At 39.0% G+C, this 144,179-nt stretch overlaps 2 protein-coding genes across 4 annotated transcripts; one reads left to right on the top strand and one right to left on the bottom strand.

Moving 5' to 3' along the window:
• The first annotated feature begins 36,798 nt into the window (after window positions 1-36,798).
• Window positions 36,799-106,855, top strand: LOC108695905 (myosin-binding protein C, fast-type). 3 transcript variants are annotated; one of them, XM_041569613.1, is made up of 29 exons: window positions 36,799-36,919; window positions 59,421-59,540; window positions 64,885-64,914; window positions 67,316-67,393; window positions 67,856-68,004; window positions 72,073-72,190; window positions 73,298-73,343; window positions 74,591-74,653; window positions 75,115-75,311; window positions 77,358-77,490; window positions 78,194-78,318; window positions 79,322-79,427; window positions 80,012-80,178; window positions 81,019-81,184; window positions 83,465-83,571; window positions 84,618-84,647; window positions 85,318-85,457; window positions 85,828-85,987; window positions 86,096-86,200; window positions 86,779-86,967; window positions 88,104-88,238; window positions 89,420-89,587; window positions 91,533-91,621; window positions 93,524-93,719; window positions 98,271-98,410; window positions 99,477-99,636; window positions 101,064-101,200; window positions 103,584-103,770; window positions 106,824-106,855. In XM_041569613.1, the coding sequence occupies exons 1-29, from the start codon at window positions 36,898-36,900 to the stop codon at window positions 106,832-106,834; spliced, it is 3,474 nt and encodes a 1,157-aa protein (XP_041425547.1). In that variant the 5' UTR covers window positions 36,799-36,897; the 3' UTR covers window positions 106,835-106,855. The 3 variants fall into 3 exon arrangements, with proteins under 3 accessions (XP_041425547.1, XP_041425546.1, XP_041425545.1); XM_041569611.1 differs by having other exon boundaries at window positions 36,883-36,919; window positions 59,424-59,540; XM_041569612.1 differs by lacking the exon at window positions 64,885-64,914 and having other exon boundaries at window positions 36,822-36,919.
• Window positions 106,856-138,369: 31,514 nt separating this feature from the next.
• LOC121395778 lies at window positions 138,370-140,491 on the bottom strand. The gene is made up of 2 exons (XM_041570059.1): window positions 140,403-140,491; window positions 138,370-139,340 (listed from the first exon to the last, which is right to left on the bottom strand). Exons 1-2 carry the CDS (start codon window positions 140,430-140,432, stop codon window positions 138,699-138,701), a joined length of 672 nt encoding a protein of 223 aa, XP_041425993.1. The 5' UTR covers window positions 140,433-140,491; the 3' UTR covers window positions 138,370-138,698.
• Window positions 140,492-144,179: the final 3,688 nt, after the last annotated feature.

Below are 144,179 nucleotides of genomic sequence, written 5' to 3'. Positions count from 1 at the left end.
GTGTTGTTTTGAACATTTTTTTTTTTCATTTCTTCACAATACGCTATTTGTATGCATCTGATTCATACAGTTCTAATTCTGCATTCTGGTGGTCGGAATGGCTGGAAACTGACCAGCAGGTGGCGCTGTTGTAACAAAATTGATTTCGATTAACATTACACGTATCCCTTAATATCTTGGAATACAAAAATGAATGAATGGAACATAGTAGGTTAGGTTGAAAAAAGACAAACTTCCATCAAGTTGCCTAACCTGCCTAACTGCTAGTTGAGAAAGCAACAATAATTGTGAGTTCCTCCAAAAAATCAACCAAAAATAATACAAAAATATTAAAAAAATATTTATTAGTTATATTGGAGTGGAGGCCTTACGTGTTTCGTGCCTGTTGGGCCACTTATTCAAAGGCTATGAGTAAGCCGTTAGGCCTCCACTCAATATGTCCTAATAAATATTTTTGTATTTTCAGCATTTATGGTTGATATTTTGGAAGAACTCACAATTATTGTTGTTTTCTCATGTGTATGCACCCCATGTGTATGCACCCCTGGACTGGGGTGAACTGTGAGTATGTCCTCCTTTTCACATTATCTCCTCTGCCTTAACTATTGGATTCATATTCACTGTGGTAGCGCTTACACTGGCATTGCACACTAATTCTTTTTGTTAATCATTAACTGCTAGTTTATCCAAAAGAAGAGGAATCCATTTGAAACATTGCCAATTTGAGGGGGGGAAATCCTTCCTGATTCCAAGATTGCATCTTTTTTCCAGTTCAGTTATTTTCACCAGAAATAGACTTTTTTTCCCCCAATTACTTTCTGTATTCCACTGTTTTCTAATGTAGAAGTTTAATGTTTCATTTTTCACCTAATGTCTTTTTAAAGCAGCTCTGGGGGGCACCAACTTAAATTACGACTGTAAATTGTTCTAAATTGATATATAAGTTGGTACATTTCCTATCTACAGCGCTGCGAAATATGTATGCGCTATAATAATTATATTATCTGCTAAAATGTTTTAGTTTGTGTTAAGGGCCAGGAAGATGACATATATACTTAATCTTTATCATTCTGCTTAATTCTGAAGAAAAGGCGAGCTGAATTTAGTTGTCACAGAGCGACATCTAGTGTTTATGTTTGAAATTTATGTTTTTGTAACTCTGTAAATGCAATGATTTATTTTCTGATACTTTCGACCGGGAACACTGTATTTTTACCTGCCATCAACCCAGACGAGTGAAAGGCAACTGTCAGTAGAGCAGGCAACACTTGCACTCAATGGTGCTCACCATACAGGTGGCACCCAGGACCCACTAACCCTTCTATTCTCCTAATTGGAGCATCAGGCTGCTCACTAACTACCTTGACACTAACTCTCACTCATAGAGGGACCTATAGTGAAGTCTATCCTCACACTAGCTACTCCTACTGACGTCTGCCTCTTCTTCAGACTCTGATGCAGCATGAGATTTTTTTGCTGTTCATAAAAGTGTCTTATTTTCTCACTGAAGGATTTTGGGAGCTCAGAGATTACAAGATAAATTCAAACCAATGCCCCCATCATATTGAATTAAGATATTTCCTTAAATTATACTGCTGACATGGGTAGGGACACAAAAGCTCCGTATCACTGTTTTGATATTGGTGATTCTTTTGGGTGTCTGACATGTAAGTTTTATATTTCCCTTCTGTTTGCTCCAAATTCCTGGGAAATCTGCGATTCTAACTTTTTGCTTTGCCCAAGCTGGCCTGACATTTTGTGCCCGCTGTCCATTCGAGGTTCTAGTTCTAAAGAATGTTACATTAACAGAAACAGAATTGTTAAGGTAAATCACTAATGTTTCTTGAGTTTTTAATACATTTGTCATTAATATTTGACAAAAGATATATTTCTTGGCAGGGGAGTCAGGAGGCTGCAGTCCAGCAGTTACCAAAAAGCCACTCCTGATCATTTTAAGAGATTACATTTTCCATGCTAGCTAGCTAGGGGGCAGCATTAGAAAGGCAAGAACCTCAGAAGGCCCCTGTTTCTTGGAGACAATAACTTGTGATATTGCATTGATTAATATTGTTATTGTTATTAATATTGCGTAGATAAAATGAATGCAGATTTCAGGAAACACTGTGTCTGTTATTAGGGATGCATTGAATCCTGGATTTGGTTCGGATTTGGCCAGGATTCAACCATTTTCAGCAGGATTCATATTCATCTGAATCCAAGTTGCCTGAATCCAAGTGCTTGGCCAATTTGGAATTCTTAGAACCACGTGATTTTTCAACAAACGAACAAAGAATATTGCATTTTTTCTGTGCATGCTGTGTTTGCTGTTCTTTTAAGCTGTTTGTGCTCTAATTTGCATATGTAAATTAAGGTTTGGATTCCGTTCAGGGTTCAGCAGAATCCTTCATGAAAGAGTCGGGATTAGGCCAAGTCTGAAAATAGTGGATTTAGTGCATTCCTATGTGCTATTTTTTTTTTTCAGATTTAGTGAACTAATAGTGTAACTAATATTCTGTAATCCAAATGCAGAACGACTGATATAATAAATATTATGTTATAATGTGTTTACTGAAATAACTTTGTACATTGGTAACCTTTGTGTGTGTTTTTTTTCTTTACAGATCCTTCATATAGCTAAAGCAGAAATTTCTACAGACTGAAACATTTTGGCATGTTGCCCTGGCACCAGAAGATTGAGCATATGGTAAAGCAATTGCACTTATCATCACCCTTATCAAGACAGATCTATTTTTTACTAAGGGTCCTTGATGACATAAGGCTGTTCTGCCGTTTGCTATACCCCCTGTGGATATGTATGCTAATGTGAACCTTCAGAGCTTTTTATAGCGGAAACCCAAACCCTGACCGCAGGGTTCCAAAGAGCAATGCTGTTGGCTTCCCTCCATGATGTCTCTTCTTTCACCAGGACCTCTTGTTAGATGAACTCAATTGCTATTGCAATAGAGAGGGTATTCAGCAGGAAAGCCAAAGTTCCGCACAGAGAGAAGTCTATGTAAAAGACTATGATACACATGTAGGACCTGTATCGTAGGGTTTTTGGAACCAAGCTTTTTTTATGACTCGGCTTATAGACCAGCATATAAGGGGTGGTGTGGTTAGATGGCAACCCTAATATCATGGTACAAATTAACCAACTACAGGGTACACAAAACAATGGTGATCTTTCCATGTACACAAAAAAAAAACGAATTAAACTATTATTGTTGGCAATTATTTGTAAAATGCCATCATATTCTGGAATACTGTCCAATAGGAGGGTCATTAAACATACAGATTTTATACAAATACTGACTGAAAGAGGAGGTATAGAGGGCCATATTTATTAGAGCTAACTAATAGAGTAATTGAAGTCCACTAAGTTGCTGGTTTCCAAAACTTTGGGGCTGTCTTTCCTTTGAATGCTTATAAAATGCTTATAAAAAAAAAATCAATAGACCTCATCTATAATTAAGTAAAATATTACGCTGGCAGTAGATGCAAAGATAAAGTCGCACAAAATTTGCTTCATATGATTTTCGGAAAGTTTGTGGATTGTCCCGACATTTATGTACCACGGCGATCGATCGTTTAGTCGATTGGACTGGGTAGAAGATTTCCGTCAGCTAATGATAATATCTCTGCATGTATTGCCTATCTGACGATATCAATGGGAGACTGTAACTAGTTTTTGGCGGACATAACTTTCGTACGATTGCTGTCTTGGCCAGAACATTGTCTATTTTGTCCTTTTACTACTGTATTTAATCTGAATGGATATGGAATGGATGAATGAACACAGCTATAAAAGCTTTTCATATATTCTACAATGTCTTTTAGTTCCCATTAAGTCCCAGTTCGGCCATAAGTGCACTTTATAAAATAAATATAAACCCCTTGGATCCTAATGGTAGTGCTAACCTACCAGAATGCTTTTCTAGCAGCAGATGGGCTCCCTTGTGGACAGATATGGACCCCCAAACACAGTGCATTTACAGTGTTGGATTACTTCAAGTATCTGTGAAATCATGGCAGGGAATACAAAGGTCCATCTTGCAAAGTCACAGTAGTCTCTTATGTTCCAGACTCTTCTTGTAATCCAAGGCAGGGCACTGCCCATGCTCTAAGTCCAGGATATGGAGGTGGAGGAGATCAACAGAAGGCAAATAATTGTGATTGAGGTGGTTATCGTATATGTTATTGAGCTGCTGGATAGGAAAGTGCTAAGCTGCCCTCTGTTGTAAAATAAATAAAAATCAGTGCAAGGATTAGCTGCTCTCTGAAAGAAGATTTATCTCTGTAAACCAAATCCTGGGCTAACAAAGTTGACTTCCAGCTTTAGTTAGGGTTCCACCCAACAAAAAAATATTAAGAAACAGTGTTTTTACAGACTCATAATAAAACACAGCTAAAGGAATACAGATCACACTATGGTCAGTATACAATTCTTTAATGAGGATGGAATTTATCATGTCATTTGTATATATGGTTGACTTCGTGTTGCTTGCACCAGGTGTCGCTCACCATACACACATTTGTTCCTTGTACTACTACATGATTACAAGTATTTGTGTTGATCATAAAATAATTGTAAGAAAAAATCTCCCATATTACATTATGTGCAATAAAATGGGACCATCGGTTATCCAGTGTTTTAAAGGGATACTGTCATGGGAAAAAACATTTTTTCCAAAACACATCAGTTAATAGTGCTGCTCCAGCAGAATTCTGCACTGAAATCCATTTCTCAAAAGAGCAAACAGATTGTTTTATATTCATTTTTGAAATCTGACATTGGGCTAGACATACAGTATTGTCAATTTCCCAGCTGCCCCCAGTCATGTGACTTGTGCTCTGATAAACGTCGATCACTCTTTACTGCTGTACTGCAAGTTGGAGTGATATCACCCCCTCCCTTTCCCCCCCTAGCAGCCAAACCATGTCCCACTGAGATACATTCAGTTACATTGAGAAGGAAAAACAGCAGCCTGCCAGAAAGCATTTCTCTCCTAAAGTGCAGGCACAAGTTACATGACCAGGGGCAGCTGGGAAATTGACAAAATGTCTAGCCCCATGTCAGATTTCAAAATTGAATATAAAAAAACCTGTTTGCTCTTTTGAGAAATGGATTTCAGTGCAGAATTCTGCTGGAGTAGCACTATTAACTGATTCATTTTGAAAAACATTTTTTTTCCCATGACAGTATCCCTTTAAAGTCAAGGGTTTGGGTAAAGTCTAAGGATGATGCTAAATACTGAGCCACATAGTGGACGCCATTTGCTGGCAAGCATAATCTTTATGTCAGGCATCAGTAACTGGATGGCTTGTCAAAAGTTTAGATAGCTTTACACAATAATGGGGGTCTAATGGGGGTCTGCAGACTAAAGTGTATGTGTACTACATATGTAAAGTTTTTACATAGCACTGTCCACTAATGTATTTACAGTGCGTGTGCTTTGCTATACCCCTAAATATTTCCCAATAATACTACTGCAGCCCACTTGTACCCTGCAAAGGTGGCCCGTAATTATTATTTACTATACTTTAATTCAATTTTATAAGATGGTGCTATTTCCAGTAACTATATACTCTGTTTCTAGCTCAGTCCTTTGTTCCTTACACTTTTGATCCTCGGTGCTAAGAGAATTATATTTAAAACAAATTCTGAACTCAGAGCAGTGTTATTTGTTATGCCAATATAACTGGCCTGGGAGTTTATGTTCCCAAGGATAGTTGTGTAGCTGTAATTGGAGGACATTGGTACCATATGTGCTTTCTCTAGAACCAGCTTACATCTTTTCCCTTGGGATTTCTTGGGGAATGTTCTTATTCATCTTGTGAAAGGGTTGTATAGCAGTGTTACAGAACAAGTAAATATTGATGGGGGTCTGCCATGTACCATGTGCTGTTTTTAAATATTTATTTTCAGAGAAACAGACACTTCTATTTTTGTGAAATTCATCAGAAAAACTTAGGATACATCAACCAACTTCATGTCCAGCTCTAGGATTGCAGTAAATGGAACTAAATTTGGATAATTTACATGAGAATGCAGCATAACATACAGAATCTAATTCTGACATTGAATAAAATGAAAAGCCGATTGCCAGAAATAAGCCCTTCCCTCAACTGAAGGTAAGATCTTCCTAACCTTAACTTATCCTTATGGTAACCGTACCTTTTTATTCAATGAAACAACCAGCATTCATTCATCACATGACCATCAGTCTGTTGTCAGGCAGAGAAAGCACATTTTTGGGATTTGTCTATCCTTGTTTAAAATCTAGGCCTTTTGGTTAAGTGCAGTATTTTATTTGTTGGTAGTATTATTTACTAGTATAGCACCAAAGCAGTTCCACGGCACTTTACAGAAATTATACATCATTCCCAGCAGGCCCTGAAAATAACCCATACCCTTTTAGGCTTTATGGCTGAAGGGTAGGGGACAAAGGAACCCTCTCTAGCTTTGCAAAAAAAGGATGATCTCAAGACTTATGTTTCTTCTGGCCTTTAAGAAGAGGAATCAAAGAAAAAGTGTTAAAACCGGAGTTAATAGCGACTCGCCAGCGCGCGTTTCGCTTAATAGCTTTCTCACGGCTTAATAGCTTTCTCGCCTTGAGAAACCTATTAAGCGAAACGCGCGTTGGCGAGTCGCTATTAACTCTGGTTTTTAACACTTTTTCTGTGGTTCTTTTTAATTGGATTGGGCTTATTCATTATTGCTACTGTCGATTTTTATTTTATACAATCTTTCCATTCTAAGGGGCCGGTGATTTGTGACTTATTAGGTTTAACATAGTCTCTTTTAAGATCAGGGCAAGTTAATATACCAAGGCCACAGTCTCGGTTACCCTGTCCTGCCTTCTCCTTTGTGGTGTCACAGTCTTAGAATATAATTAGTGATGGGCGAATTTGCGCTGTTTCACTTTGCCAAAAAATTCGTGAAACGGTTCCGGCGTCTCGTTTTTGACGCCGGCGAATTTTTGCCGCAAATTTTCGCGGGCGTTTCGCGAAATCGCGCAAATTCGCAGCGAATTCACGACTGGCGAATAAATTCGCCCATCACTAAATATAATAGGTAGCTAGCTTTGGGACAGCTCCACCTTCTTATGTGTCATTATATCTTCTCTCTTTTCTGTAAGATTTGTTTAGCCCTTACCCAATTCTGGTCGTATTTTAATCTATTTTGATCTTTCGAATTAATTTATTTTTCTAGTAATGGATATTTAAATGCCTGGCACTATAGTTTGCTTGTTTAATTTTGTTTTTTTTTTAAAAAAAATATCAATTCATTCATTCATATAAGCACCTTGTTCAAACTAATTGCACTTCCTAAATGAAGGTGTTTAACACCTATTGGATATATGCACTAATTGGCACTTTATATTTATATTCAATATTTATGAATTGGTTGGAAATTAATTAGATGGTGAATTAATCGATCAGGCACACATTGCACTTTAATTTAAGATACTCACTTATTTCAATTCAAGGGATTTAATCGATTGCTAGACATTAATTGAAATGTTACAGACGGGGTACTTTTCTATTTTTTATATAAACAATATTGTGTATCTGATAAGCCATTTAACAGATGTAGGAATCCAAATCTTTGTGTTTTCCTTAGGGATGCACCAAATCCAGGGTTCGGCTCGGGATTCAGTCAGGATTTGGCCTTTTCCAGAAGGATTCAGATTTGGCCGAATCCTTGTGTGTGGCCGAACCAAATCCGAATTCTAATTTGCATATGTAAATTAGGTGTGGGAAGGGAAATCATGTGACTTTTTGTCTCAAAACAAGGAAGTAAAAAATTCCTTTTTCATTTTCTACTTTCCTGCCTCTAATTTGCATATGCAAATTCGGATTTGGTTCGGTATTCAGCGAATCATTCACAAAGGATTCAGGGATTCAGACGAATCCCAAATAGTGGATTCGGCGCATCCCTAGTTTTCCTACAGAAGACTGCTTCATTAAACCAAACATTGGCGAACATCTCTGGATTTCAGTCTTTACTTCTGCATGTTCCAACCCTTTTCTTTAAAACGGTGCACTATTTGTGTCTGGTTGTAAGGCAAAGGTTATAAAATATGTTTCTAACCTTTGTTCTCTTTTAATAGGTCCTTTGAGTAAAGTTTGTCTAACAAAGTGCAGATGAGCATGCCATACTCTGATTGCCAAGAGAACTCTGTAAATGGTTTGCATTCTACCTTAGACATTTGTTACCTCATGTGATTTATTACATACTCACTAAAGTTAAAGGGAAAAGGCACCAGCAAGCTATGTGAGCCTTACATACTGTAAGTGCGGATCTCGATGTACTAAAAGGCTAGACACAGATAGTGTTTCCATTAACATTATGGGCTGTAAGGTTCTATGGCAGTGATGTCAGCCCAGACTAGAATTCTCAAAAAGACAAATATTTCTCTTCCTTTGTTCAACTGGAAGACTTGCTCCAATATACGCAGGTCTGGACTGTGATTCAAAATATGTCCTGGCATTCCAAGTACACAGAGGCCTAAACAGCCCCCCACCAGTCCACTAAATAGTCCACCAGTCCACTAAATGGCATCTTACAGCAGCCCCTCTGGCATTTGCCAGAATCCATAGAACAGGCAGTTTGATGAAACTACAGTGGACCAGGGACTGTTTAGACAAAGGACAATAATTATAAATTGTATTAGTCCTACTTCCTCTAGGTAAGTGAGAGCAAGTGAAAAGAAACCAAATATTTTATTTTAAAAATAGACATAGGTATTTTTGGGCACCATTCACATAATGAGATTTACATACAGAGCGGCACGTTTGTGTGGATTGAAAGCAAAAATACCCATTGGTTTGATTGGTTCTCCTTTGAAATTGATAGTTTAACCAAAAGAGAAGGTAACAGTGGACGTTTCTAATGGTTTACCCTAAGTTCAATTTTAATTAGGCTGTGAGCAATTTGCTCAAATTAGTTATACTTCTACAGAAACTAAACTCAGATCCTAAAGGTGGCCATAGAGACACAGATCCTATCGTATGAATCGAGGATTCGTACTATTTTTGGATCGTGTGTGGCGTGTGCCGACATTTTTCGTCCGGCGGAGATCGGTCGTTTGGTCGATCGGTCAGGTTTGATTTTGACCCGACCGATCCCGCCGGAACCCATACGGCAGAACAACCCGATTACACCCGATATAGCCATGTTTGTTAATGGCATATCGGGGAAAGATACGCTCGTTTGGCGATGTTGCCAAACGAGCGGATCTTTGCATCTATGGCCACCTTAATCCTTGGAGATATAGCACAGTAGCTGGTCTCCCCTTTGTACCATTGCCCCAACCATTGTGAATAGTAGCACTTATTACCCCCATATTTGTGCCTGTATGTTACATACCCTCTTTGATTGCAAGCTCTAAGGGGCAGGCACGTCCTTCCTCTTGTGCGGATTGCACATTGAATAGAGTAAACATGGAACCGTATTTATTTATTGCAATGTTTGTCCCTATTAATGCACTATAAACATGTTCAACTCTGCATATGTTGTGGTACAGGGCACTATAAGGATGGGAGGCCATATAAAGGACATTATTACATTGTATATTTTTCCCAGCTTCTACCTATACACTGAAAATTTACATTTTGCAGCCAGCTTTCAACCAGGCATTAGTGGCCAATGTACAGTCATTTTCTAATTGTTGATGAGCATTATATAAACTAAGGCGGGACCTGGCACTATACAAATAAAATGGAAATACATTGCTGCTGCTCTGTGCAATACATTAAAGTCAGAGTTACACAGATCACTGATACTCCCACCAGCACCTGGGAATTAGAAAACAACTATGGTGCTAGAAAGGAATGTTTTTTTCTATTTAAAATGACTGGTCCTTTTACCCTGAAAAAATTGTTTATTTAAGAACAATAAGTTCCTGAATTCCACGAAACAGAATAAAATAACACGTATTAGCATTTTAGATGTAAAAGGCAAAATGCAGGTGTTCATTAAATCTTTTCTTCTACAGAAACAATGAGCACAGAGGAAATGTAACTTTTTTTTTACGAACTTTTGTATATATTTTTTATAACCTTGCACTCTATTAAACATTGTATTTTAATATAAAGCTATAAAGCTAAGGAAATAACTAACACAGAATATGAATGTCGTTGACCAAGATTTAAGTATTGATACAGAATGCTCAGGACTGGAGTTTTTTTGATAAGGGATCTTTCCATACTTTGGGGCCTATTAAGGGGCCTATTTATCATAGTGTGTAAAACATTGGAGACAAACACCGCTGGTTATGTTGTCCATAGCAACCAATCAGATCTTTGCTTTTGTTTCCTAACTTGAAGATGTTAAACTATAATTGCTGATTGGTTGCTTGTGATGTTGTTTTTCCAAAATTTTACACAGCATGATAAGTAGGGATGTAGCGAACCGCCGATAATGTGTTCGCGAACGCCGTTCGCGAACACCGGCAAAAAATGCGATTTTAGCGACCGAATGGTCGAATGATTTTGACGCGAACGCCTATTGGCGAACGTCGCGCGACGTTCGCGAACTTGCGGCGGACGCGAACAGCCGATGTTCGCGCGAACAAGTTCGCCGCAGAACAGTCCGCGACATCCCTAATGATAAGTAGGCTGCTAAGTTTACTAAAAAATCATTTAACAATTATACCCAATAGTATTGTTTGCAAACAAACACACAAACACTAGGAAAACACACACACACTAGGAAAATCAACATTCAGCATAAACCTATAAACCTCTGGTGAAAGTTTTATCTGGAATAGAGATATATGTTCCCCATTTAAACAATGATAACTCCTTAGAATCCATCTGTCAACTCATTTTCTGTGAAATACAGATGTTTTCCCATAGCTCTGTGTCCCTTAAATCACTCTACAACCTTCTGTTTGGCTCTCTGACAGCTGCTTGTATAGAATACATGTTCTTTATTTTCCCTGGTCTGAGTCCATTCGTCTTCTCTCATAGAAATCAAGCAGACTTCGTTGGCCAGTGTGGATACTCCTAAATCCATCCCGTCTCTACTTTATAGCTATTTAATATTGTTGGATCTGTCCCCATAGTAACCTCAAATAGTCTCTAATTTCCACGTTCAGATCACTTTCCCATTTAATGACTACACATCTGCTTCCACCAATCTTGGGCACCAAGTCAAAGGAAATTAAAAATAATGATCTGCCTGCTATAAACTCTTCTGCTTAGGTGTCAAACTAGGTCTGTGGCTTCATTTGCCTTAGAGTGACACTATAATGTTGTGATTATACTCATGTCAGATATAAATTATGGTACATACCTGCATGTGCCGGATTCCTTAAAGGTAAAGCTCCTAGTCCCACCAAGTGATTATTGCTATTATGGCAAGAATATATATACATTACCAATGAACTGCACTCCAAGGACTTGAATAAGTGAACAAAAATGAAGTGATTTATTTCTCAACGTTTCAGCTCCATTACTTGGGCCGTCATCAGGATGTGAAGATGTGCCCTTTCTAGTATGTTATGATGTTGGTCACAGAATTGCATCAATGGTTTCTTTTGCTGCGTTATTTTCCAGGAGACTCATTGAACGGAAAAAGTCACAATGCGTCAGGTTGTCTGCCAAAGGACGGGGTGGTTGAAAGAAGGAACTCATATCTCTTACATCTTCATGGCTGATAAAATACTTGGATGAATGAGCAGTAAGGTACTTCCACAAGGAAGAGGAACTAAACAAAGGGTGTTCAAGGGGTCAAGATGCTTTTCCACAGTCAATGTGTAAGTTCTTTGTGGCCTCAACATTTTTATTGATCATTTACTGAGATAGAAACCCCACATTGGCTCTTGGACAGACAGACACACACACATAATGTAAAATGATCATGCTGTCTTCTTTTCCATGGCTCAGGCTACATACCAGAATAATAAGAGATGCTAGAATGTCAGCTCATCCTGGAGACAAACACATTGTACAAGTTCAGCTATTTGACCCCAGCGTGTTTATTTAAAGGATGACAAACCATTTTGAGATGGGCTTAAATCAGTTAAGCTTATTAGAAAATGTCTGGTCTCTGGGATGAGACGGGGTTTATGGTCAGCAAATGTTTTTAATGATGGACTTATGTGGCAACACTGTGCAATGTGTAGCAACTAGAAATTCATTTCAGATGGACTTCAGCATTTAGAATAACGGACTAGGACAAATTTACAGATTATCAATTTAGAAGCTCAGTGGAAGCAATAAGTCAGCTAGGATGTCTTCTTTGGCCTAAAATTAGAGGAAGGGATGCACCTAATACACTATTTTAGGATTCAGACGAATCTTCAATGCTTTGCGAATAATTTGGCTGAATACTGAACCAAAGCTGAACCCTAATTTGCATATGTAAACTAGAGACTCCAGGGGGAAAGAGAACCGAGTGCACAGTTTAAAAAGTTTAGAAGTCACGTGATTTTTTGGATTCAAATTCGGTTGGCCAGGCACTTGCATTCATCTATATCTGAATCCTGCTGTAAAAGGGTCAAACTTCATCATCATTTATTTATATAGCGCTGTCAAGATACGCAGTGCTTTGGCTGAATCCTGAATGGAATCTTGGATTTGGTACATCCCTAATAAAAATTTTGATTCTGACTTATTTTCTCTGTAAAAATAAGAAAGATATTAATTCAACTAGCACAAAGCCATGTTGAAAGACCCGTTGTTTTTCAATACAGGCATGGAATCCGTTATCCAGAAACCCATAAACGGAAAGCTCTGAATTAAGGGAAGGTCCTCTTCCATTTTAATTTTCTCCCATTATAATGAAATAATTACAATTTTGAAAGTGTACTTCTTTTTTCTCTGTAATAATGAAACAGTACCATGTATAGGTATGGGGATCCGTTATACGGAAACCCATTATCCCGAAAGCTCTGAATTACAGAAAGGCTGTCTTCCATAGACTGAGTTTGATAATTCACCACACACCTGTAATACACTTCTCTGCCTGATGAAGGTTTTTCCCCCCGAAACGTTGATATTGGTGGCATAATAAAAGGGGTAACCCCCGGCTGCATCTACTCGTGTGTGTGCGGATCCGTCTTTGAACGGTAGACTCCATTATAATAAAATAATCTAAATTTTTTAAAATAGATTTCCTTTTTCTCTGTAATAATAAAACAGTAGCTTGTACTTGATCCAAACTAAGATATAATTAATTCTTATTACCAGCCTATTGGGTTTATTTAATGTTTACATGATTTACTATTAGACATATGGTATGAAGATCCAAATTACAGAAAGATCCATTATCCAGAAACCCCCAGGTCCCGGCCATTCTGGATAACAGGAACCTTACCCCATTCCTGTACTTGATCCCAACTAAAATATAATTAATCCTTATTGGAGGCAAAACAGTCCTGTTGAGTTTATTTAATATTTAAATTAGTTTCTTAGCAGAATTTAGGTACGGAGATCCATATTATGGAAAGACTCCTTATCTGGAAAACCTTAGCATTTTGGATACCTGTATTTACAATGTTTATAGCCCTCCGGCATGGTGGTCCACATTACAAACCCCTTATCCTAAGCATTCAGCAGAATATACCCCGCAGATATACATCATACAGATCTCCAATAAAGGCAGCAAACAGGCCCGGACTGGCAATCTGTGGGTTCTGGCAAATGCCAGAGGGGCTGCTATAAGGTGCTATAGAAAGTCAGTATTTAGTTGGCTGGTGGGGGCTGATTGGGCCTCTGTGTACCTGAAATGCCAGGGCCTATTTTAATTCTCAGTCCGGACCTGGCAGCAAATATTCATATAGGTGACTCTAGACAACCCCTTTAAGTCTATAGCTTTTTGAAGTCCATTTGTAACCTACTCTGACTAAGGGCTTCATGCTAAAAATAAGGCGAAAAGCCGGCCTCGCCTTTTCTCCTGTTACATCCCTTTACAAGCAGCGGATTTAATTGGACAAAACAACCAGATCTGATTTTCCCCTGTGTTTTTAAAAGGCACTAAATCTGTTGACGTAAATGGGAGATTTGTTTGTATGCTTGTGACACGAGAGGCTGCTTGAGAGAAGATAAGATTTCAGTGCTGGAAAGACTCCTTAGCAGGCTGCTACAAGGAGTAATGTGATGCAATCAGACTGGGTCTGGGTACCATCATGTGGCTATTAATCGATGGCAATAAAACATTTCATTCAATCACGGTGAGGGTTTATAATCCGGCGTTGCTAATTTTAACATCTCAAACTGGAAATGACAAGCCATGCTTTTTTTTAATTACGTACTTGATATGCTTGGGAAATCCATCCCAAACACAGTTAAAGTGTCAGCTGCACTAATGAGGTCAATGTAAATACATTCAGGTTTCCATTCTGCAGGTATAGCTGAACAGAGGGCTCACATACTGTATACTCCAGGTTACACGGAAAAGTCTGCAGAGATGAAAATCTATTGACACACAGCTGATATATCTCTGTACATTTAGCTTACTGTACCTGTTACTGTAACTTAATTTCCGGGATATTTTTAGTAGATTGCACTTGCTCATAGTAAAGCACAGTCAGCCCCTCTGACTCCACAATTCAGGCATGTGTTGAGAAAGAGCAGTTGGGCTGCACAGTCAAGTGCTGGGGCAGTTTTACTCAGTAAGGGGGGCAGGGACATTGAGATAAAAAAAAACAAAACACTTTTTATTTGAAATCCAGCTGTCATAATGTCAATCTTGGCAGTCAACCCAGAGTACTTAAAGGGAAAAAATATTCTCCTTTTTGACTCAATTCATTTGGGTTTGACTAATAAAGGAGCATAATAATTATCTGAACCACCAAAAATAAATATATATTTTGACCATGGTCAAAACACAAATTATTTCCCCGTACCTCCTTCATTCAGTCCCTCCCTCACCTTGTCCCCGGATGAAAAGACCGACATTTGAAGACAGACGATCAGGGCCACCATTAGAAATCACGCGGCCCCGTACAACACAATTTTCGGGGCCCACCCCAGCCCCCAAGCCACACCCCAGATCCCGCCCACTCCACACCACAGTTAAAAGACCACACAGACATCAGGCTGGATGACGAAGAAAAGGTACATTTCCACCGGAGGGCAAGGGCTTTTGTTAAGGGTATTACAAATTACCAGTAGCTACATTGTCGGTAAATTTGTAATACTGGCCCCGGCCTGGCAGGTGTTTTACCTGCTAGGCTGGTAAAATACCAGCCGGGTGACAACCCTAGTGCCAGGGCCCCTCTTACAAGTAAAAAAACATTGGTGGCAGGGGCCTATAGTGTATTTAAATAATACATTGGTGGCCAGGGTGATTTCAAAAAATAAAAAACACACATTGGTGTTCAGTCGAATTGAACTTGTGGCTTCAGGACTTCAACTTCGCCTCCTTTTGCAGCTTCAGGATCATTTTGCAGCTTCATGACTTCAATTTCGGCTGTTTTCGAGACTTCGGGTCTTTTCGCTGCTTCGGGACTTTAGCTTTTCGGCAGATAAGGACTTTGGTAGGACGGCTTCGGCACTGTCAAGGGGGCTCGGCTCTTTCGAAAAGTGCAGCACAGCCAGGCCACCCGTCAAGCCCAGGCCCAGTACAGGAGAACCCCCTGATGACGGCCCTGCAGACGGCCCTGCTTTCCAGGGATTTGTTGCACTGCTCACTGGTGCCATTTATATACATTGGGCAAATATACACCTGGGCAGTGACCCTACTATATCTTCTCATCTAACACTGAGTACTGAGTTAGAGGGTTTTATTTGGGGAAGCTACCAATGGACAAATGTCATCTCTTTTGGACTAATCCTCTCTAATTCTTCATTAGGTAGCATATTATGTTCTTGAGGCAGTTCATGAACAGGCTTACTTCTTGAACTACACTGTGGGATAAAGGTGTTTGGAGGTGGGGGTCAGGGTGGGCAGGTGGCATGGTCCCAAGCTGCAGATAGGAATGTAAGCTAAATAATACATGGCGGGCAGTGCAGAGGTTCTCTGAAAAGTGGAGGAACATTAAGCCTTAGAATCCATCACTTCAACATGAAACAAGATAAGGGAGTGGTTGAATGACTCTGCTAGCCTAAGGGGTTGGGGAAATAGTGGTTGAGAGTCAGAGGTAGACCATCATGGTTTACTCTCAATTACTCAATCACAGAAACCTTGATAATGTAAAAAAAAAGATTATGTTAATGCATGCTTTTTACATAAGCTCGAAGGAATGAGCTCAAAAGTGGAGTATTTTAAACTTTCAGCAAGATCCAAACACGCCATTCAGGAACAGTTTACCTACTGAGAAGTCTTTAACATCCTTTATTTAAGAGCCCCTGTTCTTTCTAAAAAAAATAACCACACCTCTATATAGGCTGTGCAAACTAAAATGGACTGAGCCGGCCTGTCTCCTTCTAGATGCTGGATTGTTGGCACCAGCAGAGCCACAGAAACGGCTGCTCACTCGGGGCAATTCCATATATTAGCTAGAAACCCATCAATGTTTGGAAACAATAACACATGTTGACATTTCTAAATTTCCTTTTCATTGAACAATAAAATATATTTCAGCAGACTTGTTTCTTTTCAGTGTTCTCTCTATTCTCTCTGGCCAAATAGATGGAAGTCTAGCCTCATTGATATATTTAATGTACCATTCTTCATTCTGTTTATAGGGCACTCCTGCTATTCTAATGATTTACTTTATGTGTAATTATCCCGGTGCCAACTAAATAACCATATTAATTAGATAGTCAACATTTATTAGTAGGAGTATTAAGAATACAAAGGCACGACAGTTGAAAGACATCAATGCGTGAAATTAATTTTGGCCGAGATTAATGCTTCTCCCATGTACACGGTGAAGACATCTTGAACATACATCTCTTTAGGCCAGTGACAAACTACTCTGCACCTATTTTATGTCACTCCAGTGTGATTGGCATTTATAAGTCGATGTTAGTTCCAGGTGGTAAACTTAGACAGTCTCACACCACTTTCGAAGGATGGAAATTGATATCATAAAATAAAAGTATCATAGTCGTTGGAGGCATGTTAACTGTAATCAACCTAAAATAGTGCAGTTGGCTTTTTTTATTTCGTTTTTACAAAACATTTGCATTGGGCACTGGGTTACTGGCTATATATATAAACCCCTGGATGGACAGGTGGTGAAATATTTTTTTTACAGGTATGGAACCTGTTATCCAGAATGCTTGGGACCTGGGGTTTTCTGGATAATGGATCTTTCCGTAGTTTGGATCTTCATACCTTACGTCTACTAGAAAATCATATAAACATTAAATAAACCCTATAGGTTGATGTTTCTTCCCATAAGGATTAATTATATAATTGTTTGGATCAAGTACAACGTACTGTTTTATTATTACAGAGAAAAGGGAAATAATTTTTTACATTTTTGATTATTTGGATAAAATGGAGTCTATGGGAGACGGCCTTCCCATAATTCAGAGTTTTGGATCATGGATCCCATACCTGTATTTATGTACAAGTAATTATTGGGTGTTACTGAAATGCTAAGGACCATACCCAGGTAAGATATAGGAAAGGGTGTGCAATGGAATTGATTAGTTGGGGGTGTAATGCACTTTCAGCCCAATTAATTAAAATGATACACCAAACCCTGATAATATAGAAATGTTAAATCGATTAAGTGAAAATGTGCTTGGCATGACCTGATGTGTCCATGGAAGGAACAGTGTGGTTTCTAATAGATTTGTTCCCTCTGGGTTTGAAGTAAGTAATCAACAACAATAACTTAAAATGGAGTGGGGTCATGAGTGTTGTCGCAATTTAGAAATGTCAAACAGGTCCATCTTTCAGCAGAGGGAGGCAATTGTAATATATGTGTGTGTATTATTTGGGCTGCCAAACGCAGTAAGCTGAGAGGTTAATAGGCTTGTTTGTGAAGAGCTAGCACCAACTGTCTGGCACGGTTGCTAAAATAAATACAGAGCACCCAGTGTATATGCGCTTAGATTGCAAAAAAAGATGGGAGATTTTTTTAACTTTAAAATAGCAAAGATATATCAATTTCTACTCTCACTTCTTACTTAAACCTAGTAGCATATCCATGTATCTTCATAGGCAAGCACATGTATATGTACTGTATATAGACATGTATGGGTCCTGTTATGCAGCATGATTAGGGCCTGGGGTTTTCATGTAAACAATAAATAACCCCAATAGTATTGTTTTCCATCCAATATGGATTAACAATATCTTAGGTAGGAACAAGTGCAAGGTATTGTTTTATTATTACAGAGAAAACGAAATCCTTTTTAAAAATTAGAATTATTTGCTTATAACTGAGCCTATGGGAGATGACCTCCCCGTATTTCAGATATATTTTAATACTTCATAATTTCTGGGAGCTTTAGAAGTTGACATTAAAATATATTCCTAACAAGGACCTGTCATTGCAATAAAAATACACCAAACATTAGTAGATATTTAATAAAAAATAAAACTTGACTTATTTTTCAGGTTGGCAGCAGTTTGGCTCTACTCTGATACCAACTATAGAGGTCAACTCACATGGCACACCTTATGGCAAACAGGCTTGTGGCACTTGGACTAAGGGAATCAGACTTGGTTTAATGGTAACCAGATTTTGCAGCTGGTTAAACAATAAGTTGGCCATTTCTGCTGGATGTCAATGAAAAGTTATTCAGCTGCATACAACATTTTCTACTCTGCAGAGAAACACCTAGCCAGTCCTGGAGAAGTGGTGAAACAGTTTCAAGAAAACTCAGAAAACTCCAGTTGCTTTACACTTAAAGGGGCTGTTCACCTTTAAACTATTTTTTAATATGAGGTATAGATTAATATTGTGAGACACTATTACAGATATTGGTTTTGCACACTCTAAAAAATGCAGGGGAGTGACCTCAGCGGATGTATGGGGTGCCGTTTGTCCCAAATACATTCTGTATACAAAACTATACCTAATACACAGAATGAATGTCTCTCATGTTATATAAGTATTTGTGACCATACACAGAGAAAAAAATATACAAAATACTTATTTATATTAAAGAATGAAAACAAAACCTGGTTAGTGCACAAAAGGATGTCATTATATCACAAACTCCATTCTGTACATTTAACAAGCAATCTGTCGCACAAATGTATAACCTCCATGTAACGGACACACTTATGTGCAAAGTTACTTACAGAATGAATTATGTAAAAAAAACATAGACATAATATATAATAGTGTAACTAACTAGTGCTTGTCAAGCTAGATTTGACTGACAAAATAGATATCTGTGACAGAAAGCAAGATTTTATAGTACAGGATTCATTCTTTCCACAAAATGACAGTTTTGTTTCACAAAACAGATAAAATAACCATTCTGTGAAGCAACACTCTCAGTCACATTCCTGAACCAATAAGAACAAAGCTTATTGCCATATACAAACAAGATGAGAAGTGGCCAGCTCTGCTCCTCATGGCTAAGGCAAAGTATCTGGCCTGCTATAGAGGGCGCCCTCTAATGTCCCCTGTGCTGCATAGTAATAAACATGAACAAACCTTTCCTAAAAGTGCTGCTGTTAAACACTACAGGTTCATAAATGGAAGTTTTTACAAATGGCTGAGAAATATAATGCTGCAATATATAATATATAATGCAAAACTTATATAAATATGATCATTTTAGGTGATATGGCTATTCTTATTGTAGTAACCTGCTTGTGTGGCCATTTTGGTTAAGGGCATTCCTGTTGTTTTGCCATTATTTTATGACTCACTCCTGTTCCTCTTCCTGTCTAAACTGAGAGTAATTATGGGACAGGCCACACCCACCTGTGATGTTGTATTAAATGTACCAGAAGTTACTGTGCTTGTCTGGCTGCTTTGCCTGACTCTCAGAGTCAGTTATAAGTTTTGTATATGATAGTTAGACTCCAATGTCTCCTCCTAGCTGTAACCTTGCACCAATTAGCTTGTAGTAGTCTCTTAATAATGTGCTTAGCTATAGTTCAACTACTCCATAATAGCTTTAGCCAGAGACTTGGGACTGATCATGTGCACACATTGGGGCTCATTTATCAACACTGGGCAAATTTGCCCATGGGCAGTTACCTATAGCAACCAATCAGCGATTAGCTTTTAAAAGCCAGCTGCAAGTAGAACAATGAATGCAGCAATCTGATTGGTTGCCATGGGTTACTGCCCATGGGCAAATGTGCCCAGTGTTGATAAATGACCCCCAAAGTGTGTTTAGTATGATGTGTTGGTTATATGAGCAGCCACTCCTGAGTACTGTGTGTAAACAAAAGGCTTCAGGACTTCAACTTCACCTCCTTTCGTGAATTTGGGTCTTTTCGCCGCTTCAGGACTTCAGCTTCGTCTTTTCGGCACTTCCGCATTCTGTAATATGCGAAATGGCCCCATGGCTTGGGCGCTCGTAAAGGGGACCCGGCTCTTTGAAAAATGCAGCACTTCTGGGCCCCCCTTCAGGCCCGGAACACTTGTCCCCCCTGCTGGCGGCCCTGGACATGCATGTGACATGGGCACAGTTGTGCTCTCTGCTCTAGTGTTGTGCCCCCCTCGACCCACTCTGATGTGAAAGGGTTAAGCACTGGGCAGGCAAGGGATGGCATCATTAGAGTCTTTTGTTATAAATAAATATAAAGCATTGTGCAGCTTGTTGCTTCTATATAAATAGATTATGATCCCCTAAAATTGCCCCTGCCTAAATGACCTCCTTTTGTTTACACACAGTACTCAGGAGTGGCTGCTCATATAACCTTCACATCATACTATACAGAATGCGTGGTCATACTTGCCAACATTTTGGAAGTAAAAAGGGACAAAAATTTTTTTGTCATGTAGCACGGCGAATTTTTTTGACCACACCCATTTTTGTGGCCACACCCTGTAATTACCATGTTCATTTTACAAAGTTTGGCAGGTTATAAAAGTTTGAAAATATTTCTCCTTGTCTAAACTGTTAAAATTACTTATTTTCTTATCTCAAAATTGTTACAAAGTATCTTATTTGCACCTGTTAGCTGTACTGGCCTCTCTGCCGAAATCCAATTAAGTCAGAAATTCTGTTTATTTTTCTGGCTGTTCAGTGCAGAGAAATGAGGGACTTTCCAGTACAAATGAGGGACCTCAGGTTGAGCTGTCAAAAGAGGGACTGTCCCTCTGAAAAAGGGACAGTTGGGAGGTATGTGTGCACATGATCAGTCCCAAGTCTCTGGCTAAAGCTATTATGGAGTAGTTGAACTATAGGTAAGCACATTATTAAGAGACTACTACAAGCTAATTGGTGCAAGATTACAGCTAGGAGGAGACATTGGAGTCTAACTATCATATACAAAACTTATTACTGACTCTGAGAGTCAGGCAAAGCAGCCAGACAAGCACAGTAACTTCTGGTACATTTAATACAACATTGCAGGTGGGTGTGGCCTGTCCCATAATTACTCTCAGCTTAGACAGGAAGAGGAACAGGAGTGAGTCATAAAATAATGGCAAAACAGCAGGAATACCCTTAACCAAAATGGCCACACAAGCAGGTTACAACAATAAGAATAGCCATATCAACTAAAATGATCATATTTATATAAGTTTTGCATACTTTTCTTTCTCTACAATCATTATAAGTGCAGCATTATATTTCTCAGCGATTTGTAAAAACTTCCATTTATGAACCTGTAGTGTTTAACAGCAGCTCTTTTAGGGAAGGTTTGTTCATGTTTATTACTATGCAGCAGAGGGGACATTAGAGGGCGCCCTCTATAGCAGGCCAGATACTTTGCCTTAGCCATGTGGAGCAGAGCTGGCAACTTCTCATCTTGTTTGTATATGGCAATAAGCTTTGTTCTTATTGGTTCAGGAATGTGACTGACAGTGTTGCTTCACAGAATGGTTATTTTATCTGTTTTGTGAAACAAAACTGTCATTTTGTGGAAAGAATGAATCCTGTACTATAAAATCTTGCTTTCTGTCACAGATATCTATTTTGTCAGTCAAATCTAGCTTGACAAGCACTAGTTAGTTACACTAATATATATTATGTCCAACTTTGTTTTTACATAATTCATTCTGTAAGTAACTTTGCACATAAGTGTGTCCGTTACATGGAGGTTATACATTTGTGAGACAGATTGCTTGTTAAACTGTACAGAATGGAGTTTGTGATATAATGACATGCTTTTGTGCACTAACCAGATTTTGTTTTCATTCTTTAATAGAAATAAGTCTTTTGTATCTTTTTTTTCTCTGTGTATGGTCACAAATACTTATATAACATGAGAGACATTCATTCTGTGTATTAGGGATAGTTTTGTATACAGAATGTATTTGGGACAAACGGCACCCCATACGGATGTGACGTCACAAACCCGGAAATCGAAAGCGCGCGAACATGGAGACCTGGCGTTTAACTGAATAGGGTGTTTATACCTTAGGTAATCCTGCAACACATCAGAATTCCCTTTGACAAAGGCTATTATGCTGAAACGTTGGGGCTAATTCTCATTGCTGCCAATTGTATCTGCTGCTTGTAGCTTCTCTTTTTACCCTGATTTCATAAAATTTGTGGTATGAATCTTTATTTGATAACGTCGCTGTATATATATGTTTTTTTTTTTTCAAATAAAAAAATAATTGATCGGTTTTTGGTATTGATTGAAAAAAAATATAAAAATGTTTTCTTATATTTCATACCACTGTGTATTTGCAGTATTTTGTGCGGTGGAAACCCAATATCTATAATATTGTACATTTTGGGGTCATTTGCATCCATGTGACTCTAAATTTTGGAGTGCCCTCTCTTGATCTATATTCTAATATTGTGTGACAATTTGCAATTGTTTTTCATTTTTTATTATTTGTGGTTTTTGAGTTATTTAGCTTTTTATTCAGCAGCTCTCCAGTTTGTAATTTTAGCAATGGCTAGAGTCCAAATTCCCCTAGTGACCATGCATTGATTTGAATGAGAGACTGGAATATGAATAGGAGAGGCCTGAATAAAAAGATGAGTAATAAAAAGTAACAATAACAATACATTTTTAGCCTTATAGAGGATGCGTTTTTCAGATGGGGTCAGTGACCCCCTTTGAAAGCTGGAAAGATTTAGTAGGTGAATAATAAAAAAAAACTATAATAAAGACCAATTGAAAAGTTGCTAGGATTGACCATTATTTAATATACTACAAGTTAAAGGGATACTGTCATGGGGAAAAAAAGAATTTTCAAAATGAATCAGTTAATAGTGCTGCTCCAGTAGAATTCTGCGCTGAAATCCATTTCTCAAAAGAACAAACAGATTTTTTTATATTCAATTTTGAAATCTGACATGGGGCTAGACATATTGTCAATTTCCCAGCTGCCCCAAGTCACGTAACTTGTGCTCTGATAAACTTCAATCACTCTTTACTGCTGTACTGCAAGTTGAAGTGATATCACCCCCCTCCCTTTCCCCCCCAGCAGCCAAACAAAAGAACAATGGGAAGGTAACCAGATAACAGCTCCCTAACACAAGATAACAGCTGCCTGGTAGATCTAAGAACAACACTCAATAGTAAAAACCCATTCAGTTACATTGAGAAGGAAAAACAGCAGCCTGCCAGAAAGCATTTCTCTCCTAAAGTGCAGGCACAAGTCACATGACCAGGGGCAGCTGGGAAATTGACAATATGTCTAGCCCCATGTCAGATTTCAAAATTGAATAAAAAAAATCTGTTTGCTCTTTTGAGAAATGGATTTCAATGCAGAATTCTGCTGGGTTTAGCACTATTAACTGATTCATTTTGAAAAAATTTTTTTTCTCATGACAGTATCCCTTTAACTTAAAGGTGAACCACACCGGCTTTGTCTACTAAATACTGTATATCATGACCTGGATGGATGAAAATAGTCAAAGCCATATAGCAAATACTGCAGTTCTGTGACAGTGGAATGGAATAAATTGTTTTTCAGAAAAACTAGTACAAAGTAGCACTGTTAAAATGGTGCATGTTTGCAAAAGTCAATTCTTATGCCTAAATCCCCTTATTTATTGGTAGTTACAGTTACAGAACAGATGTGCATGCAAGAAACAAAACAGATACAACAGCAACAATCCTTTCCTCTTGCAGCACCAACGGGGATCACAGAAAATCCCCTATGAGACCCCATCTGTACTCAGCCAGGTGGAAACATTATGTTCTTGTATCCTTATAATTTTGCTCTGTGTATGCTCACTCATCACTTCCCTTTTTGTCAACAAAGAGCAGCACTTCTTTAACGAAGCTCCTTGTAATAGTGACTTCAGCTCTTCTCTTGGGTTTCTGTCTGGACGAGAGACTGTTAGCAAACACCACACAATACAAGAAAAACATAGCACGCAAACACATAATACCTAACCCACTGAATGCAGAGTTATTTAGTCTTTTTTGGTCCCCCCCATCATTTGTGTAGGACATCCTCTTAGCTCATAACAAGGTTAAAGATATATGAGACATCTACAAACAAACAACAATTCCATCAGCCATGCAGTCATAGTTGCAAGAATATCTAGACAGAGTCTTGCCAAGTAGTATTTGGTGCCCAATACTAAGGTGGACATTGTCATCCCCACTCTGCCAATTACCACCACAATGCCACCCCTCACTATTTTTTTATATGTTTGTCTCCCTTAGGGTAAGCATAATTAATGGCCACTATGGTCCCCTCTTTCTCCTGTACTGAATTATCCCTCAGAACATCTGACACTTTTAAAACTACATGTGTCAAAACATTTTATTTTCCCAAATCCTAAACTTCTGACCCTTACTGCATTACAGTAAAGAATCTCAATACGCATGCAGTAATTCGCACTTGTCTATGAGTCAAACTGGGCTTATTCATATCTATTTCAGTTACTTAATCTTCAGCTCAGTGGAGCCTCTTGCATCATTTCTCCCTCTTATAAACACCTTCCTCCAACCTGTTACTGAAGTTCCTCTCTCTCTTGGTTTCTTGCCTGGTGGTGAATAAATTGCCACCAACTGACATCTCATTATATGACAACTTGTCCATTCCTATACATTCCATCTTCCCGGGCAATCCACTCTTTTTCCATAAAAAAAGCCTTTCTCTAACTTTATATGTTCTTTAGGGAGCCACATCTGTCCCTTTGTGTCATTATTTATCTGTTAAAAGCCCAAGTAAAAATAATGCTTCCCTGTCTATGTATGATTCCTTAGTATCTTGGGGCAAACTGCACCCCACAGATCTTTTTTTTATTTTTTTTATTGAGTTTTCCATAAACATTATAGAATATGTTATGCAGATTGAGTATGTCAAGATACCAAAAAAAGACAAAGAATAATATAAAATGTTGTATAACATGTCAAAGGCCCCACAGATCTTGTTTTATGAAAAACAAGGCCCAATTATAAGGTTGTCACTGGAATGCTGCAGATGTCGCTGTAGAATGGTAATGTAGTAGTAATTAGAGATTGTCATGACTAATATATATATTAGTCATGACAATCTCTAATTACTACTACATTACCATTCATATATATATATATATCTCGATTCTAGACTGGAGCTACCGTAATTAGCATGACCACCCTTCATGCTAAGGGTAGTTTTCCCCACCCTAATTCAGAGCTAGCTTGGTAGAGCACAAGGATGCACCAACTTTAGAAAAAGGATCTATCAAATAAGGAGGCTAAACTCCCGATTGCTAGATATGGTGTTTAGCAGTCAGTATTATCTTAATATACTCTATTATGGGGTGAGGACAATGTTGTTTCTGTTTCATTGTAAAGAGACACCACTTTCACTACTAGCCTCCCTCTTGTTCCTGCACTGAACACAGTTTGCAATTGAACCTATTGAGTTATTCTGTCAGACGTTAACGCAAAATGAATGCTACTTAATTGGCAGCTTAACTGACTTTCCCATATTACATTTAGCAGTGGGGCTCCTTGTATTTATGGACTTCTGTTAGCCATATTACCATTTTTGCTGGGCCAATTCAATATGGTGCTCTTTTACCGGTTCACAAACTTCCACACAATCCACACAAAACTGATACTAAGACTATGACTCTACAGGAAGATGTTTATTCTAAGGAAGTGCATAAATAAAGTGAAACAAACCCTAAACACACAAATATCTGCAGTGCTGGACTGGATGTCCTAGGGCCCACCATTGAACCTGTATTGAACGTAGAGCCCATTTATACAACAATTAGATGTAGACAGTGCTAAATGCCATACTGTAGGTGTTATATAGACCGATGTTTGATATATTCTATAAAACAGGGCAAGAGAATTGTCCTTGGCTGGGGCCAACCAGGAGCTCCTCTAAAATTGGTAGGCCCAATTATACCCTGAATATCAATAATTAAGTAGTGAGCTTAGTCAAGCCTATGTTCTCTCTACTGTTGACTGCACAGTCTTGGTTACGTGGAGCTACCTATGCCTTACATATATGTTTCCTAGTTCCCTTCTAGAGGCTTCCAGAAGAGCAGGTAAGAGTGTGAGTGTCACTTTAATGGCTCCATCTTGATAATATCAAGCCCCAGCTCCTTCTTTTCCTTCTGGGTGTAAAGTCCAATCCAATTTGCAACTGGTAGATCAATGGCACTGACCATGGAACCATAGCCATACTAATTGGGTAGCTCAGCTAAAGGGTTTCTACTGCACCAGGAAGTAACTGTCTGGATCATTCTTAAGGTTCCCACATCACCCCTAAAACCAAACCTCAAAAATCCACATGCTAAATAGTCTTGAAATTATTCTTGAAATTGTTTAACTAGTCAACTGGTCAGCATTAATAATGCCACATTTATATAACCTGCTAGCCCTTTGCACAAACAGCTGGGCCTATGCCCTTATACTCCTTTCTGGCACCGTAACTGTTTATCTCCAACTAAGGAATTAGATCTGCCCAGCCTGAGCAATGGAAGGATACAGGGTGTAAGTTCCTCAGAGGTGACCTATCAGACAGAAAATGCCAAGGATTATGAGACCTGGCAACTTCTGCATTTAGCCATCAGCTGCCACCTGTTACACAGCTTCTTCCTGAAAATAATATAACATTTGCCATCTTTATATGGCATGGCAAAGGTGTCACGTTGTATTCAGTCAGGGGCATAACTACAGTGGAAGCAGACCCTGCGCCTGCAGGGGGCCAAGGAGATATAGGGACCCCACGAGCAGGGTTGTAACTACAGATGAAGCAGACCCTGTGGCTGCAGGGGGGCCCAGGAGGTATAGGGGCCCCACAAGCAGGAGCATAACTATAGATTAAGCAGACCCTGTGGCTGCAGGGGGGCTCAGGAGGTATAGGGGGCCCAGTGAGGCTCTAATTAATGAGCAATTTCAATATATAGGACAACCTCTAGATATGTTGGGGGGCCCTAAAATTAATTTGCTGTGGGGCCCTGTAACATCAATTTACGCCACTGCCCACATGGCCCTAAATTATATAAAATTTTATAAAAATTGGTAAAACAGGTCAACCTTTACACATTTTGGGGGCCTGAAAAATAATTTTCTTAGGGGCCCAGTAATATCTAGTCACGCCACTGTATTCAGTCTTTTTCTAAAGGTGGCCATACACGGATAGATCCGCTCGTTTGGCGATGTCGCCAAACGAGCGGATCTCCCTCCGATATGCCCACCTTGAGGTGGGCAATATCGGGCTGATCCGATCGTGGGCCCTAGGGCCCAACGATCGGATCCTAGCGTTCGCCAAACGGGCGGTCAAATCGCGGGACCGCATCAACGAACAGATGCGGCCGCGATCCGACGGGATTTTTAACCCCATCCGATCGAGATCTGGCCGACTTTCGGCCAGATCTCGATCGGGGAAGCCCGTCGGGGGCCCCCATACACGGGCCAATAAGCTGCCGACTTGGTCTGTCGGCAGCTTTTATCGGCCCGTGTATGGCCACCTTTATACAAGTATGGGATCCATTATTCAAAACCCGTTATGCAGAAAGCTCCAAATTATGGAAAGGCTGTCTCCCATAGATGCCATTTTATCCAAATAATCCACATTTTTAAAAATTTTCTTTCTTATCTGTAATTATAAATCAGTACCCAGATTCGGAATGGCACAGTCGGGGCCCCCAGGATCCTGAAACTCGGGGCCCCGCGCACCTGCGCAAAAAGCCGGTGCACCCTGCGCATGTGCGAGTGACAGACTCACTGCAGACATGCAAGAACTACAGGCCCACAGCACGCATGCGCGAACAAAAGGCCAACAGTGCGCCTGCGCTAATGGCAAGCACACTGCGCCACACAAGGTTTTTTTTTTTGGTTTGGGGGCCAATCAAGAACCGGGTCTGGGCCGGCGGGGGCCCAAGTCCGACACTGTCAGTACCTTGTACTCAATCCAAACTGAGATATAATTAATTCTATCAATATCAAATGTTGCATGATTTTCTAGTAGACATAAGGTATGAAAATCATAATTATGGGAAGTTATCCGGAAAACGCCAGGTCCAAAGCATTTTGGATAACAGATCCCTGTAATGGATTTTAATGATACTAATACATATAAACTACTGGTGTATTGGGCAGCTATGCTGTGTATCTTTTTAAACACAATGCAATTCAATCAGCCTGCCTGGTAAAAATTATGATTGATGTCAATTGATGACATTGCAATACAATGTATAGCAAGGCTGGTATTTTCTTAGAATAGATGGCAAATCTGCTTTTTCCGCCATGTAATTTCTGTTTGGTGCTTGGGCCGTAAGGATTAAAACATCTACTTGAGCAGTGACTGTGAGTATGAGGTAGAAATTCTATGTGTCAGCTGAGCACAACTCAACATTAGAGGACGAAACATATTCTAATCTTACAGAAATCAGAGAAAGGCAGAAGAAAAATCCCCAGAGTTAACCTGAAAATTAACTAACTAACTTGAAACGTAAGACTGACCCTATGTAAATGTATTGTAAATGTACCTTTAATTTATACAGTACAGTAAGATGGTTTAGCTAAATATGTCGAAGAGTCCATTTATACATATTAGGGACATGGGAGGGATGATTCTCAGCAAAATGTAATATTTTAAACAATATCAAGTCACCAAACCAATGCCAAGGTAGGGTTGTTATGATGGCCCTAGTTATTTACCTTTAGTCTTTTGGTTGAACCAGTGGTGTAAAGAGTCACATGATGCTGCAAATGTTGTGCCCCTAGCCTAATCTGCAATTGATACTGCTTGCTCCGCCATATGTGTGTTCTTGCTCAGTGGCTCGGAGACAGGTAAAAGCATGCAAAGTGGCACCTTTCAGCAGGCCCTGGCCTGGACCCCCTCTTCCAACAACCCCCTTCTGCTGCATGATACTTTCTCCTAGGTTTGACACCTGTTTAATTTTGAAGTTTGTGATATTAATAGAAAATTCCTGCACATTTCCAGTTGAAGGGATGCAACTCATTCTTCTAATGCTCTTCACTAGACGATGTTCTCCAAACAGATGTGTCTAAGTAGTGTATGGGGTAGGCCAGGAGAGGGAGTTTATGGCAGGACTTCCCCAGGAAGTATTAAAAGGTAGGTGGTCCTCCAAGTCCTTGTCCCTTCGAAGGGGCAATCAAAGTAGATAAAAGCAATATGGCATTCCAGTAGTCTCTCTGACTCCAACAAAGCATGGAAATGCCAAGTGAGGTATCAAACATGAGTGTAGGCTAGAAATAAATGAATCTCAATCTATACCATCACCACCCCAGGAACCTGATATCTTTTATTATCATGGAAACAGGACTGCTTGATAGGAAATAGTGCAAACAACCTGACTTGCATTTTTGGCAAAGGGAGTACCGGACAGATGATAACTGCCCTCCCTGGGATACTGAATTCTGGGAAGGACACTGGCATAGTTTCTCTTTAAATGGGATATATAGCAACTAAACAATTTAAAGTGCTTGTTTGATTGGGCTTGTTCAGATATAACTAAGCAGGTACACTGGATCAGTTTCAGATTGCTAAAAAAATGTTATACAAGGAGGCAGAGATGTTCTGGGTTGATGAGAGGCTGCTTAATCTCTCAACATGTTATTCAAATGCCTCTCATTAAAGAAGCCTCCTGCATATTCAATTTCCCCATGGCAGCTAATTGCAGTCACGGCAAGACTTATATGTGTGCAGAGAATCTGAAATGGAATAATATTTTTATAAAGTGGAAAAACTTTTCTTGATAGCTTGGAAGTGCTCTACAATATAACTTTTTCAAGGACAACATTATTTAGACATTTAAATGATATATCACCTCTTTTTACAAAAAAAAAAAAAAGAACCTGTATACAAAATAATAAGAGTCTACAAAGCAAGTATCACAATATTGGCTGTAAATTGTGTTGATATTAGTGCTGATTCCTGTGATTTTGAGAGGAAAAATTGAATAGTTGATGTGGTGTAGGTCCTTATTAGAAGCCTGTCTTTTATGAGACCCTCAAAATGCAGTTTCAAAACAAGTCTTGTTTTTCTGTGACCTTTATACCAAAGTATTCCAATGTAATTATATTTTATACTTGTCTTCGGGGGGTACACCCCCAATTTCCTGCATCGCAGTAGAGTTGTTGCTTATAAGACACATCAAACCGAGTTTCAACTAGTTATGGAGGCATGGAAGCAGTTTCCAATCAGTTTTGGCTCCATGTTTCCAAGAACCCTTAGTTCCTCCTTCTGCTCCATCTACAGAGACAACAGCCAACAACAATACAAATTGGAGGTACACATTTCAATGAGCTAGAACATAGGACATCATACATTTCATGCAGCCCACTGCCCACATAATCCAGGTAAATTCAATCACAGAGACATAGGGAAGGCACATCTGGTTGGTGCTGAATTCAATTCAATTGTGTTGTAGCTGTGTTGAAATCCAAATCAATTCAAGGGCTGCAGTTATTGCCCTTTCCTATCTGAACCTGCCTTCTACTTGGATGAGCAACAACACCTACATTGTTTTATGGTAGATAAAGTTGTTGTTGTTGCCACTTAGTCACAGTGCTACTTTAATTGGAGGCTGACCATTGTGTGAGGATGCAAAATTTTAGAATTAGCTCAAAATAGAGCATTCATTTAAAACCACCCTCAATTTAACACTTACATGAAGAAGAGCATACTGTGACTATATTTACTCTCTTGAGTACCTCTTGACGCTCTAGATAATGGTGAACAATTCTTGCTCCAGGTGTACCATTTTTTTTACTCATAGTCATAGGGCATTCTCAGTTTATGTACTATACATAAATATCTAGGAACTCAAAAAATGTATTTTGTGTGTGTGGGAAATGGGGACTTTTTAGTAACATTCAAATTTCTTTTTTTTTCACAAATCTGTAAAAAATTGCATTTTTTCTATATATCTTAAAAACTCCAAAAAATAGACATTTATTAAGTGTAAAAACCACAAAAAGGGGTGCCCAAAAGGTAGACCGGGATCTACCAGTAGAACTTTAGCAGGTGAGCAGTAGATCTCAAGACACTGTCAACAAACAGCTTGTCTAAATCAACCTCTTGTTTTCATTTAGATATTATTATGTTCAGCTAACCTAATAAATAGTTGTTTGTTAAATATAGCAATATACATTTTCTCATAAATCTAAGTAATATTTTCCATGGAACAGAATGCTAAAAATGTTTTTATGGATGTAGATCATAATGGGACAACATCACTCAAAGTAGACCTCGCATTAGTAAAGTATGGGCAGTCCTGCTCTAGTACAAATATTCACCAGGTAAAAGTTGTTGAGGTCCTATAGAAGTCAATATAAATTGCACTGGTCCTGTTGAACCTTTTTTAATCATTTTGGGTTTTTAGAAGTTTTCTGATTTTTTTTGGCTAGGAATTGTCTGAAAAATTTGAATTTTTACAGGTTTTAGAGATATTCATATTTTTTTTGCAGATTGTTCTCCTCTGCTTTTTTTCCATTTGTGCTTTTTAAAATTGGATCTTTTAATAAAATTCATGGCATTCATGGTTTTAGAGAAAGTGGGTCTATTCGTAGTTTCAAAAACCTCTAAAACCACTAAAATCTAACTGTTAATAAATAGGCCTCCACATGACCTGATGCATAACCTTCTACAAGACCTTCAGCGGAATAGATATACTTGATATTTCTGCTTATTACTGGGTTCTATGAAGGTATGGGACCAATTGATATTTACTTATGAAAGTCTGAAAAGTATGTTACTCAGGGAGGAGAAGAGGTTAAAATGAAGAAGCTGCTCAGATGAGTAGTGAAACGTCTTCAATAATTACTCGAGTTCAGTTTTTCTAGATTTACTTCTCCCATGACCTGGATGGATGACTGAAAACCTTACTGACCAATGTGTAAAAGAAACGGATCCGCACACCCACCGATTAATGCAGTCGGGGATTATCCCCTTTTATTCAGCCACCAAATATCATCAACATGATGTTTGGTGGCTGAATAAAAGGGGATAATCCCCGACTGCATTAATCGGTGTGTGTGCGGATCCGTTTCTTTTACACATTGGTTGCTAAGGGACCCGGCCGGGTCAACGGAAGGAACGCACCACCAGCTTGCAGGATTGGTGAACTACAGGTGTGCGGTAGGAGAATTACATTGAAAACCTTACTGGACAGGGGAGGAAAGTAAATTTTTTGTCTGGGTAGGCTCCACTAGAGAGCCTACAATAACCGTAAATACATATATATATATATATATATATATATATATATATATATATATATATATATATATATATATATGTATTTAGGGTTTTATATATATATATATATATATATATATATATATATATATATATATATATATATATATATATATATATATAAAGCTGGAAATGGAGGTCGCACTCACAGGTCTTAGAAGTGTTTAAATGTCTTTATTCAGTGGACGATCGCTGACGTTTCGGCTGACACGACAGGACTGCACCCAGGCATAATTGATGACATTTTCGTGAGTGCCGGTTTTTCCCTTCACTATATATATATATAAATATAGAGCGGATAGTCTCTTAGCCTACTCCCAGAAACTATTTCTGCTGTGTACTAGAGTGCTTGTAGCACAAATATGCCATTGTGTTACATATGGTAAGCGCAACAGAACAGGGACCTTTTTTCTCATACACATATACTTTGTGAAACAGCAAAATCATTTCCCTTTGTATGACTCAAGCAGTAAAGATGGTGGACGTACTGTATAATGTCCAAGTGGTGGGATACTTGATTCCAAGCCTTTTCCAGTTATGAAACTGTTATTTTTCCTGCGTTTTCAAATCTTTGCTGGAAAAGGGGGGGTCTAACGTTGTTTCTTACTCTTGACTCATTTATTTTTCAGAAGTGATATAGCCAAGAATATTTCTGTGGCTACTAATTTGTCACTTAATTAATATATATCAATGCATGGTTGCTAGGGTTCAAATTACTAGATTACCAGATTAATTGTGTAACTCAAAAGTCACAAATAAGAAAAAATGAAAACCAATTGCACATTGTCCCAGAATATCACTTTTTACAACCCCTTTAAAGCAGTGATGGATATACAGTAAATGACCCCCACATAGGGGGTCTGGGATTACATTGCAGTCTGGCTTTAATGGCGATTGTATGTCCACAGATCTCATCTGACATCTAAATAGCCATGATATTTGAGAAAGACTAATGAGAAAATGGCAACAGAAGTCCAATGTAGACGTTGGGGTACATTGATCTGGGCTGAAATAGGAGGAGCTGATAGAGAAAGACATGCTAAAAATAGGCTGGAGAGAGATAAGCCAACATCGAAGAGTGATTTGTCTTGAACGTCAAGAATGCCCAGGGTATGTATGGAGAATTAGCTTAAGTAGTACAGTGAAATATCTATTTAGTATGTAAGTAATTCTGTTAATCTTGGTAATAGGGATGAACATATCGTCCTCCAGGAGTTCTGTGACTAAATGGCCCTCCATTGGTTTTCAAGCAATAAACATCTGTGATGAGATGATTTCCATTCAAATTAAAGGACAATTTTGAATGATCATCAAGTAGCCAGTGCCCATGAAACAGAGATTAAATTGATTAGAGTTTTCTGGACTGGCAAGGACTGTTGCATCATTGCATCCATGCTTTCCTTTAGCACCAATGTAACGGAACCAATATACAAGTCAATGGATTTAAAGACAAAACAAAACTATTCTTGTGCTTGGTGGAATTATTTTGTTTAGGTGTGCTCATTTTCTCTTATAGACAGCACTCAGGCTTCACCCTTATCAACTATATCTACTGAATGAGGCCTATAGGTGTCTATAAATATTATTTATTTATACTTATTTATATTGTATCTACAGAAAAGGCCAAAACACCAGGAATGTAGGAAAGGAAGTGTACAAAGGAACTAATAATCACAACAGATCATCACAAATTCAGTTCTTATTGATTTTTTTGGCAAAATTAGAAGTCAAATCACTATTCAACATAAATAGAAGGCAAAAATATCAGGTGTGTATTTTGCTTTTCTTGTCATATGTTTTTTTCTTGCTTTGAATCTGCTACAGATATGAGACCTGTTATCCAGAATGCTTGGGAGCTGGTGTGTTCCTGATAAGGGATCTTTCCATAATTCTGATCTCCACACTTACTGTACATAAGTCTTCTAAAAAATCATTTAAACATTAAATAAGCCCAATAGGATTGTTTTGCCTCCAATAAGGATTAGGGATGCACCACTATTGGTGATGAGCGTATCTGTCCTGTTTTGTTTTGCTGAAAAATTTGTGAAACTGCTGAAAATTTGTGAAACAGCATTGAAGTCAAAAGGCAACAATTTTTTTTCTTTGTTTTGGCGAATTTTTGGCACAGTTTTGCAAAAAATTTGCAGATGGGGAAATACTGAATTTTGCTGCATATCTATGCCTGCAAAAAAATTGCTAGCCTATCCAATCACTATACATTATTTTAGGATTCAGACAAATCTTGAATCCTTTGTGAACGATTTGGCTGAATACCGAACCAAATCCGAACCCTAATTTGCATATGTAAATCAGGAAAAAAAAAGCGCTCATCGTATGGTTAAAAGATGTTGACTTCCTTTTGATTCAGATTCGGTTCGGTCAGGCACTTGGGTTCGACCAAATCCTGCTAAAAAAGACTGAATTCTGTCTGAATCCCGAATCGAATCCAGGATTCGGTGCATCTCTATAATATATAGAACTTTGACATTATGACAATTAGTTTTTGGCTTGTGGTGTGTTATTGTAAACAAACAATAAGATATACCTTTAATCTATACTTACTCAAAGCAGGCAGACCTAATTTGGTATTTTACGAAGAAATGGGTGGCATAGAGTGTGGATGTGGAACATGAACGGGTACAAATGGGTGGTTTAGATGTAGAAAGTTATGGGAGGTGGATGCCTATCAAAAATACAAGGTAAAAAATATTGCTGTATGGTACTGCGGCCAGGCAGAAGGTCTCTAGGGCACCTGTAGAAACTCATGGAGTGGTCCAAATTAAACTAACTGGGATTTGTGCAAGGACTGCAGAATTATGGCCCTTAGAGCATCTTGCATTTACTGTAAGTATGGCGTTTAGGCTTCTGCTCTTGGCGCCCTGTAGCGAATAAAAAATATGAAGCAATGCACAAAGCAGTTACTTGTATGAGAATCCTGGTATTTAAGGGGTTATTTTTAAAGGTCCGAATGCCAAAAACTTGAAAAATTTTAGTTTTTTTTTTACTATAAATTCTGAATTTTTAGAAAAAAAACCTACATTTTTTGGAGATTTATTGTACCCCGGAGATGGAAAAAATTTGAATCCCAAATGCAGCATCTCTAACCTGCCGAGGATATATGGGAGAGGTCCCTATCCTATTTAAAAGTTTCTGTGGTCTGCGCTGAAATTCGCAAAAAGCGAGAAAAAAAAATTCAGGCTTTTCGAGAAAAAGCCCCCAAAAATCCAGCGATTCAGGAGAAAACACAGGAAAAAATCATGGGATTCAGGTTTTTTTTATTGAGTTTGTCCCCGATCCGATTATTATACTCGGATACAATATATAAGGTCCTATCATGGATTCTAGTTTGGTCTGACTTTTTTTTATATAAATACACAGAAAGATTTGGATTTTGATAAATAAGGCTCCCCATGTCTATAATGTGGGATGCCCATGGGCCCATTCTGTATGCAGTGCTGCCAAATCCAACTCAGCAGTGCATTCAGAGGGAGGCACATTCTATGAGCACAATGAGTTGTGCCTCATGGTGCAAGGAGCAAATGTATTTTGGGCATTTACACCCATCTTTGCACTTTGTACCTTGCCCTGATTTTTTAAATTGTTTCTTATCCCGGCCTTTCTTTGCAGGGAAACCCTTTAATTTGGGAAGAGGTTTAAAAACACTGCAAAGTATGTTTTGCCACAAACAGAACATTTTCTTGTGTATGCTACCCATCATTCTTGAAGTCAAATCCAAGCTATAGTCCATTGTTCCGTCAGTAATTCAACTACGTCCTGCCATGTATTTCTGGAATTATTTATTAAATCCATTTGAAAGCAAAGATTAAATCCTTGATTCCTGGAGAGGAATACATATTTCTTTCCATAAACTCATTCTAAAAGAGATCATCTGCAGCTTCTCCATCCCCCCTCCTCGTTTTTTTTTTCAGTCTCTCTCTTGCTATACATACAAGAGCAGCTGGCTCCTCTGTCTTATTTACAGATTATAAATTAGGCTGCAAAGCTCTTAATAACTTTTTCATGGGCAAAATGAGACCCCCATGCCCTCCACTGCCCATTACTATTAAGGCATGAGTCTCCCCCTCTAAGAGTTTTAGGGAAGTTTATGGAACGGTTTAGGAATTTGGCAACCAGTCCCCGGGTCAGGTGACATTTGTCAACGTCTCCCAAGAGAGGAGAGGCTGTCTTTAAAGAGAAAAGGAGACCACTCAAGAAGGAGTTTGTGCCTGGACCCAAGGAGAGGGTGACACAGACAACCATGCCTGAGCCATCAAAAGCGGGTAGGACCGTTTATCCTGTATACTCAATTATTGGAGGATAGTTTAAATATAGTATCATCAGTAGGTTTTAAATGAAGAAAATGTCTATAGGAGTTTCCTCTTTCCTGCAAAAAGAAAACATTGTAAATTTTGACTGCATAATTGGAAGACAGATAACAGGGTTTTCAATACCTTCCACCAGCATCAAAATCTCTTCTGCTACATTATAACATTTATTATATATCTTAGCAACAAGGTTTTGCTGTATGCCTGTGCTGGTGCATTTTATTCTACCAGCATGTCATGACATTCAGTAGCTTCCTGGGGATGTTGGGTGAAGTAGTTCAATCCAAGTTGAAGACCCCTGAGACTACAGATTGCGCTGCTTTAAACATGAGGCTGCTTAGCCAACAGGATGGCTAGACCTCAAAGTATCTTCTCCACTGGCTTAACTTGCCTTGTAACCTATTTTAAGGTTTATCTCAAATTATATGTTGGGATTTGGTAGAACTGTTGGTTTTTACCTTATCATTAATGCAACCAACCACTTAATACACAGGGATATAAAATCTATATGGCCGACCTCCTTTAATTTATGTATTCAACTCTTTTAGCCACAAATCTGCATAATTAAAGGGAAATAAGCATTAGTCATAGGTTTGATAACACTTCAACTTTGAATTAGTTAAACAAAATATATGCACACGTTATACTACTCAGGCTTTGTATTGCTGAAATTGATTCCAGTTGAACTCAACCTCAAGGGTACAAATTATATTCTAATAAATGTAATTATTGGGTTCACATAACTGGTCTTTAACACTTGAATAAATATCTCCCAAGGATGAGAAATGTATAACGAATACTTTAATAATTAGTATTCAGATATGAGAGATTATACTTTTATTTCCTTAATTGGTCATTACTAATATCTTTTAAAGAGACAGATATTATTTTTCCATTCGATTAAAATTATTTTCTGATGTATTATTATGTCATCCTACAATATTAATATTTATTACTGTATATATATATATATATATATATATATATATATATATATATATATACCTTGAAAAAGGTCCCAAGTGGGACTGAAACGTTGGTTATACATACCATGTAACTAATACATATTTTTTTTCATAATAAGACCCTTGGTGCTGGCTTATTTTTCATTGATATATATATATATATATATTGTGTAATTTTTTCCTAGTAGTAACCCATGATTGGATGAAATGGGTCACTACTCCATATTAAAATGTGTAACAGTTCTGTAAATACCTCCTTATTCGTATATATTCGTCATATGACAGAAGGTGCTGAACTGGCTATTTGATTTTGGATGGATAGATACAATATTGTGTGAAAATGGGATATCTACAAATGCTGTGGGTTATACTTCAAATATATAATATATTATATATATTCAATTTCAAATATTACATACACAGTGCTGACATATGTTCTAATATATATATATATATATATACCTTCCTGAGGACGGCCCGAGTTATGGCGCCGAAACGTCGAAAATAAAATACAATTTTTTTACACAAAGCCCTTGGAGTGCGGTCTGTTTTTGATACTTTGAATGATTATTTTGACCAGCACCTAGGCAATGCGTTAGACAGTTGTGAGTGCACCAGGTCGGACTTACATTATATATATATACATATATATATATATATATATATATATATATATATATATATATATATATATATATATATATATCATTTTTGTATTTAAATGATCAGTGAGCCTAAACGTATTATATAATATTACAGATAATATGCACACACTGCTGTTCATAGAAAGTTAAAACCAATAATTAAACTCAAGCTCATCTCTATGTTAGACGACTGCCACCCTTCGACTTCAACTCTGGCCAACCTGAGAGGGTGTTTACAGCTTTCTTTCATGAAGAATTACGAGTCAATAAAAACATGCCCATGAAACCTTGTCTTCGCTTCCTAAGTCTCTAGAACTGATGGGAGTGCTTGGCTGTCTGGGTTCCATTTGGGTGAAAGCAATCTTTAGTATAGTGAGAGCCAACCCAGTGACACCGTAGAGCAGTGATCCACAACCAGTGACTCGTGAGAAACATGTTCAGGGTCGGCCTGGAGTAATGGGGGACAGGGGAACATAGCTGGGCCGGCTGGCCCAGTCCAACACTGAACATGTTGCTCACCAACCCCTTGGATGTTGCTCCCAGTGGCCTCAAAGCAGGTGTTTTTTTTGAATTCCAGGTTTGGAGACAAGTTTTGCTTGTATAAAAAACAGATATTCTACCAAACAGAGTCTCCTGTAGGCTGCCAATCCACATAGGGATTACCAATAATCAATCACAGCCCACAACTGGTAATCCCCAGGAACTTTTTGAATGCTTGTGTTGCTTGGGTATAAAAAGGTTGGGGATCCTAGCCATATGGCTATAACTTCCCTAAATGTCAAGGTCTGTTTGCCAAATGTATGTTGTAACAATGTACAATCTACATAAGTGTTCTTACTTTATTTTGGAAGCAAATGTACATAGATATCTATATGTGTGATCCTAGGGCAGGGGTCCCCAACCTTTTTTTACCTGTGAGCCATATTCAAATGTAAAAAGAGTTGGGGAGCAGCACAAGCATTTAAAAGTCCATTGGGGTGCAAAATAAGGGCTGTGATTTGCTATTTGGTAGTTCCTATGTGGACTGGCCCTATACTTAGTTGTTATGCAATTAAATCTTGCCTCCAAGCCTGGAATTCAAAAATAAGCACCTGCTTTGAGGACCCTGAGAGCAACATCCAAGGGGTTGGTGAGCTGTTGCTCTTGAGCTACTGGTTGGGGATCACTGCCTTAGGGATTTGTGAGAAGGTGACCAGCAGTCAGGTCGACCAATTCGATGCTAGATTTTAAACAGGTATCCCACTGATTGTTTGCTATAGAGCACTAGAACTGGAGCAACCCTCACAACTACTATTATGACATGATAATACGTACTAGTGCTAACCTGTTAAAGCAAGGTGTTAAAAGCAATCATTTGACTGCTTCATCTGAGAGTAACTGGGTTTGGCAACAACCAATGGAAAGTATTTGTTGTGCTTGCATGTCCTTTGGATATTTAATAACAAAAAAGTGCCGCAATCACTGTCTAAATCAAATGTTCTACTTCAAAATAATGGAATTCCCCAGTTAGGAGTTGCCTATGTAGGGCACAAAAAAAAAAAATCTGCAGAGAGCTCTCGTAAACTCAGGCCCACATCAGACACCCCTAACCAAAAATACTTACATTAACAACAGGAACTGGATGAAATTTTAAAAATATACCAAAAACATCATAAAATAAATGCTCCAATCTTTACCAGAATCAGAATATTTAGAGCCTTGAACATAAATAAGCACACATTATCTGCAGAAGACTCCATAGTATAACAACTCCAGTCTCTTATGATTTAATTCTAAACAAATCTGCTGGTGGCTGTGAGGGAAACCACCCTCGTCATGGTCTTAGAGAGAGATTAGAGATTAGAGAGAGATTTTCTGAGATTGTTTGCAATTGGTTTTCATTATTTATTATTTGCAGTTTTTGGATTATTTAGCTTTTTATTCAGCAGCTCTCCAGTTTGCAATTTCAGCAATCTGGTTGCTAAGTTCCAAAATACCCTAGCAACCATGCATTGATTTGAATAAGAGACTTCAATATGAATAGGAGAGGCCCGAACAGAAAGATGAGTAATATTAAGTAGCAATAACAATAACTTTGTAGCTTTATAGCGCATTTGTTTTTGGATGGGGTCAGTGACCCTCATTTGAAAGCTGGAAAGAGTCAGAAGAAGAATGTAAAAAAATAAAAAACTATAAAAAGAAAAATTGAAGATCATATGAAAAGTTCCTTAGAAAGAAAAGTTGCCCATTTGTTTTTTGTCTCCTGTGCCCTATTCACCAACCTGCAGTCCAAACTACAATTCCCTTAAATCCTTAAAAGCCCATTAAACCCAGTCCACCAATAAAGAATTGTTTTTTTTTAATAGGACCCTATGAGAAATGGCGCCATATTTCTGAGCTTTTTTGGACAATAAGTTTCTATATAATAGATTCTATATATCTTGTGCAGAAATCCAAATATAAATCAAAGCAGTTATTAACCATAGCGGTAAAAACAAAAGTATCTGGACAATGGCACACGGGGGGGGGGAATAGTGTTAATTTGTATTTTATTGTAAGAAAGGTAATGTTCAATAACTCATAGCAACCAATCAGGCGCTGCCATTCATTAGCTTCTGACTTGTTAATTATCATTGCAGGGCTGGGGCAAACTTCTTACTGTGTTACTGCATAATCATGGAATTAGCCTTCTATTGGCAACGTTTTCCACTTACTGCCTTTATTTTTAATTTCTAATCTTTCCATTCTTCCAGAAGAAGCTTATAGTCCTATAATCCTAAATAGCTTTTGGCAGCCCCCAGTAATTGTGACTTTCTTTCTCCTTTAATGATACACACTAAAATATTGTCGTTGATGGTGGGCACTGCCAGGGTTGCACTGGGGTATGAAAGGCCCACTGGGCTCCTACCCCAGGGGCCCCCAAAACCATCTCTGGGGCCCCTACTGCTTGACTGCTTGCTCATGGACAGCCCTTCCCCCCTGCATACACATTAACTAACTGCTGTGATTGGGGGAGGGAATGCAGCTGAAGAGCGACGGGCATTTTAGGGAACCACCGGGTTTTTTCCTGGTGTTCCGTTGGCCCAGTCCAACCCTGGGCACTACAATGGACTGAAAAGAATAGACAACACTGATGTGAACTATTTATAAAGCTAAAGCTAATAAATAACTGCAGTTATGCCTAGATGTTTTTAGGTCAATTTCATAGACACGTTATGGTAATTTTGTTGGTAGTGTCTGGGCACATGGGTCATTTATCATAATGTAGGGTCATAACCAGTGCAGCTCAGATGGCAAATCCTAACTCCTGTTTGGGATGCCACATGGATATGACGGTACAACTGCCGTCTGTCAGGGAACTGGCAAATTATCTTTTATGTTCTACCAATTAAAAGGCTTTGTGCAGGAAAACATTGATTGAGTAAAACTTTGTCATCTTGAGAAATAAGCGCGACAAATTAGCGCCGCATTCCCCACATGATTCTGAATTTGCAGAAACACGTTGCAGATTGTTGCTCGGCGGTAATTAGGTCATGTCATCTGTCATATTCATAGGGCCTGCTTCTCTTTGGCTATAAAAGGGATGATGTGGTTTTAAAAATAATTAGCTACTATTGATAGTATAAGAGCTGTATAGATGGTTATCATCCTTCCTGTTATAGGATATGTATGACATTATCTGGAAAGGCTGGCATTCCAAGCAGCACAAGAGACGGCTGCAGCATGCAGAAAAGGGACCTGCGAGAGCCTGAAAAGAGCTTGGCAGGAGGATTAGAGAGAAATCAAATATGCCCGAGGTATTAAGGGGTCATAAATCAGAAAGATGGTATTTCAGCTTGACCTCTTTTTAAGCTTAGAAAGATATGCTTGCGCAGCATGTGCTGAATGAGCGGCTCCTCATTACAAAGAATTCAAAGTTCTGCAGCAGTTTTATTGTAGAAAGGGCAGAATACATAATGATTTTCTGAGGCTCGGTTCAGCAACCCATTTGACTAGTATGCCAATAAAGGAATACAATTCAACCCCTGTTGGAATAATATAGCTGATTGTGGTAGAAAGATGAAATATCTGTTACCCAGTCACCATAACCACTTGGAAAAACTCAACAGAGCAGGTTCTTCTATATCTGGTTTGCGTTATTCAGGATTTAAGCTATAGTCCTTTAGACAGGTTCTCCACAAGCTATACCCAGTATCAAAGCACAATCCTTAAAGAAGAATGTGTCTCCTACCTACGGCCTATGATAGCTCTCTGTGAAGGCTGAAAGAAAACTCATTGAGTTGTTCATAGCCCACATTAATGGCAATAAATCGTCACTTGCACAAGCTCATTAAGAGAATTCACATAAGGGGAAATATAATAAAATTCACAAAGAGCAAAACTTCGCCTGTTGCAATGTTTTATTCTTTTATTGCATTGTGAATTTTAATTGCGCATTGCGAACCTTTAACACCTGGTCTGGAGTTTTATTAAATATATTGTTGCAAAAAACGGTTTGTGATTGCGAAATTTTATTACATACTCTGTGAACGTTCGCAAAAGCTATTTGGTCGCAAAAGTAGTTGAGGTTTTTAATCAGTTAAAAATGGAGCAAATTTGGTCACAGGTGTGTAGCTTGACTAATATATTATATTCTTGTTACCAACTCTTTACCTCCAAATGTACCAGATAAATAATAATAACAATGTATTGATACAACAGACCACATTACTCCTGACTCTGAAATATCATGTTTTTAACATAGTCCTGTTAATGTTATGTAGCAAAACACAGGCAGAGTGCAGCAGTTGCACATATCCAGAGCCGCCATCAGGGGGGGACAGGGAGGAGAGTTGTAGGGGGCCCCGAGGGTAAGGGGGGCCCAGCCACGCCGCACTTACTTGATTAGCCGGGCCCCCCTGCTTTCTGAGAGCTGCTGACTTCGGGAAGGCAGGGCAGGAGCACAGGAGGAGGCAGCTTCTGTCCATTACTTTCCCTTATTGGTCACAGAGTTTAAGTCCCGGTTGAGCTGCTCACGGATTGGATAGCTGAGGTTTGAACTTCTCCGCCAGCTCATCCAATCACCATGCAGCTTTACCAGGACTTTAAATTCTGTGACCAATAAGGGAAGAAAATGCTGTCACTGGAAGAAGATTCAGCCACCTGTGCTCCCCTCCTCCCTTCTGCAGTTGGCAGCTCACTGACAGCAGGTGGGCCACACTAATGTAGTAAGTACAACATGGCAGGGCCCCCCTAAAGGGCACCAATTTTTTTTAAACTTCTGGGTTTTTTTACATGGACGTTTAAGGGGGACCCTGGTGACCAATTTCCTTATAATGTGGGGAGGGGGGGGGCCCTGGCATCCATTTTTTACCATGTGGGGTCCTAGCCACCAATATTTTTTAATGGGGGGCCCTGACCACAAATGTTTTTTTAATGGGGGGCCCTGACCACAAATGTTTTTTTATTTTTTATTAACATGTGGGAACCCTAGCCACCAATGTTTTTTTTTTTTTTTACTGTGTGGTGGGGGTGGACCTGTAGGGTGGGGAGGGTGGACCTGTAGGTGGGGCTTGCGGTGGGCGCAGCCCAGGGGGCCCAGGAAATTTTGTTGTATGGGGCCCTGCGATTTCTGATGGCGGTCCTGCACATATCAGCCTATATCTGTCAGGCACTGCCTAGTCAGTGTACACGATTAATGCCTGTTTAGGGATTAATCACCAATTAGTCATCATTGTTGGCCAGACCAGAGTAATCTAGGGCTGTATATTCTGAAATATAATATAAATATAATTTACAGCCTAATAAACGATCTAGCAGAGAATCCTATCAAGCTGACCTATACATGATGAATGACTGTTTCCCAACTCCGTATTCATTGGCTGATTTAACCTAAGGAAGTATGCAATTCCATAGATTGTGTGTCTGCACAAAGGCTCGTAGCAGCAAGAGGGATGGATAGGAAATTTGGTGCTAGGTGCAGAGTGCAGCATCAGCAGGTGCAAGGCAGCCCTGTCCTTATCGCCAGCCATAGGGCAGGTGGTAAGTACAGGACTCCATTATGGCCTGTGTATAATGGGTAACTTAGGGGGCTGGAGGGGGAATGCCTACTGTAATATAAAAAAAAAAGATGGTGGGTTGTTCCTGTTTTTTGCACTTTGAACCTTGTCCTGCACGGCATAAATGACCCCGAGGGAGATGTCTTAGGTTTTATACCAATTATTCTGTTCAGCTTACACCAATAGCAAATGCAATGCTTCTTTGTGACCCCTTTATGGGACAGAGAATATGACTTAAAAATACTAACATGTCAGCATCCTAGATTCTAGGTTTCCTTTGATCTAATGTATGCAGTGCATGCTTACGGGTGAAATGAAGATCAAAGCTCAAAGTTCCACAATAATATTTCCACCCCAACATTAACTTTAAGTTACTCTGCCACCCATATTCACCTAAGCATAGCCATTCACATCCAAAGCAATACCCTACAAACCACAGTATATCGAAAACCCACAGACAAACCTGACCACCGAAAACGCTCATCATCTACAGCCAAGACCTAAGCTACTACAGTAGCTTTGGAACATTTAGTAAAGACTTTTTGAGAAGAGGCCACAACCCAAGAGCCACCAAGATCACCAAAAACCATGTCTTATAATACAAACAGAATGGAGAGATAAACTGTATACCATTTGTAACAGCAGAAATCCCACAGCTAAAGACTCCAAGTAAAATAGCCTGACAGTTCCAGAAACCACTGCAGACAGATGAGAGACTGAAAACAATATTTCCAGATCCACCACTGCTGGTGTTTAGACAACTGCCAAACCTATGAAGGCTTATTATAACAAGTGTCCAGCAGTAATGGAACAATCCCATGTGAAAGGAAGAAATGCAAAATGTACCACCACATCCTCTCTTCAGATAAAATCCAAATTCCAGGCAGATTAGAGGAATTCCATATCCACAGCTACTACACCTTCTCACCCACCAATGTGGTCTATACAATAAGATGCATGAAGGGTCCAACAAGAAGTATTGATGTAGGACTGGACAAAGCCTTAAAACTACTACTCAAGACCTGCCAATCAGAAGTTGTGACTGCCGCTGATAGACATATAATAAGCAAACTCGGAAAGGAGCACAAAGCGGTGCATTTGCAACTCTGCACCAGCTGCCACTGCCTTGTACATTGTGCACTTATTGGTGCAATTTTTAGTACATTAGCACCTAGCACTGGTAAAGCCTTCTATCTTTTCAGATATTTACATGTAAATTGGTAATCCACATCTTCATTCAGGCTAATGGTGCACAAAGCTTGATGGTTCCATGCAGTTAGAGCTCAATGATCCTGCCGGAGGTTCCCATTGATGTGCTTTTGACCCTTTTCTTTATCCTGTGACCACTGGGTTTGGAGGTTTTATTCAGAGATGGGGCCCCGTTCTCCCACTTCCCTTTATCCACCCTCCTAAAATTACTCTGTGCAGGTTAGGAATTCAGTTCCTCCAATCCTTTTACAGTCTTCCAGTCATTTTTCCAATCTCATGTCCAGTGGAATAAGGAACAATTTATCTACAATGGCCAGTAGTGATGTGAGGGTCAGGGAAAACTCAACCCGCACCCGACCCTAACCCGCAAAACCTTATCCTGCACCGAACCTAACCAGCAAAATATTGCCATTGTAGGACCCACACCCAACCTTAACCTGCAATGGTTGGTCAAATCTCAACCTGAACCCTCCCAACCAATGGTCAACCTGTGGGTCACCAAGAGTTTTGGGTCAACCCACACTTCACTAGTGGCCGGAACAGCATGTGAGTCATGCATTAGTCATGTTTTCTCAACCCCTGGCTTTTGGGTGTGTGGTGCAAGATATGTAAAAAAAATAAGGCTCCTGACCATGAATCCACCCAACTTTGGGATAGGGATCATAATAAATTAAACCAGTGCTCCCTTTCTGCTCAAGGTCCCCATCTCCTTACTTTTCCTGTGCTGCATGCATCATGAGTTCCCCAAACCCTTTATGGTGGGGCTATGCAAGCTTTGAGCATTTGGAGGTTACAGAAATGGCCAGCTTTGTATATTAAGGGGTAAAGTTGAAGGATTGGGCAGTTTTTATGGGGGTAGGCATTCTGGTATATTGCTGGGAAGGATTCAGGGTAATGCAGTATTCTGCATTGCTCACAAAAGTGGAAGGGTTGTGTACTTTTGTATATTATGGAGCAAGATTGTGGGGTTGTGCAGGTTTGGGTAGAATAAACACAGATGGCCATCTTGCAGTAAAAAGGTTATTTTTCAATGCAGTTGTAATTGAGAGTAGAATCAGTTTTTATGGTGTCTGCTGGTTTTGCACTCTTATAAATGTGCAAACAGACATGTTACAAGTCATTAAGCAGTCCCTGTACAATGGTAGGGATTAAATATGGTGCAGACATGACCTCTCACTTCTGCAGTGTTTCATTTTAACATGGAGGCGAGTGATGAAAAGTGGGGGATGGGAGAACTGTCAGTTCTACCCTGAAAAACTAAACAGTTCCCTTTTGAATAAAGATGACAAATGTGAGGATAATGTGACTGATTGAAGCAGAGGAATATTTACATTATCCCATATGTTTCTGTATTCCTCTAGACATTTTACCTGCAGAGTAAGGAAAAACCATTGTCTTAATTTGTTCTGCTTGCTTCCAAGATTTCATAATTGAACGTAAGTAGTGATGGGTAAATTTGTCCCTCTACACTTCACCGCGAATTTCAAAGTTGACGCCGGCGCCAATTAAAGTGAATGGGCGTCCGTTACTCGTCGTTAGCATCTAAATTGTCGCTGACGTTGATTCCATCGCCGGCTTCAAAAAAACTTTGACGCCCACGAATTTTCGCGGCAGATTTGCAAATTTATTCGCCTGTGGCAAAACGTCTCAAATCGCCACAAATTCATCTATCACTAAACGTAAGCCTTGCAGAATTCCTACAGGTTGTACAAATGGGAGATGGGGTAAAATGAAGGGGAGAGGAAATGTTGAATTTTTAATTTGTTAAGAGTATTTGGCAGTTAATCTAGGACCAGCCACACTCTACAAATCAATATTACTGAACCTAAATAAAAAAAGCAGAACAGTAGCCGCTGTATGAGCACAGGCAGGGGATCTATTTCCCAGAATGCTTGTGCCTTGGGGTTTTCCGTATAGGAGTGTTTACATAATAAGTGGTGCCATAAACATTACAAAAAAGGCAAATAAAGATAGTTGCAAGATACTGTGGTTTATTTACTATGTGCAGGGCAGGGTGCAAAGTGCAAAATCCACCATTTTTTTTGCACATTCCATTGTTAAGCGAGTGCTGTTTGAGAATATGATACTCAGTATTAAAATGCATGGGTAATGCAATGAAGGATTGAAGCAAGTTCAAGCCACATATGGATTTCTATAATTCCCAAAAGTCCTGATTAGGCAGGACAATTGCTAAGCATGGACCTCAAAAAGGGTGGAGCTTACTGGAAAGGGGCATGGGTGTAATTGGGAGTGATGGACACATGGCGTACACTATACCGTTTACATTTTTATGCAGAATAAAACATGACAATAAATCAAAGTTACTTTCCAGTTACATCACAACATCCACATTTTTGTTGTTATTAAGGGCACTGCCAAGAAACACATTAGCCAACACCATTGGGATAAATGATCTTTTTTGAAATGGTGCCAAAGTGCTCGCTTGAATCAGATGGAAGCAATCAGAAACTTAATCCTCCACTACATGTTTTTTTATGAAACAAAATATTTTTTGGAATTTGTAGACATTGCTTTTCTAATAGATCCTGGCCTTTGTCATATTTAACATATTTCACGTTGTACAATAACCATTTTTTTTAAGGATGGCGTTGCATTTGTGTTGGGTCTGTACCTCGGTGATCGGACTCCCCAATAATTTCAGCCACACCATGGTCAGAGAAGGAAGTTTTATCGATCTAGCCCAGAATACAGAAGCATTCAGTAGCTAGAAGGGATCTCTTCCTAACTGACTGTTACAATCTATTTTATTACATAGTAGGTTATATCAAAATCATGCCTTTGCTTTAACTGGTTAATTGTAACTTTGTCATAATGCTAAAGAAAAAATTATATAGATAGACAGAAAAACAAACAAATAGAGAGATGATAGAAAGATAGACAGACAGACAGACAGACAGATAGATAGATGATGTATAGATATATAGATGATAGATAGACAGACAGATAGATAGATAGCTGCTAGATTTATAGATAGATAGATAGATAGATAGATAGATAGATAGATAGATAGATAGATAGATAGATAGATAGACAGAGAGATAGACAGAGAGATGATAGATAGACAAACAGACAGACAGATAGATGATATATATATAGATGATAGATAGACAGACAGATAGATAGATAGATAGATAGATAGATAGATAGATAGATAGATAGATATTAGATAGATAGATAGATAGATAGATAGATAGATAGACAGATAGAGAGATGATAGATAGACAAACAGACAGACAGATAGATGATAGATATATAGATGATAGATAGACAGACAGACAGACAGATAGATAGATAGATAGATAGATAGATAGATAGATAGATAGAGATAGATAGACAGATAGATAATAGATAGATAATAGATAGATAGATAGATAGATAGATAGATAGATAGATAGAGAGATGATAGATAGACAAACAGACAGACAGATAGATGATAGATATATAGATGATAGATAGACAGACAGACAGATAGATAGATAGATAGATAGATAGATAGATAGATAGATAGATGATAGATATATAGATGATAGATAGACAGACAGATAGATAGCTGCTAGATAGATAGATAGATAGATAGACAGAGAGATGATAGATAGACAAACAGATAGATAGATAGATAGATAGATAGATAGATAGATAGAAAGATAGATTAATAGATAGATAGATTAATAGATAGATAGATAGATAGATAGATAGATAGATAGAAAGATAGATTAATAGATAGATAGATTAATAGATAGATAGATAGATAGATGTCTTGTCCGTGAGGAATCTGTTATCTCAGGATATATTGTGGTAGAATGGTCACAGAAATTGGTAAAAATGTGTGTTTGGCCTTGGATTTCTCCCCAGTGATTGAGATAAGCTCCAGGAATATTTAAGGATGGTAGGAGCCAAACACTCCATTCCGCAAATCCAGTATGATTATTGGAGCTCCCCTTTCACAGAAAGGCTGTCATGTGGAAAGATATTTAAGTGTAATTGGAGTGTTAGGGAATGTCTCTCAGCAGGGTACAGCAGGTAGGAGACCTGTCTGTGTTGTGAACTCCCAGACTAGCTGCATCTGCACAAAGCAGGAGTTGACTGGGACCGTGAGCTGGTCAAGGTTCTGGATTGAGAGTCTGGGTAAGACTATGTACAGGGATGAGCCAAACCTGTGTTTGTTTTGCCCCATAAGGGGCCCAGTCTAGGGACTTCTTCAATTGTGTGAAGGTAGCACCTAGTAGGCAGGGTTTTATTTTATGATTTCTGTTTGTATGCTGCAATGCTCACCCCTGTGATTAAGTGACTGTGTCATTTAGAAGCTGGAAAATAAACAGTTTTTTTCTGTGAAGAAGCTTGTGTCACTGCCTTTATGCTCCGGATCCTCTGCTTACCTGCCTTACCATTTACTAATTCCTCCACAAATTGCATGTGCAAGCAGCCAGCTTGTCACTATATATATATATATATATATATATATATATATCTATATATATATATATATATATATATATATATATATATATATATATATATATATATACTGTATATATATATATATATAGAGAGAGATATGATAAATTATGATGATAGACATAAAATACCTTTTAATATGTGTATATATATATAGCATGCAGGATATTATATATATATATATATATATATATATATATATATATATATATATATATATATATATATATATATATATAAAGTAAGTTGGAAGCCGGCACAGCTCGTCAGAAGGTCATCACTGCCTGGGTGCAAAACGCCCAAAAAATCGATAGCAATGTAGAAAAGCTCGCACTCACAGGACTTATCAAAACAAAAGATGGTGTTTATTCAATGAAAAACGACTAACGTTTCGGCTTGCACTCAAGCCTTTGAGAAAGGCTTGAGTGCAAGCCGAAACGTTAGTCATTTTTCATTGAATAAACACCATCTTTTGTTTTGATAAGTCCTGTGAGTGCGAGCTTTTCTACATTGCTATATATATATATATATATATATATATATATATATAATATATTATAATAAATAGGTACCCACTGTTGCAAAATATGAGGCTTTTAGAAGTCACTTTAGAGTTCCATGACTTCGGCCTTTTTTTATGCTTATTTAACTCCTTGGAAACTTATAGCATCCTTATATTTTACAAGAGGGGGTACTTTATTCTCTCTCTCTCTCTCCCTCTCTCTCTCTCTCTCTCTCTCTCTATATATATATATATTGGACTGAATAACACATGTTGATAGTAAGTTAAGAGGCTGTTGAAAAACGAGTTGAAGCGTCAGTATATTTGGATTGCCAAGGAAATATGCACTTTGCTGTGAGAAGTGTCTGCAGTGAGACTGGGGGACGGGGGCATCTGATTCCTATGGGATAATATCCCAGGACAAATTTCACACGCCAGCTGCTGCCAAACTACAACTCACAAGGTTGCTGGCAGGGGGTGATCATGGGAACTGTAATATATACAGCAGCTAGGGTATCAAAGGGTCAAAAGGATTATTTGCACAAACCCCACATGTGCAGAAATATGAACAACCCCCGCAACCCTTTGATTGTACAACATACACATTTTTGGGATACATATTTTGAAGGAGATAAGTGAAGGAGATAAGTATGTAATGCAGTCTATCACCCAATGAGCAGTATCAGTATGTGTTCTGCATCATATGGCCAATTGGGCTAGAGTGGACTATATGTAGGGGAAAGCAAAGCAAGGCCGTTAGATTAATCTCATGTGAAGGCAAATCTAGGTGGCCTGATTGTGGGATCATTGGCTGGAGGCTCCCATAACTGTTTGTCTTGGACACTTTCAGACACATCAGAACGGCTATGAGACAGGAGTAGAGATTGTTGTCGTCGGAGAGTTGAGCATAAATACGAGATTAAAACCTTATCCATCAAAAGGCAAAAATATTTTCTACGGTTTTTAATAATGCTCATCTGCTCTGAGGTAGCACAACCAGTATGATGTATATCCAAATTGTAGTAAGTTTTACTACTGTCAAAATATTGATCACTTGATTTTGCGTGGGAACAGTTTTCATGGTTAATAGCAAACTTTGGGGAAGTAATTTTAAGGAAAACATGAGATTGTTAGTAAATTTCCCTTATATATAGGTAACGGATAGACAGACAGGCAGATATAAATGAAATAAATACATAATATAAAATCTTTGATATTTTGGTTTCTTATGGAAAGGTTTCGGGTTATAAAATCAATTCTCGAAAAACAGAATTTATAAATGTTTCTGGGTTCTTTTCTAAATCTGCTTTAAAAAAGAAATGAAACCTAAAGAAGTATTTAGGCTTGAAAATTCCAGTTGATTAGACCAAGTTATAACATTTCAATTGTTCATCTCAATGTAAAAAATGGAAGGATGCACCTTTAAATTTAAGGGGCATGAATGATATAGTTTTGATAATATCATGCCATTGTCTCGTATGCAACATATTTTTTTCTTCTGCATAAAATTTGTTGTCATTTTGATTTCATTTGTTTAATATGAAAATCAAATAAAATATTTTAAGCCAAAAAATAAAAAATAAATAAATAAATAAATAAATAAATTTAAGGGGGAGGAATTTTATTTTTTTCTTCAAGATGCTTATATTTCCTAAATTAATTTACCCCTTAATTAATCTCCCATTATTGCTTAGGCATTCTGATATCAAAGCTTTAAATTCAGCTTTGTCATCCTTTTTATGGCGTTCTTTTAAACCAAAGATTGCCTTGACCAAGTTACAATTTAACCCATCAAAAGGGGGCTTAAATGTACTTTATTTCAGAAAATATAATATAGCCTCATTGCTACGTTATGTTATGGAATGGATATATGGAGGGTTTAGATATACTAATCCAGAAATTAAGTCTTGGCATCCTTCATTTGGTCATATTTTATCGATTCTTTATAAGAAGTGGTGCGATATTCCCAACTATTTCAAAAGTAATCCAATTTTCAGAGATTCCATTTATGTTTGGAGATTTCTTTTTAAGAACCATGGCATGGATCATCGTATTACTCCTTTTACTCCAGTTCAAAATGTAAAGGATTTTGTTGATCCATTTCCTTCCTCTTTACTTGGGTTTAAGAACAATATTCCAACTTTGCTAAAAGATGTATTGGATCTAGATAAAGGAAAGGTTCTTTCTTGGGAAGTGTTACAAAATGAATTGAACCTTTCTGACAAGGAGAGAGTTTTATATTTTCAAATTAAAGAACATCTACAGTTATATATTTTAATGCTAGCTCATTAGTTCTTGCAAGTAATGACTTGACTTAATTAATAAGCTTATAAAACGTACTTTTTGTAATAAAGTCAATTTTATATCTAGTCATTTTCTAAATTTTCTTTAAAAAATGGATGATCCTTAGTGATGGGCGAATTTATTCGCCAGGCGCGAATTCGCGGTGAATTTGCGCGATTCGCGTCCAGCGAATAAATTCGCGAAACGCCCGCGAAAATTCGCCGAAAAAATTCGCCGGCGTCAAAAACGGGCGCCGGCGTCGAAAAACGGGCGCCGGCGTCGAAAAACGGGCGCCGGCGTCGAAAAAACGGGCGCCGGCGTCAAAAACGAGACGCCGGCGCCGTTTCGCGAATTTTTTGCCGTTTTGCGAATTTCGCGCGAAATTCGCGAATTTTTCGGCGAAGCGAAACGGCGCAAATTCGCCCATCACTAATGATCCTTTACAGCTTTCTGCTAGTTTCAGGTCGAAGTTCCTGGATTATTCTATTACATCAGTCCAGTTTCTTAAATTTCTTAAGCATTATAATACTAGGTTGGGAGCTGAGAACTGGAGACTGCAATATTTAAAATGAATACGTAAAGGTTACGGTTTCTGTTATAAAAAAGTTGATAATCTTAATAATAGCTCTTATTGCCCAAAATGTTATCTAGATTTATTTAATAAACCCAAGAAGGAATTTTGACTAAATTGGGATTCGTAAGGTCACCTGAATGAGAGGATAGTAAGTAAAAACATTTTATGGAAATTATCTAATTATTTCCCATTTTATGTTCTTACGGGGGAATGTAATAAAAGTCGGTAACGGAAAAACTATTCGCAATGCTTTGAGAATTTAATATAGCTTTTGCGAACATGGAAACTGTTTAGCGACCACTTCAGACAGTGGAAGACCGTTTGCGAATTTTATAGTTTGTGTCAATGTGCAGTAAATGTAATAAAACTTCTTACTGAAAAAGTCGTTATGTTTGCTCCAAAAGATTACGACACCTTTAAGCACTTCTTAAGAGTGCGCAATTAAAATTCGCAATGTGAAATTAAATTCGCAATGCAATAACAGTTTAAGGAACAATATTACATTGCGAGATGTGGATTTTAATTCATATTGGTGCAAATTGTTTTTCTCTTTGCGACTTTAATTACATTCCGCCATAAGTGCTATAATACTTTTTTTTTCATGTATTTTTTCTTTGCTCTAATGTAATTTTTATTTTGTTCAGATTTATTTTTATGATTTAAGTTGGATCTTTAATTATCTACGCTTGTTCTTTATTTGCTATTTGTATACTTCTACATTCAATATTTTGGAATTCTGTTTATGTACTGCTCCATTATTGACTTGTTTATGACAAATAATAAACACGTTGTAAAAATAAAAAGGTACCCAAACTGCCTGGCAAGTTCTGATCTTGGCAAGACCTCCTATAAGACGTGATGAAACTGAGTATACCTTGCCCCAAGGCCTGGATGTTGCTGAATGCACATTTGTTTAATTGGTCGGAGGCCAAGAGCTAATAATATACTGGCCACATGTTTAATAAACAGACTGTTGCTCGGCTCCCTTCCCCAATTAGATGAGAACCCAGAAAGGCAGCAATCTGAGAAGGGGAGCTAAAGGTCAAGTGGGAGACAGAGTTTGTATATATGGAAGACAGGACGGGAGGGGTAAGGCTGAAGGGAGGACACTTCCAGGTGTGGGGACTTTAATTAGTAAGGAATAGATTAGCCAACTATTTCACACATGAAATTTCTATTTCTGGAAATAGAAGGAAGAAGCCATATGACAATTAGTAAATAGTTATGAGACCAAAGCATCACATGGGGCAAGGGTGTTATCAAGAGATTAGAGTTCACACTATGGGAATGTATGAGGGACAGTTGCAGAATTGCCTGCAGCCAGGGCTGGATTTAAATAGCAGGTGCGCCGAGGCCCACTGCCATTCGTCGCCCCCGTCCCCTTCCTTTTATTCGCTCAAATTTTCATCAGAGCAATGGGGATTGGCGCACAGGAAATGTAAAAAACTATCGCATCTCCTGCGTATCTCCAGTGTTTCTGAACCATTGTGGATGTGGTTGGGCCACATGCCGCCCCCTAAAATCCTGCCGCCCTAGGCACGGGCCTTGTGGCCTTTCCACAAATCTGGGCCTGCTTGCAGCCACAGTTTATTTAATGGCAAATCCCATGATTTGACTTGTTTGGAGCCTGAATGAGAGTCTTCCTTATGGGGCTTACTGATTTGCCCTCTGGGCCTAGGTTTATTGTATTATTATTATTATTATTATTAACATGTATTTATATATTGTAGGACAGAAAGGACATTTGTTCTGGGACCCTAAATCTACAGGGACCCCTTGAAAGATAAATATTGGTAAAAGTAAAAAGAGAATATTATATTGTGTAATATTTGTTGGTTATTTTCAGTATTAGGACTTGCAGCCCTATATTCGTTTTTATCGAAATTCTGAAATTCATGCAATGCTGGGCTCTCAGACATGTTGCATTACCAGTACGGGTCCTTTTTTCTTTGTACAAGCTATATCTGCACATTTTGTACTGAGTTTCTGATTCAGTTTGGTTCATTGTGGAGCACCTACCAGCTGATACAAAATAAAGCTTCTATGGTGGTACTCCCATGCCTACTATGCTGGCCCCCTAACAAAAGTTTCAGTGCCTGGTGTGGATCAGGACATGATCTAAGCATCCAGTTTGGAGGACAACTCAAGGTGTATATTTATATCAATATTGAATTGTACAGCATATTCAACTGATTTTATTATCTTTCTGTACTATTGTAGAGTTAATGAAATGATTGTTGTATTATTTATTAGGTGCAAGTCATCAACAGCTACTGATGCTACCAGCTAAAGATAGTGATCCCCAACTAGTAGCTCAGGAGCAGCATGTTGCTCTTCAACCCCCTGGATGTTTCTGCCAGTAGCCTCAAAGCAGGTGCTTCTATTTTAATTCCAGGCTTGGAGGCAAGTTTTGGTTGTATATAAACCATGTGTATTGCCAACAGAGCCTCCTGTAGGCTGCCAGTTCTACATAGGGGCTACCAAATAGCCAATCACAGCCCTTATTTGTCACCCCAATAACTATTTCATGCTTGTGTTGTTCCTCAACTCTTTACATTTGAATGTAGCTCACAGGTATAAAAGGGTGGGAACCCCCAAGCTAAGGGAACCCTGGAATTACTGTCCGATCTAAACTCTTGGTAATTCCAGGTTTCCCTAGGGTCAATTTGTACATTTGTGTGTGTAGTTCATCAGACCAGGCTAAAGGGGCACATAGGCATTAGCTGCCCGATACACAATAGCACATATGGATGCAATTTTGTGTCCATTGATCCTGTGCGTTTATACTTGTGGTTTGCATGATAGGAATATATCACATTTTGCTGCCATTTCAAAAAATCTCACAACCCAACTCACTGCCATGTCATTTTTGAGAGGTTCCCTGCTGTAAAGTGACTAAAGATTGTAAGCTCTTTGGGGACCTCCTTCCTCTTGTCTCATAAACACTTATATATGTGTATCTACATACAAACATTATACCTGAAATTAGCTTAGTTTATCATTATTGGGTTCTTTGTAGTGTTTTACAGTATAAAGACAAAGGTATCTTCAACAGTGGTGCAACTGTCATGGGCCGAAACAATGGGAAGCCTTACGATTAGTGGGGGAGAGGTGATATTACTGTGCAAGATGGCAGAAATAGAGAAAGAAGGTGACAGTAATCCTCTGTATGGGAGACCTACTTATCAAAATTCCAATTTGTTTAGTTTTAGAAGTCTTTTAAACCTTGAAAAAAACTTAAAAATCCTCGTTTTTGTAAAAATTATAAAGAATCACAAACTAATATAAAAAGCCCAGAATATCTCAAAAAGCTCAAAACAAAGAAAGACTTTACAATCTGCAAAGTGCAGCGCCACTGATTGCTACATGACCTCACCAGCTTTTACAGGGAGAAGTTTTTATTAGAGTCTTTTTTACACTTAAAAAAAGACAATTGCAACTTGTGCAACAATATGAGTTATTGCACTTACCCCTGTATTTTTGGCACTAAGCATTAACAATAGCAGTAGTGTTCAATAAGTAGCACCCAGGGTTGGACCAGTACTGCGGCTGAAGGACCCTCTTCCCGGGAACCTGGCGTCCAACCTAGCCATCCCCACTCTTATCTACCGCTTACCTTCTCCTTAATTTGCCACTACTGGGTCCAGAAGGGGGAGAGGCTATGTTCCAGGCAAGGGAGAAAGTTGTCTCGCCCACTGGGTTTTTTTTCAGTGTCCCAGCAGCCCAATCCTAGACTGGAAGCGCCTATTGACTCGCACCTCTGTGGAACTCTGGAACTACAGTACCTCCATGTCCAGGCTGGAAATAATTCCTAGTGTCAGTGCATGCACATCTTAAAGGACAAAAAAAGCCTGATTTCTGGCCATGGGAAAGAAGTAACTTTCTGCTGCCATCTTGCTGAGGCGTCCTTAGCACAGACTTAGATTTGCACATGCACAGTAGAGTAAAATCCAAAAACTTTAATGCTTTCTGAGGGACACCTGAGAAAATGAAAAAAATATGGTGGTGGTGTAACCTTAAGTTTTGCCTGATATATCAGCCAGAACCTGGTTTTTAAGTTCTGTGCAAGTGCGGTAGAAGGCATCACCTTTCCTTCCAAACATAATACTCCCTGGGCCCTTTAATCTCGGGTTAAGAAATTAGAAGCATCTTGAGCATGATAAAGTGTCATTTCAGAAATGTAAGTCTGAATCCAGGAGGCAAACACAGACACACAAATGCCAACAGCTGCCTCTAGGCTTGGATATCTCAACAAGAAAAAAGCCTCTGGGGAGAGATGAGAAGGCCTGCAAGTGAATCTATCTTCTCCTTACTGTATGCAGAGTTTCTGGAACCAGAGTCCTTGTGCGCATACCAGATCTTATTTAAGCACTGTACAAGGGTGTGAGGCAAAGTGTGGGTGTCTTATGAGAAGTGAGCAGAGTTAATACATCCCTCTATCTGATGGCTCAGCGTTATGTTAGATTGGAGAGGCTATATTAGGCCTCTTTCCACACAGGACTATTTTATGTGGATATTCCAGTCATTAGATGTCTCCTAAGACACGTAAGGTCACAGCCCAAAAGGAAGGTTACAAATAAAGTGTGGTTAAAAAAAAAGTATAAGTCATCCATAAAAAATACTTATTGAAGCAATGGGCAAATACTACAGTGAGATCAACTGGCATCAACAATGAACAATGGCTGCAGTGCATTCCCTTTTGGGACATACTTTTAATATTCATTTATTTAAATACAAGTATGGGACCTATTATCCAGAATACTTGGGACCTAGGGCTTTCCTGAAAAGGGGTCTATCTGCAATATGGATCTTTATAACTAAGTGTACTAAAAAAAACATTAAAACATTAAATACATTCAAAAGCTTGTTTTGCCTCCAACAGGGATGCACGAAATCCAGGATTCTGCCTTTTTCAGCAGAATTCGGCCAAATCCTTGTGCCTGGCCGAATGAATTTGAATCCTTAAAACCATGTGACTGTTCATCACAAAACAAAAAAGTAAAGGTGTTTTTAACCGTGTGCTGTGAGCATGGTTCTCTTTTTCCCTTCCCAATCCTATTTCGCATATGAAAATTAGGATTTGGATTTGGTTTGGTATTCAGCCAAATTGTTCTCAAAGGATTTGGGAATAACCAAAATAGTGGATTCAGTGCATACCAACCTCCAATGAGGATCAATTATATCTTGGTCCAAACCAAGTACAAGGTATTGTTTCATTATTACAGAGAAAATAATACGACCTTCTTCTTCAGGTCCATAGAGGGCCTCGCAGGCCCGGACTGGCAATCTGTGGGTTCTGGCAAATGCCAGAGGGGCTGCTATAAGGTCCCATAGAAAGTCAGTATTCAGTGGCCTGGTGGGGGCTGTTTGGGCCTCTATGTACTTGAAATGCTGGGGCCTATTTTAATTCTCAGTCCGGACCTGGGCCCTCGAGCACTGACATTGTGGCAAAGCTAATTGAGCACGCAAGGGCCACCAGGACTGGACAAACACATCAAGTAGCAGATTCAGGGGTGGATTTTCTCTGTTGTGAAAGGACTACCGTACTTTTAGTCACATAAAGAAGTCATATGATTATGGTTAAAATTGGTGGCAACTCAATGGTGCATTTTAAAATTGCCTGTCCCAACTCTAGAACTGATGACGGAGTTTACCAGGATATTAATATGTGCACTCTTCTAGTCATAGATCAGAATGGAATGTTCTGTTATGGACCGATATATAAATTACAGAAAAATTCTGAAATGTACAAAAAAAATCAAAAAAAAAATCTTTTACTTCCTTAGCAGGTAAAAAGGGGGTAGCAGCTCCAAAACAAGCTGCTAAGCCGGCAGCAAAAGAGGCTCCAAAAGAGGCTCCAAAAGAGGCTCCAAAGGAGGCACCACCGCCACAAGAAGCACCTCAGGGTAAGGCAGTCAATATATATTGCTCAGGCACCAAGACAACTGTCTATGGTGTGCACCTTATGTCTCTCTCTCTGTCTCTCTTTCTCTCTCTCTGTCTCTTTCTCTATATATATTTATTTATTTTTTTCCTTCTAACTTATATAAAGGGCCACAGTAACTATATTTATTTTTGCTTTTACTATTATTTAGCTTTATTGCTGAATCTATGTTTATTTAGCTTTTATTATGTTGTTTGTAGGTTGCGTGTCAAGTTGTAGTTAGAGATTTGCAATTATCCAAGTCTTTCTGGCTGTAACCTTCCTTATCACTTCGTATAGACCTCCATCTGGTGAAGGGGCCAGTGATGTGTTGTATAACACAACAGGGATAGATGTCGCCTTAAGCTTTCTCATTGCTTGAACAGAGTGCAGTGATACCATAAAATAACACAGTTCATTTGAACATTTAAAGTGCAGTGGTTTTTTAAAGTCTCAATGAGTTATTATTAGTTGCCTTGCTTGGGATTACTTGAAAGAGCATTAGTTAAAGTTCCTCAGTGTCCACAAGTTTGTTGAGAAATAGTGGTGGGCGAATTTATTTGCCAGGCACGAATTCTCGGCGAATTCCCACGATTCACCACAGGTGAATAAATTCGCAAAAACGCAGCGAAAATTCTCCAGCGTCAAAAAAAACAAGAAATCCCGAATTTGTCGACATTTTGTGAATTTCGTGGAAAATTCGCAAATTTTTTTTTCTAAGCGAAAAGGCCCAAATTCGCCCATCACTATTGAGAAATATTATGCCACTGAAAACCAAAATAGACTATATTTCTATAATTAAACTGTTCATTTTAATATGTGTTAATTGTACTGATTTTCTCATAGAATAACCTCCTGCTGTTGCACCGTGCATTACTCTACATGTCTGTTTTGTGTAATATCTTGTGAGTTTTGTGTTCAGATGACTATGAAATGTTTAATGTATGTGTATATTATTATTATCCGTTATGTGATTTGTGTGTATCAGTGCTGTGTGCAGTCTATATGTGTAATGTGCGTATGTCTTCGATCCTGTTTTATTTGAATAACTGATTTTGGCATGAATCAGTAATCGGTATTTCATTCTATACTTACTAAATCCGACAGAAGGCCGTTATTGAAAAGTTACATAATTAAGTTGGGTTGGAAAAAGCCATCAAGTTCAACCTTTCCAAATGAAACCCAGCACACATACCTACACACACTCACAATGATCCCTCCATACACTAACATAAACTACTGATACCAATATCTTATACTAATTCTAATTTTAGTATCACAATAGCGTTGGATATACTGCTTATCCCCTTCTAAAGACATTAACAGAATCAGCCATCACAACATCACCTGGCAGTGCATTCCACAACCTCACTGTCCTCACTGTGAAGAACCCCCTACGTTGCTTCAAATAAACATTCTGTTCCTGTAGTTTAAAGGGGAAGGCCTTTTTCATTTCATTTCTTCAGAACTAAGAATCATGTCTTCGTCTGTCACGGTTGAGCGGTTACTGAGCAACAAGGACATCAGTAGGCTCAGTTCTTCCACCGTTCTGTGCAATATTGAGTTCTGTGTTTGCCACATTGTACACAAGTCACAATTACACTGCATGGGATTTTGTCAAAATTGAGTAGAATAATCCAATAAATCCAGTAAATGAAGCAATCTCCAAAAATTGTTAAGAAGACAGCATCAGATGTTGCCGGGTCCCCTTGAGGTCCAAACTTTGATCAGGGCCCCTTTAGTCCATATATATATGTATATAAACATTTGTGTATCAGCAATTCAGCAATCATTCAAAGCGTAACTAGGAAATCAAATGTTTTCACTCCATATCTCACCATAACCGGCCTTCAAGCTGGGCTGTAGGAAAGAATATGTACTGTCTCCATCAACCTTGAGGTTGCTCCTTGCTGCCATTGCTTCAGTCCCCCTTTAAAGGGGACCCGTCACCCAAAACAAAACCATTCCAAATCCTATTTTATCACATTAGTCAAGCAAAATTAACTTTAATTACACTATATAAATTATATGAATCTTGTTTTCTTCAGTCTGGGAATTCATAATTACAGCAAGCAGGCAGCAGCCATTTTGTGGACAGTGTTATTAAGACAAGCCTTGCATTATCTCAGAATCTTGTTTGTGCACCAGAATAGGGGACCCGATGTCCATCCCCATGCCCTGGCTACACAATTAAACGGTAAAGAGAACTGGGGGAATGTGTAGAGAGCAGTGACATCTAGGAAGTGCTGAATGGAAAGTGAAAGTAATTATCTGCCCCGCCTCTATGCCACTGGCATAGAGGAGGGGCAGACAATATTTGATTGACAGCTGAGATTTTTAAATGAGCTTACAACAGCTATGAATGCTTCATAAGAAATATTAAAGACTTTTCCTCAAAAGGCAGTTACTTCAAATCAATGAATGAATCCACTCCAGGTCAGCAGACCTTCAGTTTATCTTTATTCCGTTGGTTATACCTGTCCATAATAAACCATGTGCTCCTTGTAGCAGTCATTCCAAAACTTGGGAAGGTAGGAGTTTGCATATGCAAATTAGTATTCGGATTCGGTTAGGCCGGGCAGAAGGAATAGACTGAATCCGAATGTCGCTGAAAAAGCCTGAATCCTGGATTCAGTGCATGCCTACTATTTAGTGAGCTGGTTGGGAGCAGATTGGTCCTCTCTGTACTTGTAATGCCAGAGTCTATTTGACTCCCAGTCCAGACCTGCTGGGGCGTGTACATAACTGGTTTCATCCGGTACTCACTCCAGAGAGCACTAAACCAGGGGGGCAAGTGCTTCTTTGCATTCCCGGATTCAGTAAATTACCCTTTAAATCTTTATATGGTGGTGCATTCTTAGGTGGTAAATTTAGGATAAATAAACCCATAAGAAATAACTATAGAATAAATAAATTACAGATATCATGGTTCAATTTAGTGTTCATGAAAGGAAAGTGATGTTCTCCTTATGTTCTATGTTTTTCTTGTTTTTTTGTTTGTTTGTTTTGTTCATCAAATGTTGTTGCCAAGACTTTAAGCATAATGGAAAGTAACTGCAAAATAAAACTGTAATAAACAAGGATTTAATGTATAATAAAAAGGGAGTCCTTCTACCTTCTTCTTGTAATCATCACATATATATAGGTACATCTGAATATATTATTGTTATAATCATACTTCGTTTTTCATAGCTTCTATAAAGCTATAGTTTCCTGGTTGACTGGTAACAATCAACCCCATGGTGTTAAAGAAGAAGACTTGTAACCCATCAGAAGAGGTAACATAGACAGATGATAACACTTGGAGGTCTTTTTTATCAAAGGTCGGATTTTCTGAAACCACGACTCACTTTCTCTAAAACCACAAATGTCATGGCGTATAAAAAAAAGTAAGAATGGAAAATAATGCTGAACGATGTGCTAAAAATACGAATACCTCGAAACTCAAACTTTCCTGACAATTCCTAGCGAAAATCAGAAAACCTCTACAAGTCTGGATTGATTTAAAAGGTCCAATAGAACTTCAACTTGTGAATCTCTAATATTTAGAGCTTTTAAAAAAAATAGAAAATCCGCGAATGTTTAGAGAATTGTGGAAAAAAACTAAATTTGATTAGTAAATTAGTTTGTAATGGGCCCCATAGTAGTGGAGTCCCAGTTTCAACAAAAACAAGCCATAACTTCGCCTATGGCCTTAACAGAGAGAATTCTAAACCTAAACCCTAAAAATGAATATGGGTAAAAACGCCATATTTTATATAGTGAACTTATTGCATTAGCCTAAAGTTTCAGCTTGTGAATAGCAGCAATGATCCAGGACTTCAAACTTGTCACAGGGGGTCACCATCTTGGAAAGTGTCTGTGACACTCACATGCTCAGTGGGCTCTGAGCAGCTGTTGAGAAGCTAAGCTTAGGGGTCTTCACTAATTATCCAGCAGAAAATGAGCTTCCCCTGTAATATAAGCTGATGCTACAGGGCTGATTATTAAATTCTGATGCTAATTGCACTGGTTTCTGTGCTGCCATGTAGTGATTATCTGTATTAAATACTAATCAGCCTTATATTGTGACATTTCTATTCTATGTGTACTGTATATTGTGAGTGGGTCCCTAAGCTCAGTAAGTGACAGCAGCACAGAGCATGTGCAGTGAATCAGCAGAAAAGAAGATGGGGAGCTACTGGGGCATCTTTGGAGACACAGATATTTACTGCTAAAGGGCTGTGGTTGCCTTGGGCTGATACAGAAGCACAAAACGTAATGTAAAACATTTCTAGCTACTTCTTTAGTTAGACTTTAGTTCTCCTTTAAACAAAGTCAACATAGGAATTTCCCTCCACTAAGTATAATTCTGCATGGAAGGTAGCGTTTATTGGTTACCTGTTCGAATGCAAACATCTGATTGGTTGCAAAGGGTTTCTACTAGGGATGGGCAATGGGCAAATTGAACCCAAAAATTCGCCGCTGGAGAAAGATTCGCCAAAATGTATTAAAGTCTATTGGAGACAATTTTTTTTGACGCACAACACTTTTTTTTCTCCCATTGGAGTTTATGGGCGTCATTTCCACGGAAAAACTCAGCAAAAAAAAAAACGGTCATCCCTAGATCTGGTTAACGTCAAACTTTTATTGCATTCCTCTATTTTGACTGAAAACCATGGTACAAGACCCTCCATCATAAAAGGACATATGACATAAATAACATCCAGTTATAATCAACTGCAACCTAAAAGTTATGTTCTAAAGGGAAACTATACTCCATTAATAACGGTTTAGGTTCCATTTACTTTCTGTTCATTAGAAATTAAATTATAAATCCACCGACCGTATATTTTATCAATTCTATATCCCATCTATGTCTACTTTGTCTAATTAGTCAACAACATTGTTATGTACTTTGAATGTTCATTGTTGTATCATATTTATCAGTTTGTCTTGGTCTTAACTTTTTGTCACTGTTTGTTTTTGTCCATGTCAATTTATATATGTGTGTGTGTGTCTCGTTTATTTGTATGTAAATTTAGTGGAAAAGTCACCGCGCAAGTGATCGGAGTTCCAAAAATGTGGCGGTTTTGGAGTTGCAGTTGAAGAGCCATTTTGCTGCGGTTATGAATGACATCTAGTGTCTTTCTCAAGGACACTGAAAGAATGCCAGAGAGTCTGTGCTCCCTCGGCGTGACACAGCTGAACCTTCACACCCTCCGTCATGTCATATGAAAAAAATAAAATAAGATAAAATAACGGAACTTGGTAGAAAATAAATTGAATAAATCTTTGCTTTCAGTCCTTATTTATCTGTGTCCATTTTCATTTTTTTTGATTTACAGACACGCACGATGGGGAATTGCCACCAGATGGTAAGTTTGATGGAATCAGATCAAAAATGGCAAGTTTCCTGGATAGATAATACAGAAAACTGTAAACTCAAGAAATCCATTACCATTAAAGCAGGAAAGGAAAGACTGAAAAAGGATAGAGGAAGAGAGTGTTTGGAGAAGCAACGAGGTCAAGAAACAGAAAAATCCAAAATATGAACATCATCTTTGTATTTCGGGAAGGACAACAAATAAATGACATTATAACAGTCATCAAGAACTGATATCTGAGTTAAGCCCGGACAGGTCTATCGATAAAGAACTGAAGAAGATGGAGTCAAACTCAACAACTAAGCTGAAGCCAAGTCTAGAAGCTGATGGCTACCTCATTAAGGAACATTTGTTTTGTTTTTTGTTTTTTTAAAACTTGGCAGCCAAACCCACCTCCTCCATATTGGCTGCATTGTAAGAAGACCTTTGGGGACCTTCAATCGTGGTCTAACTGTGATGGATAGAAACATATTCGGACAATGTCAATACAAACAGCACTATAGCTAGATCTCATTTACTAAGACCAAAATCTGGGTTGAACCATATTGCTAGTCTTACTAAGTCATTTTGAACTTTTTTTGTTTTTTTAAACGAATGGCCATGTGTTCTAACTGCTGCTTGCATTCTTTGTTATTTCATTTACTGGAAAAATCTATTCAAATGAATGTTTCAAACCCATGGAACTAGCATACATTTTTTTATATCCCCAAATACTCCCAAAATTCTATTTTCTAAATGATCCGTTTCTTTTCAAATCCTTTAGCACTAATTATTTCCATAGGACTGTAAAATCCTTTAAAACAAAAACATCAACAAAAATATTTTACCATTCTTCTTTTAACACTTTATCTAGCCTTTGAATAGTAGAACTGAATTTTTCTAAAATACTTTGGAACCCTGCCATTATAACGCTATATTAAGTTTATCGTGAACTTTATCTCTTACATAGGTCACACATAATTGGTCAAGGCTCAGAATAAACATCCAAATGCTCTATATTTCTAGAGTTTATCTTTTAACGGTCCCTATTATACGCAATAGTGCTGTAGTTAAAGCATCCTAGAAACTCTGGGGAAAAAAAATCATATCACATGTTTGGCATTTATCAATGAAGAAATGATGCCTGATTTGATATATTTAGTTCTGTTATGAGAAGCCTGATTTATTTATTTTATTTTTTTTCCATTAATTTTATTAATTTATCATTTTTTTCTAAACCTGTTCCTTTTTTTCTATGCCCACTAGTATAATTACATAAAAATCAATTAAAAAAAAACTCTTCTAAGGTAAGTTGCTGAAAAAATTATTTTAATTTATTTTTTTTAAAAAGGCCTACAATTTGAAGTATTCTGAATGTTGAAAAATACACCTCCTATTGATTACAGGTATGGGATCCATTATCCAGAAACCTGTTATCCAGAAATCTCAGAATTACGGAAAGGCTGTTTCCCATAGACTCCATTTTATCAAAATAATCCAAATTTTTGAAAATGATTTCCTTTCTCTCTGTAACAGTAAAACAGTACCTTGTACTTGATCCAAACTAAGAAATAATTAATCCTGATTGGAAGCAAAACCAGCCTATTGGGTTTATTTAATGTTTATATGATTTTCTAGTAGGTTTGAAGATCCAAAAATTTACAGTTATGCGATCTCTTATCCCGAATGCTCAGGACCTGGGGGTTCCGAATAAGGGCTTTTTCATAATTTGGATCTTCATGTCTTAAGTTCACTAAAAAATCATGTAAACATTAAATAAACCCAATAGGCTGGTTTTGCTTCCAATGTGGATTAATTATAACTTAGTTTGGATCAAGTACAAGTTACTGTTTTTTTATTACAGAGAAAAAGGGAATCATTTAAAAAAAATTGGATTATTTGATTATAATGAAGTCGATAGGTGATGGCCTTTCCGGAATTCAGAGCTTTCTGGATAACGGGTTTCCAGAAAAACAGATCCCATACCTGTACTATAATAACTTGTCAGGTTTTAGTTGCCAAATGTTTTCAATTGATACATTTTAAAAAAAGACAAATGTTATTCTCTTAAATTATATTGAGTAACAATCCTCAAGCCAGTTTAAAAAATCCAGCTAATAGTAATAACAGGGGTCTGAACAACTCTGCTATTGTGTTCTACTGGTAATCCATGATGGCCCTTTTGCTGACCATGTCCCTGAAGAGGAGTTAATAGATATATTTTTGTGTCTGGTGTCAGGCTAGAGATTTATTATAGGACTTTGGTTACAAACCAAGGAAACCATTAATTCACATTAACAAACTTGTGACAGTTGTTCCAGCTATTTCCAGTAAATTAAATAACATATTTATTTCATTTTTTTTTTTTTAAAAGAAACTTATCATTGTCTGTCCCTGTTCATTATCATTACAGATACTAAGCCTGAAGACCGTACTCCTGAAATAACAGGGCTGTTTATTATTAAGCCAGTAGATCTCACAGTAGAAACAGGTATGTACTACATGATCTTATACTGCTGCCTTTTGGAAATGGAAGTATGCTTCAGTCAAATTAGAAAGCAATAAACATTGCTGAAGCTAAAGATTTTGTTGACACTGTGAACAAATGACATTACCTGGTTCCTGACAACATATTACACGTAGGTTATGCCACAAAAATATATATTTATAAAGCATTTTATGATCACTGTAGATCTGGCCCTTCTTTATGCAGAATGTGCTTTCTGTTCTTTAGTGAGTTGGGACTTGGATTGCACAGGGTAGGCAGCAGGGTTCTTCAAAATGCTTCTGCATTCAATTATTCATTGCAGTGGGTGGCCTTGAATAAAAAGAAAAGTCTGAAATCTATATTTTTCATATTTGCTAAATCATTTGTTAGTCTACCATCCAACTGTCTGGTTCATTACAAATGGTATGAGAATACTTTAAACTGTCTAATGTTTTGCCTTTTCAGGAAAAGACATTCTTTTATTGGCTAGTGTTGATGCCAGTCAGCTGAGTGTGAAACCCAATATTAAATGGTTCAAAGGAAAATGGCTGGAATTAGGGAGCAAGAGCGGAACACGGTTCCAGTTCAAGGAAACTATCGACAAAGAGAAGAAGGTGAGAGTTGACACCTTGAAGAAAGTAAGGACTTTCCGCATAAGGAGACTCTTACACATGGGCTAATGCTGCTTCCAATTTTTCAGGCATATTTTGATTGTAGATCAGCTACTCCTATACATTACCTGTAAGCAGTGCTCCTCGGTGATAGGCACATATGTGCCCAGTTACTAATATTTGCACTGCTGTAGAAGGGGTGCCTAAAAAACAATATTTTGCATTCCTTTAACTTATATCACATCATACAAGGGCTCATTGCACTTATACATTACTTATGTTTGAGGTAGGGAGACATTACTGCATCCACTTAGCTTCTTATGAAAAAATTAAAACTACCCCTGTTGTTGCATGCGTAAGAAGTTGCTAAGAATAGGACATTCTACAACATACTAAGTTAACTTTTAACTTAAAGTTGCCTTTACGCCATTTAGAGTTCCCTTTTTTCATTATAAACAACCCATAACTTAAATAACTTAAATAAATATTATTTTTTTTTTAACATATTCTGTTTTGGGTCACTAGGTAAATTATTCCAGGAAAACTAATAGCATATCTAAAACCATCAGTATATATAAGAGCTGAAAAAATAACTGATAGCAGCCTACTCTGCATTATTTTTGCTCTAGATCAGGAGCCCCCAACGTTTTTGTATATCCATGAGCCACATTCAAATGTAAATAGAGTTGGGGAGCAACACAAGTATGAAAAAAGTCCATCGGGGTGCCAAATAAGGGCTGTGATTGGCTATTTAGTAGCCCCTATGTGGACTGGCAGCCTATAGGAGGCTCTGTTTGGCAGTACACATGGATTTTATACAACCAAAACTCGTCATTAAGTTAAGAATTCAAAAATAAGCACCTGCTTTGCGGCCACTGGGAGCAACAGCCAAGGGGTTGGCGAGCAACATGTTGCTCGCGAGCCACTGCTTGGGGACCACTGCTTTAGATAAACTAGAGTACCTTGGATCAGGTTGCCTACCTACACTTCATAAGGTCATAATGTAACCTCTAGTGGGCTATGGGTAGGTAAGATAATATAAGATAGACCTAGCTGTTGAGTTTACAGACAGTCAGTGGAGTAACTAGGTGTTATTGGGCCCCACAGCAAATTAATTTTAGGGTGCTCAAAATATCAAGGGATTGTCCTGTTTCACCAATTTGGGCCTTGTGGGCCCCCCTATACCTCCTGGGCCCCCCTGCAGCCGCAGGGTCTGCTTCCTCTCTAGTTACGCCCCTGCAGACAGAAAGACTACTGCTCAATAGTAGTCAATCAATACATGCATACTGGGAAATCTCTTATGGTAATGGGCAAATGTGACTTTAAGGTAGGATGCAGCTCTGCAAAAATCTTGGACCATAGAAATTTATAAGGGCAGAGAAGAGGGTAGAACATGGAAGTTAGGGGAATGGTAGGAGACCGTAGGGGGCTTATGTGCCTGCCCCACACTGTTGATTGTGCCCCTTTCTTGAACTCTGCACCTGTCCTGCACTTGAGAAATGATCTTTATTGTGTTGTTATCTGCTGCAAGATAAGGTTGTGTTCTGGCAATGTTTCATTACTGAAAGGAACAGGGCTTAGAGTAATAATGTGGTGAAGGAAGAACAGGAAGCAAAGCAGATCTGTTTCAAAGATGACACCGAGTGATCCTGCGATTGCAGAGCTAATGATACAATAAATAGTTATGGATACACTGGGCACAGGGCTGGCACCTGATGACAAAATATAAGGAGCTCAGTAAAACTGTTTAAATAGTGGTTGAAATTAGGACAGTGGCATAATGAATACTCACAGGAAACATTTGAGGAAAAATCGTTTTTTAAAAAATTAAAATAGTAATAATAAGTCAAGTAGAATAGGGCTGGACCTTAAAGGAACAGTTCAATGTAAAAATAAAAACTAGGTAAATAGATAGGCTGTGCAAGAAAAAATGTTTCTAATATAGTAAGTTAGCCAAAAGTGTAATGTAAAAAGGCTGGAGTGACTTTATGTGTAACATAATAGAACAGAACACAACTTCCTGCTTTGCAGCTCTTTAACTCTGTGTTAGTCAGCGACTTGAAACGCATTGAAGTCAATGGGAGTCAAAATAATTTATACAAATGCATTAAAGTCAATGGGCATCTGTATAATGAATTTTCTCCGGCAAATTTCCGCTAATTTATTTGCAGGCGGTGAAACACGTAAATTTGCCGTGAATCCATGCCTGCCGAATTTATTTTCCCATCACTAGACATAACTGCTAACTAACTACCGTATATTAGAAACATTTTTTTATTTTGCACAGCCTATTTACCCAGTTTTTATTTTTAAACTGAACAATTCCTTTAAGGTACCTTAACCTCGGCCAGAAATGATAGTTCAAGAAGAGTAATCCTTTAAAAACAGAACATTTAGGCAGATGAGGGGAATGAGGAATAACCGTCCTCTGAAATCAGGTTTTTTGCAGTTGTGGATAGATATGTGTAATTTCGGCTGTACATGCAATGTCAGTGTAGGTTTCGACAGACCCATGCTATGATCTTATGGGATTGCAGATCACCTGTCCTGTTTGAAAATATCATCTACTGATGCAACCAGGCACATAAAAACAGAACAGGACTTTTTATGGTTTACTTTTTATTTCATAATTACACTGTTCACATTGCAAATAATTCAGCCTACCATTTTATTCTTGAACCAACAAATGAAGAAAGAAGCAAATAATTAAAAAACGATAAAAAGGAAAAAATGAAGACCAATTGAAAAGTTGCTTAGAACTGACATTCTAAAAGTTAAACGTAAAGGGGAACCACCCCTCTAGCATGGATGTTTTTAACTGTGGAATAACAAGAGTAAGTGAGATGGGGCAACAGCAACAAGAAAGACTAAATAGTTCACTTGATTTGGTATAAGCATGTGGGTGAAAGTGGTTGAATCAGTTGAAAGCATAATCCAGTTGTGAGGTGGGAAAGAGAAGCAGGCCCGGACTGGCAATCTGTGGGTTCTGGCAAATGCCAGAGGGACTGCTGTATGGTTCCATAGAAAGTTACCATATAGTGGGCTGGTAGGGGGTTGTTTGGGCTGGTAAGGGGCTGTTTGGGCCTCTATGTACTTAGAATGGCAGGGCCTATTTTGACTCCCAGTCCAGGCCTGAAGAGAGGAACCTGTCAATCTTGTATAATGTTGTACAGGTATAGGATCCCTCATCCGGAAACCCGATATCCAGAAAGCTCCGAATTACGGAATGGCTGTCTCCCATAGACTCCATTTTATCCAAATAATCCAAATTTTTAAAAATGATTTCCTTTTTCTCTGTAATAATAAAACAGCAGCTTGTACTTGATCCCAACTAAGATATAATTAATCCTTATTGGAAGCAAAACCAGCCTATTGGGTTTATTTAATGTTTAACTGAATTTCTAGTATACTTAAGGCAAATTACAGAAAGATCCATTATCCGGAAAACCCCAGGTCCCGAGAATTCTGGATAACAGGTCCCATACCTGTATAATGAAAAGAGAGGGCAATAGTCATTCCATGTTTTACAGTAGTCTAGCAATAGTCTACTATACTCAACCAATGCTCCTCTGTCTCTGGACCTCTTTCATTATTATCAAATACTCTACTCTAGGGGGTACATATTAAGATAGTATAAGTACACTGCCATGACTTTCCATGACCTTAGTGAAAATGCTTCTATTGCATGTCAATGGGGCATAATGTGCAGTGCATAGGGGCAAGGGATCCTTCTAATTCATGCAAGCCATTGACCAGACTTAGCTAAGCTGCCTTTGCACACTTGTACGCACTATTTTTAATTTCTGTGCCAGCAACATGATGCACAATTGAAGGGTGTGAAACTATAAGAACGTGGCCTGCCTACATGACTCACATTTTGGTGTAAATGCATCTTGAGCACAATTACGATGACATTTTGGGGACAAAAATGCAGCTCTATTCACTAATAATGAGTATTGTTCCAGTACGAGTGAGACTGGGTCAGCCTACTGTGAATATATATTGAATATATTCACAGGCCGCAATGAATTTATAAAAGGAATATATAAAATAAATATGTTTCCATGTCAGGTGTACAATTTTGAACTGAAGATTAACAAGGCAGCGGTTGCAGATGCCGGCGGCTACAGGTGTGAAGTCCTCTCTAAAGACAAATGTGACAGCTGCACTTTCAATATTGAAGTGGAAGGTAAGAGATGAACTGCATGTTCATGCATAAAGGACAATGGTATATGTAGTCAAAGTTGTTATTATTCTTTCTTGCAAAAACTCAGCATTATAATAAAGCTTTTACTAATCAGCGAAATCACTGAGTGACCCCCATCTGGCAGTGTGGGAGCACTATGGGGCACAAAAAGGCAAAGAAAAAACATGGGCATGGTGCACCCATGGTGCTTGTCTGAATGAAGTTAAGGGGCAGAAGGGTGAATACAAAATGTGCCTCCTCCTGTTCGTTCCACATGAATACTACCCTGCTGAATACAGGAAGCCCTTTATTCATCTTGGGGTTGTAGGACTCCATTTTGGGCATGCAGCCATTTGTGCAGGGCAATAAGTGCAGAGAACATGGTAAATTGTACCAGATATTTGCACTTTGCACACTGCACTTAAATAATGCTCCTTCTGACTGACACTGCCTAGAGTTGAACAGTCTGTTGTCCACAAGACCCCCCCCCCCCAAATACCTCTTAGTTAAGGAGGCGCCTAACAGTATGGGGGTTATTTATCAAGGTCCAAATATCCAACCTCGAATAATTTGTAGTTTTTGAAGCAAAAAAAAATTCAAATTTTTCGAGATTTATTAAAGTCTGATGGTCTAAAAACTCAAAATCCGAAACCTCGGCATGTAAAAGCTCTTGAGGTCCTGTATAAGTCAATGGGGAAGGTCCCAGTATATGTGCTGATGTCCATACCGATATCCAATGATTTCTGGGTTTCAGCACAAAAGTTTTCAGGGAAAGCTCCGAAGTTTGCCCGACCCTATTTTTTCGCGCTTTTTTCTTCATAAATAAGGTCCATTCAGGAATTCGGAGTTGTTTAAAGTTTGATATTAGAAATACTGAGATAAATTCGGACCTTGATAAATAACCCCCTACAACTCAAATTTATGTTTTTCTACCACAGGGCACAATAACCTTGCATTTATAACAATCAAACCCAATTCTTAAGATGAATGTATTATATTGTATACATTTAAGAAAACATTTTCCTTTAAGGCTGCTAGACCGATCTGATTCCAGGCCATGAAGCCAAGTGATTACTCAGAGATGGACTTTAATTTCTTTATTTCTTACAGCGGCTGTTAAAGATGAAGGAAACATATTGCAAGCTTTCAAAAGAACGTAAGCACCTTTCTTCCGACCATGAGAACTAGCATAAAATCATATGTGCACAAGTGGGGCCGAAATCCAAGTGTTCATACTGACATTTGCATGATGTTCCCGCACACCTTATTTGTACCTTGCACCTTATTCAGCAAGGAGCACATAATCAACATTTGGATGTAAACATTAAACATTGGAGAGGTAGTTGGGAGTCTGGTCAGGGGGCCCAGAAAGATGTGACAGTCCTGAATTGTAGAGGACAAAAGAAGCAGCATTTAACTTATATATTTGCCTCAAGCAGATCTGGTATGAAGGGTAGGGAGGTGCCAGGTTGATCATGCAATTTGCAGGATTTATTTATGTGAATAGGCAGGCAGTAGTGATGGGCGAATTTGCGCGAAACGGCGCCGGCGTCTCGTTTTTGACGCCAGCGCCCGTTTTTCCGACGCCGGCTCCCGTTTTTGGCGCCAGCGCCTGTTTTTGGCGCCGGCGTCCGTTTTTTCGAAAAAAAATTTTGACGCCGGCGAATTTTTGCCGCGAATTTTCGCGGGCGTTTCGCGAATTTATTCGCTGGCGGCGAAACGCGCAAATTCGCCGCGAATTCGCGCCTGGCGAATAAATTCCCCCATCACTAGCAGGCAGTGCAAAGATGGCACACAAATATTTCTGCTTTCATAAAGAGTTCAAAAGCTCTTGTGAGCAGGGCCCTTTGATCCCACCATTATTCTGCAACCTTTGTTTGTTAAAATATTGTTTTTAGTAAATCAATGCAAAGCAGAAATTGCTGGCGACATATACTTTAACGATGATGAACGCCATTGTTACACGAATCCCTTTCCTAATCAAATTGCTATTGCAATTACAGGTCCTGTTATCCAGAATGCTCGAGACCTAGGGTTTACCAGATAAGGGGTCTTTCCATAATGTGGATCTCCATAACTTAAGTCTGCTAAAAATTCATGCAATCATTAATTAAAGCCAATAGGCTGGTTTTGCTTCCAATACGGATAAATTATTTCTTAGTTGGGATCACAAACAAGGTACTGTTTTATTATTACAGAGAAAAAGCAAATTAGGTTTTAAGGTTTGAATTATTTTATTAAAATGGAGTCTATGGGAAATGGCCACCCCATAATTCTTAGCTTTCTGGATAACTGGTTTCCAATTAACAGATCCTGTACAATTTGCTTAAAAATTGCATGAACGTAACAGATATTTTTGGATAAGGGTTTTACCGAAAACAACCTTTTTTTGCTTCATTTTAGGGGTGAAGGAAAGAAAGACGAGGATGCTGGGGAGCTTGACTTCAGTGGTTTGCTGAAGAAAAGGTACTAGCTTTGATATTTAAATAGAATTATAACATAATTGGATAATGGAAAAAAGCCACACAGATGGATGTTTTCAGGTGGCCAGAAAATTCTACATGCTGATTGGCTGACTTGTCATAGTGTCTATAATGCAGGTTTAAAAATTCTATTCAGCCAAGACCTTATTGGGCGATTGATGTGCTTGGATAAATTTGTGTATACCCAGATTTTCTTTGTGAATTTTATTTTGGCTTTTTAAAATATTTTATACATACCTTGAAAGCCCCAGTTTACACCAATGGTCTGGACCCATACACATTTTTAAATATACATTTTTATCATAGTTTTAATATTATTCAAGGTCCCAGGGTTGACCTACTACATGGAACAGGTCTCTCAAGCATGTCTACAATTGTGTTTAAATCGCAATATTGCTTTCAAATTCTGACCCTCTCGGACATCTCTTGTCTTGCGTTCTATAGAGTGGAGGATAAGCAAAAAGAACAGAAGAAAAAGAAGGAGGAAGATGACTGTGGTATTCCTCCAGATGTCTGGGAGCTGCTGAAGAATGCCAAGCCAAGCGACTTTGAACGCATTGCCTTTGAAAATGGCATCACTGACCTCAGAGGCATGCTTAAACGTCTCAAGAAGGTCAGAAAGGAAGCGAAAAAGAGTGAAGGTAAATAAAACAGAGAGATAACCCTAAAGGAGATTAAAGGGTCATTTCTCCTATATTTTAATACTTAAGAGTAGTGATGGGCGAATTTCTCCCATTTCGCCGAAAAATCGAGAAATTGGAAAGTTCACGAAAAAACTTGTGAAATTCGAATGTTTTCACGAAAAAAAAATTGTGCAATTCAAACGTTTTCACGATAAAATCATGCAATTCGAACGTTTACACTAAAAAATCGAGCAATTCGAAAGTTTTCACAAAAAAATCTAGCAATTTGAACGCCTTCACGTAAAAATCGTGAAGATCGGAAATTCGCCGCTGAATTTTCACTGGCGAATTTTCTCTGGAGATTTTGCGAATTTATTCGATGGCGGCGAAGCGTGAAAATTCGCAATGAATTCGTACCAGGCGAATTTATTTGTCCATCACTACTTAAGAGCCTTTCCATTTAGAACATTTTAGTTTAGTTTGTTATATGCTGAATAAATGTACAAAAGGAAAAATAAATCACCAGTACTCTAATGAGGGGTCTTAATGTGGCACGTAAGTTTATATATTTTGACCAAAGTGTGGTACATCACAGGTATGGGACCTGTTATCCAGAATGCTCGGAACACAGGCTTTTCCAGATAAGAGGTCTTTCTGTAATTTGGATCTCCTAAGTCTACTTAAGTCTACTTAAGAATCATTACAACACTAATTAAACCCAATACAATTGTTTTGCCTTCAATAAGGATTATATCTTAGCTGGGAAAGTTGTTTTATTATTACAGAGAAAAGGGAAATTATTTTTTAAAGTTTGAATTGTTTAAAATAGAGTCTATGGGAGATGGCTTTCCTGTAATTGCGTAGCATTCTGGATTACAGGTTTTTGGATAACAGATCCCATTCCATGATAGCACCTTATTTTGTATGATATTAAATACAAATGCCCACAAAGGTCGAATCTAAGCACTGACAAGCTTAACCTCCTTTCTGTTGGATAAATTTAGCCTGACGAGAAAACATAGGGAAAACAGAAACCAATAAAGACCATAAAAATTCATTAATATATGTATAATACACAAAAGCCATGAATATCCTGTAAATTATATCCTTATAAACGGTGAGTTCTGATGTCATCAGTTATAAACGGTGAGTTCTGATGTCATTTCTGTCACATGACTCACTTAAATTTGTGTAGTATAATAAATAAAGTACCCCCAGTTGCAAAATATGAGGATATTAGAAGTTACCTCGGAGTTCCATGACCTGTATAAAAACACTCGGCCTTCGGCCTCGTGTTTTTATATGGTCATGGAACTCCTCGGTAACTTATAATATCCTTATATTTTACAAAAGGGGGTACTTTATTCACTATATAATACGCAAAAGACAAGAATATCTTGTAAATTATATCCTTATAAACGGTGAGTTCTGATGTCATCAGTTATAAATGGTGATGTCATTTCTGTCACAAGACTCACTGAAACTTGTGTATTTACTTATAATATCCTTGTAATTTACAAGAGGGGGTACTTTATTCACGATATAAATAAAAAATATGGTTATAAACATACAATTATGGCATCACATTTACATTGTGCAACCTATAAAAATTGCAGTATCATCTATCTATTATCTATCTATCTATTATCTATCTATCTATCTATCTATTTATCTATCTATTTATCTATCTATCTATCTATCTATCTATCTATTTATCTATCTATCATATATCTATCTATCTATCTATCTATCTATCTATCTATCTATCTATCTATCTATCTATCTATCATCTGTCTGTTTATCTATCTTATCATCTATCTATCTATCTATCTATCTATCTATCTATCTATCTATCTATCTATCTATTCTGTATATTTACAGAGACAGTGACTGATATTGGATACACTTCAGAGTTGACAGTCCTTTAATAAACCATGCAGTATTGACGCCTGGGAAATAACAAGTTAACTAAAGGACTGTCAAATATTAAGCAAAAATCATGTAATAAATGTTTATCATTAGAAACAAAAAAATATACAGTTGAATTTTTCCCCTAATCAACAGCATTTGGAAAGAAACTGGATACTTGCTACTCAGTAGACAAAGGCAACAGAATTAAGATGCAAGTGGAACTCACCAATCCGGATATTCCAGTGAAGTGGTTTAAGAATGGGCAAGAAATAAAACCCAGTGCCAAGTAAGTGAAAACAAGTCTTACCAGGGACTTTTGCTCTTTGGAATTTATAATGATCAATCTGGAAAAGTATCACATAAGGGCCCAGTACTGCATCAGTTTGTTACCCCTCCATGGTTACATATTACAACTGTGGCAAATGGTTGTTTTCAATAACATGATACAGGGATAGCACCTATTATCCAGAATGCTTGGGATCTGGGGCTTTCCATATAATGGATCTTTTTATAATTTAGATTTCCATGCCGTAACGCTACGAAAAAAATATACATGAATAAAACCCACTAGGATTGTTTTGCCTCCAAGAAGGATTATTTATATCTTAGCTGGGATATAGTACAAGGTATTGTTTTCTCATTACAGAGAAAAATCATTTTGAATTATTTGAATTATTTCATTAAAATGGAGTCTACAGGAGTAGGAGCTCTCTGGATAATGGGTTAATTATTAGATAATGGATCCCATACCTGTAGCATTATTCATTATCTATTTGAAGTGGCAGTATCAGTGTCTCCATTTATGAAGGACAATGCTCTTAGACATTGCATAATCTGCACCCCTGGGTCAACAGAGGCAATCTACAGAGAACCAGCCCTACACCAATTCCCGATGCAGTGAGAGCCTGGAAGTAAGCAGAGAGGGGCCTAATTAAGGAACTTTTGAAAAATAAAGGCTATAATCCTGACATTTCTTTCTTTTTTTGCAGGTATGTATTTGAGAACGTTGGCCTAAAAAGAGTCCTGACCATCAATAAATGCACTTTGGCAGATGATGCAGCTTACGAGTGTGTCATTGGTGATGAGAAATGCTTCACCGAACTCTTTGTTAAAGGTGAATTTAATAGAATACATATACAGTAACTGTTTCTTATTATTTACGATAAGGCTTTGGAAATGTGTTGTTTGGATTATTAATAATAATTAATAATAATAATTAATAAATCAGTTTAAATCAGTTAAATATAACTATCCAAATTTGCAATGACTATGCTTAAATATTTGCAGTTTAAAGGGGTAGTTCACCTTTGAATTACATTTTCCTGTAATGTACATATTGATATTCTGAGACAATTTGCAACTGGTCTTCATTTTAAATATTTTGCCATTTTTCAGTTATTTAGCTTTTTTGTTCAGCAGCTCTCCATATTGGTATTTCAAGCAGTTGCTAGGCTCTTATTTACCCTAGCAACAGGCAGTAGTTTGAGAGAGTGGAATAGGAGAATCCTGAATCAATAGATAAATAATATAAAGCGCAGAGAAATAGTTTTTTGGCTTATGGGAGTTAGTGACCCCCATTTGATAGCTGGAAAGAACAGAAGAGAGGCATGTTATTAAAAAAAACTATAAAACAAATATAGACAATGAAGACAATTTGCAAAGTAACTAGGAACATGACATTCTATAACATACTAAAAGTTAACCTAAAGGTGAACCACCTCTTTAAAACTAGCCCTACACTCATAAATCTGCTCATTTGGCAAGGTACCTAAGGGAGCTTATCTGCCTGATTTGGCTGCTGGTTTGAAAATCTCTTTGGTTAAGGATGATCTGATCATTTTGTCTCCCGGTCAATGAACAGGTCACGACTGGACCTATGCAGACTTGTCAGACAGCTCAATGAAGTCCTCAACCCCTGTGGTTTTCAAACCTGCCTGATAAATATTGTTCCTTAGTCTATGGTTTAGAGCAAATTTCTGAAATAAATTATTTGGTAAATCATACTCTACTAGGTATATGCCATTGTCAGTCATTCTGGTTTTTCTCCCATGTCCATCTAGAACCCCCTTGGTATATGCCATTATCAGTCATTCTGTTTTTCTCCTGTGTCCATCTAGAACCCCCTGTCTTAATTACCAAAGCATTGGATGACCAACAAGCATTTGTAGGAGACAAAGTTGAACTGGAAGTTGAGGTCTCAGAGGAAGGAGCACAGGTTATTTGGTGAGTCTTTCCCACCATACTCTTCATCTGCATGAAAGCAGTGGTTTCCATTCTGCGGGGGCTGACCTCCACCTTGGGGGACAAAAGTAGAAAGGAGAGTACAGCCTAAAAGGTTAGAGCTGTCCTTAAGGTGGCCATACATGGCTGATAAAAGCTGCCGACAGACCGAGTCGGCAGCTTATTGGCCCGTGTATGGAGCCCCCCGACGAGCTTCCCCGATCGAGTTCTGGCCAAAAGTCGGCCAGATCTCGATCAGATGGGACTAAATATTCCGTCGGATCTTGGCCGCATCTGTTCGTTGATGCGGTCCAGGGATCCGACCGCCTGTTACTATTCGTTAGGATCCGATCGTTGGGCCCTAGGGCCCACGATCGGATCAGCCCGATATTGCCCACCTCAAGGTGGGCATATCGGGGAGAGATCCACTCATTTGGCAACATCGCCAAACGAGTGGATCTCTCCGTGTATGGCCACCTTTAGTCAATCAGAAGGCAACTGCTACAGTGATAAGTGGAATGCTAAGTGGGGTGCTAAGCCAATATTAAACTGAAATGTGATTTTTTTTTTTTAAATTCTGTCCCTAGGATGAAAGATGGAGTTGAGCTGACTCGTGAAGAGACATTCAAATACCGCTTTAAAAAGGATGGTAAAAAGCACATTTTGATGATTAATGAAGCAACACAGGAGGATACCGGACGCTATCAAGTTATGACTAATGGTGGAAAGTGTGAGGCTGATCTTCAAGTTGAAGGTAATGCATTGTATTCATCCTGTATCATATTACTGTCTCTACTTAAGAAAAAATACTCAATAGTAGTAACAATAAAAAAAAAACGTAAAATATAGACCATACAGAAGAGTCATTTGACACAAGTGGATACCAGCCACTAGACTGAGCCCATTGTGTTTCACATGCAAATTTCTATTTATATTTGAGCACAGTACAATACTAATCACCATATGTAGGAATGGCTCTGGTATCAAAAAACACACAATGCAAAATGCCCCAAAAACAAGAAATAACAGAATGTATAATTTATCTAATAAAGCCTAGAGCTACAAATCTTTGTGCCCCCATTCAAGAGGCAGTAAAAGGCATGCTTGCATGTGCAAGTTACGCCTGCCATGTAATGCGTGCCACATGGATAGGATATGACTATTCCTTTTCCACTTCATTCACCAGGCACAGGCAGGAACATTTAAGGTCACATGGCTGAGAGCACCTGCAAAACTAGGAATGTGGAGCCCAAATTTCACAATTAAATATGAAAAAACTGCTCTTTTAAAAAAATTTTTTGCAGAATTTTGCTGGAGCAGCACTATTAACTGATACATTTTCCTGTGACAGAATCTCTTTAAGTAAAGTGTTCCCTTGCACCACAGCATGCTGCAGTTTAGTCACTGTGCCAGATGCACTTGCAGAGGTGATTTTCTTGTATTTCATGCTAATCAGTGCAATCTTGTGCATTTAGATAACAGACAATGCCAGTACTTTTTAATAAGACATCCCTTAAGACAAATCTTTTTGATAATAAAAAGATGACACTTTATTTTCAGATCAGCTTTGGACTTATTCTGTTATTTCTTACAGAGAAGCAACTAGAAGTGCTCCAGGGCATTGCTGACCTGACAGTGAAAGCAGCAGAACAAGCTGTATTTAAATGTGAGGTCTCTGATGAAAAAGTGACTGGAAAGTGGTTAAGGAATGGGGTTGAGATTAAACCCAGCAAACGTATCACAATGACACACAAGGGCAGGTAAGGGAAATAATATGGTAAAGTATTAGAAAAGGTTGGTTGCTGCCAAATTAGACCAACAACAATGTTTTTGATAAAAGGATTTTGTCATGATGTTTGTGGTATCGTTTTTATTACAAAAATATACTGTGTACATTAATTCATTCTACCATTTAAAATGTTGCTCTTGAACCAATAAATGTATTTTTTTAGTTGTAATATTAGTGTGTAGGCAGCCATCACAGCTCGTTTTGCCTGGTCATTTGCTTTTAGAAAGAGCCAGCACTTCACAACGGAACTACTTTCAGAAAAGCTATTGTTTCTCCTACTCAATGTAACTGAAGGAGTCGGGACTTGGGTTAGTCGGACTTGGATTTTTACTACCACTAGGTAGTAGGCATGGGAACATTTTTAGCAATGTAGGAGTCGGGGAGCTGTTGTTTTGTATTTAGGCTGCTGTGGAGAAAGGAAAGGAGTCATATCACTACAACTTGCAGTGCAACAGTAAGGCTGTGGACACATGGGCTGAAGGCTCAGCTGCTCTCAATCTATGTATTTTTTGCAGGCTGAGAGAAGCAACCTGCGTGCACTCTCAGTTGAAGCTGAGGTCAGTCTCCTTTGGTGTGTGTTTGGGCTAGCCTCCACTGTGTGTCTACACACGAAGGCTAATCGGATTTAAATCCATGACGCAGGGGCAGGGAGCAGATCTGCTTCTCTTAGTTTGCAAAAATACACAGGCTGAGAGCAAGTGAGTCTTCAGCCAATGTGCCCACAGCCTGAAAGTGAAGTTTCTCAGAGCACAAGTCACATGACTGAGGGCACCTGGAAAACTACCATGTCTAGCCCCATGTCAGAATTCAAAATTAAATACACTCTGTAATTCTCAAGTCTATATATGGGCTAAAACCACATAGTTACATAGTTAAGTTGGGTTGAAAAAAGACCATCAAGTCCAACCTCTCCAAATTAATCCCAGTGCACAAAGTATATATTTTGTTCACTACACACTGCATCCCATATGTTGCCTCTTTGTAGCCATTTAAATCAATTCTACAAAAACAAGCATTATACAAAAAGGGGGTTGTGGGAGCACTCAAACGGCTAAGTTAAAGTATATTTAAATATTATGAAAGTGCTACTGATAATCAATGCACATTCCCTTGTCCCCTGTCTCATAAGTAATTCAGTATATATACAAGTGCATGTGTTTACTAATACAGGGGTTTTTAGTTACAAAGTTATGATCATAAAGTTGATAAGCCACCATACCACGTCAAGGTAAACCAAACCCCATACTTTGGTCCCTAACTTGTTACCATCTGGTCAAAGTATAAAAGGTCTTTTACTTCTCTGCATAGTAGCATTACTTGTAATCAGTGTCTCTTGAACCTTGGTTTCAGCCGAGGGTTAGATCCTCCCCCGGATTTGTTTCTAGGCCACATAGGCCCGCGCCTAGGGGGGCAAATTTTCAGGGGCGGCATGCTGCCCAGCCGCATTCTCCTTTAGCAACGGGGAGCCGCAGCTCCCCAGTGAGCAGCCGCATGCGTGCGCGCATACTTATGCTGGGGCGCTCTTATAAATGGTGGGCGCTAGGACCTGCCAGCCTAGTGGCCAGTGATGGGCGAATTTATTCACCAGGCGCGAATTCGCGGCGAATTTGCGCGATTCGCCGCCAGCGAATAAATTCGCGAAACGGCCGCGAAAATTCGTGGCAAAAATTCGCCGGCGTCAAAAAAATATTTTTTTACGAAAAAACAGACGCCGGCGTCAAAACCGGGCGCCGGCGTCGCAAAAACGGGCGCCGGCATCAAAAACGAGACGCCGGCGCCGTTTCGCAAATTTTTCGTCGTTTCGCGAAATTCGCTAATTTTCTGGCGAAGCGCAACAGCGCAAATTCGCCCATCACTACTAGTGGCGCCTGGCACGGAAATCCAGCCCTAGCCACTATGTGGTTTTTAAGAGAGAAGTAAATAAGTGAGGGACCACTGTGTAGGGTTTACCTTGATGTGGTATGGTGGCTTATCAACTTATGATCATAACTTTGTAACTAAAAACCCCTGTCTTTGTGAACACATACACTTGCATATCTACTGAATTACTTAGACAGGGGACCAGGGAATGTGCAGTGATTAATTGGCCAAGTCAGTAGCACTTCCATTATACTTTAATACATTTTTATTTAGCCTTAGGAGTCCTCCCCCCCCCCCTTTTGTATTTAAAAACAAGCATTGCCTAATAATCACACAATATATTGCAGACACCTCATTGATAATTGGTCAGTGATCATGCTTTTCCTTTCAGGATCCACAAATTAATTATTGATGATGTCCGACCAGAAGACGAAGCAGACTACACCTTTGTCCCAGATGGATATGCCTTGACCCTTTCTGCCAAACTCAACTTCTTAGGTATTTGACTCATTTCTTCTTCTTTCAAGCAATCACTTTGTGAAATAGTTGTGCTGCTAAACATGTTCAGATCATACGTCATCAAGGGCAATGACACTTGGAGCCAGTGGCGTAACTATAGAAGAAGCAGACCCCGTGGTCACGGGGGGGGGGGTCCTAGAACGCAGGGTCTGCCTATTCTACAGTTACGTGTAACACACAATCCTCCCCAGTGGTGGGCGTTACAGACGGGTAGACGGGTGGGCGGGTTGGAAAGTGCAGTGTGCCGGGCTCTCCGAAGATTTGTTTGCAGGGGGGCACTGTAGTTACGCTGCTGCCTGGAGCGTTATTTCACCCATGGGAAATTGCATCTCCCACTGGCGACAAAGTATCCAAAAATACCTTGTCAGTATTTGAATCACTGCATTTTTATTTAGTTTTTTGTCACCCATGGAAGGGGGGATTTGCAACTGACAGCAAAACTTTAAGTGTGTCTCTATTAAGGTTTTCATTCAGATCATGGTATATCTAGTAGAAGTAAATCTAGAGCAACTGAATTGATTTACATCTACTACATATGTGTCATTTTGGGCAAAAAAAAGCTACTCACATTGCCCTCCATTGGCATAGATCAAAGAGAAACTCAGCACTGTGGAATCTAAGCTGTGGGTACATAAAGTTTCTGTGGTCTCTTTTATTGCTGAGAGCAGCTCCCCTATGCTTTCCCTGCTCCTGGTCATCAGTTGCACTGCCTGCTGCATACACAGTATAATACTTGTTAAGGTCTTATTGTATGGCAAGCTTGAATTGCTTCAAGGAAGACATAGGAGCAGGGAAAACAAGGCAGCACCATGCTTTGCAGAAAAAAACCCCAAGCTGGCTAATTTTTTAAAATAAAATTTTAAAGCAGAGGCAAGCTGACTCTGGAGAAATGGTCAGTGCTTTAATCACTGGGGACCCTCCCTGATTCCATTTTCCTTTCATTTGTGGGTAAAAATGTCTGTTTTTTAACTAAGCTGTAGTATTTTGTGGTTTATTTATATTTCTTCCTCTCTTTTTATTTCCAGAGATCAAAATTGTCTATGTACCGAAACAAGGTAAGAACATCTCACCTCAAAAGTAAAAAACTTATTGCTGTATATCTCAGTTCTATATATGTTGATTGGTGCCTTAGACTCAGGAATGACCAGCCCCTGGGGTTTATCATTTGTTGATGCCCATAACACTTTTGGAACTGGGAATTGTAGCTGACTTACTTAGAAATTGAGTCCTGATCAAAATAGTAGACTGCAAAGCTGTAGTCTGATGATGTTAAATGGCATCTGCAGTTTACTATAGATGTTACCATGATCATTATCCTCATTTACAAAAGGGGGCAAAGACCAGAAAACAAACACAAAGCACCTTGCACTTCCCCCTTTTGTGCACCCAGCACTTCTCCAAAACTGAGTGAACAAGTGCATATAGTTGTGCCTGACAGTAACTGGGAAGAAGGCAGGTACGACTTGCACCAGTTATTTAAAGGGGTGTCTATTTTCTTGGGTGTCATACAAAGAGTGCAAAGAAGAAGGGCTATGGTTACAAGGTGCAAAGGACTCTGCTACAAACGGACAACAGACCCAAGGCACAGAGCTCACTGTGCACTCCTAGTGGTAGGTGCTCCTAGATCGGCACTGTAAGGGGTGCGCCATTTGGGAGAAGACAAAATGGTACAGCAAAGTCAAGATGAAATCTGATCACTGCTGTAACAGTTATTCTCATCTACAGAACCCCCGAGGATCCATCTTGATTGTTCTGGTGGAGAACATATCAACACCATTGTCGTTGTAGCAGGAAACAAGTTACGATTTGATGTGCCAATTACTGGAGAGCCAGCACCAACTGTTGCATGGTTCAGGGGAGATGCGGTATGTAGACAATGCTGAGATTTCTCCTATTCGTGTTTATAGGTAATATTTCCATCATATTCTATTATATCTTTTAATGAAGGAGAACTACATTATGCTACATACATTTTTACCCACAGATTTTCCCAGTATTCCAGAATAATAGTGGGCAACTTTGCAACAGTGTGTGCAACAGCTTGCTTTCCATTTCCCAGAACAGGGCATGAATTAACAACTTTCCAACTGTATCAGAGGCCAGAAATGGGTTTTGTTCCATGCTAACTACACATAACTTTTCTCTACCCGTATTATTAATGAAACGTGTGCATTAGCCAAGATCCAAATAGCTGTTGCCTTTCTTATGCACCTGACCTCTCTCTTTATTTGGTAGGAGTTCTCTGAAATGGAGGGCCGAGTACATATCGAGATCAGAAATGAGATGAGCAGCTTCATCATTGAAGGCGCAGAAAGGTCTGATGAAGGAAGCTATAACATTGTGGTGACCAACCCTGTTGGAGAGGATAAAGCCACTCTGATCGTTAAAGTTGTAGGTAAGGTTGGCAAATCTATTATATGTTATGGGTGTTCAGCTATTTTGGAAAGGGTTACTCAATATGATGCTCCTAGGTATAATTTATTGAATTTTCTCCAAACCTTAGATGTTCCTGATCCCCCAGAAAATGTTCATATCACAAGCGTTGGTGAGGACTGGGCTAATGTTGTTTGGGAGCCTCCAAATTATGATGGAGGACAGCCAGTAACAGGTGAGATATGCCTTCTACCACTCTAGAACCAATGTATAGTTGCACTACTAAACGAATAGATGTGCAGTATTATAAACTAACTGATGCTGAATCCAAGTGGGCCACCATACTGCTGGGCCCTTCTTCTGACTGTGTCCTACATCCCAGCAATAACTTGTAATACATCTTTGTTGAGCTTAGTTTGGCCCTTTGACATGATCATATACCTCTCTGTCTATTTTAAGTAGATTAGTACAGGCATATGACCTTTTATCCAGAATGCTTGGGACTTGTGGTCTTCTTTATAAGGTATTTTCCCATAATTCTTTTGCCACCAATATGTATTCATGTACTGTTCATTCTGTTTTATTGTTATAGAGAAAAAAAGACCATTTAGAGCAAATTCTGAACTTTTCGGAATAAAGGTTTTCCAAATAAGGGGTCTCATACCTGTAATGGGCATTAGGGTTAGGGTTAGTAACACCAAAAATGAAAAAAACTAATTATTTAATTTTAAGTACCATTTAATCTAATCCTGTTTGAATCCACTTCCAAGAGCTGTTGGGAATTTCTCATTCAGCATTTCCACTCCTCTATAGGATATCTTATTGAAAGGAAAAAGAAGGGCAGCCAGCGCTGGATGAAGATGAATTTTGAAATCTTTAATGGCACTGCATTCGAGTCAACAAAAATGATTGAGGGGGTGTTGTACGAGATTAGAGTCTTTGCTGTCAATACCATCGGCATCTCTCAACAAGCCAATACCTCCAACCCATTCATGCCAATCGGTGAGTGGACCTAGAACTGATATTTCAATAAATGCTATTTTCTATGCATTGTCTGTGGTGTAACAGTTGACATGTTTGTCTAGAACAGGGGTCCCCAATCGTTTTTTACCTATGAGCCACATTCAAATGTAAAAGAGGTTGTGGAGCAACACAAGCATGAAAAAGTTCAAGGGGGTGCCAAATAAGTGCTGTGATTGACTATTTGGTAGCCCCTATGTGGACTGGCAGCTACAGGAGACTCTGTTTGGCAACATGTTGCTGGTGAGCCAGTGGTTGGGGATCACTGGTCTAGGATATGTATGTGCACAAAGACCTTGATATAAGACTTGTGTGGAAAGGCTACAGCTACGGTATATGGCAATGCTGTTGTACTAGTAATACTACTATAGTTCCAATTATATATAAGTCAGCAAATTACAGGGTAGTAAGAAGTGTAAAGGTTTCCCAAATGTTTCTTGTCAAACAGTTGACCTGTAACTGCTACCTGGTAATGGTTTCATGGGTTTTTACTTCAAAAATCATCCAATGTAACCTTAAGACTGGGCTTCCAGGAGTTTTCTAGAATTGCATTTTGCAAAAATAAATATAAAGTGTACCTCAGTGTCATTAGAACTTTGTGTTGTCAGGTAGCTATTACACCTATGCACACTTTTTACATCATGATCTATGTATTTTAAATAAAAATATATGCTTCTACATATTTTCCTCTGGTGCACACAGCACCAAATGTATTTATTTGCTGGCTATAGACATTTAAAAAAAGAATCTCACGGTAGTAGCTCCATAGAAAACAATGTTATTATACAGTAAGCATATATTAATGCCATACAGTTTTGTGTCATCACTATATCCTTACTTTGCTCTTGACTCTTGAAGAAAAAGCTGTAGGAATAATATACCAACAAGGTGATAAGGATATATTTTACTGTACCATTTTTATATTCACTACACCATGTTTGTTATGTCCAAATCATGAATCTGAAACCTAATTTTGAACCTTCGATGAATCCAATGAGACAACAATTAGCTAGCAATGCAGGACAGGCAAGAATAGCATATAGCTCTATGATTAAAATATAAATAGGGTGTCATTTATCTGTAAGGATCTATTGATGACATGCAGTTTTGTGTCTCAGCTCCTACAAGTGAACCTCTACATCTGACGGTTGAGGATGTGACAGATACCACCTGCACTCTGAAATGGAGGCCACCCGATCGTATCGGGGCTGGAGGAATTGATGGCTATCTGATTGAGTACTGCAGAGAGGGCTGTAAGTGTAGTAGACTTTTACATTTAAATAAGATTCAAAAATGTTGGATATGCAGATATCCTAGAGCAGTGCTGCCTGATTATTGCCAAGTAATTTAAGTAAACATATCTTCATTTATTTATCAAAATATATAAATATATAAGATGAGGGATAACTATATTATTAGCATGGAAAACCTGTGAATTATTGATGTGGTGTTAAAAATTATATCCTTGCAAACGGTGCTTAGATATGCAGGGCCAGAGACCCATGAACTGTAATAATGAAGTTGGCCTTCGGCTTTGTGCTTTTATGTGGTCAAGGAATTCCTCAATTACTTAAACAGGCATACATTATTCCTTTTATAATACACAACAGCCATGAACAGGAAACATATTTACATAAAATTACATTGTCGCTTCATCAGACAAATAAAGCACATCCATCAAGTTCATGTGTATTATAAGAATATAAGAATATAATCTAAGCAAAGGTTTAGCATTAACACAGGCAATGGAGCTTCGATAAATATTTTGTCGAAAAAAACGCTTTGCGATTGCGAAATTTTATTACATGCACTGCGAGTGTTCGCAAAACCCATTTGGTTGCAAACTTTGTGATGGAGTCGTTGAGGTCTCTAATCAATCAAAAAGGACACAAACATGTTCGCTAGCATTTGCAAGCGTCTTTGCGAAACATATTACATTCCCCCAATAGTCACTACTTCTGGGCAATTAGTACCCGAGATCCTAGTCCCACTCAACACTCCTCGGTGGAGCCTGTGCTGCTCGACTAAATAGCCCTGAATATTTATCACCCCTAAAGTGATCTTATGACTAGCTAGACCTAAATGCTCTAGGTTCCACTGCATCATTCCTGCCTGCTCAGGTAAAGGTATTGGCAAAATGGACCCTGAGCATGTGTGCTCAGCTTTTATATTATTACACACTGCCATCTAGAGGCCAAATACAGAAAAGCTAGCGTTCATGCTTTGACCGAGGAAGAGGAGCCTTAGCTCCAGTATTAAATAATGTGCCCTTAAGTGGCCAAACTTTAGAGGATTGCAATATAAATGAGAACACCATTTATCAGTCCTCTAAATTTGAAAGAAAGAAGTCTGGCAACAAGGATATATGGTAACAGCTTTCTTGAAAATCATAGTTGCCTGATATTGTATTCTTTTTGGGTTGCATTTTTTTCAGCCGATGAATGGATTCCATCTAATAAAGACCTGGTAGAAAGATGTGGCTACACTGTGAAAGATCTCCCTACTGGAGAAAAAATCTCATTCCGAGTGCGTTCTGTGAATATTGCTGGACTCAGTGAGCCGGCCTACATGTCCCAATCAGTCACAATACGGGAAATTGTGCGTAAGTCACCTGCCTTTTTTTCCCCTCCTTTTCTGAATGCTAAAAGGTGCAGTACTTTAAAAAGTTAAAGTTTTATAACACATAGGGGGTTATTAATCAAAGGCTGAGTTTATGAGGTTTTTGAAGTTTTTTTTTACCTCGGATAAACTTACAACACAAACCCGAATGTAAAAAACTTGACTGAATGCAATTGGGGTGAAAAACTCAAATACTAGAATTGATCGAGTTATCGCTGAAAACAACATTGCATAGCTTGAATTGATAGAGTTTTCAAGTGCAAATCACCAAAAGAAAACCTGAACATCATGAAGGATAAAAACATCTTAGTTCAAGGGACCTCTGCCATTGACTTTTACATGTCCTTGACAGGTTTAAGCTGGTGTAGCTTCGGGGCATAATAAATATTGAAAAAAATTTTTTTAGTTTTTATCCTGAAAAATTCAAGTTTTTACTGAAACTTCCCTTACGGGAAAAACACAACTCGACCTTTAATAAATAACCCCCATAATATATCACTGATATACAGTTTGCTTACATCACTTGAGTTTAACATAGTTGTCTATGATATCCTGATTTGAGTACGTGTTTTAAATATAGGGGACCAGCCCCTACAGCAATTACTCATTATAACTGTCAGCATGTTACATACCTCCCAATTGTCCCGTTTTCTGCAGTACAGTCCCAATTTTGACAGCTCAGCCTGCAGTGCCGGTTTCTTACTAAACAGTCCAGAGTTTCTCTTTGATCTCCTGCACTGAACAGCCAGAAAAAGATGCAAAGTTTCTAAAACTTAATTAAATAAGAGGCTTTTTGACAGAGCGCCCAGAATACTCAGCACCTGCACTTAGATACATTTATAACAATTTAAGATAAGCAAAGCTACAAGATTTAAGATAAGCAGGTCTCTTGGGAGAACTGAGACTTATAGTTTAAAGGGCAATGCACCTTCATTAGCAAAACTGCATATAACCCTAAATCCCCCAAAAATGTGTTTAAACTAGGGATGCATCGAATCCAGGATTCAGTTCGGGATTTGGCCTTTTTCAGCAGGATTCAGATTCGGCCGAATCACTCTGCCCAGCATAACCGAATCCCAATCCTAATTTGCATATGCAAATTAGGGGCGGGGAGGGAAATCGTGTGACTTTTTGTCAAAACAAGGAAGTAAAATGTTTTCCCTTCCCACCCTAATTTGCATATGCAAATTAGGATTCGAATTTGGTGTGGTATTCGGATGAATCTTTCGCGAAGATTCAGGGGTTCTGCTGAATTCAAAATAGTGGATCCGGTTCATCCCTAGTTTAAACTTTCCATAACCTGCCAAATTTTATAAAATGGACATGGTATTTGGGGGTGTGGCCACAAAATGGGTGTCGTCAAACAATTTCCACCACCCTATGCACGGCAGAACTTTTTGTCCCTCTTTTCTATTTTTAAATGTTGGGAGATAGGATGTTACCAAACAGACTCCACCCACTTGCATTCTATTTGCATATGCCATGTGATCTATTTGACACAGTAAAGGCAAAATATCCCTTGGGAATTAAAACACATCTTAAATAAATCAACATTTAAAATGATGCATATTTGACCCACCCGGGCTAAAGGTGGCCGTACACTAGAGAGATCCGCCAAACGAGCGGATCTCTCTCCGATATGCCCACCTTGAGGGCCCAACGATCGGATCCTAACAAATGGGAGTGGGCAGTCGGATCGCGGGACCGCATCAACGATCAGAAGCGACCGCGATCCGATGGGATTTTTAGTCCCATCCGATCGAGATCTGGCCGACTTTCGGCCCGATCTCGATCGGAGAAGCCCATCCACGGGCCAATAAGCTGCCGACTCGGTCTGTCGGCAGCTTTTATCGGCCGTGTATGGCCACCTTAAGGCTGCTGCACCCATGTAACTATACAGTATAACAAGTCTTGTTTTCCCTTTACAGAGCAACCCAAGATTCGCTTACCCCGACAACTCAGACAGACTTTCATTAGAAAAGTAGGGGAACAAGTCAACCTAGTTATTCCCTTCCAGGTAAGAGAACAAGTGGCTATATGCATAGAAGTAGGGGGAGTGAAACGGTTGTGTACAATGAGAAGAAACTAACTTCAATTTAATAGAAAGCAACAGTGATGGGCAAATTTCTCCTGTTTCGCTTCACCGAAAAATTAGAGAACTTCCCGTGAAATTTGCCTGCAGCAATTTTGGACGCGTGTCTGAAAAGACGTTTGCGTAAATTTTGACGCCGGTGTTAAAGTCAATGGGCATCCGGATAGTGTTGACGTGCGGTGACTTTGACACAATCGACTTTTCAGACGCGTGTCAAAAATGTTTTGACGCTGGCAAATTTTCACTGGGGTTTTGCGAATTTATTTACCGGTGGCGAAACGTGGAAATTCGCCGTGAATTTGCGCCAGACTGATTTATTCACCCATCACTAGAAAGCATTTCCGTGTCATGTGTAAAGTACTCTACACCTCCTGTAGAATCATTAACACTATTTTATACCCCTGTAAAAAGTGTTCAGGGTTTCACGCTTGCAACTCAAAGGTCAGCTTGGTTGTCTAATATGGACATTTTATACATTTATACTCAAGTGTGTTGAGTGACTACATACAGTTGCATAACTAACTGCTCATATTGAATATCTGATTGGCCTCTTGCAATAGGGTTATTGGCCAACCTGGAGCAGAATGGGCTCTGTTGGAAAGTTGATGAGATATCCCCAGAACTGGCAAACTTTACACTTATGTGGATCACCCACAGTTGTGGCATGTGACATAATGATGTACAGATGAAGCTAATGATAAATCAAACAGCTCCATTAACTCCTGAAAGGAGAACTAAACCCTTAAAATTAATGTTGCAAAAAATGCCATATTTTATATATTGAACTTATTGCACTAGCCTAAAGTTTCAGCTCCTCAATACCAACAATGATCCAGGACTTCAAACTTGTCACAGGGGGTCACCATCTTGGAAAGTGTCTGTGACACTCACATGCTCAGTGGGCTCTGAGCAGCTGTTGAGAAGCTAAGCTTAGGGCTCGTCACTAATTATCCAGCAGAAAATGAGGTTGGTCTGTAATATAAGCTGATGCTACAGGGCTGATTATTAAATTCTGATGCTAATTGCACTGGTTTCTGTGCTGCCATGTAGTAATTATCTGTATTAATTACTAATCAGCCTTATATTGTGACATTTCTATTCTATGTGTACTGTATATTGTGAGTGGGTCCCTAAGCTCAGTAAGTGACAGCAGCACAGAGCATGTACAGTGAATCAGCAGAAAAGATGGGGCATCTTTTAGAGACACAGATCTTCACTGTTAAAGGGTTGCTTTGGGCTGGTACAGAAAACCAAAACATAATGTACACTATTTCTAGCTACTTCTTTAGTTAGGCTTTAGTTCTCCTTTAATGAAGGAAAGGTTAAAACTAAGTAAGCTTTAGCAGAAAGGTCTATATAAATATACCAGTAATCCCTCAAAGTAATGCTGCTCTGAGTTCTCTGTCAAAAGAAACACCACATTTATTTCCTTCTATTGTGTAAACATAGACTTCTGTATCAGACTTACTGTTTTAGCTTAAACCTACAGGGCTTGGGCTTGAGCCTGCTCAGTTTGCTCCTCTCCCCCTCCCTGCTGTAATCTGAGCTCAGAGCTTTGAGGGAGCAGACAGAGACTCAGGCAGGACGTGATGTCACAGCAAGCTAATATGGCAGCTGCTATCCTAAACAAACAGATACAGCATGTAGAATTGATTACTTAGGCATTCTAACTTGCACTGTTGTGGCTAATCTATTGGCAATAAACAGTCTTGGTATCTTTCCTTCTCCTTTAATCAACATACTGTATCGCTATTGGAACTTGATAGATAGAATAGAACGACTGGAGACTTTATTTGCAACATTATTTTTGCCTATTAACATTTCTAGGGAAAACCAAGGCCAGTGGTGACTTGGACAAAAGAGGATAAGCCTTTGGACCCCAAGCAAGTCAGCATCAGAACCTCGGAAGTGGACACCATTCTCTTCATCAGATCTGCAGAAAGGAGTCACTCAGGAAAATATGAACTCTCAGTTATGATTGAAAACATGAAAGATGTCGCATCAATAAACATTCGCATTGTGGGTGAGTGGTCCCTGCTTAGAGTTACACCAGACAATCTTAATTTGAGAACTTTGCAGATGTCCCACAAGTCAAGACTTGGACTATGCAAAGTTACCTTTGGATATCTTTTGGTTTATGGTTTGATTCAGAATTAGGAAACTATTGTCAATGGGTGAGATAAGAAGTTCATAATTCAGAACTCACCTTGCTGGAAGCAAACCTAACGTCTCTCATTGTGAAGCCAAGCTAACTATAGCCTGACTTGTGAACGGGTCACTTGGGCTCCAGCAGAATGATAGACAGAAACAGAGTCAATGAAGACCATTATGCAACAAGAGGCAGTTTAGTGTCCACCACATGTTGCCCTGTGATCTAACATCCCCACCAATCCCTCTTTTAGCTTTATAAAGGGTTTGTACAATTTAGGAGAATGTTATATTAAATACAGAAGTCTGACTTAGAAGATAGTTTTTATGGGAGCTCCATATTCATAGTCACTAATACCACAATGCGGAGGGGTATGAAAGTGCTGTAGGTTGCAGTGGGTGACACTGTCATATAAGTGCCAGTTCCCAGTTCAGGTGTTATCCAGGTGCTCCCAGAGGTAGTCTTTGTTTAGTTCTAAAAACATTGAAGGAGATTCAGGAATGGCATTCCAAATATAAGGAGCTGCGAGAGAGAAGGGTTTGACATGGGAAAAAGTAGTAGAAGTGGGGGTGCAACCAAGCGGTTGCTCTGAGAGGAGCAGATGTTTCGGGCAGGAACATATAGAGAAACAAGAGATGAGATGTAGTTAGGTGCAGAGGAGTGAAGAGCTTTGAAGGTTATGAGGAGGAGTTTATGTTATTCTTTGTGTTTTAGGAAGCCATGATAAGGACTTCAGCAGGGGAGGGGTCTGTACCGTTTTGGATGAGAGGAGGATAATTCTGTCAGCAGTGTTTAATACAGACTGTAGAGGGGAGAGATGGGAGTTAGGGAGACCAGCTAGTAGAAGGTTACAGTAATCGAGTCAGGATAGGATGAGAGCATGCATGAATATAGCCCTCATACTAGGTAAACCCTCACTCACAGGGTCCATTTTCATCTGGGGCCTACGAGGCTCCAGGTTTGAATATATCTTCACCTACAACACGGAGGAGGGTCACAGAGACTGAACATAGATCCAGCATTACCTTTTTATATTATGGGGGGGTCATCTGCCCCTATACCACATGGGATTCTAACCCGGGGGTTCCCAAACTTTTTTACCCATGAGTCACATTCAAATGTAAAAAGAGTTGGGGAGCAACACAAGCATGAAAAAAGTCCCTGGAAAGCTAAGTTACGGCCATGAATGCCTATTTGATGGCCAGTATGAGGACTGGCAGCCTACAGGAGACTCTGTTTGGCAGTACACCTGTTTTTTTTATGTAAATAAAACTTACCTCCAAACCAGGTATTCAAAAATAAGCACCTGCTTTGATGCCACTGGGAGCAACATGCAATGGGTTCGTGAGCAACATGTTAGTCATGTACCACTGGTTGGGGATCACTGTTCCAACCATTTCTTATCTATATGATCTAATGTCATACCTGATGAGACAGCCCTTCACTATCCAATTAGAAACCATTAGCCCTCTACTTCCTCGATGCATTTCCCTTTGGACATTTATTTCAATGGGCTATCTCTTTTTCTCTACTCCTTGTGAGTATGACCCTAGACAAGTCACTTAGGGGCAGATTTATCAAGGGTCAAATTCGAAATTCGAATTTTAGATTTTTTTTTATGGTCAAAACTGACAAATCCGATTAGGGAGTTATTCAAATTCGATTTGAGGTTTTTTTTTAAAAAAAAAATTTGAATTTGATTTTCGAGATTTATCATATTTGACTATTCACCACTTAAAACCTTCTGAATTGCTGTTTAAGTCAATGGGAGAGGTACAGGGATCAATTTGGAGTTGTTTGCAGCCTTCCTTCTTTTTAAAATTCAAATCAAATTCGATTTGAATTTGATTCGAGTTTTCAGGATGATTCCATTCAACTAAGTTTAAAAATGTGTTTTTATTAATAAATTTGGTCGAATAGATTTGGTGCCCCAGCTGCACCCTCCCTCCACCTCTCCCCCTACCTACTTATTTCTTCTGGAGGCCAGGGAGGTCAGGGGGTTGCTTAAGCACCCATGGGGATGGGGTCTGGGCCAGGGCCCATCATGTCCTGGCCCAGTCCAACCCTGCTTGTGAATCCCATTAGCTTATCATTTTATACAGGAAAACAATTGCTCTTATTCTCTCTTGCCAAAGAGATAATATTTGGAGTTCTTATTTTTTGGAAAGACATTAAAGCACTGGTTTATTTGGAGCGTTTCAGCCTACACCCAGTGCCTTTTCCTGAATCCTGAACTTATAACTTAGCTTGGCCATAAAGTGGGAACAAAAAGAAAGTATTACTACTACTAAGCCAATAATGTGAGTAATGATCAGTGGGAAGGAAAATGTTATCACACATTTAATTAGACTCTTTCAGCAGCTGCTGTCAATATGGGTATTTTTATGGGGGGGGGGGTGTCAGCGTTATGTTCTGGTTCTAAATCATTTTCATTCCCATGTAAGATCATTCTTTGCCAGCACTTAGTTATGTTGATAAAAGAATAAACTGCCAGCGATGGATATTTCAACACATTTAGTAGCTGGAAATAAGTTTCTTTGAACAAAAGTGACTTATTTCCATGCAGGGTTGGTGTTTTGGGCATTAACATGAAACAGGAGTAGTGATTTGGAAATCTGTCTGGAAGTCAATCTGTATTTTTTTGCTGCAACTTTTTTTTGCAACGACTTTTTTTCCACTTTATTCATCACAGCTTTTTCTGTGCAGAATACGTTGGAGTCTATGGACATTTATTTTGCAGTTTATTTTGTTAATGCACAATACATTGGGTTCAATTCGTGTTTCGTGGTCACGTTTTTTTTTGCTGCAAACATAGTCTCGTCAAAATATTCTTTGTGACTCTATAATTGGTAAAAAAATTCTGCTTATTACTAAACAGGAAAGCAAAATAATAATACTACAGTGCTACATACCCCGATTTTATGTTTTCTCTCATTTTACACTGTTGTTTTTGAGGTCCCACCAATAAATAATGCATTTCCCACATTTTGTATTTTCCCAGAGTTTACACCTTTTTTTCTGGCCCCCTTAAAAATGTAATATGGGGGGTTCTACTGTATATCCAATTATTTTAATGATGCCTAGCAAATGAAAGTATAATCAGAAGATATTTTTCAGTTAATATTATACTCCTTTCTAATGCTTCCACTAATATTACTGCAGCTGTAATTATCCTTCCAGTGCCTTTACTAATACATTACCATTATCAATAATAATCATTTTATTCCACATCACTGTAGTGCAGGTATAGTATCCATTATCCAGAAATCTGTTATCCAGAAAGCTCCAAATTACAGAAAGGCTGTGTCCCGTAGACTCCATTTTATCCAAATAATCCAAATTTTTAAAAATGATTTCCTTTTTCTCTGTAATAATAAAACAGTAGCTTGTACTTGATCCCAACTAAGATATAATTAATCCTTATTGGAGGCAAAACCAGCCTATTGGGTTTATGTAATATAGTTATGTAACATAGTTAATATAAACAAGCTGCTGTCTAGAAACGGGGGACAGCCATTCAGTCTGAAATAAGGAGAAAAGACACAGGTTAAATAGTAGATAACTGAAAAGTTCTCATTGTATTCTACAGACTTTATCTGTTATCTGCTATGTAAACCTGAGTCTTTTCTCATTTGAATGGCTGCCCCATGGCTACACAGCGCTTATTTATATAGTGAATAAAGTACCCCCTTTTGTAAAATATAAGGATATTATAAGTTACCGAGGAGTTCCATGACCATATAAAAACACGAGGCCGAAGGCCAAGTGTTTTTATACAGGTCATGGAACTCCGAGGTAACTTCTAATATCCTCATATTTTGCAACTGGGGGTACTTTATTTATTATAATACACAAGTTTCAGTGAGTCATGTGACAGAAATGACATCAGAACTCACCGTTTATAACTGATGACATCAGAACTCACCGTTTATAAGGATATAATTTACAAGATATTCATGGCTTTTGTGTATTATATAAAGTATAATAGTCTTTCTGAAACCAACATTTTTTTACTGGTGCAGGGCAACAGTACATTATAAATGAATTACTTAAAAAAAAAACTTTAATTTTATGGTGTTACTGTTCCTTTAAGGTATGAAGATCCAAACTATGGAAAGATCACATATCCAGAAAACCCAGGTCCCTAGCATTCTGGATAACAGTTCCAAGACCTGTTTTTATTCTAAATTTGTTGCCACTTTCATTTTATAACTTTATACCTATAAACGTTTGATTCGTTTTATCATCCAGCTTTTCATCTTCCTATTTCTTCAAGCCGGATGGTGAATTGGGGCTTTTAGCTGTAAGGGGGTTTACTTCCCCTTTAAGTCACTCTCTCTTACACCACTGCAGGCAATAAAATAATACATGTAGGTATATGTAATATACAAGAATGTATAAGAATATCATCGTTATGTTTTACAGAAAAACCAGGTCCAGCTCAGGCAGTTACAGTCAAAGAAGTCTGGGGTTTTAATGCCTTGCTGGAATGGCAACCCCCTAAAGATAATGGAAACTCAGAAATCACAGGCTACACCATACAGAAAGCAGACAAGAAGACAATGGTAAGATTCTTTACTTCTCCCAAAGTCACGTGTAGAAAATGGATATTCTCTAACTTATCTCGGGTTTATTTTACAATATAAAAGTGTTGTAACCTCCTCCAATTAGCCTCCCCAAAAAGAGATAAACTGGTATATATTCATCCATTTTCCAATGAAAGTACTTCTACCGGTGGCCTTGAGCACTATCCAAAATATTAAATCTTTTAAAGGCGTTGTTCACCTTCAAACACCTACAGTAGTTGTTTTCAGATAGTGCAACAGAAATAAAGACTTTTTCCAATTACTTTCTATTTTGTATGTGTTTTTCTAATATTGAAGTGTAAAGTTTCATTTTTCACCTTCTAAAGCAGCTCTGGGAGGGGGGGGGGGTCGCCGACCCTGTAAACTGTTCTAAATTGATACATTTAGTTGATACATTTCTTATCTTTGTCCCTGCTGAGCAGAATCCCTGAGTTTCATTACAGGCAGCTGTTAGAATTGATACAATAGTTGCTAATACTCCAGAGATGCTGCTGAGAAATGTATCAACCAATGGAGCAACATTTTAACAGTTTAGAGTCTGCACCTGAATAACTGAGCTGCCAGACTCAACACCAGAAACAGGGACATTCAACTTTAAAATTCGATTTTGAAAAAAAAAAAAAGTCTTTCTTTCTGGGGAACAATCTGAAAACAATTGAACTGAAACGTGTTTGGAAGGTGAACAACTCCTTTAATACCTCTTTCCAGTTTACCATCAATTTCAAATCAACAACCTCAAGAAAATGACACAAAATGCCTTGAGAAACGCAACAGAACCAACCTTCAGGCACAATAGATGAGACAAATAACTGGGGAAAGAGTATTGTATAGCGTGTGCAGGGAGGCTGCTGTTTGGAAAACAATACTCCATTTGTAGTTAACTGACTTTAGCACAAAATCTTTAATATCTCAAAATGCGGCTGTACTCTGGATGGGGAAATATCAAACTGCTTCGGTTCCTTCAGGATCCTCCAGTTCAGTATTTTATAAATCTGCCCTTTATTCATTATTGTAAACCTAAGAAGAACCTTTGACTGTGTTTCAGGAATGGTTCACTGTCTATGAGCACAACCGTCAACCACGCTGCACCATCTCTGACCTCATTATGGGAAATGAATATTACTTTAGGGTGTACAGTGAGAATATCTGTGGCCTGAGCGAGAATGCTGGTGTCTCCAAGAACACAGCGTATATTCAGAAAACAGGTGGGGCTGTGTGTTCAATCCTGATTTATTATGCGTCACTTTGTATGAGTGATATTGATACCTGACCATCCAAGAGATCCAGACAAGAATGCATGAGGTTGTTCAGTTGTTCTATAGAGAAAGATTATAAACTACATATATAGTTTGCACAAAAGCCATTTCCGACCACTACTATAGGCACCATCTCTTCCTACTATACCTGCTATCCCACAGTCACACTCCCTTCCCAGAGACTATTATCCCACTGTTACTATAGGCACCATCTCTCCCTACTATACCTGCTATCCCACAGTCACACTCCCTTCCCAGAGACTATTATCCCACTGTTACTATAGACACCATCTCTCCCTACTATACCTGCTATCCCACAGTCACACTCCCTTCCCAGAGACTATTATCCCACTGTTACTATAGACACCATCTCTCCCTACTATACCTGCTATCCCACAGTCACACTCCCTTCCCAGAGACTATTATCCCACTGTTACTATAGGCACCATCTCTTCCTACTATACCTGCTATCCCACAGTCACACTCCCTTCCCAGAGACTATTATCCACTGTTACTATAGACACCATCTCTCCCTACTATACCTGCTTTCCACAGTCACACTCCCTTCCCAGAGACTATTATCCCACTGTTACTATAGGCACCATCTCTCTCCCTACTATACCTGCTATCCCACAGTCACACTCCCTTCCCAGAGACTATTATCCACTGTTACTATAGGCACCATCTCTCCCTACTATACCTGCTATCCCACAGTCACACTCCCTTCCCAGAGACTATTATCCCACTGTTACTATAGGCACCATCTCTCCCTACTATACCTGCTATCCCACAGTCACAGTCCCTTCCCAGAGACTATTATCCACTGTTACTATAGGCACCATCTCTCCCTACTATACCTGCTATCCCACAGTCACACTCCCTTCCCAGAGACTATTATCCACTGTTACTATAGGCACCATCTCTCCCTACTATACCTGCTATCCCACAGTCACACTCCCTTCCCAGAGACTATTATCCCACTGTTACTATAGGCACCATCTCTCCCTACTATACCTGTTATCCCACAGTCACACTCCCTTCCCAGAGACTATTATCCACTGTTACTATAGACACCATCTCTCCCTACTATACCTGCTATCTCACAGTCACACTCCCTTCCCAGAGACTATTATCCCACTGTTACTATAGGCACCATCTCTCCCTACTATATCTGCTATCCCACAGTCACAGTCCCTTCCCAGAGTCTATTATCCTCCCATATTACACCTTTGTAAGATTCCTGTCACTTCTGTATTCACTTTCTCCATTTAATTTTCCCTTATTCCGCCTTTCTACTTCATTCATTCCTCTCCCTTATTTCCAAGAGACATTATGTTTGTTTCTCCAACCACTTTTTAATACTATTTAATACACAGGACTTGTCTACAAACCTTTTGACTACAAAGAACATGACAACAACATGGCTCCCAAGTTCCTCACTCCTCTGATAGACCGCACTGTTGTGGCTGGGTACAGTACAGCCTTGAATTGTGCTGTGAGGGGTCATCCAAAGGTAGGCAGCTGTTTCTCATAAGCCATCATTACACTGTTTAGCAGCAGAGTTTATATAAGGGATAACAGTTTCTCAGATAAAGAACATGCAGAACAGTACTGGGACTTTCTGAAGCTTCGGATGTATAATGGTATTGATGTGACATGGCTTTATGGTGGATATGGTTTTGGACTGGCCTGCCAGGATACCAGTGAATCTCCCGGTGGGCCCGGCAATTCTAGGCCCTTTCTGTAGGATTATGTCCATCAATTCTTTTCTTTATACACCAGAGTCATACCACTTAGTATGTTTTATTTCTAATACCTGTGACAATGGGCTCCAGATGTTAGGTTCTTTGGTGGGCCTTAGTGGTCCAGTCTATGCTTGGTGGGATCACAGAACAGCATGAATAAAGAAACATGCCTGAAATCTTAGAACTGCCCTGCCATGTTGCTTTTTGTTTCATCAGCTTCATAAGTAACCCAGTTGTAGTTTGAATGTAGTTTGGTGAGAAAAGGAAAATCTTGTGATTGTTTTGCTCTGCTAAGAAAATTAAAGTGGACCTGTCACCCAGACACAAAAATCTGTATAATAAAAGTCCTTTTTAAATTAAACATGAAATCCAATTTCTATTTTTTATTAAAGCATTTGTAGCTGTTGTAAACTCATTTAGAAATCTCAGCTGTCAATCAAATATTGTCTGCCACTCCTCTATGCCATGGGCATAGAGGCGGGGCAGACAATTACTTTCACTTTCCATTCAGCGCTTTCTAGATGTCACTGCTCTCCACATATTCCCCCATTCTCTTTACCGTTTAATTGTGTAGCCAGCGCATGGGGATGGACATCGGGACACCCATTCTGGTGCACAAACAAGATTCTGAGATGATACAAGACTTGCCTTAATAACAGTGTGCACAAAATGGCTGCTGTCTGCTTGCTATAATTTTGAATTCCCAGACTGAAGGAAACAAGATTCAAATAATTTATATAGTGTAAATAAAGTTCATTTTGCTTGACTAATGGGATAAAATAGGATTTTGGAAAAAAAATTTTGGGTGACGGATCCCCTTTAAGTTAGTGAGCAGAGAAGAGCCATCTGATGTTTCTGTGGTCAGTTCTAAACAGGACAACTTCACAAGACGTTCCTTTTCTAACTCAGTTTTCTTATGACTGCAACCAGTTGGCCAAAATAAACAGCGGGTGTCGCTGTTGCTTCAAGATCATTATATTAGCTGTTTAATGGGATACTGTCATGGGAAAACATGTTTTTTTCAAAACGCTTCAGTTAATAGTGCTGCTCCAGCAGAATTCTGCACTGAAATCTGTTTCTCCAAAGAGCAAGCAGATTTTTTTATTTTGAATTTTGAAATCTGACATGGGACTAGACATATAGTCAGTTTCCCCGTTGCCCCCAGTCATGTGATAAAGCACTGTGTTTCTTGTCGGTGCTATATAAATAAATGATGATGATGATGATGTGACTTGTGCTCTGATGAACTGCTGCACTGCAAATTGAGGGATATCACCCCTCCCTCCTCCCAGCAGCCAATCAGCAGAACAATGGGAAGGTAACAAAATAGCAGCTTCCTAACACAAGATAACAGCTCCCTGGTAGATATATGAACAACATTCAGTAGTAAAACTCCATGTCCCATTGCGACTCCTTCAGTTACATTGAGTAGGAAAAACAACAGCCTGCCAGAAAGCAGTTCCATCCTAAAGTGCTGGATCTTTCTGAAAGCACATGACCAGGCAAAATGACCTGAGATGGCTGCCTACACACCACTATTATTACTTAAAAAAAAAAATACTCTTGTTGGGTTAGGAATGAAATTTGATATGGTAGAGTGAATTATTAGCAGTGTAAACAGTGTGATTTAGAAATAAAAACAACATTATAAAAATCACACCAGAATCCCTTTAAATAACAACTAATATCTTGACAACTAATAATGTCAATTTCAAAAGTGCTAAGACTTGCACTTTATTTACTTTACTTTACCAGCTGCTCTCTTACCGGCAAGGATGGGGATGCAAGTTGGGACGGGATGTGGGTGGAGTCGTGGCAGGATGTGGGCGGAGTTGTGGTGGGGGGCGTGGGCAGGAGGATGGGGATAGGAGTGTGCCGGGCCCCTCTGAAGATGTTTTTGAAAGGGGGCCCGGCGCACTCTAGATACGCCACTGCTCATAACAGATCTTGCCTGTCCATGTGGAGACCTATTGGATATATGTGGACCTCCATGAGATTTTTATGGATCAAGATAGTCTACAGTGCTCCATAGACACCTGTGTTTCACCCGTAATTGGTCCTTACATGGAAAACGTTACATAGCATGGATACATTATGGCAATGAGAGATTTTCATGGTCCTAATGCTTCTCGTTCCACATTCCTCTTGCAGCCTAAGGTTATTTGGATGAAAAATAAAGTAGAAATTAGAGATGATCCCAAATTCCTCATGAAACACAACCAAGGTGTCCTTACCCTGAATATCCGTAAGCCAAGCCCCTTTGATGGAGGAACCTACACCTGCAAGGCCGTCAATGAACTGGGAGAAGCTGAGGTGGTCTGCAAGCTGGAAGTCAGAGGTAAAGATTCCCATCTCTATTCATCATCATCACGAGCCTCATAAATACTATAGTATGGAATACATTCTACTTGTATTAATTTTAAAAAATATCTACAGTTTTGTGTTTTTGTATGTTGTACAGGTATAAGATCTATTATCCAGAATGTTGGGGACATTTCAGGATAAGAGGTCTCTCTGTTATATAGATCACCATACCTTAAGGGGCAGGTTTATAAAGTGTCGTATTGAAAATTCTAATTTGAATTTTTGAATTCTTTTTATAGTCTAAAGACTGTCAAATTTGACTGGTGAATTATCTAAACTCGATTCAAATTTATTAAAAATTCGAATTTGATTTTTGAATTAAACTCTGGCTGTTTAAGAATTCGAATTCGATTATTCGCCACCTAAAACCTATGAAATTCATGTGTAAGTCAATGGGAGAGGTCCAGTGACCAATTTGAAGATGTTAAAAGCCTTCCTGACATTCAAGTTTTTTTCTAAGAAAAAACTCCATTCGAGTTTGGTCGAATTCGATTTGAATTGGATTCAAGTTTTCGGATCAGTAAAATTCGTCCGAATTTTAGAAATCACATTTTTTACTAAATATCCCTCCAATTGTATTTAGAGGAAAATCGAATTTATTAGAGTTAAAAAAAAACCCCATTAATTTCGAAATTTGGCCCTTGATAAATCTGCCTCCCCGTCTGCTAAAATAATTTAAACATTAAATAAACCCAATAGGATTGTTTTGCCACCAATATGGATTCATGTGACTTAGTTAAGATCAAGTACAAGCTACTGTTTTATTATTATTATTATACTGAAAAAGGAAATCAGTTTTAAAAAATTTAATTATTTCCTTAAAATGGACTTTAGGAGAGATGGCCTTCCTGTAATTCAAAGCTCTTTGGATAATGGGCTTCTGGATAAGAGATCCCATACCTGTACAAAAAATCTTCAGAGCCACTATCCGAGGAAGAGAAATAATTTAATCATCTGACGATTCAAAGTTAACTCCTGTGAATAGTGAACTCCTCTGTATCTGTAAGCTTGAGAAAATGGCAGTAATTAGGTTTCCATGCACATCTAAGGAGCATTATGCGTCTGTAGGGTACAGGATAGCTTGACTGTGACAGCACAGTGGCAGTTGTATTGCACAACTAATGAATACAATATGTGTAACATGTGAGTAATGACGCATGATGCCTGCTGAAATTTTAACAATATGCATAATCTGCCCTTTATTTCAAAGAGATCTGTCCTTTTGCATTCTTGCAGTCAATCATGTGACTTACACTGTTAAGTTGCCCTTTATTTTGACTTCTGTGCCATCTTGTGGTTATATACCCGCCCTGCAAGGTTCCATATCCATGGAATGTAACTGCCTCCCTGGATCCTTTACAGTTAACATGAGCCTGGGGCTGTCAAATTTGATCTTTCACAGGAATCAGCAGTTATTTTAGTGGAAGCATGTGATTCTTGCCTTTCTCTTCCTTGCTTTACTCAGTATATGACAAATGACAAATAGCCTGAGAAAGGGATATAAAAAAAGGGAAGATTTCCCTGAAAATATCTTTCCCTTTCATAACTTTCCCTTCATTTTTAAGCACTTAAATGTTACACATTTACAATCAATTGTATATTATTAGTTAAATGTGGGGGTATTCTCTAAATTTTTGAATTAAATTATTTTTTTTTAGTTGGAGGGGAATACAAATGCTGCAAATCATATCCCAAGTATCATTCCAAAGGAATGAAGTCCCTTCCCAGAGATTATTATCCCACTTTTACTATAGGCACCATCTCTCCCTACTATACCTGCTATCCCACAGTCACAGTCCCTTCCCAGAGACTATTATCCCACTGTTACTATAGGCACCATCTGTCCCTACTATACCTGCTATCCCACAGTCACACTCCCTTCCCAGAGACTATTATCCACTGTTACTATAGTCACCATCTCTCCCTACTATACCTGCTATCCCACAGTCACACTCCCTTCCCAGAGACTATTATCCCACTGTTACTATAGGCACCATCTCTCCTTACTATACCTGCTATCCCACAGTCACACTCCCTTCCCAGAGACTATTATCCCACTGTTACTATAGACACCATCTCTCCCTACTATACCTGCTATCCCACAGTCACACTCCCTTCCCAGAGACTATTATCCACTGTTACTATAGACACCATCTCTCCCTACTATACCTGCTATCCCACAGTCACACTCCCTTCCCAGAGACTATTATCCCACTGTTACTATAGACACCATCTCTCCCTACTATACCTGCTATCCCACAGTCACACTCCCTTCCCAGAGACTATTATCCCACTGTTACTATAGGCACCATCTCTCCTTACTATACCTGCTATCCCACAGTCACACTCCCTTCCCAGAGACTATTATCCCACTGTTACTATAGACACCATCTCTCCCTACTATACCTGCTATCCCACAGTCACACTCCCTTCCCAGAGACTATTATCCACTGTTACTATAGACACCATCTCTCCCTACTATACCTGCTATCCCACAGTCACACTCCCTTCCCAGAAACTATTATCCCACTGTTACTATAGGCACCACCTCTCCCTACTATACCTGCTATCCCACAGTCACACTCCCTTCCCAGAGACTATTATCCCACTGTTACTATAGGCACCATCTCTCCCTACTATACCTGCTATCCCACAGTCACACTCCCTTCCCAGAGACTATTATCCCACTGTTACTATAGGCACCATCTCTCCCTACTATACCTGCTATCCCACAGTCACACTCCCTGGATGATATTATCCCAACTATACTTTCTATTTTGAAAGCTCTAACAATAAATCTTTTTCTGAGCATGTCCTTCCTTTTGAAAGGAATAAAACACAAGGTGAGTGAATTAATGTGATCAGTATATTCTGTAAAATATTATTAATGTTCACCCAAAAGTGGGCCATACCTAAAGCCTAGACATTTTGTTATTCATTCTAAGCATAATCTAATCACCCTATGAAAAAATTAATTGTTTGATAAAAACTAACCCCACTCCTTACCGTTTTCTCTTTTCTCTGCAGTTCCCCAGTAACCGAGCCTGTGTTTCTATGAATAACAAGTGGCAGTAAGTATAAAGCTGGAATTTGTCTTGTGATCTTTTTTTTGGTGGAGATGTAGAAAACCTCTTGTCATCCAATTGTCTCAAGACAGTTACATTGTTACATAGTTAAATTGGGTTGAAAAAAGACAAAGTCCATCAAGTTCAACCTCTCCAAATGAAAACTCAGCATCCATACACACACCCCTCCCTACTTTTAATTAAATTCTATATACCCATATCTATACCAACTATAGAGTTTAGTATCACAATAGCCTTTGATATTATGTCTGTCCAAGAAATCATCCAAGTCATTCTTATAGTCATTAACTGAATCAGCATCACAACATCACCCGGCAGTGCATTCCACAACCTCACTGTCCTGACTGTGAAGAACCCCCTACGTTGCTTCAAATGAAAGTTCTTTTCTTCTAGTCTAAAGGGGAGGCCTCTGGTTCGGTGATCCACTTTATGGGTAAAAAGGTCCCCTGCTATTTGTCTATAATGTCCTCTAATGTACTTGTAAAGTGTAATCATGTCCCCTCGCAAGCAACTTTTTTCCAGAGAAAACAACCCCAACCCTCATAATTTAAGTCTTCCGTCCCTCTAACCAATTTAGTTGCATGTCGTTGCACTCTCTCCAGCTCATTTATATCCCTCTTAAGGACTGGAGTCCAAAACTGAACTGCATACTCCAGATAAGGCCTTACCAGGGACCTATAAAGAGGCATAATTATGTTTTCATCCCATGAGTTAATGCCCTTTTTTATACAAGACAGAACTTTATTTGCTTTAGTGGCCACAGAATGACACTGCCCAGAATTAGACAACGTGTTATCTACAAAGACCCCTAGATCCTTCTCATTTAAGGAAACTCCCAACACACTGCCATTTAGTGTATAACTTGCATTTATATTATTTTTGCCAAAGTGCATAACCTGCATTTATCTACATTGAACCTCATTTTCCAGTTTGCTGCCCAGTTTTCCAGTTTAGACAAATCACTGTGCAAAGTGGCAGCATCCTGCATGGAACCTATAGTTCTGCACAATTTAGTCTCATCTGCAAAAATAGAAACATTACTTTCAATGCCCACCTCCAGGTCATTAATAAACAAGTTGAAAAGCAAGGGACCTAGTACAGAGCCCTGCGGTACTCCACTAACACTGGTCCAATTAGAAAATGTTCCATTTACCACCACTCTTTGTAGTCTATCTTTTAGCCAGTTCTCTATCCAGGTACAAATACTGTGTTCCAGGCCAACATTCCTTAATTTAACCAGTAACCTTTTGTGTGGCACTGTATCAAATGCTTCAGCATTGAGTTGCGTTATAGTCATAGGATAATACAGCTTTATTCAGATATTTCTGTATTCATACTCACGTTTGCTTGTTTCTGTTCAGCATTGCAGGTTTTGGATGAGTTGACTGCTGTTTAACTCCATCACAACATCAATGGAAATGAGACCTTTCTGTTTTATATGTGATTTATGCTTCCTCCACTGTGTATCTTTGTGTGTTTGTAGACTTGGGCACATGAGCCGTTATTGGATTATTTCCTTTTATGTTTCCTTGAATTCTTAATTTGCTGAAGGGTCTGGCTAAACGCAAACATGTTATTTACACATCATAAAAAGATCATAGTCCCTGATTAGAAACAATTTTATTTACAGGTTTAATATCAATTGAAATATAAAAAATCGAAACACTTTGTAGCCCTATGCTGCACTTATAGGAGCTGATTTATGAACACGCGTTCTAAATTGCACCAGTGCAGTTATCCCTAGCAACCAATGAGAGCTCTGCTTTTCTTTTGCAATTTGTAGGCAGCTAATGCCAAGTGCACAGCTATGTTAGTAAATGAGCGTAGTCTTAACATTGTGTGTTTATCATCATTATCTTTGTTTTATTTCTTGGGAAGCAAGGTGCACATGCACAATCATATTAACTGGCATTAATAATACAGGTAACAATTAGGGGCCCATTTATTAAACCTCGATTTCTTCTGGTCGAGATTTTTTGGGGGGAAAACTCAAATTTTTTCCCAGAAAAATAAAAACTCTAATTTTTAGAGATTTAGCATACCCGAAAGCTGCTAAAAATCCAAATTCGAAAATACTCCATCTCAAACCTGTCGAAGTCAATGGCAGATGTCCCTGAAATTGTTTCTTGACCGTGATCTACGACGGATAAAATCGAGTTTTCGATCGCCGATACGAATTGATGCTCGATTTTGTCGCTCCGATTTTTTCGAGTAAAATTATTGATCAATGAGATCAAATCGTGGAATGAGTTTGGTCGACTTTGTTTTTATAAAAAAACTGAAATTATTTCGAGTTTTAGTAAATCAGCCCCTTAGTGTCATATACTCATTTGTTGTAATACAGTCTTAGGGGTGGGGGTTTATCAGAAGCATATAATTGTACTTCATACATAATCAGTGAAAGCTAAATGTATAGTAGACTGTAGTGGCATATGATCAGCTTTATAATAGTGTTCTTAGCTTAAAGGAACACCAAAAAAATGTAAGTGTTTTAAAGCAATGAAATATAATGTACTGTTGTGCTATTACAATGGTTACGTTTGCTTCAGAGATTCTACTATAGTTTATATATATATATGTGTAGCCATGGGGGTAGCCATTCAGAGCTGAAAAAGAAGAAAAGGCTCATGATACACAGCAGATAACGGATACGCTCTGTAGTATACAATGGGATTCTTCTGAACTTATCTGTTATCTACTGTGTATCCTGTGCTTGAATGGCTGCCCCCATGGCTACACAGCAGCTTGTTTATATAAACTATAGTAGTACTTATCTGCTATCTACTGTGTATCCTGTGCTTGAATGGCTGCCCCCATAGCTACACACAGCTTGTTTATATAAACTATAGTAGTACTTATCTGTTATCTACTGTGTATCCTGTGCTTGAATGGCTACCCCCATGGCTACACAGCAGCTTGTTTATATAAACTATAGTTGTGTTTCTATAGCAAACACACCAGTTTTACCAGTGCAGGGCTGTATTATAACTGTATTATATTGTCATTCCTTTAAAACACATACATTTTTTGGTGTTACTGTTTCTTTAACTGCCTTTATAGAAGTCATCAAGAAAAAGGGAGTTGGCTTGCTGAGCCGGGCTCCTTAATGCTCTATAGAGCTGATAGGGTCAATTGAGTTAAGTCTTCCTATATCAGGACTATTCAGCTGGAGGCCCTATGCCCAGCTACACCCCTCCACAAAAGTTGACAGCCCTTAATTTGTCAGAGAGCTCAGTAGATTCCGCTGATGATATATCATTTAATATAGATGAGACATAAATGTGTAGTATAGTTGGAAAGAGTTGTCCAGCCCTGATAGAGCATTAGGAAGGCCAGTGTTTGCTTGTATCACTATATTAATAATAGGGATGCACCAAATCCAGGATTCGGTTCGGGATTCGCCCTTTTTCAGCAGGATTCGGATTCGGCCGAATCCTTCTGCCTGGCCAAACCGAATCCGAATCCTAATTTGCATATGCAAATTAGGGGCAGGGAGGGAAATCACATGACTTTTTGTCACAAAACAAGGAAGTAAAAAAATGTTTCCCCTTCCAACCCCTAATTTGCATATGCAAATTCGGTTCGGTATTCGGCCGAATCTTTCGAGAAGGATTCGGGGGTTCGGCCGAATCCAAAATAGTGGATTCGGTGCATCCCTAATTAATATGTGCTTGAGCATTGGGAAGGGGAAACATTAAAAAATAAAGTGAAATGTACAACTCGGATGACAACGGATGTTCAATGAATGGGAATGGGAAGTGTAATTTATCATTTATAATGTAACTTTCAATGGAGAGTCTGTAGGGTGTATGGGAATTAGTTTAATGCCTGGCTTTGCATATTTGTGAATATATTTATTTACTATTATTACATGAGAAAGGAAAGATTTTCAGTCACCTAATGGGCTAACACCCTTGTACTATACAGAAATGTTCTTATGTATATACTGGGTTTCACAAGCTCACTGCTTGCCATTATAATACTCGGCCCCAGTAATCCTTCCACATTGTCATCAGTTCTATTGTCTGAGAGATTCAGCATTTAATATCCGTTGCTGGTTTAACTCTCAGCCTACACTGCTCGCTGGGAATCTTTTTTTTGTTTCTGGAGCCATATTACTCATCTGAAATGTAATGCTATATTTGTCTGTCAATAAAACCTCATCTGGATTCTGCGCGGCTCTTTATTCATGGGAAGGCTGGAAAGCGAGGCTGTTGTGTTAATATCACATCATGTCAGAGGTAACAGAGATGTCATTGTTGTGGAGACAAGGGTAACTTAAGGTGGCCATAGACGCACAGATAATTTCGTATGAAACAAAATTTCGTACGATATTCGGTGCGTGTATCAGCAGAAGACTTGGGTATGGGTCGGCTCGACTATTGGGCCCGCTGGAAAATTTTGATCAGGCGTCTTTGAAGGAACCAGAACATCGGCCATTGTCAGCGCTGAATCATCAGATACAGGTGGAATTCTATTGTTTCTACTTGTATATCTGACGATTCAGCTCTACACGTGTGTATTGAAACGAACGATCTTTCCTGGAAAGATTGTAATTGTAATGTCTGTGGCCATCTGAAAACAGTAAACTCACAAGAAATGTTCTTGTCCAACAACCTGGCTGATTTGATTAGATACAAATTATGGTCTAAAGGTGACAAAGGGCACATCCTAATAAAGGTGTATGGGACCTGTTATACAGAATGCTGGGGATCTGGGGTTTCCTGTAATAATTTGGATCTTTCTACTAGAAAATCATGTAAACATTAAATAAACCCAATAGGCTGGTTTTGCTTCCAATAAGGATTAATTATATCTTAATTGGGATCAAGTACAAGGTCCAGTTTTATTATTACAGAGAAAAAGAAAATCATTCTTAAAAATTTTGATGCTCCTCTATTCCTCTTCCATGACTGTTGACTGATTCCTAGGGAAATTAAAAGGGTAATTCACCTTTAAATAAACTTAGTATAATGCAGAGAGTGATATTCAGAGACAATTGGTTTTCATTTTTATCATTTGTGATTTTTGAATTTTGTTCAAATTACCCTAGCAACCATGCATTGATTTGAGACTGGAATATGAATTGGAGAGGACCTGAATAGAAAGCAGAGTAGTAAAAAGTCAGGGGGTTATTTATCAAAGTCTGAGTTTTTTTGACTATAAAATCCGAATTTTTAGTGAAAAAAACCCTCAAGGATGGAAAAAGTCTGGATCCTAAAATCCGGCATCTCAGACCTGCTGAGGTTGTATGAGAGTCAAAGGGAGAAGTCCTGAAGATATCTTGATCTGCGCTGGGTTTCATGCAATAATCCCAAGATTTCGTGGTTTTTGGGCAAAAAATAGAAAAATTTGTACAATTTGAATTTTTCCAGATTTTTTAGAGTTTTTTTCCCTGCACAGGATATTTTTGGAAAATGTATTGATAAATAAGGGAAAATAACCTGTGCGGATTTGGTTGGAGTAGATTTCAGAAAAGAATTAGATATTTTGGATTTTGATAAATAACTCCCTTGATGTGTAGCCTTACAGAGCTTTTTAGATGGGGGTCAGTGACCCCCTTTTGAAAGCTGGAAAGAGTCAGAAGAAGAAGGCAAATAATTACAAAAAACTAAAAAAAAAAAAATAATGAAGACCAATTGAAATGTTGCATAGAATTGGCCATTCTATAACATACTAAAAATTACTTTTGAAGGTTAACCACCCCTTTATGCCCTTGCTTGCAGTTAGTAGTTGCAATTCAAAGCCTGGATGTAGCCATATACAGACCAGCCCACTGGGTGAAACAGCTGAAAAACAAAAATATTTGCAACCTTATAATTATGACATTATTTACATTTTTTCTTTTTGTGTACAGCCCTACCCAAATATTATATGTAGTGATGGGCGAATTTGAGGCGTTTCGCCGAAAAATTCGCGAATTTCCCGCAAAAAAAAAAATCTTGACGCCGGCGAATTTTCGTGGTGGTTTCACTAATTTATTCGCCAGCGGCGAATCGTGGAAATTCATGCATGGAGAATAAATTTGTCCATCAATAATTATATGGTTGACATGCAAAAATAGTAGGTCCAGTGATAGGGGGAGCGAGGCAGAAATTCAAAAGTGCAAAAATTCCCATTGCCACCAGGGCCGTTCCTGCCATAACGGCCAGTTACAAGGGGCAGCAAAAAGCCACCTCTTGTAACTTTAAGAGCCAAAATTCTGGTTTTTAAACCGGAAATTTGGCTCTGCTAGTGCAGAAAGCGGAGTACGCACTCGTTGCGCTAGCGATGCAGCCCCTTTTGAACGGCTCCGACCCTGAACTTTAAGCGAGGAGCGGGATAGGGGGGCGGCATCGGGTTCGCTGCCTCAGGCGGCAGCAGCCCACTAATCGCCCCTGATTGCCACTCGGTAAGACAATAACCGCTGTGTCTAATAACTTGGGTGGAGGAGCACCCTGAAAGAATTTCGGCTATGCATAGGGAAACACAGACAAGATGGGGCAAGGCCAACATAAACCCTAGACCTTCAATGTTAAACTGAATTTTATCTGGAGCTTAAAATAACTAAACACACACAGAAACCATAATATGGGGCAGAGCCACCAAACTGCTACCAGCAGTAAAATAAATACATTCCGTTCTGTACTCTCATTTGTTTTTGTCACTTGTAATTACACATGCTTGTCAGAATTCCTTTGTGCACACGATTGATTCTGTGGAGTGCCCGGTTCCGTTCGTGAACAGAACTGGTTTTGTAATCCAGACAAACAGCATGTATAACCTACGGACAGAGAGGAGGTCAGAGGAGCAACTATGTGCTGGGCTTTATTTATACCTTCTAACAATCAGGTTGTTTCATAATCATTCTCATGAGAGAAAGGCTAAAAATTCTGCCGGATAATTAATATGTTGGTAACAGGAACAGTAGGTTTGTTTGTATAATGCAGAATCATCCCTTATGAATTATTGCTCTATTAATGTTATCTAACCATAGGTTGTCCATTAAAGGGGTTGTTCACCTATACACTAACTTTTATTATGATGCAACTGGTTTTAATTTTTCATTATTTGGGTTTTTGAGTTATTTAGCTTTTTTATTCAGTAGCTCTCCAGTTTGCAATTTCAGCAATCTGGTTGCTAGGGTCCAAATGACCCTAACAACAATGCACTGATATGAATAAGAGACTGGAATATGAATAGGAGAATATCAGCAATAAAATACATTTGTAGCGTAACAGAGCATATGCAAATTAGGGGCGGGGAGGGAAATCGCATGACTTTATGTCACAAAACCAGGAAGTAAAAAATGGTTCCCCCTTTCCACCCCTAATTTGCATGTGCAAATTAGGATTCGGATTCAGTTCGGTATTCGGCCGAATCTTTCGCGAAGGATTCGGGGGTTCAGCCGAATCCAAAATAGTGGATTCGGTGCATCCCTTGTTTATATTACGGGTAATTTTGTGCTGGATAATTAGCAACGACCCCTAAGCTTAGCTTCTCAACAGCTGCTCAGAGCCCACTGAGCATGTGAGTGTCACAGACACTTTCCAAGATGGTGACCCCCTGTGACAAGTTTGAAGTCCTGGATCATTGCTGCTATTCACAAGCTGAAACTTTAGGCTGGTGCAATAAGTTCATTATATAAAATATGGCATTTTATCCCTATTCATTTTTAGGATTTAGTTCTCCTTTAATAACCTTATAATACACAACAGCAACGAATATCCTGTAAATTATATCATTATAAATGGTGCTTAGTGATGTCATTGGTTATAATTGGAGCTTAGTGATGTAATTTCTGCCACATTTATGGGAAATAGCTCATAGTCCAAGTTGATCCAGGGACTAGTCCGATTGCCATTTTGGAGTCAGGAAGGAATTTTTCCCCCTCTAAGGCAAATTGGAGAGGCTTCAGATGGGTTTTTTTGCCTTCCTCTGGATCAACTGGCAGATAGGTAGTTAATAAAAAAAAAAAAAAAAAAAAAAAGGTTGAACTCGATGGACATGTGTCTTTTTTCAACCTTACTTACTTACTTACTTACTTACTATGTTACATGACTCACTGAAACTTGTGTATTATAATAAATAAAGTACCCCCTGTTATAAAATAAAATATGAGGATATTAGACTCATCCTTCGGCCTCGTGTTTTTATACAATCATGGAACCCCTCGGTAACTTATAATATCCTTATATTTTACAAGAGGGGTACTTTATTCACTATATATTTAACAATAACAGGTTACATTCTTTCCTACTTATGGTTAAGTCAGTCATTATACCAAATAAAAAATGGATGGACACACCAAAACATATAGCACACTCACTGTAATAAAAGGCCGGATTTATAACATATGTACATATTTATATATAGTATAGTGGCTGTGCCATTACTCTTCCATATATAGACTACAAACGTCTCAGAGGAAAGAGGGAATTCACTGAGTCATACTCACATCATGGGACATGAGAGAGAAACTAGAAGGGCAGGAAGCTGACTCTAATGATAGGGTAAGTGGCAGTTTCCTGAGTCAAACCTTACCAGTTACTCTATGTGATACTTCTACTCGTTTTTCTCCTTTTAAAAAAAGGATCCCATCATTTTTTCATTTTTAAATACGTCATTGTTTATGCACATTTGATTGTTGCTGGCCAGTGTTCTGTTACAAGACATAACTTTTTTAATTAAAAATGTTCATAGTGCCTCGCTAATGTTATTCAGTCTTTTTATTTAATCTTGTGTGGCCTTAAAGGGGTGGTTCACTTTTAAGTTAATGTTAAGGGGCAGATTTACGAAACTCAAGTGAATTTTCGAAGTTAAAAAAGCTCGAATTTCGAAGTAATTTTTTGAATACTTCGACCATCGAATAGGATGCTACGACTTCGAATTGACTTCGACTTCGATTCGAAGTAAAAATCATTTGAATATTCGACCATTCGATAATCGAAGTACTGTCTCTTTAAAAAAAAACTCGACTTCATACTTCGCCAAATTAAAGCTACCGAAGTGCAATGCTAGCCTATGGGGACCTTCCAGAGCACTTACTAAGTTTTTTTTTACCAAATAGAAATCCTTCGATCGATCGCTAAAAATCGTTCTAATCGTTTGTTAAATCGTTTAATCTAATCAACTTCTCAATTGGTCTTCATTATTTAATTTTTATCGTTTTTTAAATTATTTGACTTCTTCTTCTGACTCTTTCCAGCTTTCAAGTGGGGGTCACTGACCCCATCTAAAAACAAATGCTCTGTAAGGCTACATATTTATTGTCATACCTCCCAGATGTCTTGTTTTTAGAGGGACAGTCCCTCATTTGACAGTTCAAACCCGCAGTCCCTCATTTGTATTGGAAAGTCCCGATTTTCTCTGCACTAGCAGGCAGAAAAAGAAACAAAGTTTCTAACTTAATTGGCTTTTGGCAGAAAGCCCAGAACAGCCACAGCTGCAGATAAGATACTTTTTAACAATTTTGAGATAAGCAAATAAGTAATTGTAACAATATAAGATAACAGGTCTCTTGTTAGACTCACAGCTTAAAGGGCAATTCACCTTCATTAGCAAAACTGTAATAACTGAAAAAAAACACAGAAATATGTTCAAACTTTCATAACCTGGCAAATTTTGTAAAATAAACATGGTAATTAGGGGGTGTGGCCACAAAAACGGGCGTGGTCAAAAATGGTTGTCCCTCTTTTTATTTCAAAATGTTGGGAGGTATGTATTGTTATTGCTATTTTTATGACTGGTCTTTCTATTTAGACCCTCTCCTATTCATATTTCAATCTCTCATTCAAATCAATGCATGGTCACTAAGGAAATTTGGACCCTAGAAACCAGACTGCTGAAATTGCAAACTGGAGAGCTGCTGAATAAAAAGCTAAATAACTCAAAAACCACAAATAAAAAATTATAACCAATTGCAAATTGTCTCAGAATATCACTCTCTACATTATACTAAAAGTTAACTCAAAAATGAACGACCCCTTTTGACAATGATTGACAATGAGTCTTGCACCCCTTGGAGGAAGTAGCATTACAGAAATAGCTGGAGGGTTTTATGTTGTACCTGCCTTGTGCAGGGCATACTTGGTTAGATCCTGTCTTTTGACAAGGTCACCCAAAGATCAGAGGTGTCCAAGGTCAGACTGGGTTTTGGGTCCTTGTCTAACCCTGAGATTAACGGCACTCCCCCCCCGTCCTCCTCCGATCGAGGCCATATAAGAAAAATTAAAGGTATGCACAGGGGTAGAGGGGGTTCGGCATATGGAGGACCCAAATGGGGTGGGGGGCTTGAGATAGCAGCCCCAGTGGGCCATGGACCCCCATTCTGATGACGAAGAGGTAATTTCAGTCTCAGGGACACAAGAACAAGAGCAAAAAGGAATGCGAGAGCCCTGGGAATTGCTGGTGTCTGCATTGTGCACCGGATCAAAAATCTGGCAGTATTCGTGAATTTCCAGCGAAATTCACAAAACGTCGGTGACACCGGTGACAATTTCGAAGCCGGCGACAATTGACGCCCATTAAAGTCAATGGGAGTCCGTTTAATTGTCACCGGCGTCTGAACTGTTGCTGGCGGTGAAACTGCCGCAGGCGTCAAAAAAATTTGACACGGCTATTTCGTAAATCTATTCACCGGAGGTGAAACAGGGCAATTCGCCGCAAATTCGCACCGGACTCCATGCAAGCGGGCCAGGCCCTGTGTGTTTATTGCAAAGTAGCAATTTACAATAAACACGCATGGCCTGGTGCGCTTGAGTGCCGGTATTTTTCCTTTTAGCCTATTTTCAAACCTACCCCATTGATTGGTCAAGTATCTATGGTGCAAGAGCTCCTGTGGGACCCATACATGGGTTGATAGGCTGTTGTAGAACCTGTAATGTAACAGAACTTTTAAAGTCTGCACCAGGACTAACACACAGCAGCCATTCAGTGTGTCGCATTTACTGCAGTATTTTTTTTTTTACACCCACAATCTGATAGGTTGCTATTGGTTACAGGACCTGGAATAAACTTAGAGACTTTTATTACATTATCCTATTTATGAACGCATGAATCAGTTTCTTCCTTTGTATTTCCTCCCTGTGAATTCAGCAGAAAACTTTAGCAGACAGAAATGTGTTGGTTTAGTCATGCTGATATTTTGCAATGCTTATCTGACAAAACCAAGGTGAAATAGTTTACAAAGCTGAATAAATACCAGGTCTCCCGAGAAGCACAATGTGAATATTATACAGAGGAATGTAAGCAGACCAAACATATACAGTCAGAATTTTTTTGCAGACTTGAAATTCCCTCATTGCACTCAATATTCTTATTAATAGTGAGCATAGGTTTTCACCAGGGCGTGATTCACTGCGAAATTCTGCAAATCAGCAAATTTTCTACAAAACCGCAAAAATGTTCACAGTAAAAGTACATATCAAAAAAAAAATTCCACTGTGTTTTGCGTGAGAAAAACACCTGATTCTCTCCAATGCATTTTTGGCACGAGAAAAATTCCCATTGACTTTGGCACCCCAAACAATGCAGTGAAACAAGACAGATTCACTCATCACTAATTCTTATAAATGGAGGGTTATAGTTTCACAGTGGATAAATATTGCCATAGTGGCATACGTATTGGGGGATAGTGCTGGTTGAATTTAGTCGCCAGGCATAGATCCGCAGCGAAAACTGTGGGTAAAATTTGCCGGCGAAAGATTGGTTGCAACAAAAAAAATTGTTGCTCATAAAAATTGTCATGAGCAAAAAAATTGTGTTGCGTCAAAATTATTGGGATGTCCATTGACATTGATGCATTTGGACAAAATAGTCGCGCATATAAAAATTGTTGCACGTCAAAATTATTTTGACGCTAATGCGTTTCGCTAATTTTTCGCAAATGTGTTTCGCAAATTCTTCATTGTTTCGCTAATTTGTTCGCTATAACGAAAACTTCTCGACAAAGCGAAATGAGACAGATTGGCCCATCACTACAGGGGAACAGGAGGGGGTTTTTGTATGCCCATCCCATCCGAGAAAGAGCATCTCAAGATTACATTTTTAGCTGGAATAAACCACCAGCAACCAATAGGTTGTCGAAATGGTCTATCAAATCTACCACTCACCAGCACATTATTTGAACAAAGAGGTTACACTGGCTGACCCAAATCTGGATTCCCCTATTCATGTAAATGGTACACTCTTGCAAGTTGGGACCTCTTATCCTACTATATAGGATAATGTACTGTATGTATTCTATAACCCTTGTATGTATATTTTTAGTATGACCCCTGTCTGTTAATGGTTGTAGTCGTAATGGTTGTAGTCAAGAAACATAGAGTGGAGCAACACTGTTATAGAAGGTCTATGTCCCCTTTAATAAATGCCATATACCGTAGTGTTTTCAGTTTTAAAGGGTAAAGTGATTTATTTTGGTTGCATCCTGATTGAGCTTGTTTCAAACCTCAGGTATTCCTTTTGCTTGCCATTGTGAGTCAAGCATGTGTTTAACATTCCTGTGGGTTCTTGGTTTATCTGGGTGCAGCAACAACATTTGCAACTTTAGTATATCTTGTATAGTGCCACTGTAGCCTGTTGCTGCTCCTGTTCATAGCCCTCAATGAGAGCAGCCTTAGGGCAGGCACATAGAAACTGAACATCAATGTTGGGGGACAATCATCCCTTTAAAGACCATCAACATGGTAAAAAATAAGTAGAGAAATGGTAGTGCCAGCAAATAAGAGTCCAGAACACAAATGGATGCAGCAAAATCAGAGCTGCCATTAACTCCCTATACATATAAGACCCAAGGTGGTGAATGATGCCAGGAACAACTGTAAACTACATTCACAAGCAGAGCTCTTAGATGACATTTACGTGACCATTCTCTGAGGCTAGGCTTAGACATATCCTGGAGACTGTTCATCTCAATGTCCTACAGCTCATAAGTACTGCCTGAAGAGTTGTACAATGGTGAGTCAACAAACTGCTGCTGTGTCAATATTTAAGCAACAAGTTCCTGCTGGTATTGCAGTGTGAGACATAACTCTACTGATATGTTATCCACTGTACAGAGCACTAGAACTCACAGACTTGACACAATATCTGCCAATAGCTAAAGGGCCACTATCAGCTTAGATTTTAAGGCTGATCTGAACCTAGTACAGGGGAATAGATAAGCTGGCCTGGTATATCCTTCTATAATCTATGAACAAATGTCCTTTTCAAGGAGAGCTTTATTTGTTGTCCTGGTCTGATGGTCAAGATTCCAGTGATGTAGAAAGATGGGAGACCACACCTGGCAGGTCTGGACTGAGGTTCAAAATAGGCCCTGGCATTACAAGTACAAAGAGGCACAAACAACCCCACCAGCCCAACAACTAGTGACTTTCTATGACAGTAGTGCCCATACTTTACTAATGTGAGGTCTACTTTTAGTGATGTTTAGTGATATGGTATCTTACAGCAGTCCCCTGGCATTTGCCTAAAACCTCAGATTGCCTGTCTGGGCTTGAAACCTGGCCTAGTAGCCCATGCTCACCTTTTGAATTCTTCTTTGGGTAGTATAACATAATAGATAGGCTATGAGCGCAGACATGGAAGGTTGAGGTTGGCACAATTGAAGAACTGTGGCAACCAGGTCCAGACTGAGATCCAAAGTAGGCCCTTGCATTTCAGCTACACAGAGGTCCAAACAGCCCCCCACCAGCTCAATAAATAGTGACTGTCTATCTGGGTCAGAGTGGGAATAAAAAGCAGCCCTGGCAAAATAAATCAAAGTGACCCATATACAAATGTATGGCATTGGCAGCCAGGTTCCCCCATTAAAGTAAAAAAAAACTGAAAACATTGGGGGTCAGGGCTCTCCCCCATAAAACTTAAAAAAACATTGGTGGCCAGTGTCCCCATTAAAGTAACAAAAACACCACTTAATGGTCAGGGCTCTCCCCCAATAAAAGTAAAAAAAAAAATGGTGTTCAGTGGAGACTTACCTTTAATATTTGGCAAGAGGTCTTCTTCTTCCTAGGCGACAGTAGTTTCTCCATTCTCTGCGGCTTCTGTACCTATTCAGTGGATTCCTCTTCATTTCCATCCGGCTTCGTCTCTAATTCGGCTTCAGCTCAAAGGCTTGATGGCCAGTCCGGGCCTGCTGTCTATGGCATCTTACAGCAGCCCCTCTGGCATTTGTCAGAATCGACAGACTGGGCCTGGTGGCAGCTGAAGGAAGGCTAAACTGTTTCAGTAATACCTTGAGAGAATCTACTGTTGAAAATGCACCCCTCCCCCGTAATAATATTAACTAACATTAAACAATGTCTTATGACTTACAGTACCTCTTTGACGAGTATTTCTGAAGTGTTTTAAGTGTATTTTGAGCAAGTTAGTCTCCCTAAGCCAGAGAAATTATTCCAGTTCTTGCTCATGTAAATCCTGTAAATTAAAAGAACAGACTTGAGTCGGTTATTACACAAATATGGTAGAATGCCAGTTAAGGATATGTTTATATGTACTCCACCTGAAATGATCCCGGACAAGGTTGTTGAGGTTTAGGCATAAGAACAATATGTGGTACAGTGTGCACAAATATGGGACAGCTGAGAGCAGAACTCGTGCCAACTAAGGATTCAGACACTGGGAGGAAGCTGATAAAAAACTAAAAAGAAAGTAGAGGGCTTTCCCAGGGGCCTCCGCTTTGCCCCCACAACCCACTGGACTGCCACCAATCCGCCCTCCCCCGAGTGAGCGTAAACTAAACCTACCTTCAGCACATCAGGGAAGGGAGATCAGTGGCCTGAGCGAGTGCCGGCTGGGTTCAGGTACCTACAAAATTATCTTTACACTTGTAATCTGGTCAACTATAGGAAAACTATCCCGCTAGTTCCAAAAGTACGGGGTCCTAAGAACTGGAAGAGTGTCCCAATGCAAAGGTCAGCTAAGACAACATTTTAGGGTTTGGTATCCCTGGAACTATAGGAAAGGGACTACATTTGTAGATATTTCAACCTTATTATTAGTAAAGGGGGGCCCAATAACATGCTGGATTGTAAAGCGGAGCTGAGCTCAAAAAGCCTAAAGTAATCTAAGGTGAGTAAGACTAAAATGGCCCTTGATTATTCATGGCCTCTCCTTCACTGGGGGTTATGAAAAGAATAGTGATGTTAAGTAGCAAAGGGTGCGGCAGTTTTGTAAACCTTAATTTGGCCCAACAGAAACAAAATTCTACTTTTGAAACCACACAACCCCAAATCTATGCTGAGTTAGCTTTTCTGGCACAACTATAAAAACAACAGTGATTTCAGAAATATGAATTATATTCCATAATTCATATTCATAACATACATTCTTCCAGCGAACAAATGGAATCCAGCTTGAGTGCTCAGAACGGATCTCTACAGTTCCCAGAAACCAGAGTTGTTTGTTTATAGAGCTTTTGAATCAGAAAGGTTGTTGGCGCAAACAGTTGTTCCTCTGGTAACAGAATCCATCTGGAAGAGGAAATGAAGGAACTGAAAAGGGACCAGAGTATCAGTGAAGAATGCTTGAAATGTATGGACAACTGTTGAGGAAGAGAAAAAACTGATTATTTTGATGATGATGATGGTGAGAGGTTACTGAGATGCGAAATTGCTTAATCTGCTCTGATTTGGCATTAAAAACTAAAGTTTGTGCCTAGCAACAACATGTCATGTTTTGTAAGTTAGAGTTTTGTTGGAAACATTCCATTTATTTCAATTTATAAAAAAAGTCAGTTTTGTGCTTGCGTGGTATAATCCATCAGCCAAGTTCCCTTACTTTTTCTGACAGAGCAGCAGTGCTATAAAGATAAATGGCTCAGATGATTGCTGGACCTTTTCATTTTCATCCCCCACCCCTAGAACTTTCAGTCTATTTGGTCAGGGTCTTCCATAGTTACAAGGTTACAGATAGGAAAACATTGGTGTGCCACTTATTCATTAGCTATGGATAAATGCAATGCATTGTGAGAAGTAGTGTTCTGGCTGGGGGAAATATACATTGTTTCAAGCATCAGGAGAAGCAGTGCAGGGAATAGAAAGGGCTTTTAATACCAAACACATTTACAAATAACTAATTACAAATAATTGAAAACTGAGTATGCCTCTAAGCATGTTACTTAGAATGACATTTTCTTTCATTATGCAGAAAAAAGTTTTTCATCAGTTGTTGGTGTTACAATATTGCCTGTAAAATAAAAAGATGGAGGACTGCATTTAGGGGTGCACTATTTGGTATTCAGCTGAATCCCCCGAATCCTTCCTGATTTGGCCGAATACCGAATCAAATCGGAATCCTAATTTTAATATGCAAATTAGGGGCGGGAAAGGAAAAAGTGGAAACATTTTTTATTACTTCCTTGTTTTGTGACAAAAAGTCAAGTGATTACCCTCCCCTAATTTGCATATGAAAATTATGATTTGGTTCGGCCAGGCACAAAGATTCAGCTGAATCCTGCTGAAAAGGCCAAATCCCGACTCTGATTTGGTTAATATACATTAGATCAGGGATCCCCAACCAGTAGCTCGTGACCAACATGTTACTCTCCAACCCCTTGGATGTTGCTCTCAGGGTCCTCAAAGCAGGTGCTTATTTTTGAATTCCAAGCTTGAAAGAAAGTTTAATTGCATAAAAACTAAGTATAGTGCCAAGTAGAGCATCTTGTAGGCTGCCAGTCCACATAGCGGATAACGCTAGCGCAAATTCAACAGCGTGACATAATTTCGTTACTTCACCGATTTACTAACGGGCACTGGCGTAAATTCGCTAGCGCTACTTCACACCCTTGCGCCAGACGAAGTTGCGCTATGGCGAAGGGACGTAACTACGCTAACTCATTTTACTGAACGTTACCTCTTGCGCCAGACATGCCTTCCCACCTCAGACCAGGCGAAGTGCAATACATATGGCATCTAAACTATACAGTGGGCACATGTATAGGGCAAAATAACAACTCTGTTTTATTTCATGAAGCTTTCCCAGGCTTGTGTAGTGTAATGTATTTGCTGCTAGATATACGGCCAGTGTACTTTAACTTGGTGCCGTATGCAAATTAGGCATCGCTAGCGTAACTTCGCTTTGCTTGACGAATTAACGCTAGAGCAACTTCGCTACCTTTCGCTTCCCTGAGCGCAACTTCGGATTTTAGTGAATTAGCGGTGCCCTGTCGAAGTTCGCCGAAGGATTCGCTAGCGCAACTCCGCAGGTTAATGAATTTGCCCCCTAATGTCAATTAGGGGGCAAATTTTTTGATGTGAAAGCCTATATGTGGTAAAAACAAGTGAGCCTGTCGATTTTCAATAAATTTCTCCTTCTTTCCCACCACAGTTCTTGTCTCCCCTATCCTTGCTCATGACTGAGGTCACATGACAGGAAGTGCTAATATGGGAAGCTCCAGCTCTCGGCTTTGTAAACACTCTGTCTGTGTCATGAAACTGCCTTGAGGGAATTTTTTCATTAGCGCTAAATGAATTGCCAGGGCTTCCGCCATTGAGTTTGAATTAAAGTGAAATGCTTAGAAATTCTGGGAATAAATGAAAGTCCCACGAAGCAGTCAATGTGATTACATAGAGTCTGACGAGGAGATTAGGGCCTGGGCAGGCTGCCAGTGCTTCTGTGTGACCAGGTGACGCCCATGCTGCCCCCCCTGCAGTTACACCTCAGCAAGTCACAAAATGAAATTGTTTTGTACAGCCCAAGGCAACCACAGCCCTTTAGCAGTAAAGATCTGTGTCTCCAAAGATGCCCCAGTAGCTCCCCATCTTCTTTTCTGCTGATGCACTTCACATACTGCTGTCACTTACTGAGTTTAGGGACCCACTCACAATATACAGTACACATAGAATAGAAATGTCACAATATAAGGCTGATTAGTAATTAAAACAGATAATTACTACATGACAGCACAGAAACCAGTGCAATTAGCATTAGAATTTAATAATCAACCCTGTAGCATCAGCTTATATTACAGACCAACCTCATTTTCTGCTGGATAATTAGTGACGAGCCCTAAGCTTAGCTTCTCAACAGCTGCTCAGAGCCCACTGAGCATGTGAGTGTCACAGACACTTTCCAAGATGGTGACCCCCTGTGACAAGTCTGAAGTCCTGGATCATTGTTGCTATTGACAAGCTGAAACTTTAGGCTGGTGCAATAAGTTCAGTATAAAAAATATGGCATTTTTATCCATATTCATTTTTAGGGTTTGGTTCTCCTTTAACCCAAACCCTGCAATTCGCAGTGAACATTTATTTAACAATAATTAATTGACCATCCCATCCACTGACCGATTTCATCATTTTACTGAAAATTATAAAATTATAAAACCAGTCTGACTGGTACCCCCCATCAGTGTAACAATAAGCATTGGATCGTCGTAAAATCAGTCATTTAACAAGATGCAATCTGCATGTGTATTGCCACCTTGAACTGAGCAGAGGAGGGACACCTAGCCCTGTCCTTACCACCTGCCTTTTGCTAAATTGTAGGTTTGTTTGTATGGTTTAAAGGGGTTATTTTTGAATTTGATAGAGTATAATATTATGTTGAATGTGCAATTGGTTTAAATTAGTTATTATTTGTAGGTTTTAGGGTATTTAGCTTTTTATTCAGCAGCTCTCCAGTTTGCAATTTCAGCAATCTGGTTGCTAGGGTTCAAATTACCCTAGCAACCATGCATTGATTTAAATAAGAGTCTTGAATATGAATAGGAGAGGCCAGGATAAAAAGAGGAGTAATACAAAGTAGCAATAACAATAAATTTGTACCCATAAGGAGCATTTGTTTTTTAGATGGGTCAGTAACCCCCATTTGAAAGCTGGACAGAGTCAGAAGAAGAAGGCAAATAATTAAAAAAACTATAAAAAACATAGTTAAAGTTAACTGAGTTGAACCACCCCTTCAAAAGAACCTGTAGCTGTAGAGATGCTCAAGTATATAGGAGATTCTGTCAATGCTTCAATTTCTTGGCCTGAATTTCTAACTCGTCTCGTCTGTATCTACATTTGCATTGGCAACAGATTGATCCTCTAATAGCCCAGCGTATCCCCTGATATTTGCATCTGCCTAGAAGGAATATGAGTTTTTCAAAGGATATTTAGAAATTCTGCTTGGTGAAACGGCAAGCATTAGTCAAGCTGATCTGTACATCATTTGGAAAGTATGTAGGGCAAACCATTTCTATAAATGCTGCTGTGTACTCTCCGAAGTTGAGTTATAGGTTCACAAAGATCCATTGTTAATATATGGATGTCGTTAATCACGTCTTGTCAGATCTAGAGTCTCTTTATAAACAGGACTACAGATGAAATTCCACTGGCGCATGAAATATTAAAGGAACCACCATAAATTGAAAGGTATTTATATGCATTTTAATATAATGTACTGTTGCCCTGCACGGGAAAAAGTTGTTTTCTTGCTTCAGAACTACTATACTTCTATAATGTATATAAATAAGTTGCTGTATAGCCTTAGGGGCAGCCATTCAATTTGAACAGGGCAAAATGGCTTAGAGTTAAGGCCCCCATACACGGGCCGATATGGCTCATTGGCCATATCGGCCCGTGTGTAGGGCCATCTCACGGGCTTTCCCCATCGATATCTGGTCGAAAGTCGACCAGATCTCGATCAGGCAGATTAAAAAATCCCATCGGATTGCAGCCGCATCTGTGCTTGTATACAGTCCCGCAATCCGACCGCCCATATCGGATGCATTATGATCCGATCGTTGGGCCCTAGGCCACATGATCAGATCAGCCCTATATTGCCCACTTCTACGTCTATGGCCAACTTTACAATGAAGATAACAGATAATCTGAGTAGAATATTGTCAGGGTCTTTACCCGAAGCAGCGCGGCTCTCCGTTCCAGCGTCGCATGCAGGATGGCGGCGTCCAGGATCCCCACGTGGGCGCAGAGATGACGTCTCCGGTGCCAAATTTAAAATAAAAGGACGCCAGAGATGCCGGTTCAATGCCCGATGATAGGTCTTATTTTCTGTGAGTTATTATTACTGCTCATTCTCTGAACTTGACCCTCTGAATAAAGGAAATAAAGACCATGGGTAAGTATATCTATTCCCCAATACCTCTTAACTGAAGAAGTTGGTTTTTAAAGATTATTAGCATGTGTCATGTCTGGATTCAGTATCTAATTAATGATTAATTTGGGGGGGTGTAGCTTTGGAGGCAAAATTATAGTGCAAACTTCACTGGTATGGACGTATTATAAATAAAGGTAAGAATCATAATATTTGTGCTCTTTATTCCTCTTAGGACATCTGGCTTCAAAAATTCCCTAGGACATCTGGATCACTTGCACCTGACATAGTTAAATGGAGGCTTTATTTGGCCAAATAAGAATTAAGTATTAAGAACATTAGTCCCCTAGCAAATAGGCAGTTACTTCCTTCATGTTTGTGAAAGTGACCAACAGTTGAAAGAGTGTTGAGGGAACATACACTCAGGTATATTTGAAGCAAAAAGGCTTGTGTGTCATTACCCCCCAACCAGTAGCTCCCGAGCAACATGTTGCTTACCAATCCTTTGGATGTTGCTCCAGGTGGCCTCAAACCAGGTTCTTATTTTTGAATTCCAGGCTTGAAGGCAAGTTTTGATTGTATAAAAACCAGGTGTACTTACAAAAAGAACCTCCTGTAGGCTCCACCAGTAGTCCCAGACAGTCCACATACTGTAGATGCTTCCAAATAGCCAATCACAACCCTTATTTGGCACCCCTGGGAATTTTTTGTATACTTGTGTTGCTCCCCAACTCTTTTAACATTTGAATGCGGCTCATGGATAAAAAAGGTTGGGGACCCCTGCCTTAAAGCCTGTTTAAATACAAATGAAACACTTTTGACAATGACCCTAACATATAAACACTCTATAGGGACACTGCCAGTACCTTACACTTGCCAGCTCCAAGGACCAGTTTGTGCTGCCTACCTACTGCATTCAGAGTGAGACACAACACCTTATACTCCATTGTATGAGCACAAAATGCTGCTCTTGAAGGTGCATCCTACTTGGCTAATGCAAAACACCTTAGGGTGCAAACTGCACAGCAAATTGCAATGTGTTTTTGCACTTTGCAACTTGCACAATACTTAATGAAGTCGATTTTTAAATGTAAGCTTCATCCACACAAGGGGGTGGCCTTTGTTTTGCCAAGATAAGTAAAAAAATAATGGGAGTAAAATTGCTGCACATAATGCACTACCTGCGATCGTTAACGTTGTGCTGGTTGCAGCATACTTAGGTTTTGTTGGAGCCCTGCTTGTAACATTTACCTTAAGCAAGAAAGTAAAGGGCTCCTGCTGTGCTTTGCACCTATAGGTGTACACCCTTGCATCTAATGAATAACACAGGTGTCACCCATGTGTTACTTTTGATATAATGTGTAATAATGTCTTCCCATCACAAAAGTTTTTTCCAAATTCCAGAGGTTATGGCTACAATAGTGTTGGAATGCTGAGAAAGAAGAGTGCATTTTTGGTTACAGAATTGCATTTTGCACCAGTTTTGATGCTGTTTAGTAAAGGAGTTGTTTTCTAAATCCCTAAATGGTCATTATACCATAAGGGAATTGTCAAAAGGCTCTTTGAGTTGGAGATTCCCGTTTCCCCACAAGGTTATAAGGAAATGCCTAGACTTTAGGCAACTGGAGCATTTCCTATCTTTATAAGATGTAGCTCTGATGTACCCCCCCCCCCCATCTGTGTTCCTCTCAGAATGAATGCAATGACTGGAAGTCTGAAAGCAGGATTAGTTTCGGTGACTTCCCAGAGATTCAGCACGCTATACAGCAATTGGTTAGTCTGTAGCTCAGAGCTATAGGAATAATGCAGAACAAAAGTGTCTTGTGAAAGGTGGAAACACAAATACTTGCTCTTGGGAGCCCACAGCCTGGCACATGTCATTTACAAGAAAGTTACTCTCTATTCTTTTGATCAGGTTGCCCCTTTCCTCACAATGCAAATGCCTCTGTGCTGTTGTGACACTGAATGATTCATGCTGAAGAGTGAGCTTTAACCAATGAACAATTTATTATTGCTTGCAGAGTAACTCTTTACTCCAGGATATTTCTAGAACCATTTAGCATTAAGTGAGACAAAAGTAACTATTTTTCCTTTAGTGGTGATCCAAGGCTATTGCGAAAAAAGGAAATGGGGCATATTACATAAGTGTTTATAACAGGAAAAATAAATCTGGAGACGCTAGAAGACAAGGAGATCATAAACGAGTCCCAATGACGCACCATTCTGTAAAAATCTTGTTGAATTTCATAATATATAGGATTTGCTGCTCTGATACAAATTGTAGGAAACTGAGTGGTGCCAAGCGATATTCCTTTCACTAACGTAAACACAATGTCAGATCTTAAAGGGGCAGTAAAGGAAATATATAGAGAGATGCCATAAAATAATCAATTTTTATATATTTATTTATGTTTACTGACTGATATAGCTAACAGTCAAGCCTGCTAAGACCACCCTGATCAACCAACTGATTTGAGACTGGAGAAACTACAGAACTCATTATTTTTCCTCCAAGATCTTCCCCTGTCCCTCAGATATCACTCACAGTAAACAACACCACCTTTCATTCCACCACACAGGCACGCTGCCTAGGAGTTATCCTAGACTCACATCTGTCTTTTTCACCACACTTTCAAACACTTGCAAAATCTTGTTGTATTGAACTGTGCAACATTGCTCGAATACGACCATATCTCAGTTCAGAATCATCTGGAGTATGCAGTTCAGTTTTGGACTCCAGTCCTTAAGAGGGATATAAATGAGCTGGAGAGAGTGCAGAGACGTGCAACTAAATTGGTTAGAGGGACGGAAGACTTAAATTATGAGGGATAGACTGTCAAGGTTGGGGTTGTTTTCTCTGGAAAAAAGGCGCTTGCGAGGGGACATGATTACACTTTACAAGTACATTAGAGGACATTATAGACAAATAGCAGGGGACCTTTTTACCCATAAAGTGGATCACCGTACCAGAGGCCTCCCCTTTAGACTAGAAGAAAAGAACTTTCATTTGAAGCAACGTAGAGGGTTCTTCACAGTCAGGACAGTGAGGTTGTGGAATGCACTGCCGGGTGATGTTGTGATGGCTGATTCAGTTAATGACTATAAGAATGGCTTGGATGATTTTTTGGACAGACATAATATCAAAGGCTATTGTGATACTAAACTCTATAGTTAGTATAGAGATGGGTATATAGAATTTTAATTAAAAGTAGGGAGGGGTGTGTGTATGGATGCTGGGTTTTCATTTGGAGGGGTTGAACTTGTTGGACTTTGTCTTTTTTCAACCCAATTTAACTATGTAACTAAAACACTGATTCAGTAACTCATCATCTTCAGCCTTGATTACTGCGACCTACTCCTCACAGGTATTCCAACAAGTCACCTTTCACAACTCCAATCTGTTCTAAATGCGGCCGCTAGACTCATTCATCTATCTCGCCGCTCAACATCAGCTGCTCCCATATGCATGTCCCTTCACTGGCTCCCAATCTCCTCTACAATCAAATTCAAATTACTAACACTCACATTCAAAGCCCTTAATAATGATGCCCCTCCCTTTGATCTCCAAATACACTCCTTCACGAAACCTTCGCTCTGCTTCCGATCTTCGTCTCACTTCTCCTCTCATCACTTCTGCCCATTCTCATCTACAAGACTTCTCTCTGGCTTCTTCTTTTCTCTGGAACTCTCTGCTCGAACTGTCAGACTTTCTCCTTCTTTCCAAACTTTCAAGCTCTCCTTAAAGACCCACCTGTTTAAAGAAGCTTATTCAATGTACCTTAATTAATCAATCATTGCTGTATCATAAATCACAAAATTGTTTCTAAAATCCCAATGTCTCAATTGTACCCTAACCTTTACTTTGTAAACTCTAATTTGTAGGGCTCTCTAATCCTATTGTACTCAGTAACCCTTGTTTGTTATCCACCATTTATTCCCTGTTTGTTATATCTAAGGTAAAACACTGCGTATCTTGTCAGCACTTAATAAATAAATGATGCTGATGATTCTAAATTCTGCCATTGCTCTGTTGCAGGGTATATATTCTCCATTTCATTCATGGAATCCAACTCCAGCTGCATGATTCATCATGGGGCTCAGAATTGAATAGGCCCTGACATTTCATGTACACAAAGCCTCAAAGAGCCTCCCTGAAAGCCCAAAAAATATTGAGAGTCTATAAAATCTAGAGATTGCTATAGGTGTAGAAACTTTTGCATAGGATGTTGTTTTTTCCTTTGTCTTCCTTTATCATTTAGATTGTAAGCTCTATGGGGCAGGGACCTCCATTCCCTTGTCTTCTTGACAGCAAGCTCTTGATCTTTATTGTAAATGTACGTTGTATTTATTTGTATTGTATTTTGTATTTATTTGTACTTTTATTTATATTCTTGTACCAATTAAGGGGCTGATTCACTAAGGGTCGAATATCGAGGGTTAATTAACCCTCGATATTCGACTGGGAATTGAAATCCTTCCTTCGATTAAATCCTTCGAATCGAACGATTCGAAGGATTTAAATCCAACGATCGAAGGAATATCCTTTGATCAAAAAAAGTTAGCCAAGCCTATGGGGACATTCCCCATAGGCTAACATTGACTTCGGTAGCTTTTAGATGGCGAACTAGGGGGTCAAAGTTTTTTTTTAAAGAGACAGTACTTTGACTATCGAATGGTCGAATGGTCGAATAGTCGAATGATTTTTAGTTCGAATCCTTCGATTCGAAGTCATAGTCGTAGTCGAAGGTCGAAGTAGCCCATTCGATGGTCGATGTAGCCCAAAAAAACTTCGAAATTCGAAGTTTTTTACTTCGAATCCTTCACTCGAAGTTAGTGAATCGGCCCCTAATTGTTCTGTTGTACACTGTTTCTCATTCAAATAGCGCTAAAGAAATAAAAATATACATAAATGCATATTTTAGAATTAGTGAAGTTATTAAAATGTGATTGGATATAACTTAGCATAAAAATACCAGGCATGCTCTTGACTAAGTGCCCAGTAGAACAGGAAAAGTGTTTAGGCGTGGCTCTTACTGAACTTTCCCTGTCTGAAGATGAAAATGGTACAGTGTTTCTATTACAGAGATAAAGATACCTTAACTAAGGAAAGATGGTCACCACAATTACCAGTCTGGATGAAAGAATTATAGCTTTTTGTTTTTTATTGCTGGATATATTGGTGGAGAACCACATACCAGTTTGTTCAAGCAAAACCACATGTATGCAGGGTGTATTGCAGAAGAATGTAGTGCCTTTTCTGACTTTCCTTACAGCAAAGCATTGGCTGGCTGGTGCTCAGAGTCTTAATTTAAAATTCAAAATAGGCCCTGGCATTTCAAGTATACAGAGTCCCAAACAGCCCCTCACGAGCCCACTAAATAATCTATATGGCATCTTACAGCAGCCCCTCTGGCATTTGCCAGAATCCACAGATTGTCAGTCCAGGCCTGGTCCTGCGCTTTCTCAATATCTTCTCCACTCTCCTTGGGGATCTAAATAGAACAAACAAATGTTGGAATAAATGTGCAAAAAGACTACTAACATAATACAACTTCCAGTGTCGGACTGGCCCACAGGGATACCAGGAAAACTCCCGGTGGGCCCAGGTGTCAGTGGGCCTTCATGCTGCTCAATGTTGGCCTATTTCATGGCCATTCTATGAGAACAAAGAGCCTAAATAGATGGAATAATAGATTATGGTATGTAAACAAAAGAGACTAGGAAACTGGAGGTTGAGTGAGAAGAGGAAGAATATAGTACAGAGAGTGGGCCCCTGGTCTAAGGTATTTTTGGTGGGCCCCTGGTTTAAGGTATTTGGGTGGGCCCCTGGTGTTCCAGTCCGACACTGACAACTTCCAAAAAGAGGATCCAGGAGGCAAGGTTAAAGGGCAGACAACAAGAACTGCAGCAAGATGGTCACCATGTTAATTAAAGCCATACTCACTGACCCCAAACCAGAAAAACAACAATACAAAGACAATTTCACTGCAGCATTCCAGCAACAAACATACAGCAAACATCCCAAAGCAAATGTTTATCCAGCATCAGCACAGACTCATCTATCAATGACACACAATAAAGGAAATATTCAACATTTTATCCAAATTTTCAGTTCAGAACAACATAAGCTCTACAAACAGTTGTGTCCAACATCCAGTGTCCTCCTCCTGAAACAATAATTCTCACCACCGCACACCTGTTAGTTTACTTCTCTGCTTCCAGTGGTGCTGGTTCTCCGTGGACCAGGCAAGGTCCCTTATGCAAAGATGATAGGATGAAGGGTGGGTAACCCCCCCGAAACGTTGATCTTGTTGGTGGTACAATAAATTTGGGGTAATCCCCATCTGCTTGATGATAAAGTGTGTGCGGATCCGTATTTTTCTGTATCTCCTCCTGAAACACACACACCTATACCCTGCATGTACAAGTACAACGAGAAAGCTACAAACACATACATACACAATACAATGGCATTAGTATTTGGTACTTGTACCCCTCTCGATAACAGTTACATATACTAAATGCCACCCTTAGACAAATTTGACATCAGTATATATATCAGGGCTGGAACTAGGGGTAGGCACAAGAGGCACGTGCCTAGGGCGCAAAGCTTGGGGGCGCCAGGCACTTACCTTATATGCAGCCTACCCATAGTTCGGCAAGTGTTTGAAAAGTGGGTGCGCTCTTTGAAATCTATGTGCTTTGCGCACGACCACGCACTCGTGTCCTCGGTTGCGCTGGATTACGCACAATTACGCACTCGTGTCCTCAGTTACGCATGGCTACGCATGCATGTTCTCGGTTGCGCACGTGAGTCCTTGGTTGCGCGCCGTTGCGCACAGCTGCGGTGGGGACCTAAGTTGCCAACGGCCAGCTGGGTGACCTGGCCCGGCACTGATATATATATATATATATTATCCTTAAGGGGGTGGTTCACCTTTAAGTTAACTTTTATTATCTTATAGAATGTCCAATTCTAAGCAACTTTTTAATTGACCTTCAATTTTCTTTTTTATAGTTTATTTTAATTACTATGTATTTTATTTATTTCATAACTAAGTGATTTTTAAGTGAGAGTAGAATGTTCATCCCTCCAAGAGATGCTTCCTTTGGTGAGAGAACTTGGGAAGGAGCCAGCATCACACCCCCTGGCTGTGCTCCAGAATTAAATCCAGATGGCCCGAAGGTTAAACACATTCCCATTTTCTCCTCTTCTTTTCTCATTGCTTTTTTAGCATTTTGATTACTTCCCCTTCGGCCAAACCCAAAATATCTCTTCATCCGAACCCATGCCACTTTTCATACCCATTCCATTCCATAGTGTGTTTCAAGTACACACATGATATAGCAGAGTTCAAAAAGAAGTACCTAATGGTGGTCATAAGATTTGCTTGTTTTGCAAGGTCGCCAAACGAGCAAATGTTTCCTCTGACAAGCGATGTCTGGGTAAGGTAATCGCATTATAACGAAGGGAAAACGAAAAGTGATGAGCTGATGTGGTCCTTGATCCGACATATACATTCCAATTTAATAAAAAGATTTAAACTTTTAAAAATGATTCCCTTTTTCTCTGTAATATCAACGAAGATATAATTATTCCTTAATGGAGGCAAAACAATCCTATTGAATTTATTTAATATTTGAATGCATTTTTTTTATTAGACTTAAGGTATGGAGATCCAAATTATGCAAAAATCACTTATCTGGAAAACCCCACTTCCTGAGCATTCTGGATAACAGGCTTGATACATGTATCAGGTAAATGCTCTCCCTGCTCATGTGGATGTTTTATTATACTGCATTATGATTAAAACCGACATTATTCATTCATGAGCAACAGTTCTGGAAAATAACTCACAATTCATTCCTAAAATGCCCTGCAGTCTGATACCTACTCTCTGGGCTTTAGAACAGAGCTGCTGTACATGGTAATCATATTCACTTACAGACAAGCTTGACCTTTATTGGGGCTCACCGGTATAGCATAAGGTTTTATGGACAGAATCGTAAGAATTATGTGAAAGAAGTGACAGCTTCCTTCAAGGTTTTCCATTTTCAAAGGATAACCTATAAAAGGGTTGTCCAACCGGAGGTCCATGGATTGATTTGGTCGAGGGATTTTTAATTTGGATTTCATGTTTAATTTGAAAGGACTTTTATTATACAGCTTTTAATATCTGGGTGATAGGTCCGCTTTAAATGAAGGTTATATTTTAATCAATAGGGCTCTACTGAGCATGTTCTCTAGGAGATAATTAGCCCACTATATTAAATATGTTGACTGGTTCCTGTCCAATGAGTCATAAAGATTATCTAAGGAAGTTCTGATAAGAACTGAACCACAGAGCAGTTTCATACTTCATACAGCTCTAAGGATCAATATATTTTGTATTCAGAAAAATAAGAATAACAGAATAAGAGCTCCACCTTGCATATTCAAATTCAATAAAATGGCCTAAATTGAATCATCTGTGAACACAATTGCTTATAAAGACAACATAACGACATGCAAATGACATAATAATAACACAAAGAGAACTGATGGGAAGCAGCAATGTACCAGGTAAGCCATTATTTGCATGTAAGAAAACACAGCTGTCCTGCACAAGCCGTGGGACTAACAATGAGTCTTAGGGAGTTCAGACAGATTTAACCAATTACAGAGATGGCCAGATACACAAACGCAGGCTTCTTGGATTGGGAGAGACACCAGATCCCTTGGACAGACTTTAGCTGTAGCAGAATGTAGAGAGTGTCATAACAAAAACACCATGAAGTTGGACAGTTGTGTTTACCCCAGACAATACTAAATGTACATAGGGTTGCCACCTGGCCGGTATTTTACCAGCCTGCCTGGTAAAAATGATGGCTGATTCCAATGTTATTGATAGGGATAAAAGATAAATATATAGGAAGGCTGGTATTTTTTTCCAGAAAAGGTGGCAACCCTAACTGTACACTGTTTTTACTACTTTCTGAATGAGGAACTTACCTGCCGGGGTATAAACTGCAGACTGGGAGCCCAGGGAAAAATTATTTGGGGGTATATGTTCTCAATTAGATGCTTCTGGGTGCCCAGTTTGATGGGGCGCAATTTGACATTGCTGATATTCTTTATACTATGTCTGAATTGCTGATACAGTGAAGTTTTTTATATGATATGTTATATCTGTAACCTTGTTATGAGCTAAAGAAGGCCCTGGCCAAATGTCAAACCTCAAAGCAGGGCTTGAGCCAAAAATGTCTGAAACCTCTTTATTATGTGCCAGTCAGTTGTGTTTGTAGGTACAACAAGAAAAAAAATCACTGGAATTATTATTTACTCAAGGCAGCCATTAATTCCTGGGTTCCCGTGTATCTATGTGTCCTGTACACTCCACATTGCACATTAGTTAGCAAAGTGGAAGCAATTGGCACTTTGGCATAATGCTCTGGTATAAAGTAGCTTGTATGGATAAATGGAATGGCACTTGCTCTGGTAAGGCCCTGATGTCCCACAAGACCAGGGTTATGCCTCAGAGAGATGCTTTGGTATGCAGAAAAGCCCTACAGCTAGCTAGGGTGACATACTGGGTGAAGATGGGAAGTGGGTTCCCAACATACTGGACTGTAAGGTTGGCTCCACACCAGCAATAAAACATAATAACATAGTAAGTTAGGTTGAAAAAAGACACACGCCATCAAGTTCAACCTTCTAAGTCTGTATATAACCTGCCTAACTGCTAGTTGATCCAGGGGAAGGCAAAAAAAACCCATTTGAAGCTTTAGAGAGGAAAAAAATCTTGACTCCAAGATGGCAATCAGACCAGTATCTGGATCAACTTGTACTTTGAGCTATCTTCCATAAATCTGTATTCCCTCACAGCGTCAGACTGGGATACCAGTGGCCCACCAGAAAACCTTAGGCTGAGGGCCCACTTTCCAAACTATTATACCTCCTCTCCTCACTCAACCTCTTTATTCTCCTAGTCTCTTTTCTTTACATACTATACTCTGTTTTTCCATTATTAAGCCTCTTTGTTCCCATAAAGAAATCGTGAATGACCGTGAAATAGGCCAAAAGATTATAAGCAAGAGGCCCACTGACACCTGGGCCCACCGGAAGTTTTCCTGGTATCCCAGTGGGCCAGTCCGACACTGTTCCCTCACTTGCTAAAAAGCCATCCAATCCCTTCTTAAATCTAATGTATCAGTATGATTGATTCAGGGAGAGAATTCCACACAATAAAAGTTGTCCCATTCAATCCTTTCAACTAAAACTCCCAGCAACCCCTGCTGAGTTGTAGTGCTGTAACAGCTTGGATCCATAAGGTCTGGAATAAAGAATGCAGAACAATGACTGGACATGCAGTGTACATTGTGTACTCACATCAGGAACATGTTCTAGCAACTGCAACTGAGTAATGGACCTTGTATGTTGTGTGGGGCCGGCACATGTTATCCCAAAGGGCACACAACCTCTTTACTGCCCAGGCCGTTCCAAAATTGATTCATTAGTTGTGGCTCATTTAACACTGGGGTAAAGGCAAACACAGAGCTCAGGACCACCATGCAAGGTGCAGTTTATGCGTACTGAAAAATATATTATAATGAGCTTGGCAAACAACACAAACACAACTTGCATTTATACATATATATGGTTTCTTCCTGTGTGAGGAAAAGAAGGGAAGTGTATAAGCAGGAGAGGGGCCCTGTTGGCCAGGAAAGAACAACATAACTGTTGGAGGGGTTCAGACTGGATATCTTTTTATTTTGATGGAGTTCCCAGTTTGCCAAGGCCCAATTGCACCTTTCTTTCTAACTCCTGTAAGACACACAGAACTCAAAGGCAACTAGAGGGCATATGGGAATATAAACAAGCTGGATAAAGTATACAGTTTCCTCTCACTCTGTAGGTCAGGGCCCAAAGGTCACTGGTGTTGTTTGGAACAGGCTTTGCAACACAACTCCTGGAACTGCAGCCGTGTTAGTGGCACAGCATATGGAAGCCCTCTCTGCACAATATCACAGGCCAGATGTCTCCTGGAATCCGTGGAGCCTGTGTAACTGTGAGTGGAACCAGCTGCCCTTCTGCTTCCTTTTTCCCAGCCAATGGGCAAGCCTAAGAAACATCCCTGTATGTGTATATACTATATATATATATATATATATATATATATATATATATATATATATATATATATATAGACCAAAAAATGACCAGCAACACCAGGATTTCAGTGAAAAAGAAATGTATTCATATGTGCATATTTAGCCAACGTGACGTTTCGGTCCTCTCAGGGACCTTTCTCAAGGCAACTATGCCTCCCATTACAACAAGTTTATATAGCCAATAGTGAACAAACAATTAAGGAAGTGACATCACCCTATTAAAGTGATGAGTGCAGTTTTAAGAACATTAAAAGCTTATGATATGATATACAAAATTCCCATCATTAATAAGGGTGATTAAGATACAGTTATAATATTATATAAAATGTTAGAATACATAAAAAGCTCTAAATAACAGTTATTTGTTGTGAGTCCTGTGTATATAAAGTGCAGAGTGCAAAGTGCAAAAAGAATTTAAAATATTATAAATATTATAAACATCTGTATCTAGTCTGTCATGGCTCGAGACCCCTCAGTGAATTATGTTCATATTAATTTGATTTAGTTTACTTTACTTTTATATTTTTATATTTTTATATTTTTATATTTCACTATATGTCTCCAATCCAACTGATCCATAATATATGATTATATGAACATGTCCACGGAGTATATAAGCCATACTGATCAATTACTATAGTCTATCTACTTATCCTGTGGCTACAAAACAATTTAACTGCAATGCCGTATTTAGGCCCCTTGGAGCCACGCAGTCCAGTTCATATGTCCAGAATGCCTCCCTCTGGAGCAACATACGGTCTGTGTTCCCTCCTCTTGGGGTATCCTGGATACAGTCGATAGGCATACATTTAAAAGAAGAGGCAGGATGTTTAGCTTGTAGCCAGTGTTGGGCTACTGGTTGTTTAGATATATCCTGTTTGACATTTTTCTTTGGTTTAGGTTCCAATGCTGCCCGGATTGTTGAACGATGCATACTAATCCTTTCACGTAATTGTCTATTAGTCTTCCCGCAGTATATAAGACCGCAGGGGCATTTAATTATATAAATCACATTTCGGGATGTGCAGGTAAGTCTGTGCTTTATATCATATGGCTTCCCAGTGTGTGGGTGGAAAAATGTTTTCCCCAGAATCAGTGTATTACACATTACGCAGTTACCACATTGAAATGAGCCCATTTTTTGTACACCCCTCTGATTGTTATCATATTTATTTACCGGATCTGCGGATGACAGTAGCTCCTTAAGGTTCTTGTTTCTCCTATGGCCAAACCGAATCCTTTTTGAGTTTACCGCAGTCAATTCTCTGTCCGTTTTCACTATAGGCCAAAGCTGTAAAACAGAGTTTTTCATTATTGGGGTACGGGCATCATAGGTTGTGGTATAATATAGCACATTGTCTTTATTTTCCTTCCTTTTCTGATACATTTCACCCTTTAAGACCTCCCTTCTGTCAAGGGTCATAGCCCATAGCTTGGCCTCATTTACCACTGCCTCGGGGTAACCCCTCTCCAGGAACTGTGCGGCCATTACGTTCAAAGCGGATAGTTTTTCTTGTTCCTTACTGGTAATACGTATGACCCGTAACATTTGTGACCTTGGGAGAGAATGTAAAAGATGTTTTGGGTGACTGCTTTTATAGTGGAGCAATGTATTTCTGTCTGTGGGCTTCTGATAGACCTTAGTCTGCAAGCAATTCAATTCCCGATCCTTATAAATCATCACATCTAGGAATTGAATGGACTCCACATCATAGTGTAAAGTAAACCGTATAGTTGTGGGTAACTTATTGAGATCCTCCACAAAACTATGCAGGTCTTCCTCCGGCCCAAACCACAGAAAGAACAGATCGTCTATATAACGTCTGTAATAGCCCCCATATTTGCGAAAAAGACCATGGTTCAGTATATGTTGTATCTCATATTGATTCATGAAGGCATTAGCATAAGAGGGGGCTACATTTGAACCCATGGCGGTCCCCAAAAGTTGGAGGTAAAATTGGGTCTCAAACTTAAAGTAGTTATTCCTGAGTATGAACCCCAATAATTCCAGGACGAATTCCACTGGAGGTCCCTTGTATAGTGCATTCCCACACATTAATTCCCTGGTGGCCTCTATGCCTGCATCGTGTGGTATACACGTGTAGAGGCTATTGACATCCATTGTCACCAGGATAAAAGATAAATCATTTAGGTCAATACTCTCTACCACATGGAGAAAGTCAGTGGTGTCTTGTACATAGGAACCAATGTCCTGTATCAGAGGCTGCAATAAAGAATCCACATATCTAGCTACTTTTTCAGTTAATGAGCCCACTGCTGCTATTATAGGTCTCCCTGGCGGATGTGTGAGGTTTTTGTGGATTTTTGGTAAAGAGTACATGACAGGTCTTACCGGATATTCCACGTACATCGCATCCCTCATTTTCTCGGATATCCAACCACCAGTGCAGCCTTCCTCCAAAATTTTCTTCAAATGCGTTTGGAATCTACAAGTAGGATCAAAGGTTAAACGTTGGTAGCATTTAGGGTCTGATAGTTGCGTCAATAATTCACTCCTATAGTATGAGTAATCCAATACTACTACGGCACCACCCTTATCAGCAGGTTTTATTATAATATCTGTCCTTTCCCGTAAAGATTTCAGAGTTGCCCGTTCGTCCTTTGTCAAATTACCCCTATGTTCAGTGAGTTTAGGAAGTTGACATACAGTTTCATTCAGCATCCTAGAAAACGTACGCAGGGATGTATTGGCCGTGCCAGGGTCAAAGTCACTTCTCGTATTAAGAGCAGGGCAAGATTCCCCCATTGTTGTGGGTCCGGGCCTAGCTTTAAAATACTCTTTTAATCTGAGAGTACGGGTAAATTTATAATTGTCTACCACATTCCAAAATCTATGTTTTGTGGCTGACGGTACAAAGGATAACCCTCGAGCCAGGATATTCATCTCACCTGCTGAAAGTTGGTGGCTTGATATATTCACTACTTGTCCCGTTTCGCTATCCGGCGTGGAGGTCTCCCTCGTGCTCTTTCCTCTGAGGTGTTTGCGACCGCCGCGTCTGAGTTTGGATTTAGTGTGCCCCCTCCGTCTGGGACCTTGCCTGCATCTAAAAAATCCGGTTGCGCCGTCTGTGTCGTGCTGCCACGCTCCTCTTCAGACTCCGCGCTGCTGGAGACATATCCCAGTGGACGCTGCACCTTCCGCGTCATCGGTCTGCGTCGCATACCTCCTACTCGTCCTCCATGACGCCAGCGGTAAACCATGCCGTCCCTGTAATCTTGTTGCACACGTAATCGTTTGGATCGTTTGAATGCAAGTATATCATTCTTGTAGCGAAGTGTTTGGTCTTGTAGTTTATGTAACCAATCTGTTTCCTTATCTTGCCGCAATGTATCGGAATTATCCTTTTCAAATTGCAACATGTCGTTCCTTACCGCCTTCAATTCCCGGCCGGTCTCATCAATCACGAGTAACATTAATTCTAACGAACATCTGTCCAGGACCGCACACCATCTATTACAGAAATCGGTATTATTTCTCCCAATAGTAGGGGTATTGTTGATCCGGAAACCACGTGGAATTTTTCTCTCTCTATAGTATTCAGAGAGAGAGACACCATGTAGAAGTAACTCAGTCTCCTTTTTTCGTAAACGTAAAAGTTCAAAATAGGTTTCTTTAACCCCCAATACACCAAACGTATCTTGGAATGAGTCTGTAAACAGGATGTTATCCACCTCATCTGCCGTGTATGGCTTATATTCCGAGCCTCCTTGAGCCATTATCCTCCTTCTTGATATTCACGTCTTGGCAAAAACAATTGAAATTATAGAACAAAAAAATGATTTCTGGCAGGTGCTCACCAATTTGTAATGTATATAGTCGGTAGGGTGGCACACCGCTTCCTGATTCTATACCTGGGTGCCCGGTAAGGGATTTTATGTAGACCAAAAAATGACCAGCAACACCAGGATTTCAGTGAAAAAGAAATGTATTCATATGTGCATATTTAGCCAACGTGACGTTTCGGTCCTCTCAGGGACCTTTCTCAAGGCAACTATGCCTCCCATTACAACAAGTTTATATAGCCAATAGTGAACAAACAATTAAGGAAGTGACATCACCCTATTAAAGTGATCAGTGCAGTTTTAAGAACATTAAAAGCTTATGATATGATATACAAAAATTCCCACATATCATTAATAAGGGTGATTAAGATACAGTTATAATATTATATAAAATGTTAGAATACATAAAAAGCTCTAAATAACAGTTATTTGTTGTGAGTCCTGTGTATATAAAGTGCAGAGTGCAAAGTGCAAAAAGAATTTAAAATATTATAAATATTATAAACATCTGTATCTAGTCTGTCATGGCTCGAGACCCCTCAGTGAATTATGTTCATATTAATTTGATTTAGTTTACTTTACTTTTATATTTTTATATTTTTATATTTCACTATATGTCTCCAATCCAACTGATCCATAATATATGATTATATGAACATGTCCACGGAGTATATAAGCCATACTGATCAATTACTATAGTCTATCTACTTATCCTGTGGCTACAAAACAATTTAACGTTATATAGACGTTATATATTTCTCCCAATAGTAGGGGTATTGTTGATCCGGAAACCACGTGGAATTTTTCTCTCTCTATAGTATTCAGAGAGAGAGACACCATGTAGAAGTAACTCAGTCTCCTTTTTTCGTAAACGTAAAAGTTCAAAATAGGTTTCTTTAACCCCCAATACACCAAACGTATCTTGGAATGAGTCTGTAAACAGGATGTTATCCACCTCATCTGCCGTGTATGGCTTATATTCCGAGCCTCCTTGAGCCATTATCCTCCTTCTTGATATTCACGTCTTGGCAAAAACAATTGAAATTATAGAACAAAAAAATGATTTCTGGCAGGTGCTCACCAATTTGTAATGTATATAGTCGGTAGGGTTGCCCGTTCGTCCTTTGTCAAATTACCCCTATGTTCAGTGAGTTTAGGAAGTTGACATACAGTTTCATTCAGCATCCTAGAAAACGTACGCAGGGATGTATTGGCCGTGCCAGGGTCAAAGTCACTTCTCGTATTAAGAGCAGGGCAAGATTCCCCCATTGTTGTGGGTCCGGTCTTATATACTGCGGGAAGACTAATAGACAATTACGTGAAAGGATTAGTATGCATCGTTCAACAATCCGGGCAGCATTGGAACCTAAACCAAAGAAAAATGTCAAACAGGATATATCTAAACAACCAGTAGCCCAACACTGGCTACAAGCTAAACATCCTGCCTCTTCTTTTAAATGTATGCCTATCGACTGTATCCAGGATACCCCAAGAGGAGGGAACACAGACCGTATGTTGCTCCAGAGGGAGGCATTCTGGACATATGAACTGGACTGCGTGGCTCCAAGGGGCCTAAATACGGCATTGCAGTTAAATTGTTTTGTAGCCACAGGATAAGTAGATAGACTATAGTAATTGATCAGTATGGCTTATATACTCCGTGGACATGTTCATATAATCATATATTATGGATCAGTTGGATTGGAGACATATAGTGAAATATAAAAATATAAAAATATAAAAATATAAAAGTAAAGTAAACTAAATCAAATTAATATGAACATAATTCACTGAGGGGTCTCGAGCCATGACAGACTAGATACAGATGTTTATAATATTTATAATATTTTAAATTCTTTTTGCACTTTGCACTCTGCACTTTATATACACAGGACTCACAACAAATAACTGTTATTTAGAGCTTTTTATGTATTCTAACATTTTATATAATATTATAACTGTATCTTAATCACCCTTATTAATGATATGTGGGAATTTTTGTATATCATATCATAAGCTTTTAATGTTCTTAAAACTGCACTCATCACTTTAATAGGGTGATGTCACTTCCTTAATTGTTTGTTCACTATTGGCTATATAAACTTGTTGTAATGGGAGGCATAGTTGCCTTGAGAAAGGTCCCTGAGAGGACCGAAACGTCACGTTGGCTAAATATGCACATATGAATACATTTCTTTTTCACTGAAATCCTGGTGTTGCTGGTCATTTTTTGGTCTACATAAAATCCCTTACCGGGCACCCAGGTATAGAATCAGGAAGCGGTGTGCCACCCTACCGACTATATATATATATATATATATATATA

This window comes from Xenopus laevis, chromosome 7L, assembly GCF_017654675.1.
Source record: "Xenopus laevis strain J_2021 chromosome 7L, Xenopus_laevis_v10.1, whole genome shotgun sequence".
Lineage (NCBI taxonomy): Eukaryota > Metazoa > Chordata > Amphibia > Anura > Pipidae > Xenopus > Xenopus laevis.
The sequence above is the reverse complement of the archived record's forward strand: the minus strand, read 5'-3'. Positions and strand labels throughout refer to the sequence as shown.

What these genes read in the sequence shown, in the direction of transcription:
- LOC108695905 (XM_041569613.1), top strand. Translation starts at nt 36,898, where the DNA reads ATGCCTGAGCCATCAAAAGCGG. An exon ending in TTGCAAGCTTTCAAAAGAAC is followed by an intron (nt 73,344 to 74,590) that starts GTAAGCACCTTT and finishes GCTTCATTTTAG; the next exon opens with GGGTGAAGGAAAGAAAGACG. An exon ending in ACCTAGTTATTCCCTTCCAG is followed by an intron (nt 91,622 to 93,523) that starts GTAAGAGAACAA and finishes TAACATTTCTAG; the next exon opens with GGAAAACCAAGGCCAGTGGT.
- LOC121395778 (XM_041570059.1), bottom strand. Translation starts at nt 140,432, where the DNA reads ATGAGGGATGCGATGTACGTGGAATATCCG. An exon ending in CGATGTACGTGGAATATCCG is followed by an intron (nt 139,341 to 140,402) that starts GTAAGACCTGTC and finishes TCTGTTTTACAG; the next exon opens with CTTTGGCCTATAGTGAAAAC.